The sequence below is a fragment of the Nicotiana tomentosiformis genome, chromosome 9 (assembly GCF_000390325.3).
Source record: "Nicotiana tomentosiformis chromosome 9, ASM39032v3, whole genome shotgun sequence".
Lineage (NCBI taxonomy): Eukaryota > Viridiplantae > Streptophyta > Magnoliopsida > Solanales > Solanaceae > Nicotiana > Nicotiana tomentosiformis.
In genome coordinates this window covers 8,468,544-8,612,722 of record NC_090820.1, presented here as the reverse complement: position 1 = coordinate 8,612,722, position 144,179 = coordinate 8,468,544, and the positions used below count along the sequence as shown (strand labels likewise).

The following is a 144,179-nucleotide window of genomic DNA, read 5'->3' as shown; positions in this document are numbered from 1 at the left end:
TGAATACTATCTACGAATATAGAATTGAACTCGAAAGTGGGAATTTTAGATTGCATATAGGATTGAGTAGAGCAAGTTCTTAAACTCGGGCATCGGGGAACAGATTCGTGGTTAGGATAGACATATACCTAATTGCCTTGCTTGGTTGATTTACAGGAATTATAAATGCGTTCTTGAAGATTCTAACTCCATAGACATATAGGCGTTAGGTTAGCTTGAATAGGCGAGTAAGAACTCGACAGATTCTTATGAGTAATATTAACCCTGTCAACCAATAAGCTAGATAAATTAGTTGGTCGATTCAATTGAAGAATACAATAGGATTGTTAGATAGCCCATAACCCTAGATCGTTTTCATTACATTGATATCATAAAAATTTGCTCTTTCTCTGTTCAAAGTTCATTATTTATATTTTTTTATTTAATTAGTTTAGAATCAAATATTTTTAGGTTTAATTCTTGTTTAGATAATTAGGATAGTCTAATTTAGTTAATAGTTAATCACAAGTCCTCATGGGTTCGACATCCGACTTTTAGTCACTTTATTACTTGACGACCGCGTATATTGAAAACAATTGAGAAAAAAATTGAAAATTTATTTTTTGGACTTTTTCCGATGATGGATCTCCTAGACAATTTTCTCGAGGACGAGCAACGTTTAAGTGTGGGGTGTTGATAATTGGCTTAATGTATGCATATTTTGATATATATCGCCTCACATTTTGCTCATGTCTCGATGATTTGAGATGTTTAATATGATTATTTGTGCTAAATTTTAGTATTTCTATGTGTAGGGATCATTCGGATGCAATTTGGGAAGAAAGGGCGCGAATTGGAGCGAAATCGGGACAAAAACGCAAAAAGTGAAATTTGAGGGCCACATCGAGCGTGGGACGCTGGCTGTGGCACAATTTACAGTAGCCAAGAAATTTGAGCGCCAGGGCTAACGCCCCACGCTGCCCTGGACGCTCAAGACGGGAAAGTGTCCTATTTCGACTGGGACTCGGTTATTTCGACCCCAAGACGCCCCAACTCATATAAAAGCCAACCTAAACCTATTTTGGAGAGGGGAGGATGTTTTTGAGAGGAAAACACAAGCACAAAGCCTCCGTGGAGGCCGAAATTCATCAAGTTCCATCTTTCTCTCACCAAACTTAGTAATTTTTATGTTTCTTTATATGATTTGTTGTTTGGCTACCATGTCTATGTGGAGCTAAACTTCACGTTCTAAAGTTGTGGTTCTTTCATGACTATTGTTATTCGGATATTGATTTTGCCTTCTTGATTTATCATATGGGTTTATTTATTCAATCTTGCACTTAATTATTTAATTGCTTGATCACCAATTGAATACTATCTATGAATATAGAATTTAACTCGAAAGTGGGAATTTTAGATTGCATATAGGATTGAGTAGAGCAAGTTCTTGAACTCGGGCATCGGGGAACAGATTCGTGGTTAGGATAGACATATACCTAATTGCCTTGCTTGGTTGATTTACAGGAATTATAAATGCGTTCTTGAAGATTCTAACTCCATAGACATATAGGCGTTAGGTTAGCTTGAATAGGCGAGTAAGAACTCGACAGATTCTTATGAGTAATATTAACCCTGTCAACCAATAAGCTAGATAAATTAGTCGGTCGATTCAATTGAAGAATACAATAGGATTGTTAGATAGCCCATAACCCTAGATCGTTTTCATTACATTGATATCATAAAAATTTGCTCTTTCTCTGTTCAAAGTTCATTATTTATATTTTTTTATTTAATTAGTTTAGAATCAAATATTTTTAGGTTTAATTCTTGTTTAGATAATTAGGATAGTCTAATTTAGTTAATAGTTAATCACAAGTCCTCATGGGTTCGACATCCGACTTTTAGTCACTTTATTACTTGACGACCGCGTATATTGAAAACAATTGAGAAAAAAATTGAAAATTTATTTTTTGGACTTTTTCCGATGATGGATCTCCTAGACAATTTTCTCGAGGACGAGCAACGTTTAAGTGTGGGGTGTTGATAATTGGCTTAATGTATGCATATTTTGATATATATCGCCTCACATTTTGCTCATGTCTCGATGATTTGAGATGTTTAATATGATTATTTGTGCTAAATTTTAGTATTTCTATGTGTAGGGATCATTCGGATGCAATTTGGGAAGAAAGGGCGCGAATTGGAGCGAAATCGGGACAAAAACGCAAAAAGTGAAATTTGAGGGCCACATCGAGCGTGGGACGCTGGCTGTGGCACAATTTACAGTAGCCAAGAAATTTGAGCGCCAGGGCTAACGCCCCACGCTGCCCTGGACGCTCAAGACGGGAAAGTGTCCTATTTCGACTGGGACTCGGTTATTTCGACCCCAAGACGCCCCAACTCATATAAAAGCCAACCTAAACCTATTTTGGAGAGGGGAGGATGTTTTTGAGAGGAAAACACAAGCACAAAGCCTCCGTGGAGGCCGAAATTCATCAAGTTCCATCTTTCTCTCACCAAACTTAGTAATTTTTATGTTTCTTTATATGATTTGTTGTTTGGCTACCATGTCTATGTGGAGCTAAACTTCACGTTCTAAAGTTGTGGTTCTTTCATGACTATTGTTATTCGGATATTGATTTTGCCTTCTTGATTTATCATATGGGTTTATTTATTCAATCTTGCACTTAATTATTTAATTGCTTGATCACCAATTGAATACTATCTACGAATATAGAATTTAACTCGAAAGTGGGAATTTTAGATTGCATATAGGATTGAGTAGAGCAAGTTCTTGAACTCGGGCATCGGGGAACAGATTCGTGGTTAGGATAGACATATACCTAATTGCCTTGCTTGGTTGATTTACAGGAATTATAAATGCGTTCTTGATGATTCTAACTCCATAGACATATAGGTGTTAGGTTAGCTTGAATAGGCGAGTAAGAACTCGACAGATTCTTATGAGCAATATTAACCCTTTCAACCAATAAGCTAGATAAATTAGTCGGTCGATTCAATTGAAGAATACAATAGGATTGTTAGATAGCCCATAACCCTAGATCGTTTTCATTACATTGATATCATAAAAATTTTCTCTTTCTCTGTTCAAAGTTCATTATTTATATTTTTTTATTTTATTAGTTTAGAATCAAATATTTTTAGGTTTAATTCTTGTTTAGATAATTAGGATAGTCTAATTTAGTTAATAGTTAATCACAAGTCCTCGTGGGTTCGACATCCGACTTTTAGTCACTTTATTACTTGACGACCGCGTATATTGAAAATAATTGAGAAAAAAATTGAAATTTTTTTTTTTGGACTTTTCCCGATGATGGATCTCCTAGACAATTTTCTTGAGGACGAGCAACATTTAAGTGTGGGGTGTTGATAATTGGCTTAATGTATGCATATTTTGATATATATCGCCTCACATTTTGCTCATGTCTCGACGATTTGAGATGTTTAATATGATTATTTGTGCTAAATTTTAGTATTTCTATGTGTAGGGATCATTCGGATGCAATTTGGGATGAAAGGGCGCGAATTGGAGCGAAATCGGGACAAAAATGCAAAAAGTGAAATTTGAGGGCCACATCGAGCGTGGGGCGCTGGCTGTGGCACAATTTACAGTAGCCAAGAAATTTGAGCGCCAGGGCCAGCGCCCCACGCTGCCCTGGACGCTCAAGACGGGAAAGTGTCCTATTTCGACTGGGACTCGGTTATTTCGACCCCAAGACGCCCCAACTCATATAAAAGCCAACCTAAACCTATTTTGGAGAGGGGAGGACGTTTTTGAGAGGAAAACAAAAGCACAAAGCCTCCGTGGAGGCCGAAATTCATCAAGTTCCATCTTTCTCTCACCAAACTTAGTAATTTTTATGTTTCTTTATATGATTTGTTGTTTGGCTACCATGTCTATGTGGAGCTAAACTTCACGTTCTAGAGTTGTGGTTCTTTCATGACTATTGTTATTCGGATATTGATTTTGCCTTCTTGATTTATCATATGGGTTTATTTATTCAATCTTGCACTTAATTATTTAATTGCTTGATCACCAATTGAATACTATCTACGAATCTAGAATTGAACTCGAAAGTGGGAATTTTAGATTGCATATAGGATTGAGTAGAGCAAGTTCTTGAACTCGGGCATCGGGGAACAGATTCGTGGTTAGGATAGACATATACCTAATTGCCTTGCTTGGTTGATTTACAGGAATTATAAATGCGTTCTTGATGATTCTAACTCCATAGACATATAGGCGTTAGGTTAGCTTGAATAGGCGAGTAAGAACTCGACAGATTCTTATGAGCAATATTAACCCTTTCAACAAATAAGCTAGATAAAATAGTTGGTCGATTCAATTGAAGAATGCAATAGGATTTTTAGATAGCCCATAACCCAAGATCGTTTTCATTACATTGATATCATAAAAATTTTCTCTTTCTCTGTTCAAAGTTCATTATTTATATTTTTTTATTTAATTAGTTTAGAATCAAATATTTTTAGGTTTAATTCTTGTTTAGATAATTAGGATAGTCTAATTTAGTTAATAGTTAATCACAAGTCCTCGTGGGTTCGACATCCGACTTTTAGTCACTTTATTACTTGACGACCACGTATATTGAAAACAATTGAGAGAAAAATTAAAAATTTGTTTTTTGGACTTTTCCTGATGATGGATCTCCTAGACAATTTTCTCGAGGACGAGCAACGTTTAAGTGTGGGGTGTTGATAATTGGCTTAATGTATGCATATTTTGATATATATCGCCTCACATTTTGCTCATGTCTCGACGATTTGAGGTGTTTAATATGATTATTTGTGCTAAATTTTAGTATTTCTATGTGTAGGGATCATTCGGATGCAATTTTGGACGAAAGGGCGCGAATTGGAGCGAAATCGGGACAAAAACGCAAAAAATGAAATTTGAGGGCCACATCGAGCGTGGGGCGCTGGCTGTGGCACAATTTACAGTAGCCAAGAAATTTGAGCGCTAGGGCCAGCGCCCCACGCTGCCCTGGACGCTCAAGACGGGAAAGTGTCCTATTTCGACTGGGACTCGGTTATTTCGACCCCAAGACGCCCCAACTCATATAAAAGCCAACCTAAACCTATTTTGGAGAGGGGAGGACGTTTTTGAGAGGAAAACACAAGCACAAAGCCTCCGTGGAGGCCGAAATTCATCAAGTTCCATCTTTCTCTCACCAAACTTAGTAATTTTTATGTTTCTTTATATGATTTGTTGTTTGGCTACCATATCTATGTGGAGCTAAACTTCACGTTCTAGAGTTGTGGTTCTTTCATGACTATTGTTATTCGGATATTGATTTTGCCTTCTTGATTTATCATATGGGTTTATTTATTCAATCTTGCACTTAATTATTTAATTGCTTGATCACCAATTGAATACTATCTACGAATCTAGAATTGAACTCGAAAGTGGGAATTTTAGATTGCATATAGGATTGAGTAGAGCAAGTTCTTGAACTCGGGAATCGGGGAACAGATTCGTGGTTAGGATAGACATATACCTAATTGCCTTGCTTGGTTGATTTACAGGAATTATAAATGCGTTCTTGATGATTCTAACTCCATAGACATATAGGCGTTAGGTTAGCTTGAATAGGCGAGTAAGAACTCGACAGATTCTTATGAGCAATATTAACCCTTTCAACAAATAAGCTAGATAAATTAGTCGGTCGATTCAATTGAAGAATGCAATAGGATTTTTAGATAGCCCATAACCCTAGATCGTTTTCATTACATTGATATCATAAAAATTTTCTCTTTCTCTGTTCAAAGTTCATTATTTATATTTTTTTATTTAATTAGTTTAGAATCAAATATTTTTAGGTTTAATTCTTGTTTAGATAATTAGGATAGTCTAATTTAGTTAATAGTTAATCACAAGTCCTCGTGGGTTCGACATCCGACTTTTAGTCACTTTATTACTTGACGACCACGTATATTGAAAACAATTGAGAGAAAAATTAAAAATTTGTTTTTTGGACTTTTCCTGATGATGGATCTCCTAGATAATTTTCTCGAGGACGAGCAACGTTTAAGTGTGGGGTGTTGATAATTGGCTTAATGTATGCATATTTTGATATATATCGCCTCACATTTTGCTCATGTCTCGACGATTTGAGGTGTTTAATATGATTATTTGTGCTAAATTTTAGTATTTCTATGTGTAGGGATCATTCGGATGCAATTTTGGACGAAAGGGCGCGAATTGGAGCGAAATCGGGACAAAAACGCAAAAAGTGAAATTTGAGGGCCACATCGAGCGTGGGGCGCTGGCTGTGGCACAATTTACAGTAGCCAAGAAATTTGAGCGCTAGGGCCAGCGCCCCACGCTGCCCTGGACGCTCAAGACGGGAAAGTGTCCTATTTCGACTGGGACTCGGTTATTTCGACCCCAAGACGCCCCAACTCATATAAAAGCCAACCTAAACCTATTTTGGAGAGGGGAGGACGTTTTTGAGAGGAAAACACAAGCACAAAGCCTCCGTGGAGGCCGAAATTCATCAAGTTCCATCTTTCTCTCACCAAACTTAGTAATTTTTATGTTTCTTTATATGATTTGTTGTTTGGCTACCATATCTATGTGGAGCTAAACTTCACGTTCTAGAGTTGTGGTTCTTTCATGACTATTGTTATTCGGATATTGATTTTGCCTTCTTGATTTATCATATGGGTTTATTTATTCAATCTTGCACTTAATTATTTAATTGCTTGATCACCAATTGAATACTATCTACGAATCTAGAATTGAACTCGAAAGTGGGAATTTTAGATTGCATATAGGATTGAGTAGAGCAAGTTCTTGAACTCGGGAATCGGGGAACAGATTCGTGGTTAGGATAGACATATACCTAATTGCCTTGCTTGGTTGATTTACAGGAATTATAAATGCGTTCTTGATGATTCTAACTCCATAGACATATAGGCGTTAGGTTAGCTTGAATAGGCGAGTAAGAACTCGACAAATTCTTATGAGTAATATTAACCCTGTCAACCAATAAGCTAGATAAATTAGTCGGTCGATTCAATTGAAGAATACAATAGGATTGTTAGATAGCCCATAACCCTAGATCGTTTTTATTACATTGATATCATAAAAATTTTCTCTTTCTCTGTTCAAAGTTCATTATTTATATTTTTTTATTTAATTAGTTTAGAATCAAATATTTTTAGGTTTAATTCTTGTTTAGATAATTAGGATAGTCTAATTTAGTTAATAGTTAATCACAAGTCCTCGTGTGTTCGACATCCGACTTTTAGTCACTTTATTACTTGACGACCGCGTATATTGAAAACAATTGAGAAAAAAATTGAAAATTTGTTTTTTGGACTTTTCCCGATGATGGATCTCCTAGACAATTTTCTCGAGGACGAGCAACATTTAAGTGTGGGGTGTTGATAATTGTCTTAATGTATGCATATTTTGATATATATCGCCTCACATTTTGCTCATGTCTCGACGATTTGAGATGTTTAATATGATTATTTTTGCTAAATTTTAGTATTTCTATGTGTTGATTTACAGGAATTATAAATGCGTTCTTGATGATTCTAACTCCATAGACATATAGGCGTTAGGTTAGCTTGAATAGGCGAGTAAGAACTCGACAGATTCTGATGAGCAATATTAACCCTTTCAACCAATAAGCTAGATAAATTAGTTGGTCGATTCAATTGAAGAATACAATAGGATTGTTAGATAGCCCATAACCCTAGATCGTTTTCATTACATTGATATCATAAAAATTTGCTCTTTCTCTGTTCAAAGTTCATTATTTATATTTTTTTATTTAATTAGTTTAGAATCAAATATTTTTAGGTTTAATTCTTGTTTAGATAATTAGGATAGTCTAATTTAGTTAATAGTTAATCACAAGTCCTCGTGGGTTCGACATCCGACTTTTAGTCACTTTATTACTTGACGACCGCGTATATTGAAAACAATTGAGAAAAAAATTTAAAATTTGTTTTTTGGACTTTTCCCGATGATGGATCTCCTAGACAATTTTCTCGAGGACGAGCAACGTTTAAGTGTGGGGTGTTGATAATTGGTTTAATGTATGCATATTTTGATATATATCGCCTCACATTTTGCTCATGTCTCGACGATTTGAGATGTTTAATATGATTATTTGTGCTAAATTTTAGTATTTCTATGTGTAGGGATCATTCGGATGCAATTTGGGACGAAAGGGCGCGAATTGGAGCGAAATCGGGACAAAAACGCAAAAAGTGAAATTTGAGGGCCACAGCGAGCGTGGGGCGCTGGCTGTGGCACAATTTACAGTAGCCAAGAAATTTGAGCGCCAGGGCCAGCGCCCCACGCTGCCCTGGACGCTCAAGACGGGAAAGTATCCTATTTCGACTGGGACTCGGTTATTTCGACCCCAAGATGCCCCAACTCATATAAAAGCCAACCTAAACCTATTTTGGAGAGGGGAGGACGTTTTTGAGAGGAAAACACAAGCACAAAGCCTCCATGGAGGCCGAAATTCATCAAGTTCCATCTTTCTCTCACCAAACTTAATAATTTTTATGTTTCTTTATATGATTTGTTGTTTGGCTACCATGTCTATGTGGAGCTAAACTTCACGTTCTAGAGTTGTGGTTCTTTCATGACTATTGTTATTCGGATATTGATTTTGCCTTCTTGATTTATCATATGGGTTTATTTATTCAATCTTGCACTTAATTATTTAATTGCTTGATCACCAATTGAATACTATCTACGAATCTAGAATTGAACTCGAAAGTGGAAATTTTAGATTGCATATAGGATTGAGTAGAGCAAGTTCTTGAACTCGGGCATCGGGGAACAGATTCGTGGTTAGGATAGACATATACCTAATTGCCTTGCTTGGTTGATTTACAGGAATTATAAATGCGTTCTTGATGATTCTAACTCCATAGACATATAGGCGTTAGGTTAGCTTGAATAGGCGAGTAAGAACTCGACAGATTCTTATGAGCAATATTAACCCTTTCAACCAATAAGCTAGATAAATTAGTCGGTCGATTCAATTGAAGAATACAATAGGATTGTTAGATAGCCCATAACCCTAGATCATTTTCATTACATTGATATCATAAAAATTTGCTCTTTCTCTGTTCAAAGTTCATTATTTATATTTATTTATTTAATTAGTTTAGAATCAAATATTTTTAGGTTTAATTCTTGTTTAGATAATTAGGATAGTCTAATTTAGTTAATAGTTAATCACAAGTCCTCGTGGGTTCGACATCCGACTTTTAGTCACTTTATTACTTGACGACCGCGTATATTGAAAACAATTGAGAAAAAAATTAAAAATTTGTTTTTTGGACTTTTCCCGATGATGGATCTCCTAGACAATTTTCTCGAGGACGAGCAACGTTTAAATGTGGGGTGTTGATAATTGGCTTAATGTATGAATATTTTGATATATATCTCCTCACATTTTGCTCATGTCTCAACGATTTGAGATGTTTAATATGATTATTTGTGCTAAATTTTGGTATTTCTATGTGTAGGGATCATTCGGATGCAATTTGGGACGAAAGGGCGCGAATTGGAGCGAAATCGGGACAAAAATGCAAAAAGTGAAATTTGAGGGCCAAAGCGAGCGTGTGGCGCTGGCTGTGGCACAATTTACAGTAGCCAAGAAATTTGAGCGCCAGGGCCAGCGCCCCACGCTGCCCTGGACGCTCAAGACGGGAAAGTATCCTATTTTGACTGGGACTCGGTTATTTCGACCCTAAGACGCCCCAACTCATATAAAAGCCAACCTAAACCTATTTTGGAGAGGGGAGGATGTTTTTGCGAGGAAAACACAAGCACAAAGCCTCCGTGGAGGCCAAAATTCATCAAGTTCCATCTTTCTCTCACCAAACTTAGTAATTTTTATGTTTCTTTATATGATTTGTTGTTTGGCTACCATGTCTATGTGGAGCTAAACTTCACGTTCTAGAGTTGTGGTTCTTTCATGACTATTGTTATTCGGATATTGATTTTGCCTTCTTGATTTATCATATGGGTTTATTTATTCAATCTTGCACTTAATTATTTAATTGCTTGATCACCAATTGAATACTATCTACGAATCTAGAATTGAACTCGAAAGTGAGAATTTTAGATTGCATATAGGATTGTGTAGAGCAAGTTCTTGAACTCGGGCATCGGGGAACAGATTCGTGGTTAGGATAGACATATACCTAATTGCCTTGCTTGGTTGATTTACAGGAATTATAAATGCGTTCTTGATGATTCTAACTCCATAGACATATAGGCGTTAGGTTAGCTTGAATAGGCGAGTAAGAACTCGACAGATTCTTATGAGCAATATTAACCCTGTCAACCAATAAACTAGATAAATTAATCGGTCGATTCAATTGAAGAATACAATAGGATTGTTAGATAGCCCATAACCCTAGATCGTTTTCATTACATTGATATCATAAAAATTTGCTCTTTCTCTGTTCAAAGTTTATTATTTATATTTTTTTATTTAATTAGTTTAGAATCAAATATTTTTAGGTTTAATTCTTGTTTAGATAATTAGGATAGTCTAATTTAGTTAATAGTTAATCACAAGTCCTCGTGGGTTCGACATCGGACTTTTAGTCACTTTATTACTTGACGACCGTGTATACTTGCGTGTGCGTTTGGCTGCAACATTGGGTAATTACTTTAATAGTTAGAATATAAACTTTTGGACATGTATTTACTATTTTATATAACATTTGACTAGTTTCGAGTCGTTTGGCACCGAGTTGAGGGTTTAAAGCATATTTGAGGACCGAAAGTGGGCTTGAGAACGAGGTAAGTCTCTGGCCTAACCTTGTAAGAGGGAACTCATCCCCTTAGGTGTGTTTCATTGTGAATTACTTATGTGGGAAACTACATACGCACTAGGTGACGAGAGTCTGTGCATAGCTATATTCCATGTGATGTCCGGGTAGTCTTAGGTTTACATCATGCTTTGTTTACACCGTTATTTGATGATGCTTATTAATTGTCTTGAATAGAGATGTGATTGAGGATTTCAAGATTTAAAGTTTCCAGTTTAGACTTCTTATTTTTGGAAAGAAATGAAGAATTATATAATAACTTGAGAAATCAATGTTCACTCGCGTCACAAGTATTTCCGCGAGTGAGGTTTATTCCACTACTCTCATGGGAGTGGGTCGTTCGCCTCGACAAGTTAATAGATGCATCTATGGTTCGTGCCGCGGCAGTGCACACCGTTTTTGTAAATGTATTTTGGATCGGGTCGTACGACCTAGGCATAATTCGTGCGTAATAATACTTGGAGCCCCATTTATATTTGATATCATTCTATGGGCATGAGAGGTTTAATTGTTAAATGATGAAGATTGATTTGGGGATTTACTATCAGAGAAAGACTTGTTTAATTATTGCTTGTAATTGAGTTTTCATTATTATTTATATAGCTCATGCTTATTTAGAATTTTGGTATTTTATTGTTAGCCCATAGTAAGTGTCAAAGTTGACCCCTCGTCACTACTTTTTCGAGGTTAGACTAGATACTTAATGGGTACATGTTGTTTATGTACTCACGCTACACTTTTGCACTAATCTGAGGCAGGTGCATCTGGTTATCATCCCGGAGTGCACTCCTGATTCCACGAGACTTTGCGGTGAGCTGCCTTCCGAGCCCGTTCTGCAGCACCCGAAGTTATTCTTTTGCTCTTACTTTCTGTCTATTTCATTTCAGACAACAGTGTAGTATGTTTTTATATTCTACTAGTAGCTCATACACTTGTGACACCAGGTCTTGGAAATTATGCTAGTAGACACTTGTTGGTTTTTGATTATTTACTTCATCTCATTTGCTTTTAAAACTATTTATTTCTCAGGTTATTTAATTTTTCACTTCTTATTTATTTATTAACTAAAAACCAACTACTTCTAAACTATTAAAAGAAACAATCACACAGATAGTTCACTATGGGCTTTCCTAGCGGTAACGTTGGGCGCCGTCACGACCTATAGAAGAAATTGGGTCGTGACAACATGGTATTAGAGCACTAGGTTCACGTAGGTCTCACAAGTTATGAGCAGGCCTAATAGAGTCTTGCGGATCGGTGCGTAGATGTCTGTACTTATCTTCAAGAGGCTATAGGCTATTAGGAAACTACTCTTTCTTTACCTCCTATCGTGCAGTTGATGTAGTACTAAGTATCTTTCTCATATTCTCTCACACATGGTGAGGACGCATACAACGGATGTTCCGGATCAGGGAGGAGCTGCTCCCCATATTGCTAAAGGCTGAGGCACAGGCCGGAGGAGGGCTCCAGCCCGAGGTAGGGGACGAGGACGTCCCAGCGTTGCTCCATTTATGCCACTAGCAGATCCTGTAGAGGATCCTATTATTGAGGAGCAGGGCAAGGTTCCTGCAGCAGAGCCAGCCCCGGTAGATTTCATGTCAGGACTGGACTTCGAGGAGGTCATGGGTCGTATGCTACGGTTCATGGACACTATGACTCAGGCTGATTTATTTCCAGCAGACCCAGCCACATCTCAGACGTGAAGGAGAGCAGAGACCCCTACTGCTCAGGCTCCTAGGCATGTAGATGTTGTATATCAGACCCCGAGCACACTACCTGTGGGCGGAGCCCAGCCAGTAGTAGCAGCCATACCTGAGCCCAGACCAGCTGCGGCCGACGAGCCGCAGAAGCTATTGGACAGATGAACTTAGCTACACCCTCCTATCTTCGGAGGTGAGCGACATGAGGATCCCCAGGACTTCATTGATCGGTGAAAGGACAAACAACACAACATGAGTATAATAGAGTCCCACGGGGTGGATTTCACTACTTTCCAGTCGGAGGGCAGGGCCCGTAGATGGTGGAAGTCCTATCTTCTCGGTAGACCATCAGGTTCTCCTCCCATGACTTGGGATCAGTTTACACGCCTTTTCTTCGATAGGTATATTCCACCCTCTCAGAGTGAAGAGTTGTGGTTTCAGTTCTAGTAGTTCCAGCAAGGTCAGATGTCAGTGACCGACTATGAGGCGAGATTCTCTGAGTTGTCTTGCCATGTACTTATGATACTTACTACTGATGCAGAGAGAGTGCGGAGGTTTGTTGCAGGGTTGCATCTGGTATCCAAGGCACCATGGCTTGAGAGGTTGAGATGGCGACTTCTTACGAGGCAGTTGTAGAGATAGCTTGGAGAATCGAGGGTGTCCGTTAGCGGGGCCGAGAGAAGATACCGCGGGACAAGTGGTTCTGTTACTCCGGAGGGTTTAGTGGTGCTCCGTCTGGGGGCAGAGGTCAGTTTTGGAGAGGTCAGCCTAGTATGCCTACATATCCAGCACCGTCGCCTCGTCGGGGTGCTCTAGTGCGGCATTATTTCAGCACCATGCCAGAGAGTTCCTACCGCCCACCAGGTATTCAGGGTTCTTCCAGTGGGTATTCAGACTATCAGGATCAAACTTCGGGTAAGCAGTCCACCGCTCCGAGGGGTAGTTACGAGTGCGGGGATCCTGGCCACATGAAGAGGTTTTGTCCTATACTTCGGGGCAAGGCAGTACAATAGAGTTCGCAGCCTATGATTATGGCACCAACAACCGCACTAGCCGTTCGGCCGCCCAGAGGCGGAGGGCATGTGGGTAGGTCCGTCCTAGAGGTGGAGGCCAAGCAGGTAGAGGCCAGTCAGATGGTGCTCCGGCTAGATTCTATGCTTTCCCGGCCAGACTAGATGCAGTGGCCTCAAATGTCGTGATCTCAGGTATTATTTCTGTCTGCTGTAGGGATGCTTTAGTATTATTTGATCTAGGGTATACCTATTCATATGTGTCATCAATGTTTGTTCACTTCCTGGATGTTCCTCGCAAGTCCTTGGATACTCCTGTTTATGTGTCCACTCCAGTGGGCGATTCTGTTGTTGTGGATCGGGAGTATTGGTCATGCATTGTTACAATCTATGGTTATGAGACTAGAGCGGATTTGCTGCTTGATATGACCGACTTTGAGGTCATCTTGGGCATGGACTGGTTGTCTCCATATCATGCCATCCTTGATTGTCATGCCAAGATTATTACCTTGGCGATGCCATAGTTGCTTAGATTGGAGTGGAAGGGCGTCTGTCAGCACACCTAGTTCGATCATTTCTTTTATGAAGGCTCGACACATGGTCGAGAAGGGTTATTTGGCTTATCTAGCTTATGTTCGGGATACTACCGCAGAGACTCCGGCAATTGATTCAGTGCCCATAGTCTAGGAGTTCTCCGATGGATTTCCTTCTAATCTTCCAGGAATGCCACCAGATCGTGATATCGATTTTTGCATTGATTTGGCTCCAAGCAACCAGCCTATATCTATCTCACTGTACTGTATGGCACATAAAGAGTTGAAGGAACAACTTGAGGAGTTACTAGCAAAGGGGTTCGTCAGGCCGAGTGTATCGCCTTGGGGTGCACCACTGTTATTTGTGAAGAAGAAAGATGGGACTATGCGGATATGCATTTCTTACCGACAGTTGAACAAAGTTACCATTAAGAACAAGTACTCATTGTCGCGTATTGATAATTTATTTGACCAGTTGCAGGGTGCTAGATATTCTCTAGGATTGACTTGAGATCGGGGTACCATCAGTTGAAGATTCGGGATTCGGATGTTCCGAAGACTACTTTCTAGACTAGTTATGGCCATTATAAGTTTCTAGTGATGTCCTTCAGTTTGACTAGCGCCCCAACGACGTTTATGGATTTGATTCATAACCAATGGATTTGTCCTTTGGTTCAATGATTTGTGATGACAGTTCTAAGCTAGCGAATCATTTAGAAACGTATAGCCATACAAATGTTATAATATGTGAAACCATAAGTTTTAAAAGTCTTTTATCTTTTTTCTTAAACTTTGTGTTCAATCAAAGAAGTTCACATAATTACCATTAGTATTTGAAGTCTATTATGAATAGCATAAAGAGACTTAATTACCATATCTATTTAGAAGACAAAAATCTTCTTAGCTCGACTAAAATCTTACTAGGGCGAGCTAAGGACTCAAATATTTATTCACTCTAAACACGTACGTAAGAAGACTAACTATGCAACTATGTGATATACAAATTACGCAACTATATATGCAATATACAACCTTGCAACTGTATAAATAGAAGAAGAATTGTAATAAGATTGCAAAACTAAAAGAATTGAACATTACTAGGTGATATCACAAGTGTCTTTTTGAATTTTTGGCCTTCATTCGCCCTTTCTTCTGTATAGGAAAATATAAACTATCCAAACATGTTTGATATTCACGAGTATACTCATACCAACTACACTTTCTTGGTAGAAAAGTTTTAATAACAAATTGTTGCTTTTTAGGGTTGTAGATGGAAAGATGCTCACTCTTTGGTCCTTGAAATACAATTTTTCCATTCCTTGTGTAATGCAAAGGCCTACTATATTTTACAAAATAACTCTCGCAAAATTCTGCTGGTACGTTGCAAAGTTTCATTAACCATTTCCAGCCATCTTGTTCCATTATCCACATGTCCACTTCCAAATCTTTACGATATATGTCACTATTAATTTTGCCGCCGTATAAGCAAAGGGAACCTTTCAAAGTAGCCAATTGAAACAACTCATTATCACCTATAAAATTTGGTACCAGAAGCTCCTTCAGTTCGTCTGACTTCACATCAAAATATATGATCGTAGAAGTTGTACTAACAAACGGATCAGGTGTTCGATTCAGAGACCAGAATACACAACCTTCGGTACTAATTCCACATAAACTAGGGAGACGTTGCTTTAATATAGGGAGATTTTCCTTTTTCTTCCAATCGTTGCTATTCACAGAGCAAACAATATAAAACGAATTATAAATCAATATAACCTTGTAATCATCAGCGGTAGAATCATAACATAAACCACAAGATCGAGGACGCATGTAGCTGCTCAGATATGGACATTCAAGAGTTTGGCATTGTCTAGTAGAAGGATTCCACAAAACAAACGTCTTGTAAGCCCTACGTTTCTTTAATAATACCAAACCATCATATGAGCATAAGACATTAGCACGTTCAAATCCCTTTAGAGGAAATTGTTGCTTTTCTATGGCAAATTGATGGCTTTCTAAGTTTATAAACTCGAATTTGTCACTACGATATATTTGTAACAACAACTTTTCACGTCCCAATGCTATGGATTGATCACATTGAGCTTTCTTGAATCCTTTGTCGGATATTATAGCATTCCATGGCTTAGAAACAGATCGAAAACGTAACAAAGATTTGACATGTAGCCTACTAAGAATGCAAAATAAGATATCACATGGAATATTAATGGACTTATGTGATTTCTTCTTTGACATTATATCTGCTGTTGGAGAAGAGTGTCTAATTGGCGTCAAGTTGTGTTGGAAGAAAAACAACTTTTTATATTAGGGTTTATTGAATCAATTACGTAGAAAAGGAGAAAGCAAGACTATATAGTAGAAGGAAAATAGAATTTCAAGACTACTTGTTGTGAGCAAAAAGGATTCTTTTCCTTGTACTAAGGGGGGAGAAAAAAGGTGCCAAATAAAGGAAGTAAATTGGCACATATGTTTTTCTTTTTTTAATTTGTACATATATGTTTTTCTTTTTTTGATTTGTACATATATAGTTAACAATTCGAAGGATTCTTTAGTTAATATCATATGGAGGGATATATAGAAGCAGGAAAATAGAATGTTGAGGAGCTGTTGTTGTGAAGAAAAATGATTACTCCATTTAATTTCCATTAATGGTTTGTATCTTTACACAAATAGCCAGTTGAATGCATTGTTTACTTTTTGTAGCCAGTATATACTGATTATAGGATGTTATACATATATTATACATGAATTATACATCCAATATACGTATGCCTTCTATTTTTAATTTAAATAGTTGGGCGTGCAGATATTTAGGCTAATTATGTATTAAGGGAGTAGAGAAACGATGCCAAAAACTGAAAGTGTTGACTCAATTAAAGGAGACGGGCCTGCTATGTTTCTTAAAAATGAAACTTTATTTGAAGAAAATAATCCTTTTTCCCTCACAGCAAACTAGGGTTTCTCCTACTGAGATGAAATATAAACCTTAAAAGAAATTCTGGTTCCTCCCTCCCAAACCAACCCCCTACCCCACCCCACCCCCACTCCTGCAGGCATAATGTCAAAGAAGAAGTTACATAAGAGGTTAGCCATGGAAAAAGATACATCTGGTCTTCAAGAGGCGGATCTAGGATTTAAATTCTATGGGTTCAACTTTTTAAAGTTTTTAGCATTTAACCCATTATATTTTTAAAGTTATGGGTTCATATCTACTATTTTTATAATTAGTGAATTTTTACATATAAAAATTTACTCCGCATCAAAAGTTATGGGTTCAGTTGACGTTTGTGGAATCCATCAACTAGACAACATCAAGTTCTCAGATGTCCATATTTTATCAACTCAACTTGTGCTCGCGCTCGTGCTCGTGCTCGTGCTTGCGGTTTGTGTTATGATTGTACTGTCGATGATTACAAGGTTATATTGATCTCTAGCTTGTTTTACGTTGTTTACTCTACGAATACAGATTTTTGGATAATGAAAACAATGTTCCCAATTTTAGAAGTACTAGAAGACTAAGGTTTAGAAAGGCGGATGTTTGAAGAAGAGATATATGAGAAATTAAGGGTGATTCAGCATAACACGTGGCAAAATCAGGGGAGACAGATTAAAAAAATTGAAAGGCCCAGATATGTTTAATCCAACGGTGGAGATAATTAGGGTAGTTAGTGGGGTGTTATGAGCTGTTATAACAGAAAGGGATTTGGGCCAACCAATTCAGTTTTGGACCGGTAATTTCCTTCCCACTTCTCTTAATTCTTTCCAACTCTCATTCTCTCTTCTTGTTCTTTCTTCTTCTTATTTCTTCTTCTTCTTACCTCATCCTAATTCTCTCTTTCAGGTTAGGAGCTTATCAATGGAGTTGCAGATTGTTTTCCATTTCAATTTGTAATTTGTCATTGTAACTGAGTTGAGGAATAATAAATACAGTTGTTCGTTGAAAATTCTCGATTCTTTAAGCTATTTGTATTTCAATTCTATACGTTCATTACACTTGGTATCAGAGTTACATCCTGGCCAAATTCATAATGACAGGAGCAGAAACAAGATCGAAATCTACTGATGAAACAGTAAAAAAACTGGAGACCTAGTTACAGAATTACATTTCATCCAATGATTCGAATATTGATGACCTAGGGAAGAAGATTGACATGCTAATGGAGAAACTTATTCCACCACAAGGTGGGATACTGGGCAGTGCTCCCACGAAAGGGCTGCAAATCATGGGATCTGGGAGTAGGCATCACATGGGAGAAAATGGAGAGTCTTCTTTGAGTAGGCTGCAGGGGAATTCTTCTCACTCCAGGATGGAGATTCCTTACTTTGAAGGTATAGATCCATGTGCTTGGTTGCAAAAATACGAGAGGTACTTTCAGTATAACTGCATCACTGATCCACAATAAAAATTAGAGGAGATAGTCATTCACCTCAATGGTAAGGCTGAATCTTGGTTTTTTCCCTATCATGTCACTAAAGGCATAGTTAGATGGACAGATTTCACTACAGAAATTTATAACAGATTCGAAGGGCAGCTAACAGTAAATTGAATTTAATTGGTGAATTCAAAAACATCGAACAAAAAGGGATTGTTAATGAGTATTTGGAGTAATTTGAAGAATTGAAGGCATGGGTGTTGATTAGAAATCCTACAATTCCAGAAGACTTTTTCCTAGAGTTCTTCATTGAAGGATTGAAGGAAGAGATTAGACACTCAGTTAAAATATTGGATCCCTACTCTTTCAGCAAAGCTGTGGAGAAGGCTAGACATCAGGAGAATCTATTAGAGTCCTTGAGTAAGAAGGAAAGGTTGCAAAGGGGTAAAAGGCCTAGTGCAGGATATACATCCCAAGCTACTAAGTTTCCTAGTAATTCATTTGAAAACCAGGGAAATAAGCTGTTTGAGAGTAGAAAAGCTCAAGGATTATGCTATAAGTGTGGGGATAAATACCACACAGGTCACCAGTGCAAACAAAAAGAGCTAAATGTTATCTCTGCAAATGTTGACCAGAATGGGGAAGTGCCAGCAGAAGCAGGGTATAGGAATGCACACCTAGAACTACAAGAGGAAGCTATTGATGAGGTAGTTAGCCTTAATGCATTGTCAGGAACTGAGGTTCCAAATACCATTAGATTGAAAGGAGAATCTAAAAGGAGCAGTATGTTCATTCTGTTAGATTCAGGTAGCACCAACAGTTTTTTGGACATGGAAACTGCCAAGAAAATAGGGTGTGTGATCAAAGACACCTCTCCAATGAGGGTTACTGTAGCCAATGGAAATCATATAATGAGTTATCACACTTGTCCAACCTTCAAATGGAAAACTAAAGGGGTTGCGTTTGAAGACTCTGTGAGGCTGCTAAGATTAAGGGGCAATGAGATGATTTTAGGAGGAGATTAGATGAAGAAGCACAATCCGGTGCTTCTTGATTTTGTGGAATACAAGGTGGAAGTTACACATAAGGGCAAAAAAGTAGAATTGAATGGCATTTATAGTCAAGAGGAATTGAAAAGCATGACTGCCTATGGGGTGAAACAACTTATTAAAAAGGGGAAGACAATATGGGCTCATTTGTTTACCATCTCAGCTTCAAAAGTGCAGAGCAAGGAGGACATACATGCAGCTATCAGCTTAGTTATCCAGCAATTTTTAGATGTGTTTGCTAAACCCACGACCTTGCCACCAAGAAGGAACCATGACTACCATATTCCCCTGAAAGAAGATGTTAATCCAGTCAGTATAAGACCCTACAGGTATAGCTTTTTTCAGAAGAATGAGATAGAAAAGCATGTCAATGACATGCTACATAATGGGCTGATCGAGCCTAGTCACTCCCCTTTCTCTTCTCCTGTCTTACTAGTTAACAAAAAAGATAGGAGCTGGAGGTTTTGTATTGACTATAGAGAATTGAATAACATGACCATAAAAGACAAGTTTTTCATTCCTTTAGTGGATGATCTGATGGATGAATTGTGTGGGTCAAGAATATACTCTAAAATAAATTTAAGGGCAGGGTATCATCAGATTAGAATGGGGGAAGGAGACATCTATAAAACAGCATTTAGGACTCATTTGGGGCACTATAATTTTAGGGTTATGCCTTTTGGCCTAACTAATGCACCAGCCACCTTTCAATCCCTAATGAATCATGTTTTTAAACCCTATTTGAGAAAGTTTGTCTTAGTATTCTTTGATGACATTTTGGTCTACAGTCCTTCCATTACTACCCATGTTTTCTTTCTCAGAAAAGTATTAGAGATATTGAGAGCAGAACAACTCTATGCCAAGCTATCCAAGTGTTCATTTGGGCATCCTAAGATAGACTACTTGTGCCATATCATATCTGGTGAAGGGGTGGCCACTAACCCTTCCAAAATTGAGGCCATGTCCACTTGGCCTGTTCCCAAATCAATTAAAGCCCTAAGGGGTTTTTGGGACTAACAGGTTACTACATGAGATTTGTTAAATCCTATGGAGTCATTAGCGGGCCCTTAACCAATCTGCTCAAGAATAATGCCTTCCATTGGAATCAAGAAGTTGAGCAGGCATTTTCTCAGCTCAAAGAAGCCATGATAATAGCTCGTGTGTTAGCTCTAGCAGACTTTACTAAACCATTTATCATTGATATTGATGCTTGTGCTAAAGGTATGGGTGCAGTGTTGATGCAAGAAGGCAGACCCATTACTTTCTTCAGCAAAGCACTAGCCCCTAGACACCTAGGGTTGTCTACCTATGAAAAGGAATACATGGCTATGTTATCTGCTGTGGAGAAATGGAGACATTATCTACAGGGGAGTCATTTCATCATTAGGACTGATCATCACAGTTGAAAGTACCTACTGGAACAAAGGGTAACAACTGCACTACAATAGAAAGGGTTGACCAAACTGCTGGCCTGGACTATGAGGTTCAATATAAAAAGGGCATTGAAAATAGGGTGGCAGATGCCCTGTCTAGAAGTTTGGAAGAGGAACCTACACTATATGCTATTTCTGCAGTAGAACCTACATGGATGAATAAGATAGAAATGTCTTATGAGCATGACCATGCTGCATTGCAACTCATCATTGAGCTGGTTACAAACCCTGGGGCCAAACCAAAGCTTACATTGACTCCAGGAGTCATAAGATTTGAAGACAAGATTTATGTAGGGAAATAGGTTGATTTAAGGCTTAAGATCTTTGAAGCCTTACATTTGTCACCTATGGGAGGTCATTCTGGCCAGTAGGGTACGTATAAGAGGATTAATTATATATTCTATTGGCCCAACATGAAGACAGACATAATCAAATGGGCCTGCATGTGACACTTGTCAAAGAATCAAGACAGAAAATGTACATCCTTCAGGTCTTTTACAACCCATACCTATTCTTGAATTACCATGGCAAGATATAGCCATAGATTTCATTGAAGATCTACCATCATCAAACCAAAAGAATGCTATCCTTGTGGTTGTCGACAGACTGACCAAATATGGTCACTTCCTAGCCTTAAAACATCCTTACACATCCCATGATGTGACTAATATTTTTCAGAAGGAGATATACAAGTTGCATAGTCTTCCTAAGACAATTGTATCAGATAGGGATCATATTTTCACCAGCCATTTGTGGCAACACATATTCAAGGCTATGGGTACCAAACTTACCATGTCTACAGCCTACCACCCTCAAACAGACGGGGAGTCTGAAATACTCAATAGGTGTCTAGAATCTTATCTCAAATCCATGGTATTCTCATAACCTAAACAATGGGTTAAGTGGCATCCATTAGCAGAATGGTGGTATAACACTAACCACCATAGCTCCCTAAACATTACGCCCTTTCAGTACTCTATGGGTTCATTCCTCCACAGATACCATTAGGATCTCTCCCTCACTCAATACACTCACAGGTTGGGGCATGCATAGCCCAACGACAACAGATGTTATAGCAACTTAAAGAAACCTTGGTGAAATCTCAGGCTCGCATGAAGTTCTACGTAGACCAAAATAGGACTGACAGATCCCTAAATGAAGGTGACTTGGTCTATCTTAAACTACAACCTTAAACTATGCGTAAGAATCTGAAACTATGTGCTAGATACTACGTGCCTTACACAGTACTTAAGAAAGTGGGTTCAGTCGCTTACCAGTTAGATCTGCCACCAGGGTCTTAGATCCACCTTGTATTCCACATTTCCAAGTTAAAGCGCCGAGTTAGACCCACGATTGTGCCTAGCCAGCAACCTCCGGTATGTGACGACGATGGGCGTGTCTTAGTGCAGCCATTAGCAATCTTGAAGAGGAGAATGGTGAAGTTTAATAATGTTGCGACAATGAAGGTTCTCGTGCAGTGGACGAACCTCAGTGCAGATGAAGCTACGTGGGAAGACTGGGGCTACATCAAAGGCCAGTTTCCGGTGTTTGCAACTCAATTGTGACCTTGAGGACAAGGTCGATTTGAACGAGGTGGTATTGTTAGGTTTGTCACACCTCCTTTTTCCCGAGGGATAACGAGTTTTTCCAATTTAAGTGATATTATTGAAATGAGATTATTTTATTTTTATTTTTTTAAGAGTCGCCACTCGGAATTATTGAATTACGGTGTTTCGAGTCATTATTTATTTTAAATCCCAAATCAAAGAAATTTGACTCTGAATTATGGTCCACGAACACAGAAGACCGAGTAAGGAATTTTGTTAACCCGGGAGAAGGTATTAGACATTCCCGGATTTCGTGATTCTAGCACGGTCTCTTTAATAATTATATCTGGCTTAACTAATTATTGATATTTTATGTTCTAGAAAAATTAATGCATTTTTGCCTTAAACCGCTTTTAATTGCTTGATTATTTATAATTATGGAATTATCTTGAAACGTGTTACGCGTACGTGTACTCATTTTATTTGGCGCATTAAAAATCATGTCACGCATGCGTGTAAATAATTGATAACACTTTTATTATTATTAAGATTATTCAGTCAAAGTCACGCGAATGCGTACCTTGAATTATTTTATAAATCATAATTGTGTCGTGCGAACGTGTACATAACTACGATGATTTGATTAATTTAGAGCGCACTTGAAATATACTACCGTGTTCATGAATTATGTTTCCTAAACTAATTTAAAAATCGTTGTAAAGTCAAGAGTTATGAAATGTATTTGTGTAGAACTAGAAGTATGGAATTTAATTACTAGAATTATTTACAAAATGAATTACTTTACTAAGTTATGAAAAGTATTTGCAATTATTCAATATGGAAGAAATATGAGCTAGCTTATGAATTTTATTACCATGGACCATAGTACTTAAACCTTCTGACCCAAAAATTCCTAAAGGCCCGATTTTTCTAATATTTAAAGTCAAAAATTCTATGGCCCATTGTTCCTTAACATAAAAATCATTTCATCAACGCTCGTATGGTCCAATTCTCTTTATACATTACTGCCTTTTGCACCTTGCTTTACTTTAACATGAATATTTACTTCTCTAAAACAATATTAAACAAATAATGACAGTGAAAGTTTCATGCCTTACTAATTCATGGAACTAAATATTCTATAAAACTAATATACCAAAAATAGTTAGAAACTTTAAGAAAAACTAACCAAGAACAGGAAAACTATTATTTTTTATGGGTTAAAAGGAAACAAACATGTTCTTGCTAAAGTCTTAAACCAACAAAAGATGACAAACTAATTTATGCTAACTATAAATAGGAAAATAAACATACTCAAACAATCAGTAATTATGAACCATAAAATTTTACTCAAATACCCATCATCAAAAATCCAAACTTATATATTAATCAAGGATAAAGTAAGAAATGGACCTCGATACAGCTTTTCACGAAATCGAATGAAATGAAGAAAGGAAATCTGAGCGGAGCCTGGCTCGCCAGAGACCTCAATGAAGATAGAGAGACAAAGTCGGAACCTTGTTGCATTTATTAGAATACTTCAAGGGTGTTTTAGGCTTGAATTTGGGGTATTTTTGAGTCTTAAACGGGGTGATGAATTACTGGATTTTTCGAAAGAAAAAAAGAACAATGACACGAGTAGAAATTTTCTTAGCTTAGAAGAAGAAAAAGTTCTTTCAATTCCCTCCTCTCTTCTTTATTCTCTTTCTTTCTCTCATTTTCTCTTATGCTTTACAATTATTTTATGACTTGCCAGGGTAGTTGGTTCGGGTTCGGAAGGAATTCGGAGTGAAATGAGACACTTAGTCTCATAATTAAAACAATTTAGGTTAGAAAAGTGACCGAATATGGACTTATGTGTAAAATGACCTAGGATTTGGATTTTGATGATTCCAATAGCTCCGTATGGTTATTTTGGACTTAGGAGCGTGTCCGGAAAATTATTTGAAGGTCCGTGGTAGATTTAGGCTTGAAATGCCGAAAGTTAAAATTTTGGGAAGTTTGATCAGGAGGTTAACTTTTTGATATCAAGGTCGGAATCCGATTCTGAAAATTGAAATACCTCTGTTATGTCATTTATCACTTGTGTGCAAAATGTGAGGTCAATCAGACGTGATTTTATAGGTTCCGGAGTCGTTTGTAGAAACTTCAAATTTCAAAGTTCATTAGGTTTGAATTAGGGTGTAATTCATGGTTTTAGCGTTGTTTGAGGTGATTTGAGAGTTCGACTAAGTTTGTATGGTGTTTTAGAACTTGATGGTATGTTTGGTTGAGGTCCCGGGGGGCTCGGTTGAGTTTCGGGGGGTTAACAGATCATTTTTGGCCTTGGTGAGATTGCTGATATCCACTGGTACATTTTTCTGATTTTCTCTTTCGCGTTCGCGAGTGGGCCCTCACGTTCGCGAAGAGTGTTTTCTGAGTGTGAGGTTTTGTTCTTCACGTTCGCGAAGGGGAGGACGCGAACACGAAGGTATGGTCTGTGTGTGCATCGCGAACGCGTGAGTGGTGTCGCGTTCGCGAAGAGGAGTAAGGCTATTGGGGACCCCGGGTCCTTGTTTTACGCGTTCGCGAGGTGGTGGTCGCGTTCACGAAGGTCTGAGTTGGTAAAGCTTCGCGTTGGTGAAAGGTTAAATTTGTAGGCAGTCGAGTTGTGCTTCGCAAACGCGAGGGACCTGTCGTGTTCGCGAAGAAGAGAGGTCTGGACAGAAAGTTTAAGTTCAGAAAATGGGACGAAGTTCCATTTTCCATTTTTAACGATTTAGAGCTCGGATTGAGTCAATATTTGGGAGATTTTTAGAGGAAACAACGGGGTAAGTGTTCTTAACTCAATATTGGTTAAATTACTCAAATACATGGTTGTTTTTATCATTTAATTGGTGAATTAAGTTGGAAATATTTGAAAACCCTCTTGGATAAATTTGAGGATTTGAGGGCCGAATTGATATCGGAATTTAGTAATTTTTGTATGGTTAGACTCGTGGTAGAATGGGAATTTATATTTTGTAACTTTTATCTAGTTCCGAGATATGGGCCCCGCGGGCGCTTTTTGATCTAAATTTCAGATTTTAATGGAAAAATTATATTTTCATATGGAATTAATTCTAATATATTTTATTGACTGAAACGAATTATTTGTGGCTATATTCGAGGTGTTTGGAGGCTAATTCATGAGGCAAAGGCTTAGCGGAATAAGAATTGCACGGTTTGAGGTAAATAACAGTTTTAAATCTGGTTCTGAAGGTATGAAACCCCGGAATTTGGTATTATGTGATTACTTTAGAGGTGACGCACATGCTAGGTGACAGGCGTGTGGGCATGCACCGAGAGGATTGTGACTTGGTCCGTCCCGTGGAAGCTATAAAGCTGAATAACTTATTGATGGTTATGTGCTCTCTATGTGTTGTGGAAACTTGACTATAAGTCGTGCTAGAAACTATGTTTAGGCTATATGTTGGTATTGTTAGTACTCACATAGATCGTGTACATGTTGAACTATCTACTTAATTGTTGTTTTGTACTCAGTCATAGTTTACTTGTTTATTTTATCTCAGTCTCTATTGTTCATTATAGATGCATCATATAATTGTTGTTTGGGCTGTTTTCATGATTTCTGAGAGCCCGAGAGATTGGAGAGATTTGTGATTGAGTAAGGTTGAGGGTCTGATTGTGAGATATTATTATAGTACGTAAGTTGTCCGTGCAGTACGTGAGTTGTCCTTACAGCACATGAGTTGTCCGTGCGGATCCAGATATTATTATTATAGCACGTGAGTTATCCATGCAGCACGTGAGTTGTCCGTGCGGATCCAGATATTATTATACTATAGCACATGAGTTTTTCGTGCAGCACGTGAGTTGTTTGTGCGGATCCAGATATAGATACTATAGCATGTGATTTGTCCGTGCAGCACGTGAGTTGTCCGTGTGGATTATAGCGCTTGGGCTGTAGGAGCCCCTCTGGAGTTTGTACACCCCTAGTGAGCGCGGGTACCCATTGAGTGTGAGTGCTGAGGGCTGAGAGCCCGGAGAGTGATTATTGTCCTGAGAGGTTGTACTTGTTTTTCATTGGTTCATACACTTGGTTGCTATCTGTTATTGTGGTGAAATTTCTGAAGGATTCTATATCCAGATTACATGAACTTGAATTGTATAAAATTGATTTGACTTAAACTGCCGGATTTGAAAGCATGTCTATTCTTTGTTGGAATTACTGAAAATGAATTATAATTGTATAGCTCGTCACTATTTTCAGTTCCTTATTTATTATTGTTACTTGCTGAGTTGGTTGTACTCATACTACGCCCTGTAATTTGTGTGCAGATCCAGGTACTCCAGGTGTGCAGATCCAGGTGTTCCAGGTGTTCCCGGACACAACTGATTTTTCGGAGATTCTGAGGTAGTTGCCGTGTTTCGTAGGCCTTGCCTCTCCTTCCCTATCTCCTTATTTACCGTATTTGGTCTCAGACTGTTATGAACCGTATTTTGCAGACTTGTATTCATAATTAGATTCTCGTGTACTCAGTGACACCAGGTTTCGGGGAGTGTTAGTATCAGTATTTGTAGGATTATATATTGTATTTAAATATTATATTTTCATACTTAAAAGAAATTGTGGTTTATTGAGAATTTCGTCTTGCCTAGTATCGAGATAGGCGCCATCACGAAAGGCTAGGATTTTGGGTCATGACACTGGGTTAAGCTACGAAAAACAACCTGAGCGAAGAGTACTTCTACCCAGAACTATGAGCTGGATCCCCTAGGCGAAAAGGTTCTACCTGGGTTAAGCTACGAAAAACAACCTGATCGAAGAGTACTTCTACCCGGAACTATGAGCTGGATCCCCCTAGGCGAAAAGGTTCTACCTGGGTTAAGCTACATAAAACAGCCTGGGCGACGAGTACTTCTACCCAGAACTATGAGCTGGATCCCCCTAGGCGAAAAGGTTCTACCTGGGTTAAGCTACGAAAAACAACCTGATCGAAGAGTACTTCTACCCGGAACTATGAGCTGGATCCCCCAGGAGAAAAGCTTCTACCTGGGTTAAGCTACGAAAAACAACATGAGCTAAGAGTACTTCTACCCGGAACTATGAGCTCGATCCCTCTAGGCGAAAAGGTTCTACCTGGGTGTAACGACCCGACCGGTCGTTATGAGTATTACAATCATATTTTCCCATTTACTGCTCAATTTATGATTTATAGTTGTTTTATGACTTGCCAGGGTAGTTGGTTCGGGTCCGGAAGGAATTTAGAATGAAATGAGACAATTAGTCTCATAATTGAAAATGTTATGTTAGAAAAGTGACCGCATGTGGACTTATATGTAAAACGACCTCGGATTTGAATTTTGATGATTCAATAGCTCAGTATGGTGATTTTGGACTTAAGAGCGGGTCCGGAAAATTATTTGGAGGTCCGTGGTGGAATTAGGCTTGAAATGCCGAAAGTTGAAATTTTAGGAAGTTTGATCGGGGGTTGACTTTTTGATATCAGGGTTAGAATCCGATTCTGAAAATTGGAATACCTATGTTATGTCATTTATCACTTGTGTGCAAAATGTGAGGTCAATCGGACGTGATTTGATAGGTTTCGGAGTCGTTTGTAGAAACTTGAAATTTCAAAGTTCATTAGGTTTGAATTGGGGTGTAATTCATGGTTTAGCATTGTTTGAGCTGATTTGAGGGTTCGACTAAGTTTGTATGGTGTTTTAGGACTTGATGGTATGTTTTGTTGAGGTCCCGGACGGCTCGGGTGAGTTTCGGGGGGTTAACAGATCATTTTTTGCCTTGGTGAGATTGCTGATATCTGCTGCCGCATTTTTCTGATTTTCTCTTCGCGTTCGCGAGTGGCCCTCGCATTCGCAAAGAGTGTTTTATGAGTATGAGGTTTTTTTTCTTTGCGTTCACGAAGGGGAGGAAGCGAACACGAAGGTATGGTATGTGTGTGCATCATGAACGCGTGAGTGGTGTCGCGTTCGCGAAGAGGAGTGAGGCTATTGGGGACCCCGGGTCCTTGTTCTACGCATTCGCGAGGTGGTGGTCGCGTTCGCGAAGGGTTAAATTTGTGGGCAGTCGAGTTGTGCTTCGCGAACGCGAGGGACCTGTCGCGTTCGCGATGAAGAGAGGTCTGGACAGAAAGTTTAAGTTCAGAAAATGGGACTTTGTCCTATTTTCTATTTTTAACGATTTGGAGCTCGGATTGAGGCAATATTTGGGAGATTTTCAGAGGAAACAACGGGGTAAGTGTTCTTAACTCAATATTGGTTAATTACCCGAATCCATGGTTATTTTTATCATTTAATTGGTGAATTAAGTTGGAAAAGTTTGAAAACCCTCTTGGATAAATTTGAGGATTTGAGGGCTGAATTGTTATAAGAATTTCGTAATTATGGTATGGTTAGACTCGTGGTGGAATGGGAGTTTATATTTTGTAACTTTTATCGGGTTCCGAGATGTGGGCCCCACATGCGATGTTTGAGCTAAATTTCGGATTTTAATGGAAAAATTATATTTTCATATGAAATTAATTCCAATAAATTTTATTTACTGAAATGAATTATTTGTGGCTAGATTCGAGGCGTTTGGAGGCTAATTCACGAGGCAAAGGCTTAGCGGAATAAGAATTGCACGGTTTGAGGTATGTAACAGTTTTAAATATGGTCCTGAGGGTATGAAACCCCAAAATTTGATGTCATGTGATTACTTTGGAGGTGACGCACATGCTAGGTGACGGGCGTGTGGGCGTGCACCGAGGAGATTATGACTTGGTCCATCCCATGGAAACTGTAAAGTTGAATAACTTGTTGATGGTTATGTGCTCTCTATGTGTTGTGAAAACTTGACTATAAGTCATGCTAGAAACCATGTTTAGGCTATATGTTGGTATTGTTGGGACCCACAGAGGTCGTGTACATGTTAAACTATCTACTTAATTGTTGTTTTGTACTCAATCACAGTTTACTTATTTATTTTATCTCAGTCTCTATTGTTCATTATAGATGCATCATATCATTGTTGTTTGGGCTGTTTTCATGATTTCTGAGAGCCCGAGAGATTGGAGAGATTTGTGACTGAGTAAGGCCGAGGGCCTGATTATGAGATATTATCATAGCACGTGAGTTGTCCGTGCAGCACATGAGTTGTCTGTGTGGATCCAGATATTATTATTATAGCACGTGAGTTATCCGTGCAGCACGTGAGTTGTCCGTGCGGATCCAGATATTATTATACTATAGAACGTGAGTTGTCCGTGCAGCACATGAGTTGTCTATGCGGATCCATATATTAATACTATAGCACGTAAGTTGTCCGTGCAGCACATGAGTTGTCTGTGCAGATTATAGCTCTTGGGCTGTAGAAGCCCATCCGGAGTCTGTACATCCCCAGTGAGCGCGGGTACCCATTGAGTGTGAGTGCTGAGGGCTGGGATCCCATAGAGTGATTGTTGTCCTGAGAGGTTGTACTTGTTTTTCATTGGTTGATACACACGGTTTCTTTCTGTTGTTGTGGTGAAATTTCTGAAGGATTCTATATCCAGATTACATGAACTTGAATTGTATAAAATTGATTTAACTTAAACTGTCAGATTTGAAAGCATGTCCATTCCTTGCTGGAATTACTGAAAATGAATTATAATTGTATAGCTCATCACTATTTTCAGTTCCCTATTTATTATTCTTACTTGCTGAGTTAGTTATACTCATACTACACCTTGCACTTCGTGTGCAGATCCAGGTGCTCCAGGTGTGCAGATCTAGGTGCTCCAGGTGTTCCCGGACACAGCTGATTTTCTGGAGATTCTGAGGTAGCTGCCATGTTTCGTAGACCTTGCCTCTCCTTCCCTATCTCCTTATTTACCGTATTTGGTCTCAGACTATTATGGACCGTATTTCTCAGACTTGTATTCGTAATTAGATGCTAATGTACTCAGTGACACTAGGTTTTGGAGAGTGTTAGTATCAGTATTTGTAGGATTATGTATTGTATTTGAATATTATATTTTCAGACTTAAAAGAAATTGTGGTTTATTGAGAATTTCGGGTTGCCTAGTATCGAGATAGGCGTCATCACGACAGGTTAGGATTTTGGGTCGTGACACTGGTTAATCTACGAAAAACAACATGAGCGAAGAGTACTTCTACCAGGAACTATGAGCTAGATTCCCCTAGGCGAAAATGTTCTACCTGGGTTAAGCTACGTTAAACATCCTGAGCGAAGAGTACTTCTACCCGAAACTATGAGCTAGATTCCCCTAGGCGAAAAGGTTCTACCTGGGTTAAGCTACGTAAAACAACATGGGCGAAGAGTACTTCTACCTAGAACTATGAGCCGGATCCCCCTAGGCAAAAAGGTTCGACCTGGGTTAAGATACGTAAAACATCCTAAGCGAAGAGTACTTCTACCCGGGAACTACGAGCTGGATCCCCCTAGGCGAAAAGGTTCTACCTGGGCTAAACTACGTAAAACAACCTGGGCGAAGAGTACTTATACCCGAAACTATGAGCTGGATCCCCCTAGGCGAAAAGGTTCTACCTGGGTTAAGCTACGTAAAACATCCTGAGCGAAGAATACTTCTACCCGGACTATGAGCTGGATTCCCCTAGGCGAAAAGGTTCTACCTGGGTTAAGCTACGTAAAACAACCTGAGCGATGAGCACTTCTACCCGGAAACTATGAGCTGGATCCCCCTAGGAGAAAAGGTTCTACCCGGGTTAAGCTACATAAAGCAGCCTGGGCGAAGAGTACTTCTACCCGGAACTTTGAGCTGGATCCCCCTAGGCGAAAAGGTTCTACCTGGGTTAAGCTACAAAAATAATATGTAATAGTGATGCATGCTGAAAATAAAAGAAAATATAGATTTTGCGAAACTCACCTTTGGTGACATTCGTCCTTTAGGAATCGCCATTCTGCACTGCTTTGTTCCTGCTGCAAACAAAGAAAAATTATGAGTTTTTAAAGTGGTGGTCGATTTATGGCCTTGATGTCTTTGGCAGCTTGGCTTTGTGCCCATCTACTTTTGATGATGATTTCAACCTTCCACTAGATGTTTTGTGAATACCACCTGCATTTCTGTCCCTAGAGAGACATTGACTTTTCAAACTTTTACATGTCGGTTGGTCACGTGGGACTTAACCTTTTCAACTTTATTTTGCCTTTTGGCATTTCATTTTCGACTTCTTTCCTCCAAAACTTTCAATTTCAGAGCATTGGGGAACCTTTGGCTTTTCAAACTTTACCAAAATGGTTAGCCACTTGGGACTTAACCTATTCAACTTTATTTTGCCTTGTAGGAATATTCAATTTGATTTCCTCCTTACAAGAGTTTTTGATTTCTAAGCATCGGCCGCCATGGCCAATCGGGGTCGACTTGATGCCCCTGTCGAATCTGGGTGCATTTTTTACATATTACACTTGTATCAAACGAGAGCCCTGTAAATCATTCTTGCCGTCATTTCTTTGCCTTAGTTTTTGGAACAGAGTTAGACCGAAAGGGATTCAAAGAACAACAAATAATGGAATGGACAATGAATTTAGACAAGAGGTATCCATTTCGGGGAAAGAAAAGGACTTATCTGAAAAACATGCGGACTTTAATGAACATGACATGCCTTTTGGACTGGATGCCTGATCTGTGTAAACCACCCAACTCTCAGAAATTCATCACAACCTTTGCCTCAAAATCGAGAAACCTTTCCCGGGACTGTGTCGATGCCAATGGTTGTGAGGATCTTATTTTCGATTAGTGTCGCCGTTTGTGGGTTATCACCAGTTGACCTCTCTCTTCTCACCATCACCTTATAGTGCTCTTTGCGATTTTTCACTAACAAGACTCTCTCATTTTAATTTCTCTGCTTACCATCGCCTTACGGTGCCCGTGAGGGTTTTTATCAATAAGACTCTCATTTTATTTTTCTCATTTTGGTTGCACCAGATCCAAGTGGTTGTATCCTCCAATTTTGAACATTCTCATTGATTGATCGGAAGGACTTGAAAAAGATTTGGGTAAAAAAGATTTGGATTGAATTACAACTTTGGAACCTCTCGGGAGAGACCATCGTCGAACCATTGTAACATCTGCCCCAGTTTCAATGTTTGGGGGAATGTGGATTTTTATTTTGGTGTGACCGAACCCTAGAGAAGCTGCCTACGTATCCTTTCGGAATCAAGTCGAACGTAGTTAAATGTAACGACTTTTTTTTTCTTCTGTTTTGTTTTGTTTTCTCTTTTTTTTTCTTTTTTTTTTATATTTTCATTCATTTTTTTTCAATAATAACTTCCAAGTTCCAAAAAGGGTAATCAAAGAAAAGGAACCGACTCAAAGGGTTTGCAAAAGGTTGATAGTACTTGGATAGTGAGAAAGAAAGCCTTCTTCATCCCAACCAGAGAACATTGATGTTATATAGAGGATCAAACATAGTACCTTTTGACTGACCTGCGTTGACAGTTGTTTGAGGGATATTTCCTTTGATGTTTCTCAAGTACAACACTCTCTTTTGGCAGTACTCTCATTACAATGTATGGACCTTTTGACATTTTCGATTCTTTATTTTATTTCCTTAAAATTATCTTCATTGCGTTCTGATTTTTGATTCATTATTTCAAAGTTTGACAACATTTTAGGATTTGGGCCTGAAGTCCGCAGGCATGTCATGTCATCAAAATCTGCATTTAACAATACTGAAAATAGAATAAGAAAAGTGACAAGATTAAGAAAAGAGACATTCCTAGACAATGAAATATTAATTTTATTTGATTTTTTTATTATTATTACTATTTTTTTAAAAAGAAATTAAAGATAGAAGGGTTTATATCGGAAAGTAAGACAACAAAGTTAAACATCTGGATCACACTCTGAAATAATCCGAATGCGGAAACGATAGCAAGACCAGCTACTGAGACTCCCGTCTGATAGGGAACTTTCAGGTTTGGCGACCGTTTTTTAGCTTTTCTTCTGTCTCAGCAATGGCTGCAATGGCCTTCAGTGCCGGATAAAATTCCTCATTTTCACAAATCATTCTGACTACTGCCCAGTGTTGTGAGCATGCAAGGGATTGTTTGTCACATCATGAGCCTCCTCGTCCTGAAGAACTATTGTCTTGACCTCTATGAGGTCTTCCACTGCTCTTTTGAGAGTCCAACAATCTTCGGTATCATGTCTACTACTCTATAGTGGTATTCACATCTAGCATCAATTCAGTGCGAGGGGGACTCAAGGTTTGACCGGTTCGGGGCCACTGGCTACAGCAAACCTAGCTTGACTAGCTTTTGGAACAAGCTAGAGTATGATTCACCAATAGGGGTGAACTGATTCCTTCTGAGGGACTCTCTTGGGTGAGGATTGTATTGGGGAACATTTGGTTGGGGATTATATGGAGCTTGGTAGGGACGGGCATTTCTGGCAGGTGGAGCTCGGTTTTGTGTATAATGTTGTGGCCGAGTGTAAGATTGCACGTTCATCACCGCATAGGGATGTTGTGCCATGACATAAGAAGCATCTTGATGGGGATAATAGTATTGTGGGACCTCAGGAAGCATATATGATTGGTTGAATGCCATGCAGTCCTCCCTCGAGCTAGAAGCCATCATGGCTCTCTCTTCCCTCCCGTTTCTGTTCATCAAACCCCCCAAACTATTCTGAACAGCCTGTGATGTGGCTTTAAAAGCATCTTGACTCAAGATTCGGCCCGTTTTCAAACAATTTTCGACCATCTCCCTTTTGATAGCCTCAGCGAATGGTCTACCCATAGCAGACATCATGTTCTGGAAATAATCAGGCTCTTGAGCCTCTAAAAAATAGTGATCAACTCATGATTATCCATGGGTGGCTTAACTCTCGCCGCTTGCTCCCTCCACTTGATAGAATACACCCTATAGCTTTTCGTCGACACTTTTATTCATATTGGACAGGGAATTGCGATCTGGTGCAATATCAATGTTGTACTGGAATATTTTGACGAAGGCCAGGGCCATGTCGTCCAAGACATGCAAGTGAGAGATATCTTGGTCAATGAACCATTCAATGGCTATCCCCATAAGACTTTCCCCAAAATAAGCCATCAACAATTCTTATTTTCCACTTGCACCCCTCAGCTGGTTGCAATACCTTTTCAAGTGGGCGATAGGGTCGCCGTGTCCATCATACTTCTCAAATTTTGGGGTCTTGAACCCTGGTGGCAAATGGATGTGAGGTAACATGAATAGATCACTGAACGAAATACTTTTGTGACCACCTAGTCCTTGTATGTTCTTTATGTTTTGCTCAAGACTTTTCATTTTCCTGGCCATCTCATCTGGCTCACCTGTCTTGGCAAGCTTTTCATTTTCCACTGGTGACTCGTATTAAGGAGTCTGATTGTATGGAGTCGAGACCCTCAAAGCCATATTTGGAGAGTTGTATTGGCCATCATAAGCCTGAGGTGGTGGCTCGTTATTTGGCCTCATCACAGGAGATGGTGGTGGGATTGTATATACCGGTGCGCTAGACACGACGAGAGGGGTGTTCGTCACTGGTGCGGCTGGAGGTCGCATATTAGAGGTACCAATGGGCAGCATGGAGGCTGTAGTTTGGCACATACCGTGGTGGTAGAATGTGATCGCTCACTGCATGGAGCGGTGGTTGAGTAGCTCGGGGTGGAGGCTGACCGGAAACCCAATCTTGATAAACATCAGATAGTTGTTGTCTCAATTTTCTTATTTCCTCCGATTCTTGCTCAACTAACGCATCCTGGGGATTGTCACTGAGCAACTCGATTTCATCACTGTTATCCATTACTATCGTTCCCTTTGATCAGTGAAGTAATGATGTATTGCTAGTTTCACCACAAACCAATCACCTTAAGCTTACTATATAAGAGACAGCAAACGTGTTAGGGTTAGGCATTTTATAGATATGAATCACACGTAATGTGCCTCGCTCCTAACATTATCACCATTTTTTTTCTTTTCCCCCACACCTCATTTTGATCCCTTAACTTAGAATCGTTGAAAAACATTTTGATCGAACCTTTTGTGGGTTGCCTACATATCATGTCGCTGCATGAATCGGATCATTCTGTAGTTCAGGGAGATCGGGAATAGACTGACCTATTTTTCTTTTCTTTCTTTCTTTTTTATATAAAGACTTTTAAATATATATATTTTTGAGTTTTTTTTAATGGAATTTTGAATTTTCTGTTTAAAAGAAGGAATTCTAAAAAAGGAAGAAAATATTTTTGATATTGATTTGAAATTTTTTTGTTCTTTATTTTTCGAATGAAAGACTTTGAAAAAAAAGGAAAATATTTTGGATTTAATTTTCTTTTTGGATTTTCTAAGAAAAGAATTCTAAAGAGGGAATCAAGTAAAGAGAAAATATTTTTAAATTTATTTTTCTTGAAAATTGGGGCCAAAACCGATGATGTTTGCCTACGTATCTCATATCCGGTGAGAATCAGACCCGCGTAGTTCGGTCAATATTTCAGGAATGGGATGACACTTTTATTTTTCGAAAAAATTCAATCTTATTTTGTAATAATCGTTTTGGGGTAAAATTTTAACAAGGTTTTTCGACTTTCAAATACCGAATTTTTTTAAAAATCGAGTAAATGTTCTCTCTCCTATTTTCTTCCTTATGATTTTCTCTCTATTCTTATTTTTATGTTTAACAATCCGATCAACATGCACAAACCGAATCAAATATAATGTACATGTAGCACATAAGATGCATCTTGGTCTTGTAATTATCGGGTACACCTGTCCTAAACGGACCCAACCCATGTATTGAGTCCCCGAAGTCAAATGCACGTGATGCAAACAAACGTTTATACTAAGGATCCGACATGAGGCTATGTTAATCTAGGTTTAAAATCCTAGGGGGGGTGTTTTAGACCTGGCTTACCCAAGTAGACAGCTCGAGCCGAGGTGGGGGCAACGTACCGGGAGCACGAAAGTCTACCCGACCTAGTTACTGATCCAGCCTCGTTTTATTTGGTATGACCTCTAACAAAAAAGTGAGTCACACGCACGTGTGCACCATAAATTCAGAAGACTTAGAAGGGAGGCTTAAGAAGGCAGTTTATATAGTTCAAATATTATCAAAGCGGTAAATGAACGACAATTAGCACATTAGTCCCACAAATACAGTAATATCAACAATCAAGAAAGTGAAGTATAGATCACATTACAAGCTCGAATTCTGAACCCCGAACCAGAAGTTTTGGATTTTTGTCCCCAACAGAGTCGCCAGAGCTGTCACACCTCTTTTTTTCCGAGGGATGGGGAGTTTTTCCAATTTAAGTGACATTATTAAAATGAGATTTTTTTATTTTTATTTTTTTTAAGAATCGCCACTCAGAATTATTGAATTACGGTGTTCTGAGTCACTATTTATTTTAAATCTCAAATCAAGGAAATTTGACTCTAAATTATGGTCCGCGAACACAGAAGACCGAGTAAGGAATTTTGTTAACTCGGGAGAAGGTGTTAGGCATTCCCGGATTCCGTGGTTCTAGCACGGTCGCTTTAATAATTATACCTGGCTTAACTAATTCAGGATATTTTATGTTCTAGGAAAATTTATGCATTTTTGCCTTAAACCGCTTTTAATTGATTGATTATTCATAATTATGGAATTATCTTGAAACGGGTTACGCGTACGTGTACTCATTTTGTTTGGCGCTTTAAAAATCATGTCACGCATGCGTGTACACAATTGATAACACTTTTATTATTATTAAGATTATTCAGTCAAAGTCGCGCGAACGCGTACCTTGAATTATTTTAGAAATCATAACTGTGTCGTGCGAACGTGTACATAACTACAATGATTTGATTAATTTAGAGTACACTAGAAATATACCACCGTGTTCATGAATTATTTTTCCTAAACTAATTTGAAAATCGTTGTAAAGTCAAGAGTTATGAAATGTATTTGTGTAGAACTAGAAGTATGGAATTTAATTACTAGAATTATTGACAAAATAAATTACTTTACTAAGTTATGAAAAGTATTTGTAATTATTCATTACGGAAGAAATATGAGCTAGCTTATGAATTTTATTACCATGGGCCATAGTACTTAAACCATCCGACCCAAAAATTCCTAAAGGCCCGATTTTTCTAATTTTTAAAGTTGAAAATTCCATTGCACATTGTTCCTTAACATCAAAATTATTTCATCAACGTCCGTATGGCCCAATTCCCTTTATACATTACTTCCTTTTGCACCTTGATTTAATTTAACATGAATTTTTACTTCTCTAAAATTATATTAAACAAATAATGACAGTGAAAGTTTTATGCCTTACTAATTTATGGAACTAAATATTCTATAAAACTAATCTACCAAAAATAGCTAGAAAATTTAAGAACAACTAACCAAGAACAGGAAAACTATTATTGTTTGTGGATTAAAAAGAAACAAACATGTTCTTGCTAAAGATTTAAACCGTCAAAAGATGACAAACTAATTTATGCTAACTATGAACAGGAAAAGAAACATACTCAAATAATTAGTAAGTATGAACCATAAAATTTTACTCAAATACCCATCATAATAACAAAAAAATCCAAACTTATATATTAATCAAGGATAAAGTAAGAAATGGACCTCTATACAGCTACTCACGAAATCGTATGAAATGAAGAAAGAAAATCTTACCGGAGAATGGGTCGCCGGAGACCTCAACGAAGACGGAGAGACAAAGTTGGAACCTTGTTGTGTTTATTAGGATACTTCAAGGGTGTTTTAGGCTTGAATTTGGGGCATTTTCGAATCTTAAACGGGGGTGATGAATTTCTGGATTTTTTCAAACGAAAAAGGAAGAAAGAATGACACGAGTAGAAATTTCCTTAGCGTAGAAGAAGAAACAATTCTCTCAATTCCCTCCTCTCTTCTTTCTTCTCTTTCTTTATCTCATTTTCTCTTATATTTATAAAAAGAAAAATTCAGAATTTTTCAGATTTGTTTTATTTATTTTTTATTTTTTTAATTAAACAATTCCCACTAACCAATTTTCGTTTTTTTAAAAAAATCTCTACTTTTATTTTTTAATTTCTCACTCTTTTTTACTTTTCTATTTTTTTATTTTCCACTTATTTTACTTTTCTTTTTTAAATTTTCACATTCTTTTACTTTTATATTTTTTAATTTTCCACTTTCTTTTAAATTTTTATTAAACAATTTTCACCTACTTTTACTTTTACTTTTTAATTCCATACTTTTAATTTTCCTATTATTTTATTCCCATACGAAATTTAAATAATACTAATAGTAATAATTTACCTTTTAAATTATTTTTAATTTTTACCATATATAAAAAAATATAACAGAGCTAAAAAATATATATTAAATTTCTAAAATTATTTACAGAGTAGAAGATGATAAAAATTCAAATATAGTCAAAAATTAGGTGCTCACAAGGTTTAGAAAGGCGGATATCTGAAGAAGAGATATATGAGAAATTAAGGGTGATTCAGCACAACACGTTTAAAAAACTTGGAAGGCCCAGATACGTTTAATCCAACGGTGGAGATAATTAGGGTAGTTAGTGGGTTGTTATGAGCGGTTATAACAGAAAGGGATTTGGGTCAACCAATTCAGTTTTGGACCGGTAATTTCCTTCTCACTTCTCTCAACTATTTCCAACTCTCATTCTCTCTTCTCGTTCTTTCTTCTTCTTCTTACCTCATCCTAATTCTCTCTTTCAGGTTAGGAGCTTATCAATGGAGTTGCAGATTGTTTTCTATTTCAATTTATAATTTGCCAATGTAACTGAGTTGAGGAATAATAAATACAGTTGTTCGTTGAAAATTCTCGATTCTTTTAGCTATTTACATTTCAATTCTATAAGTTCATTACAGAATCATATCATTGTAGTCGGGGGATTAGTCGGGGGATTAGCACTGAAGGTCATGTATATTGGTCTCTAGATTGAAAACTTCATAATCAGGGTGTACGTAAAGTTTCTATAGTCATTGTTTACCTGAAAAACGGATGAGTTGAATTTGTATGTAGTTCTAAGGGTATGTGGTATAACTTGACACAAATCATAAGAGTAAGTAGAAATATCGAATATTGACTATAAAGAAAAGATACAAACCCAATTAAAAGGAAGATGATTTTTGAACAAGCAAGATGAAATTATGTATGAAGCTAAAAAAGATAATCTCTTAATATGATAATGTATCAACGGTATTTGAGTTACATTGTATTAATGACCTGCCCCCTCTACAGAAATAATATCCATCCCTCTTATAGTGGAAGGATCCTACTTTATATATAATAAAAAATACATAGTGGGGAACCCATGATAAATCAGTTTTTTCCTAATTTCCGCTAAGATTCTCTCTCTTAGTGCGGCTTTAACAACTCATGTCTCTTGGCTCGATCTTGATTGGACTTGGTATTGGTCAGTATTGGTCAGTTTCCAAGTTTATAGCTCGATGCGGGATTGAGCTCGATGCTGACTCGGGGCCCGGTATTGATTCGGACTCGGTGTCGGTTGGTCTCTGGCTCTGAAGCTTGATACCATCCTTCTCATCATAGCTCGATTTGGACTTGAGCTCAAAATTGACGTCGAGCTCGGTATTTAATCTGACCCCAAAACTCAAAGCTCGTTCGTGCCTTCTACAAATCTCACCTTGATATTATGAAGACGCTCTTCGGTCCATATTCACCAATCGTATGAAGGCCGAAAATAGTTTTGACCGTATACAGATAGTCCCCTCGTTTCTGTGGAAGGATGTGGCGAGAAACGATATGATTTCCCAACGGCTCGATTAGATATACACTGACATTTGCATCGAGCCCGACCATGACGTACGTGATAGTTGTCTCGTCAGTTCAGTTTACCAAGGCATTAAATGCGTGTCAGACGGTGGTCGGCCACTACTGATATTGAACCGTCGTTGCTCAATCTATAAATAGCCCATTTGTTTTACCATATATCACTTTTACGTCTCCAACCTCCAAAGTTTTCTAAGCTCTTTCTCATGTCTTCTGAGTTCATCTGTAAGTCTGTGATTTTACTGCAAAAATCTTTCTTCTGTGATTTTCACTGCAAAATCTTTCTTTAAAACACCACATCTTTGTCATCTCCTTCTATTTTCGATCTCTAAATCCAAAATGGCGAAAACATCTTAAATCATTCCTCAAATAGAAAAAGCTTCTTCTTCACAGCCTGTCGTCGACAAAACACCGGTGGAGCCACGGCCTGAGGAGTGTGCTCCCGGGGCATGTGTTCTTACCTCCGATTTTAAGGTCGATAAAGCCTCATCGGTTCCTGGTCGATGTGAACCTGTATCGAGGTATATGTGCTCGATAACTAAGGGATACCTCGCCCAGCTGAGGAAAGACTGTAACTGGGAGAAAATAGAAGTGATAATCCCGGCTCCCGAAGAAGATATCACTACTTATGTGAAAGGGTTTTTAAGTGTGTATACTTACCCTTTCACTTGGGCTCCCTCGACCCTATCGTTATTGATTTTTGCCGCCAATACCAAATAACCCTATGTCAAATCCATACTTCCTTTTGGTGGATCGTTATTCTGATCCGCTTCTTCATGAACAAGATCGAGGGGATGCCTTTCACCGTCGACCATCTTATTAGACTATACAACCCCCCGCCTCTATCGAGGTGGGTTAATAAAACTCCAGTGCCGGGCTACCAAGGTGTTGTTCTCGAGCATAGACGAGGACAAGGATCGAGGCTGGATGGGCAGGTTCGTTCGAGTGAAGACTGCGGACCTAATTCCGGCCGAGAAGATGCCATTTCCTGAAGAATGGAACATGAAGCATAAGTATAATTCTACTATTATCTCCTATTGTTTTCCCACTTCGTTTCTTTCTCACCGATATTCTCTTTTGTAATGCAGCGGTTTCTTGGATGCCCGGTGCAGTTCATGACCTTAAGAGCTGGGTAGGAGACCTGGTTTTGACCTCTACATACGTCGAGCGCTCGTGGCGTGATTTGTCAAAGGGCCGATGGGAGGCCAAAATCATGGTAGGCCTCTTTCCCATGTCTTTGATAGTTCAAACAGCATGTTTTCCATATACTTAACCAATTTACTTCTGTGTAGGTTTGGGCAAAGATGCGGTTATGAGGCCCCCGTCTGGTGAGGAAGAGACTTCGGCCCCAATTCTGAAACCGACGAAGGGCAATAAGAGAAAAAGGGCCTCCACTTCTAAGGATCCAGAACCCAAGACAAGTACGACACGTAAGCCGATGGGGAAAATTATCCCTCTGACCGAAGAATCTGCTTGGCGTCTGAAGGATGAAGACGAAGAAGAAGAAGAAGAAGAAGAAGAAGAAGAAGAAGAAAAAGAAGAAAAAGAAGAAGAATAAAACGATGACTCCATTCTGGTGGCCCAAGTGAAGAAAACCATCGATGCCCCAAAGGCAGCTGGATCGATGGTGGTTTATCAAGCTCCGCCTCGAACTGAGGGGATATCGGAGAAAGATTCAGGCAGAGTTCCCACATCGTTAGAGATGGAGGATGCCTCCCACTGAAGTCAAAAAATGGTGGATATATCTGAAGGGGCTGGTACCGAAGCTCTTCGAACTGAAGAGAATGCCCCAAGCGAGTCACTTAGGGCAATAGTAATCGGGGACTTGCCTACTCCCCCTGCTTTTTCCGATGGGGCGATTCGGTAAGCCCAAGCTTTGGGGGGCCTCTAAGTAGGCCGATCTCATGAGGGGGAGGACCATTTCCGTGATTTGTTTACCGGTGTCGAGAATGTCATTGGCCCTAATGATGTGTCGGGCCTTTTTTGTGAAGTGCAACAAGCTCTGAATGGGGTAAGTTTTAACTCCCTTCGTTGATACCACTTTTATGTTCGTTATTCTTTTCTAATTTCTTTTCTTCTTTATTCGTAGACCTCAGCGGTTCATCGAGAAGCACGCTCTCGGTTTTGAGCCGAGCTGAGTCGGTACGAGGCCGACCTCCGAAGGGTTACGGAGGAGAGAAACGCCCTTAAACTCCTCTGTGGGCAAAAGGAAGAGGAAATCAGGGACCTCCAAGCCGAGTTGGACAACGGTCATCAAGACCAGGCCGACCTAACCGAGCAGGTAATGATAATATTAAAAACCCATGGGCTCGATTCTGGAACGGTGGATAATATTTCGATCTCACGACTGCAGCAGAAGCTTGAAGTGATTGGGAAGCTTTGTGAGGAGGTCTATATGATAAGGGCGGAGGTCTTGGGATGGAAAGATGGCATGGACCGTCTCTCCACGGAGAAAGAAACTGCTCGAGCCCAAATATCATCGGTCGAAAGTCAACTTCAAGGCATGAATGAGAGGAGCTCGAGGCTCGGTTAGCTTCCGAACTTGCCAAGGCCAGATCTTAAGCCGAAAAGGCAAAAGCCAACGCTGATGCATTCGTGGCTGTCTATCGGGCCGATGCTGAAGCCACTCAGGTACATGCAAAAGAGGCAGCTGAGACCGCCAAGACTCAAGCACATTGGGTTGTTGAACTCGCCAAATGCCAATCTCGGAGGGAAACCCTCGAGGAGATCCATGCTCGAGGTTTCGATCTTACCGAAGAGATAAAAAGTTCTAAAGAGCTTGAAGCCAATGTTGGAGCCATGGATTTCGATGATGATGATGATGATGGGAGCGAGAGTGGGTCTGATAGCGGGGAGGAGCCCGATGGAGAAGAGACTATCCCCGGAGATAATTAGGATTTTTCCCATTTTGGTTTTTTGTGTAGGGTCTTGATCGAACGTTGTAAATACTCTCATATATATATAAAGATCTTTTCCTTTTCCGACTTGTCTCTATTTTATTCTCTGCCTTGTAAAGGTTTTGTTTCATTCATGCCTTATGAAAGTTTTCATAAGTTCGAGGCTTTAGGTAATTTGATCAAATTTGGACCTTATAGTCTTTATAATCGAGTGAGTGTTTGCTCGAACTCGAAGTAAGAGTCGACCTCAGACTTTATGGTCGACTGAGTGATTGCTCGAACTCGAAGTAGTGTAGCCGGTAGTCTTTATGGTTGAGTTAGTGCTTTGCTCTAACTCGAAGTAATAGTTGGCCTGTAGGCTTTTATTGGTCAAGTGAGTGCTTTGCTCGTACTTGAAGTAAGTTAGCCTATAGGCTTAGTAGTCGAGTGAATGATTGCTCGTACTCGAAGTAAGGTAGCACATAGGCTTAATAGTCAAGTGAGTGATTGCTCGAACTCGAAGTAAGAGTAGCCCTTAGGCTTTGATTGGTCGAGTGAGTGATTTCTCGAACTCGAAGAAATAGTTAGCCCGTAGGCTTAGTAGTCGAGTGAGTGATTGCTCATACTCGAAGTAAGGTACCCTGTAGGCTTAATAGTCGAGTGATTGATTGCTCGAACTCGAAGTAAGAGTATCCCTTAGGCTTTAGTAGTCGAGTGAGTGATTGCCCGCACTCGAAGTAAGGTAGCCTGTAGGCTTAATAGTCGAGTGAGTGATTACTCGAACTCGAATTAAGAGTAGCCATTAGGCTTTAGTAGTCGAGTGAGTGATTGCTCGAACTCGAAGTAAGAGTATCCCTTAGGCTTTGATTGGTCGAGTGAGTGATTGCTCGAACTCAAAGTAATGTTAGCCTATAGGCTTAGTAGTCGAGTGAGTGATTGCTCGAACTCTAAGTAAGGTAGCCCGTAGGCTTAATAGTCGAGTGAGTGATTGCTCGAACTCGAAGTAAGAGTAGCCCTTAGGCTTTAGTAGTCGAGTGAGTGATTTCTCGTACTCGAAGTAAGGTATCCCATAGGCTTAATAGTCGAGTGAGTGATTTCTCGAACTCGAAGTAAGAGTAGCCCTTAGGATTTTATTGGTCGAGTGAGTTATTGCTCGAACTCGAAGTGATGTTAACCCGTAGGCTTAGTAGTCGAGTGAGTGATTGCTCGAACTCGAAGTAAGATAGCCTGTAGGCTTGTGTGGGGCTTGGTCTTGTTGATTTTTCGATTGGCAGTCTCTGATTTATGGGGTAATGGTCGGCCCTTAAGCCTGTTTGCATAATAGATCATAAAATAGAGGATGGATTTTGAGACGTGAGATATCGGCAAATAAGAAATTTCTCTTTATGTCATTATACATTTGTTCATGTTTTGTAACAGGGATCGCGTAAACTACACGATCATGGTTCGTTTTGACCATTTGGCTCTTACAATATTTCCTATCAAAACCCTGTTGTTTCCTTGCATCGAACTTTATAATCGAACTTACTTGATATATCTGAGGGTAATGACCCCCAATATTCGAGGTTGATTGTAAAGAGGCCTCGGATACTGTTGAATTGTACTAAGTTAGCACGATCAATGGTTGCCTCATTAAAAACCTTGCCGAAAATCCATTTGGGACAAAAACCGGTCAAAGGGAAAAAGAGTACAACGCGTGCTTTCAGGCCTAAAGGCTTCGAGCCGAATAATCCATTCCTATTTCTGATCGAACACCTGCAAGGGTTAATTTCGAAATATAAATGAACATAGGAGGTTGTACCTTAATAGTAGTATCATTTTAGGTGCGACACGTTCTAATTGCTTGGTAGTTTCTTACCGCTTGTTATACCAAGCTTGTAGGATCCTTTACCTACGATTTCGAGGACCTGATACGCTCCTTCCCAGTTCGAACCCAGTTTTCCTTCGTTCGGATTTCGGGTGTTGAGGGTAACTTTCCTCAGCACTAAGTCCCCGATCTTAAAATGGCGAAGATTGGTTCTTCGATTATATTATCTTTCGATCTGCTATTTTTGGGCGGCTAATCGGACAAGAGCTGCTTCTCGTTTTTCGTCCAATAATTTAAGGCTCATGTTCATTGTTTTGTTATTCGACTCATTTTTTGCATACCGAAATCTAACGCTAGGTTCTCCGACCTCAACCAGGATAAGACTGTAACAACGCCATATACCAATGAGAATGGTGTTGCTCCAGTACTGGATTTTGATGTTGTTTGGTATGCCCACAGGACCTCGGGTAGTATCTCTCTCCATTTACCTTTAGCGTTGGTTAATCTTTTCGTAAGATTTTTAATGATGGTTTTGTTTGTCGATTCATCCTGTCTGTTTCCGTTGGGATGATAAGGTGTCTAAAGGATCCTTTTGATTTTGTGGTCTACGAGAAATTTGGTCACTTTGCATCCGATAAATTGCTTTCCATTATCGCTTACAATTTCGGATGGCATCCCGAACTGACATATGATGTGGTCCCAAATGAAGTCTATCACCTCCTTTTCTCTAACTTTCTAGAAAGCCTGTGCTTCAACCTATTTAGAGAAATAATCAGTCATAAACAAAATAAACTGAGCCTTACCTGGGGCCGATGGGAGGGGGCCAACGATGTCCATTCCTCATTTCATGAAAGGCCAAGGAGATAGGACTAAGTGGAGAAGTTCCACAGGTTGATGAATCATGGGTGCATGTCTTTGACATTTATCGCATTTTTGAACGAACTCCCTTGCATATTTGTCCATATCGATCCAATAATATCCTGCTCTGATTATTTCTTGGACTAATGAATTAGCACCGGAGCGATTTCCACAAGTGCCCTCGTCAATCTCACGTAGGATGTAGTCGGTATCTTCCGGTCCCAAACATATTGCCAGTGGACCATCGAACATCCTTCTAAACAACATTCCATCATTGGATAAGGTGAACTGTGCCACTTCTGTGTGTAGAGCTCTTGACTCCGTTGGGTCCGATGGAAGTTTCCCATTCTTGAAATATTCTATATATTTGTTTCTCCAATCCCAGGTTAGACTTGTGGAGTTTATCTCAGCGTGACCTTCCTCGATTACGGATCTCGAGAGTTGAACGACAGTCCTCGAGCTGATCTCATCTTCCTCGATCGATGACCCCAAATTTTCAAGTGCATCGGCCTAGCTATTTTGTTCTCGAGGTACATGTTGTAAAGTCCATCCCTTGAAACGGTGCAAAGTTACCTGCAGTTTGTCCAAATACCTTTGCATTCTATCCTCTCGAACTTGGAAGGTTTTGTTTACTTGGTTCACCACCAGTAAAGAGTCACACTTGGCTTCAATGATTTCCACCTCCAAGATTTTAGCTAGCTCGAGACCTGCAATCATGGCCTCGTACTCGGCCTCATTGTTAGTTAACCTAGAAGTTTTGATAGATTGCCTAATAGTGCTACCCGTGGGCGGTTTCAAAATGATGCCCAACCCGGACCCCTTCACATTCGAAGCACCGTCTGTGAAGAGGGTTCATACCCCCGATGGTGTACCCGATTTTAACAAGAGTTCCTTTTCAACTTCGGGTACGAGGGTTGGCATAAAATCGGCCACGAAGTCCGCTAAAATTTGAGACTTGATGGCCGTTCGGGGTTGATATTCGATATCGTACTCACTGAGTTTGACGGCCTATTTGGACAATCAGCCCGGTCCGGCTTGTGCAAAATATTACGAAGTGGGTAAGTGGTTAATACGCATATGGGGTGACATTGAAAGTATGGTCTTAACTTTCTAGAGGCGCTTATTAGAGCAAGTGCCAATTTCTCTAAGTGTGGATATCTAGTTTCTGCTTCTCCTAAGGTTCGACTTACATAATAAACGAGAAATTGCGTACCTTGCTCTTCTCGAAGTAGGACACCACTTACCGCGATTTTCGATACTGCCAAGTATAAGTAAAGCTTCTCGTCTGCCTTTGGAGTATGGAGCAGTGGTGGGCTCGATAGGTATCACTTCAATTCCTCTAACGTTTGTTGGCATTCCGGGGTCCAGGTTAAATTGTTCTTCTTTTTTAGTAGAGACAAAAATTTGTGGCTTCGATACGACGAACTCGAAATGAATCGGCCTAAGGCAACTATCCATCCAGTTAGCTTCTTCATGGCTTTTACACTGTCCACGACGGTGATGTCTTCGATGGCCTTGATTTTATCGAGGTTGATCTCGATCCCTCGATTCGATACCATGAAGCCAAGGAACATGCCCGAACCGACCCCGAAAGCATATTTCTCGGGGTTGAACTTCATGTTGCATTTCCTTAAAATCTCGAACGTTTCCTGCAAATGATCCAAATAGTCATCTGCGCGCAGGGACTTAACTAGCATGTCATCAATATAAACTTTCATTGATTTACCTATTTGTTCCTCAAATATTTTATTTACTAGGCGTTGGTAAGTAGCTCCTGTATTTTTTAGCCCGAAGGGAATTACATTATAACAATATGTTCCATAGTTGGTGATAAATGAAGCTTTTTCTCGGTCCTCCGGGTTCATTTGGATTTGATTATACTCGGAATAGGCATCAAGAAAAGTAAGGATCTCGTGGCCGGCCGTGGCATCGATCATGCGATCGATGTTAGGAAGCAGAAAAGAATCTTCGGGGCATGCCTTTTTTAAATTCTTATAGTCTACACACATTCTAAGTTTGTTCCCTTTTTAGGGACTACAACTATATTGGCTAAGCATTCGGGACATTTCACCTCCCTAATGGACCCTATTTTGAGAAGATTAGTTACCTCGTCCTTTATTAATGCGTGCTTTACCTCGAACTGGGATCTCTTTTTCTTCACCGGTTTGAACCTAGGGTCCAGGCTTAGCCGATGCATCGTTATTTCAGGTGGGATCCATGTTATGTCTAAATGGGACCAAGCAAACCAATCTATGTTATCACTAAGAAATTGAATAAGCTTTTTTCTGAGTTCGGGGGTTAATCCCGTTCCCAGGTATACCTTTCGTTTGGGCAGATATTTGATTAGTATGACTTGCTCCAGTTCTTCAACAGTTGATTAGGTAGCATCGGAATCATCGGGGACCACGAAGGATCGAGGGATCGCTCGCTCATCATCTTCGTCAATCTTCTAATTTTCTAGTTGGGTCGAAGCTGACGTCTGTGATTGCTATTTGGCATCACGTTCCCTCTTCGAGTCCGACCCCTTTGTTGATGAAGGCGAGGATATAGGAATTGCTTCTTTGACGGCAAACATTTCTCTTGCGGCCGGTTGTTCTCCATACATTATTTTGACTCCCTCTGATGTTGGAAATTTAAGAACCTAGTGGAGGGTCGAAGGTACAGCTCTCATATTGTGGATCCATGGCCTTCCAAAAAGGGTGTTGTACCTCATATCGCCTTCGATTACGTGGAAATTCATTTCTTGGATGGTCCCGGCCACGTTTATCGGCAAAATTATCTTGCCTTTGGTAGTTTCACATGCCATATTGAATTCGTTTAGAACCAGGGTTGCGGGTACGACCTAGTCCTGTAGACCGAGTTGTTCTACGACCTTCGATCTAATAATATTGGTCGAGCTACCTGGATCAACTAACACACACTTAACTTTAGTTTTATTCATAAGTACGGATATTACCAATGCATCATTGTAAAGTCGCATGACTCCTTATGCATCTTCATCATTAAAGGACAGGGTTCCTATGGGTGCGTAATCCTGAGTTCGAGGTCGCTTCTCTCTCATAACCGATGTCTTAGTGTGTTTAAGCACCGGCCCTTAAGGGGTATCGACACCACCAATGATCATGTGGATGATGTGTTATGGTTCTTCCTGTTCATTTTTCCTACCAAAATCCCTATTTTTGAATGGTTTTTGGCCATGTCGCTTAACAATTCTCGAAGGTGCCCTTTATTGAATAATCGGGTTACCTCCTCTCTTAGTTGCCTGTAATATTCCGTTTTGTGGATATGGGTACTATGATATTCGCACATTTGATTGGGGTTCCTCTGGGCAGGATCAATCTGCATGGGTCGAGGCCATTTAGTGTCTTTGATGCGTCCGATAGCCGACACAATGGCGGATGCATCGATACTGAAGTTATACTCTGATAACCGTGGTGCTTCCTTAGGTCCAATATGCCTATCGAACCCATTTCTGTTCATCAGCCCCCGAGACCCTTGACCTCGATCACTTCTTTTATTGCCTTGTCCGGGGTTACGTTTCTATCCATTCACCCTATGGTCTCCACTATATGGTCGGTACCGGTCCATGATCGGCACTTGTTCTCGTTTGATGTCCCTTCTAACAGGGGGTCCAGAACCCAACTGATCGTCTTTGACTCTAATTTTCGATTGATACCGATTATACACGTCGGCCTAAGTAATAGTTGGGTACTCGATCAGGTTATGCTTCAACCGCCATGAAACCATCGAACTTCGTTCGTTCAAACCTTGAGTAAAAGCCTCAACAGCCCAATCAAGAGACAACCACGAGGTAAAATCCAATTTAGTTTTTCTGTCTTTTTAAGTGTAGAAGATGAAATAGTTTCAAATACCCAACGAGATATTGTTGTAATTTTCTTCGAAGGTAGGGTTTTTTTGCTTGTCTGTGTTTGAATTGGGGTTTTCTAGTTATGTGTATGGTTTTTATGTGTGTTTCTTGTATATTTTCTCATATTTGTTTCCGCCAATGAAAGACTTTGTTGCTTTAATTTTTATTCAAAGAAATTTCATGGAAGAAAAGTTCTCTAGAATACATTTTTCTCGAGTACTTTCTTAGATATTTTTGGTTCACAAGACTACTCAAAATAAGATGCAATTTTTCTGAAAAATTCAAAAAGAATGCTGATGCATGTGATTTTCGTCTGTGATTACACACACACACACACACATATATATATATATATATATATATATATATATATATATATATATATATATATTGTAGGAGTATTCAAATGGACCATTGGCCAAAAGTTAACATAAATATGGGTGTGTTTTGTACGAAGGAAGTTTCCCATATTTGGTTGGCTTAAATGTTTTGGAAAATATTTTCCTCATGAACTCATTTTTCTTCAATTGGAGGAAAATATTTTCCCTATCAAGAGAAGGGAAAATATTTTCCAAAACTCTTTGTTGTTACGACCCGAAATTTCCACCTTCGGGACCGTGATGGCGCCTAACATTTCACTTGCTAGGCAAGCCAACGTTAGAATAATCTTAACTATTTTTAAACCAATTAAATTAAACGGAAGTCAATTACTAAAATAAAGTGCAAAAAATCATAACTACCGAATCATCAAAATACATCCCCGAATCTGGTATCACAAGTGCACGAGCTACTACAATAATACAAATAAAGGGTTTAAACAAAATAAAGTTGTCTGAAAGAAAGCACACAGCCAAGATAAAATAGAAGGAGACTTTAGAGCTGCAAACGTTGTGCAGCTATACCTCAAGTCTCCTTTAATAACTGAATTCGAGCAAATCTACGGTATGCCATTGGCACCAACTCCGGTATCTGTACAAGAATTGCAGAGTGTAGTATGAGTACAACCGACCCCATGTACTCTGTAAGTGCCGAGCCTAACCTCGACGAAGTAGTGACGAGGCTAATGCAGGTCACCTACATTAACATGTACGCAATAATAATAATAATAATAATAATAATAATAATAATAATAATAATAATAATAATAATAATAAGGTTCAAATATGCCCTTATACTATACGAAATTGAGTATATTTGCCCTTCGTTAATACTTTAGCTCAAATATGCCCTTACCGTCACATAGTTGGTCCATATATGCCCTTAGAGTTATACAGTTGGCCCATATATGTCCTTTTCGAAACGGAATTCACCCAAACTAATTATCACTTTCTTTAATTGTATTAAAGTGTATTACAAACACTATTTCCTTTTTATCAGAACTTTTTTTCTTTACCTTTCTCTTTTCTTTCTTCTTTTTTCTTTTTTTTCCCCCCATTTTCTTTCTTCCTTATCCGTTTCCTCCATTACTGATGCTTTCTCCATTTTCGTCACCAATTTCACTTGACAAAACTCATGAATTCCAATTACTACAAAAATTCTCCCATAAGGTAATCAAGTTCCAATTTCACTGGCCCTCTAAATAAACGAAATTAAATTATTCCAAAAATTATGGTTTAAACTTTAAAATAATAAAAACGTCTCAACCTTTAACAATACTCAAAAGACCAAAATATTTAAATTATTTCCAGAAAGATAATTTAATGATTAAAAACCTAGAGTTCAAGTTGTAGTGTTATAAATTTGAGTTGTTAGTCTTTTTTCAGCTGGACATTTTCTATTTTTTTATTAACTATGTAGATTAGGGGTGTACATGGAACGGGTTGGTTCGACTTTTATCAAAATTAAACCAAACCAATTATATCGATTTGGATTGTTCGATTTTGTTGGATTTTCGAATTTTTGGTTACATAAATATTATTTCAATCTTACTTTGTTAAATTTTTTAGAACTAAATATATGTTCAATAAAAATTTAAAAAAATTGACAAACATATGATCTATAAAAATATTCTTATGGGAGAATTTTCTTAGTAATTGAAATTCATGAGTTTTGTTAAGTGAAATTGGTGACGAAAATGGAGAAGACATCATTAATGGAGGAAATCGGATAAGGGAGAAAGAAAAAGGAAAAAAAAAAGAGAAGAAAAGAAAAAAGAAAAAAGAAAAGAGAAAGGTAAAGAAAAAAAAGTACTAATAAAAAGAAAATAGTATTTGTAATATACTTATACTTTAATACAATTAACGAAAGATCTAATTAGTTTGGATGGATTCCGTTTCGAAAAAGGCATATATGGGCCAACTGTGTAACTCTAAGGGCATATATGGACCAACTATGTGACGGTAAGGGCATATTTGAGCTAAAGTATTAATGAAAGGCAAATGTGCTCAATTTCGTATAGTATAAGGGCATATTTGGACCTTTTCCGTAATAATAATAATAATAATAATAATAATAATAATAATAATAATAATAATAATAATAATAATAATAATAATAATAATAATAATAATAATAATAATAATAATAATAATAATAATAATAATAATAATAATAATAATAATAATAATAATAATAATAATAATAATAATAATAATAATAATAATAATAACAGGAAAAGAAGTAAAACCGGTAAATCATATCAATTATTGAAGTCAATTCAGCAGTCATAATCCCTCAATTAATTTCCGTTGCGGCGTGCAACCCACGCCAACAATATAAACTTAAAATAAAATTCGTTGCGGCATGCAACCCGATCCAATAATATAATCTTTCAATTAAATTCCGTTGCGGCGTACAACCCGCTCCAACAATATAAACTTTCAATAATTTTGTTGCGGCGTGCAACTCGCTCCAACAATATAAACTTAAATTAACTTTGTTGCGGCGTGTAACCCACTCCAACAATATAATTTAACCACTCTTAAATATAAAAATACTCCAATAAATACCACATTAATAAGAATTTATTAGGCAACAAGGCATACAATAATTATGGTTTATTTAGGAAAATAAGTAATAACAAGTAGCAACTGATTGTGAAAATCATGGAGAAAATAGACAATTTAATATTTAATATACTAAATGTCAAGCAGTAATTAAGACACATAATTCAAATAAGCATATAGCAATTATAGCATGAATTCAAGACATAATATTGAACAAAGAATATGAGAGAAATAATTAATATAATAATTAATTCATGATTTAAAATAATTTAGGATTTTCAGATAATTATGCAAACAATCAATTTGACGACGAATAGGCACTCGTCACCTCGCCTATACGTCATTACACATAAAATTCACTTAACAAATAATTTAAGGGTTCTATTCCCTCAAGTCAAGGTTAACCACGATACTTACCAAATTCAAGATTTCAATAAACCTTTGCCTCACGAATTAGTGTCTGAAACCTTCAAATCTAATCACAAACAATTCAATATACTCAACACGAATCGTAGGAATTAATTCCATATGAAATTACTAATTTTCTCAATTAAAATCTGATATTTATCTCAAAAATTTACAGTGGGGCCCATGTCTCGAATCTCAGAAAAACTCACAAAATCCGAATACCCATTCATAGACGAGTCCAATCATACAAAAATTATCAAATTTCGATGTCAAATGGACCTTCAAATCTTAAGTTTCGTTTTTCGAAAGTTTTAAAAAATTACAATTTTCTTCCATCTAAATTCGAAATAAACGATGAATATAAGCATGAATTTATGAAATATAATCACTTTCGGGTCTAGAACACTTACCCAAGTCGAAGTCGTGAAAACCCCCTTTGAAATCGCCCAAATCCGAGACTCGAAACTCAAAAATGAGTAAAAATGGCTAACCCTCGATTTTATGGGTTCTGCCCGGGCTCACAAGTGTCACATCTGCGAGCTCGCTTTTGCGGAGATCGTGGTCGCTTCTGCGGGCTGGCTCGCTTCTGCGACGAGGCTGCCACTTCCCCTTTTTTGCTTCTACGACGGACTTCACGCTTCTGTGGACCCCGTCCGAATATACCAACAAGTCCTGTAACATAATACGTGCTTACTCAGGGTCTCAAAACACGTCAAACAACGTCGAATTTACAATTCACACCTCGATTCGAACTTTTGAGTTTCAAATTTTTCAATTTACAAAATTCGTGCCGAAACGTATTAAACGAATCCGGAATGACTTCAAATTTGGCGCACAAGTCATAAATGACATAACAGAACTATTTTAATTTTCAGAATCGGGTTCTGACCCCAATATCAATAATGTCAAATCCGTGGTCAAACTTTGGAAATCTTTAGCCTTTCAAACTTCAAATTTTCAATAAATGGTGATAACTCAAGCTAGGGACCTCCAATTTAAATTTCGGCCATACGCCCAAGTCACGATACGGACCTACCGAAACTGTCAAAATACTGACCCGGGTCTGTTTGCTCAAAACGTTGACCGAAGTCAACTCAAATGAGTTTTGAAGTACTATTTCACATTTTAATCAATTTTTCACATAAAAACTTTCCGAAAAATTTACAGACTGTACACGCAAGTCGAGAAAAACTGAATGGTGCTATTTGAGGTTTTAGAACATAGAAATAATTATTAATTTAAAGATGATCATTCGGGTCATCATATTTTTCAACCAAGTAGAAAAATTATTTTCTTTTATTTCAACAAAAATGAGTACTTTATTTTCATGTTGTAGAAATAGTACTTTCTTTTTCAACCAAAAAAAAAAGAGTTTTTTTTTTTAGTTATGGAGCACAAATTTCAACATTTTTTTGCGTAAAAAAGTAAAGCAACACATTAATTCCTTTGGATTTGTGTGAATTTTTACTCTCTAACCAAACACTAAAAAATATTTTCCGAAAAAAAAAAAATTTTACTCACCAATCAAATAAGAAAAAATATTTTGCATGAAAACATTTTTCTTCGTACCAAACACACTCTATATTGATTAATATGATGACTGCTTAACATGGACCATTGGCCAAAAGTCAAGAAATAGTAGTCGTAATCGTGTTAGTAGTTTGAATCCAGAGAGTTCTTCACATTAATATATTGATAGTAAACCCAAATTCATGTTGGTGGGTTAGATGTGTACTTGGGTCATGTGTCAAATGAATTTTATTATTAAAAAATAGAATTTTAATATGATATGGTATATTAAATATGTGCTTTTTATTTTTTGAGTTTAAAGGCAATTGTTGAGTAATTTTTATCCTAAATAAAATAAAAATGAATTTAATAGGATATCTCAATAACTTGGCTTACCTCCCAAGGAATTGATTCCATCGATAAAGCTTATTTGTACTACAAATTATCATCCATTCATGGTTTTTTGTAAGTTAGTGTCGATTAGTACAAGTGTGCGCAACACGAATATCGAAAAATAATTAATAACAGTTATTTTTTTATCCCCATTCCCACTTTATTCCACCTTTCTCACGCTAATTAAGGTCAAATTCGTCCTTCCGTTCTAATTTATTTTTCTCTAGACCTGCTAAGAATCTAATTTTGATCAAAATGACAGATTTAATTTCTAGATCAACTTTACTGTTGGAATCCACTAAAATCTTGGCGAAAATTAAGGCTTAATTAGATTTTGTAATCTTCTATGAGCACTCTTTCAATCTAGTTCAATTGTTAATTCATGGATTTCCTTATTTAATTAAGTCACCAATTTATTTTCTTGAATTGGGACATATCACGTCTAGGAAACTTCTATGGCATACATTGATATTGTAAAATTCTTTTACATTATTTGAACACTTTAAAGGTAAAAATTAAGGTAATTCGAAAAATAAGTCAAGTGAATCTGAACATTGTAAGCGAATATTATGAGATAATTATTTAAAAGAATCCCTTTTCCTCACAAAGACTAAAGTCTTAAAACCTATTTTCTTTCTTCTAAATAAACCCTAATATAGTCTAATAGAAAGCCTTTACCCTGCTTTGAAAATCATGATTCCAAAGAAGAAAGTACAAAAGAGGAGAGCCTTGAAAAACGATACCTCATTTCTTCCAACTGATATTGCATTTCTCATTTTTACTTGGCTTCCTTTGTTAAATTTTTGTTACGTTTTAAATCTGTTTTAAAGTCATGGAATGCTATAATCTGCGACGATGAATTCAAGAAAACTCACTATGAGCAATCTAAAGCGTTGGGTCGCAAAAAGCTTCTGTCACAAAAATTTACTGGCCATTTGGAGTTTAGAGATTTAGGAACTCCAATTAATTGTAACAGAAAAGCAAAGGTTTCCTCTAAAAAGATTCAGATTTGATCAAGTTTTCTGCTCATGTAATGGTTTGGTTCTTTTAAAGAATCATAATGCTTACAAAAGGTTTGTTTTATGGAATCCATCGACTAGAGAATATCAAACTTTTGCATGTCCATATTTGAACCACAACGACACACAACGTCCGTATGCTTGTGGTTTGTGTTATGATTCTCGGTTCAAGACTACAAGGTTATATTGATCTATAACTCGTTTTATTGTATTTTGGTCTATAACTACGAGAATCAACCAATATGTACACCGAAATTCTGCAATCATATATTTTGACGCCAAGTCAGATGAAGCGAAAAGACTTTCGAAACCAGATTTGGTTGGTCAGAACGACTACTTTCGTTTGACTAATTTGAAAGGTTGTCTTCGTTTATACGGAGGCACACTTCACGATAAAGAAATATTGGACATATGGATTATGGAACAAGATGGTTGGAAATGGTTAATGAAAATCTGCAACTTGCCGTCTATTTGCAAAAGTTTTATACAAGAGAGAACACTTTTGTATTGCAATGAAAATGGTGAAATTATTTTTCAAGGACAATATCGTCATGGACTTTCTATCTATAACCCTAAACTGCAGTAATTCGTTACATTAGATGATCAAGCCAAGGATTCCAAGTATGTATATCGTGCAATGGCTTTAATATGTTTGGATAGTTTATACTTTTGGGAACCTAGTGTCAATTAGGAGGAAGGTCAAGACTCTACAATCGAGAAGATGCCATATTTTTTGTCTAAATTTTTTTCTTTTATTTAGTACAAGTTTTTTGAATTTCATTCTACAATATTTGTCCTGTTTTGGAATGGATCACAGTTAATGTGTTAATGCAATATGCCCATGAGTCCACTTTCAAGTAATATGCTCATGTTTATTTTATTTATACTCTTTAATTACATTTTCGCTCGAAAATTATCGAGTCGATATCGGTCAGTTTTGTTAAAAAGTATATTACCGACCGAAATCGGTTGGTTTTTTAAAATGACCGACAGATTTCGGTCGATTTTATAGTATTAATTTTAATTTATTTTGAAATAATAAACCGATCAAAGTTGGTTAGTTTTTTGAAAAATAAATTTTTCGGGATGTAAAACTAGTTTCCCGCATTTTGGAGCCAAAAACAACTGACAAAATTTAGTCGATTCCGTAAAATATATTAAAAAAGAAAATATTTTTGAAAAACCGACCGACTTCAGTCGATTTTTTGACCGATTGAAGTCGATTGGTGGGCCACCATCGATTTTAATCGAATTTCTAGTAGTGTGACTCATCTTCAACCTGTCACTATTATTGCCACGTGTTTAATCGAAAGATGTCCACATGTAAACTCTAAATTTTATCCAATACATAGAGATGTTAACAAGAGTAGGTGATTAGACTAAGTTATTTGTACTTTTGTGATTGTGTTGAATAATATATTATGTCGTACACTAAGTACGACCAAAACCGTACACTAAGTTGATAAAAAGTTTATATCATTTCCTCGTACACCTTACTTGGGACAAGTACAGGTAGCCATGGAGGAATTTGAGAAGTTGATGCCAGTTTCTGCTAGTGTTGAAAAGCAACAAGAGTAGCGATAGAAGATGTTTCTAATTCTTACTCTCGCTGGACTTCCTAATGATCTTGATTTAGTACGCGATCAGATTTTGGCTAGTCTGAATGTCCCCACAGTTGATAAATTATTCTCTCGATTAGTTCACCTTGCTGCGGCACCAAGTCACCCAGTGATCTCATCACAGACACTTGATGCATCTATTCTCGCATCCCAGACAGTGGACAATCAGGCATCTCCAACTATGGAGAATAGACGAGGAGGAAGTCGGTTTGGAAGATCTAGACCCAAGTGTTCTTATTGTCATAAACTTGGACACACTCATGACGTGTGCTATTCTTTACATGCTCGTCCACCCAAAAATGCTTATGTTGCTCAGACCGAAACTACAGGTAACCATGGATTTTCTTTATCTAAAGGGGAATATAATGAGTTCCTTCAGTACCGAGCAAGTAAGCAGACATCTCCACAAGTAGCCTATGTTGCTCAGACTGATACTTCAGTTGCTGGTAATTCTTTTGTTTGTGTTTTTCAGTTTAGTACTCTTGGACCATGGGTCGTGGACTCAGGCGCTTCTGATCATATCTTTGGTAATAAATCACTTTTGTCAAATATTGTGTATTCGTCGTCTCTTCCCACTGTTACTTTAGCCAATGGGTTTCAAACTAAAGCAAAAGGAGTTGGACAAGCTAATCCCCTACCCTCTGTCACTCTAGATTCCGTTCTTTATGTCCCTGGATATCCTTTTAGTCTTGCATATGTTAGTCATTTGACTCGTTCCCTCCATTGTGGTATATATTTTATTGATGATTTATTTATTATGCATGACTGCAGTACGGGACAGACGATTGGCATAGGGCTTGAATCAGAAAGGCTTTACTACCTTAACTCACTTAATCCCTCCAAGGCATGTCTAGTTACAGATCCTTCAGACCTAATTCACAGACGTTTAAGACATCCAAGTTTATCCAAGCTTCAGAAGATGGTGCCTAGTTTGTCTAGTCTATCTACATTAGATTGTGAGTCTTGTCAGCTCGGGAAACATACCGGAGTCTCCTTTCCTCGTAGTATTGAGAGTCATACAGAGTCTGTTTTTTCTTTAGTTCATTATGATATATGGGGTCCTAGTAGAGTCAATTCAACCTTAGGATTTCGTTATTTTGTTAGTTTCATTGATGATTATTCAAGATGTACTTGGCTTTTCTTAATGAAACATCGTTATGAGTTGTTTTCTATATTCCAGAATTTTTGTGCTGAAATTTAAAATCAATTTGGTGTTTCTATTCGCACTTTTTGCAGTGAGAATGCTTTAGAATATTTATTTTTCTCAATTTCAGCAGTTTATGACTTCTCAAGGAATTATTCATCAGATCTCTTATCCTTATACCTCTCAGCAAAATGGGGTTGCAGAGAGAAAGAATAGACACCTTATTGAGACTGCTCGCACACTTCTCATTGAATCGCATGTTCCGTTGCGTTTTTGAGGCGATGCAATTCTCACAACTTGTTATTTAGTTAATCAGATGCCTTCATCTCCCATCCAGAATCAGATTTCGTATTCAGTATTGTTTCCCCGGTCACCCTTAAACTCTCTTCCCCCTCGTATTTTTGGGAGGACTTGTTTCGTTCATAACTTAGTCCCTAGGAAAGATAAGTTAGCTCCTCATGCTCTCAAGTGTGTCTTCCTTGGTTATTCTCGTGTTCAGAAGGGATATAGTTGTTACTCACCTGATCTTCGTATGTACCTTATGTCAGTTGACGTCACATTTTTTGAGTCTAAACATTTCTTTACCTCTTCTGACCACCTTGATATATCCGAGGTCTTACCTATACCGACCTTTGAGGAGTTTACTATAGCTCCTTCTTCACCTTCCGCCACAAAAGTCTTACCCATTCCAACCGTTGAGGAGTCTAGTGTGGCTCCTCCCAGATCCCCAGCCACAGGAACACCACTCTTGACTTATCATTATTGTTTGCTCCCAGCATCAGGCATAACTGATTCATGTCCTGCACCTGACCCTGCTCGTACTGCGAACTTGTCTCTTCCTAGTACGTCGATTGCACTTCGGAAAGGTATACGGACCACACTTAATCCTAATCTCCATTATGTCGGTTTAAGTTATCATCGTCTGTCATCACCCCATTATACTTTTATATCTTATTTTTCCTCTGTTTCCTTCCCTAAGTCTATAGGTGAAGCATTGTCTCATCCATGGTGACAGGCTATGATTGACGAGATGTCTGCTTTACATATGAGTGGTACTTGGGAGCTCGTTTTTCTTCCTTCAGTTAAATCTATTGTTGGTTATCGTTGGGTGTATACAGTCAAGGTTGGTCCGGATGTCAAGGTTGATCGACTTAAGGCCCGTCTTGTTGCCAAGGGATATACTCATATATTTGGGCTCGATTACAGTGATACCTTCTCTCCCATGGCTAAGATAGTATCAGTCCGCCTTTTTTTATCCATGGTTATTGTTCGCCATTGGCCTCTCTATCAGCTGACATTAAGAATATTTTTTTACACGGTGACCTTGAGGATGAAGTTTATATGGAGCAACCACCTCGGTTTGTTGCTCAGGGGGAGTCTCGTGGCCTTGTATGTCACTTGCACCGGTCACTTTATGGTCTAAAACAGTCTCCTCGAGCTTGGTTTGATAAGTTCAGCACAGTTATCCATGAGTTTGGCATGACTCGTAGTGAAGTTGATCACTCTGTGTTTTATCAGCATTCTGCTTCAAGTTTCTATATTTATTTGGTGGCCTATGTTGACGATATTGTTATTACCGGCAATGATCAGGATGGTATTACTAAATTGAAGTAACATCTCTTTCAATACATTCAGACTAAGGATCTGGGCAGACTAAAGTATTTTCTGGGCATTGAGGTCGCTCAGTCTAGCTTAGGTTGTCACGACCCAAACCGATGGGTCGCGACAGGTGCCCGAGTCCTACCTGTAGAACATCCTTAAGCATGCGTCTAAGATATAAACATGAATAACATATGCTGAACTACGAGAATAGCATACGTGAGGAAACCTGTTCAAAAGACATATATATACATACACGCGTGAAATACGTAGGGCGAGCCGAGAAGGCCGCTATAAACAACTACATATCCAAAACTGGAAGCCGACAAGGCCACATACTACCCAACTATACATGACTGTCTACAGACCTCTAATAGAATATACAATTGTACAAGGACGGGACTGGGCCCCGTCATACCCACATATGCATACAAGCATATCGTACCAAAATCAAAAGCAGCTCCGGATCAAGTGGAGCATGCCAACTCTCACTGATCAAAGATCCTAAGAAGGGGGACCGTCAACTTGTCTACCTGCACCTGCGGGCATGAAACGCAAGCCCCGGGAAATAGGGCATCAATACGAATAATGTACTGAGTATGTAAGGCATAAAAATTAGTACATAACAGACATAGATGAAACATGGAATAAGGAATTCCGCCTGTAAGTCTAAATCACTTTGTAAATCCTGAAACATTTACAATGTCATGCACATACGCATAAATGTCGTGTCATGCATGAGTATAGGTGTACATAACATCATCAAGCATCTGAGGGCATCCCATCATATCATTTCTGCCTTCTATTAAAGCATTGCCTTGATCATCACATCCTTCTAAATGAGTTAAATCTGTACTATCCAATTATCATTAGATAAGACTTTCAATACATAAGGTTGGGAGATTGGCTCAAAAATGGTGAGGGAAATCAATTATTTGATCAACTGACAAGACAAATTGCATAGATTACAAATTTTCAGAATTTATAAGAGAACAATACTGCCCAATTTGTTGGCACAATTCACAATAAGCTCAATTTGTATTAGCCATCGGCAATATTTTAGTTCAATCAATGATGTAATTAAGAATATAATTAGAAGGAACATCTTCCTATAGATTATGCTATCAGCTGTCATTTCCAAAATGAGACTTTACAGTATACAGGAAGCAGTTCGCCGAAATTATTGGTGCCGGGGGTCCAGCTCAAGCTTCTTGACAATATAAGGCCAATATATAGTGCAAATTCTCAAATGCAACTCTATCAAAAGGATGCGCTGCTCAGCAGGTAGCCGAAATGAAAGCCTAGTCATTTCAAACCATATTCTATATCATCTCCTTATACTTTAGTCCAGTTGATTAACTTCTTGTATGATTGTATGAAGTAACAGAAATAAGTGTCTCATCCTAATGTAATGTACACCTTAAAAAGTATCATGACTTTGGCATTAAAAGAGCTAACTGAAGTTTACCAAGCTGACAGAGTCTGATTGGGTTTTTGTATACCGTCACTGCTGCTGAATCATTGGGCAATAATACAACATGGGCAATGCTAAAAGATTCACCTTTCTCAACTGCAAACTGCCATTCCCTCGACGTAATGTGGAACCAATCCTTTCTTGCCGATCTAGTTGCCTTTACTTCTATGTATTCGTCATCCCCCACAACAAGGTCATAGGGAAGCCCCGTCTCATTGGTTTCATTGACCCATTTCACAAAAGGCTCACCTAGTTTCCCCACAAAGTATTTGAAAGCAACAAATTCTCCGTGTCTGCCAGTTAACATTGCCTGTTGCGGGTCAGTTGTGCCTACATACAGCTGATCTCTTTCTGTCACATCAGATGAACTATTTTTCGAGTCATGTGGTGTAGTCGTGGGATGAGGAGGATCAAATGGCACTTCCACAGTACCAGGTACGAGTACATTACACACATGATCAGCATCTTGTGAACCTAGTACAGCTGCAGCTGATGCTGGATCATTGTCCGCATTCTCCACACAAGTGATCTCAGTTGGTGCCAGTGCACATGTTTTAATTACAACTTCTTCCATAGCCCCCTCCTCTTTCACTTGGATGCCACTGGCCGCCTGTGTCTTCGTTACACTACCAGGAGCAGTTTTCCAGTCTGTAGGTGGCCAGTTTGAGTTGATTCCAGGTCTCTTCATGAAATTCATAGGGTTAATCCCATTAATTGTTCCAGAAGAACTAATCAGCAGCCCTTTCTCACTATCTGTTGACAATGGAAAATTTGTGATTGACCAAACAGATTCACCTGCAGGAAGTTTAGGCATTTTCTGGCTATTCAAAATGAAAAACTCAGTTTGCTCCTCAGTGGAACCTGATTCGGCCATAGTTGTGATCATATGAAGAAAGTTTGCCAAATGCAAGTCGGAAGTTCCAGAAGAGAACAAACGAGAAAGCTCCAAGAACATTGAGTGAAAATCTGATTCTCGAGTTGCATACAAAATGTTTCCCTGTCAGAGTAAAAATAAATAAATTATATATACATATATAAGGAATAAGATTTCACTAACAAAGACTTGGACAGAGATAAAAGTTGACATAACAAAAAATAAGCATATCTACAGTCTTAATAATGTTAGATCTCCATGAACAAGACTGGGAAACGGAAAAAACAATATTTACCGGGCATGTTTTGTAAGTTTATGAAATATTCACACTTACAAAATCTGGGAATTGAAGAAGAACAAGCAAAAAACACAAAGGAGATATAACTCAAGAATTGTACATCACTATATAGAAGTGTTACGGTTTTGGACTACAGAGGAAAAGGTCTTACATTTATTATACATCAACCTGACCAATATATTAGCAATGCTTTTTCATAAACAGTTTAATGAAGATTCAAATAGAGCTTTTTTCAGAAATATCTCAAGCAAGTAGCACTATATGGATATAAGAACCCATAGATGCGAATACCTCTAGTAGACAACTGCATTCAAACCGTTTCTTCGATGCTATGTGAGAGCTTTTTATAACATTCCTGTAGAACAACTTTTCTACAACAACAATCTGTAGGCATTTCAGGTTCTGAAATCCAGACTGGCTGAGCTGCAAATACTTGTCTGGATGAACGTTATAAATATAGCGCTGAGCATATGGAAGAGCCCAGTTAACTACTGAAGCTGCCAAGCTAGAGTCTGTTGGACCATAATATATTGCTTCACGAGTTACAACCTGCAAAAGAGCACATACTAAATGTCTTAAATTGACCTGAAAGTCATGTTACTCAGTCTGTCCCAATTTAAGTGTCTTAGTATGACTAGGCACAGGTATTAAGACGATAGTGAAGTTTTATCGTATTTAAGCAAGTATTGGTCAAAAAATTGGAGAAAACTTTAACTTTTCAAAAAATTTAACTTTCTTTGACGAATAAGTGAGGCTCTACCGGAAACAACCTCTCTATCTTCACAAGGTAGGGATAAGGTCTGCGTACGCATTACCTCCCCAGACCCCACTTGTGGGATTACACTGGATTTGTTGTTGTTGTTGTTGAATAAGTGGGGCCTAATTATACCGAGTGGGCATCTTAGATCGACTCTTACAGAAACAGCAAGCCTTTCTCCTATATATGCATGCAGACAAAAGCAAAGGGAGGGAAGTGTAATCTAGCTTACCTCTGATAGAGAAGGAATGCTTAATTTGTGCATGAACATTGAAACTTTTGTTCGGAGAATCTCCTTCTCCTCATCATTGAGTTGCCCAAAGTAGAGAAACGTAATATTATCAAAATACTTAAATTCCTTCTTCAACTCATCATCATCACACCAACAGATGAGCCCAAAGGATGGGTTCAGAGATACCCATTTATCTTCTGCAGTTGGGAGAACCAGATAATCCATCGTCAAAAGACCTTCTTTCAAGAAACCAATATCTTCAGATCTCAAAGATCCTGAATTTAGTTCGTCAACCCACTTGAGAAATATATGAAAGACCTGAAAAAACAAGTATCAAATCCATTCTTAAGCCGAGATATTCAGCAGAAAATGGTTTCATTAGCATCAAAATCATTCATCAACTATCGCGATGGAAGTTTTTAGCAACAAAGATAGCTTACACTCTTAGCTGCTTGTGAAGGTAAAGCAGCAGCTGACAACTGTAGCAATATTTGAAGATATCCATGGAAATGAGGGAGCTCATCCACTCCACATTCTTTCACAAAAAAGTCATGAAGGGCTGGATACATGCTACATAACATTTTGGTGAAAGGGTGCTGAACTGAATGTAGATCAAATTCCGGGCATACCATCTTCACTTGGTCCACCGAACCAGTTGAATCATGCCAAAAGACTTCTTTAGATGACAAAAGAACACCAGGCACAACATCTTCATGTGAAGCGACCAACTTACAAGGGACAAACACAAAAGGTCCATCGCGTAATTCTTCAACCACTTTTCTGTCTGAAGTACTCATCCTACTCCAGATGAAAGTGTAGAACTTTGACATTTGTGATAAACTGAAAACAAGAGAAACAGATAAGCATGAAACACCAGAATAATGATGAGAAATAGCAGCTCACAATGAAGGAAACCCTGACATCTCTAAACGTTTCTACTTTTTATGCATTCAAGAAGCTCAAATGTTACAAGGGGACATGTTATGGCTAGGTGGTACCTGACCATTAATGACGTTGGATCTTTCTATCAGTTGATTTGAAAAAAAAAACTACAGTCCATTCTTTTAGGAACTCAGTAGGACTATCAAATTTTTGATATTATAACCAGTCAACGATGGGGAAAAGGCATAAACATGACTCTAGCAAAGCAACCACCTTAACGACATTGACTAGCGTTCATGTCCTAAACAAAGATATTAAGAAACATGAACATCATTAAATCAGTTACCAGTCCCAATCCACCAACTTCAGTATGTAAATACAAAAGACAAACTGTTGCATTATGGATCACTTGAGCCTTAAGTGAGCCTTAACTAATTCTTCATTCTATCCACAGGAAAAGATATGCTGAAACCCTATTTTTAGTTCAGATAAATGAAAAAATTAGCATCTAGCTGATTTCACACGTTTCCGCAGAGGAAGATCAATTACCTAGCGCCCAAAGGTACTTTAGCTCTCCAAACTTTAAGAATTGCTAAAGTGTCATCAACCGTAACTTGTGTTTTCAAGCCAAGAGCTGTTACCAACTTTTCGCTTCTCACCTGTTTCACAACAGAAGAGCATTAAGCCACTACCAAAAATTCATGGAGAATAACCAAAAATAATAAAAATGGTTACAAATGCTAATTGAAAGAAGAATAACGAAGCCAACAAAGAAGAAAGGTCTTTTCAACAAGCACATTTTGGCTCAAACAAGAACAAGACTGAACGTAAATGAACAAATCACAAGCAGAATAAATTCTAGCTTCTCCTGAAAGTCAAATCCACTCGCACTTGCTTCTAACATATACAGTTCTTGGGAAAATTAAAACCATAAAAGAAGGCTGAAATAGTGAAAACTCCTCTGTAGAACTAACTAAAAATATAAATAAATAGATAAACCAGATCGGATTTGAGCTGACCACTTAGTCAGTTTCCTACCACAGTAAAAATACTGCATAAATAAGAAGAGTTAGTTTGCAGTACCAGAATGAGGTGTGAAAAAAGCAGCCACATCATATTTTTAATACAGGCTACACTGTGATCACTAGATTCTTGCACAAATAATCATGGACAAGCCAAATTAATAGGTCGAAGCTCCTCATACAAATGTTTATTGACATGAAACTACCAGGTTAAGCAACTACTTCAAGTACCACCTAAGACCCATGGTTTAGACCAGTCCTAACATCCAGTAAAACACGTATGAAGTCAAACTTTTTGTTTCTCTTTTTGGTTCTTTTCCTGTTAGGGTAGGGGGTAGGGGGTAGGGGTTTACACCAACAAAAACCACGAAGGTGTTCTGATTAATAATACTACAACAAAGTTCGTTACGATCAGACAGACCTTTGGAATGGCATAAGGAGCATTGTCGCCAAAAATTGAGCGCACAGCATCACAATCATGGAATAAATCCCTTGGACGGTGGAGCTCATTATCCATACTTGATGCTAGCCAGTGAACATCACGGAGGATTCTGGTGAATGAAGAGTCAAATACTTTCCTTTCTCCAGTGGAACTGAAATAGAAGCCAGTAACCTTATCACCAAAATAATCATCCCACAAACTATCAAGCACCTCCAAGACGTACTTGCTTTTTTCCTTGTCACGCGTCGAAGATAACCGTGACAGCAAATTGACAAACTCTTCGGACACCCAATCTTTCGCAATTGATCCTTTGGAAATCAAATCTTTATCCCATGTTGTATTCATGGAAACAGAGCACACATCAGAAATACTTTTCTCAACTTGAAGAACTCGAACAAAATCAGTGATTCCAATTTCCTGGAAAAACTTTCTCCACTTTAATGGACCTCCAGTTAAAGATTCATTGATTGGATGTTTCAAGAACATATCCCCAATCTCAAGCCATTCAAGATCTAATCCATGTATTAATTTATTCATATCAATGGGATTTCCGAATTCCTTGCTGAAATGGATAGGAAACTTGACAAGACGTTTGCAACCATGATTTGTCAATATGAAAGCATTGTTGCGCACTTCACTGATAATTTGATCCTTTTCTGACTGACAGTCAGGGCAACTCGACTGTAAGTGCAACATCAAGAAGGCAAGATACTCTGTCATAGTTTCTCTATGCCCTTGTTCATTTTGCTCTCTGTAGAGAAATGGTAGAATATGCATCTTTAATATTTGATGTGCTGATAAACGTTGGACGCCAACTCTGTACAACATCCTAGTAACATTATCTACTATTGATGATTCGGTGCATGACGTGCCAAGAGCGGCAGCCGCAGAAAGAAGTGCAGGACTCACAGTCCTAAGAGTAGAATACAATATTGAGAAAGTTTCTGGTGCACACTCATCATTAGTTGCAGCACCCATTGAATCAACATGCAACCAAACTGCACCTTCGTCCAGTGATCCATATTTACCATCTGAAAGGGGAATAAACGGAAGTTTCTTGAGTTCCTTCATGAGATGCGATTCAATCCCAAAATCTGCTGAGTTTTTTCCATTTGATGACATTGTGAAAAATGCATTTAACCACATACATAACCATTCCAAACCCATTGACTTTAGACCATCGCTCGAAGAGCATAAAGAAGTTACAACCTGAAGTAGAACTTTGAGTCCATATTCCTCAATTCCTAGAGCCCTGGCTAATAAATCTGGTAGAACTATATCTTTATGCAAGAAACCAACACCAAGATGCTTGCAAAGCAAGCTATCAGGCAAAAGGTTACGAGCCTCTTGGGTCCAATTTCTCAAAACTCTACATGGAGGAACCCACTCATTATCCGTGCCTTCTATTATCAAGCAGTTTGATGCGCGTAATCTAGAAAGGATCATCCGAGGAAGACTAGAAAAGAAACCATGAACCTCCCCCACAAGGGGAATAAAGCTCATATAAGCTGTAACACCTTTTGCTTGATTATCCTTAAAACACGGCAGATCACAAAAGGACCTCTCTGCACTAACAAACAAGCCAGGGAACTCTGACAACAACCACTGGTTCCAAGGATTATCACCATCAACTTCTTCCCTGGATGAAGGGAGTGCAAAATCAGCCTGAAGTATAAACTTCAGGCCGTACTTTCTCAGAGGAAGGAATGAAAAAACAGGTTGTTGGTCCAGTTGTGGGTTGTAGCTTCCATCAATTGTTTCCTGCAACGTAAACGCTATGGAGATTTCTGTTGTTGGAGTATCAGGACGAATAGTGTCCGCCCGTAATTTCTGGGATACCACAAAACAAGTCAATTTCTCCTCTCCGAAGGAAACCTTAATGATACCATTTCCCACAACTTCTTTCCTCATAACAACAATAGAATCGCTTAGCATATTTCGGAATTTGATACAGTGAAGACGATGAAGAAAAAGCAGCAAAGATGGATGAAGATCAGCAAACATTGACATAATATTCTCTTCGCCGGACCTTTCCAAGAGATTTGATCTGAAGGGAAGCACTATGCATGTATTCCAATGATTGCAATAGGAACCTGAAGAGGCCAATCTGGTATAGAAGTCAATGTCACAAGGAGGAACAATAGTTGGCAAAACAAAACCTATCTGGCCATTAGTTATATCAAACTTAATATGGAAGCCATTGGAATGAATTTCTGGAGCATCAGTGACCTGTAAAAACAAAATAAAAATAAGGGTAAGCTAAACTTGATCGGTTCAACTTTCAAAGTTCTTAGCACTTAACTTGTTGTACTGCTGAAATTACAACAACAACAACGACGACGACAACAACAACAGAAAACCCAGTGTAATCCCACAAGTGGGGTCCGGTGAAGGTAATGTGCACGCAGACTTTACCACTACCTTGTGAAGGTATTGTACTGCTGAAATTAAGGGTTCAAAATTGAATACTTGTTGAATTTAGTGGTTTTCCACACACACCCATATATATTCCATGTTGAAAATACTGGGTTCAAGTGAACCATTGTTCAAAGGCTCCATCCACCTCTGCCTACCATCCATCTCCTCCAAGATACAATATTGCAGTTTCACAGAGGATCGTACCCCAGTTTGTGATGTGAGCACCAGAATCAAAGTCCACTTATATCACGAAAAATTAGGAAATCTTAAGTCAGAATTTTTGTAAAGATGGTGTGTATGTAGATCTAACTATCATTAGAGGTACAATTTCTATGAACTGGTTTATACTTTTTGGGCTCATATTTCATTAAGGGCAAGACTTCAATCTCATAACTACTCAAAATCTAAATGCGCCTGTGGAATGATGTTAATCTAACTTCCATTTATTCTTTAATAACATATTAAGTAGGGGTGACTTAAAGTTAGCCATCTCCTAGCTTACCAACAAAGAAAAAATATTCCAACACAAAAAAAGGGGTTTTCTGATCCTTAGAAGTAAAACCTTTAATGCACTGAAAAAATGATTGCTAACTCTCTTTTTTGATAAGGAAATTGATTGCTAACTCTCAATTAGCCAGCATAAAGGTGCAACAAACAGAAAGTAAAAGCATATTGTCTAAATATAAGGAACTAAATGAAATTTAGCAGACTTATTTGTGTATATTACCCGAAATACTGATTTGAAACCGATGCCTTTCTTCCCAATATATCCAGCATTACGTCCTTTCTTAGTAGAGTTCCCGACATCACAGAGTGCTCTGATGTTATCACTAGAAAAGCCACGTTCATTATTTAGAACTATAATACCTTTATCCTGAAGAATGAAAGTCAATGTGGGTTCGACATCCTCAGGGTAGATATTATCATCGGCATTCTGAACCTGAATCAATGTACCATTGTAAAGAGAGCAATCAGTTATATCCTTTTGACAGCTTAGGCACAATGCACTCCTTATAAAATCTTCAGCAGAAACAAAGTTTTAGAGTTCCTATCAGAAGAAAATCCAGTGATAACAATAAACTCATACTCATTGCAAGCTAAGATAGTCTACAAGTTCCTGGGGAATTTGAACTCGTCGGGGAAATAAAATCCAATTACTAACGAGACTAGAAGTTGCAATATGCATATTATTAAGTCATTCCTTCCATCTGATAGAAACCTTGTCGCAGATTCTACTGCACCAAGAGCATTACAAGGTAAAGGCATAGAATGTGCCGTTGATTTCCTTGGTTGATATTGGTAAGAAATATAGAGCAGCTAGAAGCATGGGCTACAAAGGTTGTCAATTACACAATTCCTCCGTCGAATAAAATCCCTGTTGTCTGCTTTAATACACCTTCGATTACTTGCTAGAGGCATAGAATGTCCTTGATTTCCTGACGACCCTCCACCTTTCTACCATGCCTATCTTCTTACCATGCTACTCTACAAACTTTTAGGTACTTCTATTTTTTTAAAATAATTTGCATTTTAGTTATTTTATAGCAGTCTATCAGTTGCACGTTGGTTCACATCTATTTCTTGTAATTTTTTTCCTACTCCAATCTACTTCCTCCTATGAGCCAAATCAAGATAAACCTTTGTATCACAAATCCACATTAAAGTACTCCATCTTTTTCCACATTGAATGGTGAGTTTACAAATATAACCAACACTAGTATGAGCCAGATACAACACTGAACAGATAAGAGAAGAAGAAAGTACACTGACCAACTCTAGGATAAAATGTGAATCCTGAGAATATAACTCCTGTGAAAGACAATGGAGTGCTCTCCCCAGGCGAGCATGCTGCTTATTCAACATTGCACTTTCAACTAGTGGAATATCAGGCTGCAGACCAAATTCTTCTCGCTGAATAGATTCAATAACCCTGGCAGCGGAATTCTCAAGTTCACATGAGTGCTGTGTGGCACTATCAGCCAAATTATCAGGCGGAACACAAGTTATAACACCTGCAGAGCAACTGGCATCTCGATTTTCATTTTGCTGCATTGGATCTTGGGAGAGGCTAATATCATATTTAGACAAGGGATATTTGTTTGATTCTTGCATAAAGGTTGACTCATTGCTGAAATCAAGCTCTGTGACTTTCAAGCATGTTGATCCACAAGACATTACTAAGTTAGTGGTAGAACAGGTACTTAATTTGTGTTTATCTTCAATCCACTCCACAATGCCCAGAGACATTCCAACTCGATGAAGCATAAGACGCTGCTCTATCCGTTCACATTCACCTAAGATAGCTGAAGGAGCATCTTTGACAAATGGCTGCACCCCTGTAAGCAAGATGTCTGCAGCAAAATGGCAAAACTCAACAGGCAGATATCCCAGACAGTCAAGAACAAACCTCGATGCAAAGGGCACAATGCTAGCAACACTACCCTTCCTCAGTAACTTGTTATTTATAGTCGATGTAGTTTTATCAGGTATGAGCTGTCTGCACAGAGATATGTCATGCTTGAGGGAGTTCTGATTCTCGTGTAATTTTATTTCCTCATAATTTCTAATTAAAACTTCAAATGCGTGACGTGCATGGCATTTTAAGAGTGAATTAGGAACATTTTTTTCACCACCATACAAAACCAACAAAGATAACAGTTCAACAGCCGTATCAAAAGAATTCCCTTGCAGAAATACGTTTGCAAAAGAATCAATACTGGCTGAATGATCAACTCGGACAACCTTTCCACACGCAGTTACCAAACACAACAATTCTTCGGTTTTTACATCATTTAACAGCCAACCCACAAGAGAACCAAGAGAAGAAGCAAATACCATATCCCAATGTGACCACAAGTTCAGATCTATCAACATTGGAGCATTGACCAAGACCTTTATGGCATCTTTTGACATCACTAGACGATCTGCATAACCTACATCATTCTCCAAACCGGATCTATTTGATATATTCTCATTGGTTCTACCAAATGTATATTCCTTGAGCAATGTTTCAGAGAATACAACAGATTTTAAAGTCATATTGCCTTTCTTTGCCTTCACAAAACCCTCTATATCTATCATCATGGCACTTCCAGCTACTTTTAAACAGACTAAAGGGAATTGCCTCATTAGTAACTCAGAAATCCTTTGCTTGTCTACTTTTTCGTTCTCCCACAAACACTGTGAAGCCTGTGATAACAATAGATCAAACTGCCAATCAAACATTGAGGGTTCCATAGGAGGCTTCTCATGCATGTCATTTGTTAAGAACTTTGGTAAAACATGACTAAGCAGATGCATATTTTTCTCCAAGAAGGGCAAGATATTCCCATGACCAAGTGACTCAAAATGCTTCACAGAAAACTGCTCTGTCAACCAAGATTCAAGCTTGTAAAACTTATTCAACAGGAAGAAGAACTTCTCATGGTATGAACTTGCACAGGACAAGGCATCATCATCACCCTCAAAATACGTGGAAATTTTACTATGTATGTCCTCAATGGCGACACCTACTTAAACAAAAACAATAGAAGGGTTAGCTTTCAAGTGGAGGAGAAGTGAAAAGGAAACCCAAAAGCATAATCGTGAAGAGACAGAACTTAGATACTTTAATCATGTCATTAGCAGTATGAAGAGTTGAAAGTTATGCTGAATTGTTATAAGTTGAAAGACTTCTTTTTATGAGAGATAGTAGTTAAAACAATTTTGTTCTCATCTAAAGCTTACACAGTTAGAGAGAGCATACTTCTTAATTACTATATTTACTAAAGTCTTAACATGCCCCCTCATATGTGAGTCTAATTCTTTCACAGGGCCGCGCATGTGGAAATATTATTTTGCTTCTTGCACGGCCGCGAGACTCCCAAGACCTCTTGTTTGCATAGATACCATGTAAAGAAAATGGATCTTTAGCCTAACTCAACCTCAAAAGCTAACTCATAAAATGAGACTTGCCCAACACCACATAAAGAGACAATACATCCCCTCATCCAATGTGGGGGACTTTAACCCCCCTCACCCCAACCACCACCACCACCACACACAGGGTTGGGTATCTTGAGCATGGATAGTACAATACTACAATCCGGGGGGTTCAATATCCAGTAACACAATAAACGGAATGGGCCTTGCTCTTTGCAAAGCTATTCAAAACACTTATCAATCTAGGAGAATCATGCATTATCTGATGTAAATCTGTTGATCTGCAGCCAATTGAAGCAGACTAGCCATTTATAGATTTCAAGCACCTTAGACTTCTATTCCCTTTTCTAAGTATTGGCTGAAAGAATATGTGAGTTACATTCAAGAAGTTGAAGAGAGAAATGACAATAAATTCATGTGGGTTATTTGAAAAGAGAGAAATAGGAGGGCATTTGAAGGGGTGGAACAAGATTTTGTAAAATTGCAAAATAGTCTTTAGTTTCTAGTTTCTTTTTAGTGTACTCATGAGGTCCCTATTTGTATAGAGGATTGGATCTCCTTTGTTGAGAACCATATTCTGTGTAGGTTCTCTTTTTTTGGTATACGCCTGTACACTGGTTCTCTGCAATTGTTAATAAAATTATTCACCTTTTCCCAAAAAAAAAGGGACAAAACGTTGTAAAACCTTGCAGGCAAAATAAAAACATCAGTGGTGTACAACTCACCACTTTCACACACCAAGAGCTTCTCGAAATGATTGGTAGCATCCCTTTCAGGTGATTCAACCTCAATGCAGATGGAGTCAGCACAATTTTCAGTGTCTCTATTGGTCTCTTCATATTGGTGAAATATTTGGAGCTTATCATACAAAGTGTCCCACATTCCACGTTTAATAGATGTAACCTGCAAAGTCATTACACTAAAATTAAGAAAATGATATTCAGTGTAGAAGGTAGTCATTAACTTCACAGAAGTACAATGACATTAAGTATAAATGGAGGGAAGTTATCTCGAACAATGGTGCATGTTAGAGTGGAGGTTCAAGCAGTACACCCACCGAATCATATAGACAAAATCTAAAAGTTTAAACTGTTATGGAGCTCTCCAACATGTCTCCTCACAAGCAGGCCTAATTATTGTTTTGGTTCAAGCATGTGAAAATATTTTTGTTGGATTATTGGCGGTAAAAGTAAAACGCAAGACCTCTGCTTGCACTGACACCATGTGGAATTGTGTGAATCACATCATCTAAAAGCCTAAGTTGTTTGAGAGTAATGGCATTTATTTGTTTATTAAAATATGCAATACACCCAAAAAATATATGTCAGAATATAACCGTTGAGGCAATATAAGACATGCGATGTGAATATGTGATGGATCAATAAAAGACATGTAATGTGATGGATCAAAAAAAGGCATGTAATGTGGATTTCTTAAAGAAACATTGAGATTCTTTCCACACCTTCAGTTCAAAATCAAGTAAAATCAAAATTACAAACGAAAACATGGAAAAGATAAAGGGTCAAAAATACATTACTGAAAGAGCAATATCTGTCCCCGAAAAACTGCTTTATAACCATTCTCCAAAACAGGGCAAAGAATTCAGCAAACTTTTTTCCATTCCAGACAAAAATATACTAGAGAAAACAGCAAAAATGGATTCTAGTAACTATGAGGCATTAACCGAAGTGCATTTACGACTTGGAAAAGTTGTTGAAAGCTTATGATGGGCTTTAGAGAGTAATTAACAAACTGTGCGCTTTTATACAGAAGAAAGCAACACACGTCTGAGGAATTTGCCAAAGGAAATATAGTTCCCTGTTTTTTCAATAAGGACATCCTTGGTAAGAAGTTCATCAGAGTATTTTAGAGAAACAAAGTGTGCCGTAGAATGAACTCAATGGAGATGGGCCCATTTTAAGTCTACACGAAGTCTTGCAGAAGATCAATCAAACACTTGCATTACAAATATAAAAGAAGAATGCAAAGTCCTACTTTACTTCTAGCTGATGTGTAAAAATTTCATACTTAATTGATGATCTCAAGCAGCTAAAAGAAAGGCACCCAAATGAATGCCTATCATAAAAGAGTATTAAAGAGGTCCTGAATTGAGATAGATTTACTCATGAAGCAGAATTTTTTTGATACGAAAAAAAAAAAATACTCAGGTGTCTTATATGGCTACAACAACAAAAAACCCAGTGAAATCACAAAAGTAGGGTCTGGAGAGGGTAATGTGTACGCATATCTTACCGCTACTGAAGGTAGAGAGGTTGTTTCCGAAAGACAGGTGTCTTATGGCTAATTAATTAATTATCAAAACACTCTATAAACTTACCGCAACTTGAAGCAACCCACAAAATGGATGTGATGAAAACAATTTTGTCACTTTAGTTTTGTTCCTTGCCTTATAGAACTGAAGCATCCTCTGAAAAACCTAAAATAGAAAGAAAAATTGACAGAAAATCAGCATGTGTGTACAATGGTTGACTGTAAGCATCTGAAGCGTAGCCCAAATACCAAAAATAGGTGCTTAAGAGAATCAAAAAAGAAAAAATGCAGTAGCTATTAGCTAAATCATTTGACAATATTGCAAGAGGCAAACAAAGAAATAAAAGTTAACATGAAAAGAACAAGCATAACTTCTTTAAACACATAGAGTATGTATTATAGCACAAAATACAAACCTGGCACTAAGATGGAACCAGAAGATTACAATTTTTTGAACCCTTCTATGCAAAAACAAAAGGATTAGGTTTCCTCCTATACAACATCCTATTCCTGTAATGAGTCGATGAACTCTAACATGTTGTCTTCATCTTTAACCTCCAGTAATTTACACCACAAAGCCAAAACCCATAAACACTTGAATTTGATCTTCTGAATAATCTCTGATTTCCCTTCAAAACATCTCTAATTTCTTTCCTTCCATAAGACCCAACACACAAAAGCTGGCACAATCTTCTAGATTTTTCTCACTGGTTTTTTCAATCCCCCCAACACCCTAGTTGGTTAATAAATCCTTCATTGTATAAGGCATAACAAAAGGGAGGTTGAAGAGGAAATTAGCTTGATCGGGAGTGTGTACAAGATCATCTCTAAAATGTTAACTGAAAGAGTAAAGAAGATGATAGATAATCTGGTAGATAAACATCAAATGGCATTCAAAGGGAGGCCAATTATGGATGCTGCATTGATAGCTAATGAAATTGTGAACACAAGACTGAGAGCCCAGATTCCAGGAGTTTTTTGTAAGCTGGATATTGAAAAAGCATTTGATCATGTCAATTGGAAGTTCCTTATCAAAATTCTAAAAGCCATGGGCTTTGGCAGGAAGTGGCTAAGTTGGATTCATTTCTGCATTAGCACAGTTAAATTTTCAGTCCTCATCAATGGATCTCCAGAAGGTTTTTTCCCATCTCAAAGTTAAATTTCCATTCCTGTTTATTTTAGTAATGTAGAGCCTCAATAGCATGTTAAAGAATGCCAAGTCAAATGGATGGGTGAGGGGATTCAGAGTTTCAAATAACAACTGCAACATGGAAATTTCTCACCTTTTATATGCAGATGATTCTTTGATATTATGTGATGCAAACATTGACCAACGAAGGCACATCAGATTAATTTTAACAGTCTTCGAGGCAGTGACAGGCTTACATGTCAATTGGAGGAAGAGTATGCTATATTCAGTTAATGAAGTGGATCAACTACAAAGGTTGGCAGGCACACTGGGGTGTGAAATTGGAACCCTACCAACAACCTACCTGGGGTTAGCTTTAGGGGCAAAGAACAAATCTCAAGAGATATGGCAGGGGGTGATTGAAAGAAGTGAAAAGAGACTAGAAAAATGGAAGAGTCAATACCTTTCTTTTGAGGGAAGAGTGGTCCTGGTAAACAGTGTGTTAGACTCCATCCCTACTGATGTAATGTCCCTGTTTCCTATTCCAGCTAAAGTGGAAAAGAGACTTGACCTTTTTTTTTTTTTTTTTTTTGATAAGGTAAAAACACGGGGATAAAAAAAAGAGACTTGACTCACTAAGAAGAAAATTCATTTGGCAAGGTAACAAGGAGAACAAAACTTATCACCTGGTAAATTGGAAGACTCTCATCTCCAGCAAGAAAGTGGGCGGCATGGGTATCAAAGATTCGAGGAAGCAGTACAAAAGTCTACTTTCAAAATGGCTTTGGAGATATAACTATGAGGAAGAAGCATTATGGAGGCAGGTGATCAACTACAAGTATGGCCAGTTATCCCATTGGTGCACCAAAAATGTGAAAGCTACTTTTGGAGTGAGTAATTGGAGAGCTATCAGATCTCTTTTGCCCAATTTCATCACCAACTGTGGCTTCAATATTGGTGATGGCAGTAGAATTTCTTTCTGGCATGATAATTGGCTAGGGCGCGGTCCTCTCAAAGATTTATTTCCTGACTTACACAGCTTGCTATCCAGTCCTGAAGCAACAATTAGGGAGATGTGGGGTCAGCAGAGGTGGAACTTGACTGGGAAATTGACAGAGTAGCTGAGCTATTGAGGCATCTGGAGTTATTTTAGGGTACAACAAATACTGCAGATTTTTTTATATGGAAGGGGACTAGCAAGAAGACTTTCACAGTCAAATCAGTTTACACCTTACTATCGGGAAACAATTAGGGAGACAACAATTGGCTTTGGAAACAAATTTGGAAAACCAAGGCTCCTTTCAAATTGGTATGCTTTACATGGTTAGTTGCTAAGCAGGCCTGTCTAACTCAAGAGAACTTAATGAAAAGAGGATTTCAACTGAGCTCCAGATGCTATCTGTGCTCTACAGATTCAGAAAGCAATAGCCATTTGTTTCTGCACTGTAGAGTTACTTCCCAGTTGTGGCAACTTTTCTCAGCATGATTGGATTTAGGTGGACTATGCCAAAAACCACAACAGATTTACTGAGATGCTGGCATAATCAGGAGGGCAGTGTAAGGCAAAAAACCTGGTGGAATTTGATCCCAGTTTGCATATGGTGGATAGCTTGGAAGGAAAGGAATGCCAGGTGTTTTGAAGGCAGAAGCAGTCCTATTCAGAAGTTAAAGATGAATTGTATTATGTTTCACTTTTGGTTAGGAAATTATGTGAATGATGAAGAATCGACTTTAAACATCATAGAATCCTTGTAAGGAGAACAAGGATAGTTTCTGGCTTCTTTTGAATCTGTAAATGGTTACCAGCACAACCTTTGTGTTGGTTTTCTTTTGTTTATAATACATAAGTGTTACCTTCGTCAAAAAAAAAAAAGGGAGGTTGAAGAGGTTGAAAACGAAGTTCAGATCTGCCTTCGACCATACAATGCAAAAGAAGATGGCCGCAACTTTCCTCTGGATAAAGTTTAACTTTCCAAAGAACTAGGTATAAAAAGTGGATATAAGACATCTTTTGTAGTAAATATGATACATGTCTTTAATTTTAAATAAGTTTTCATTTCAGGAAAGTGGAGAAATTTTAACAGAAATCAGATATAGAAAGTCGGCCAGCTACAGTATCATTTCAAAGAGATGAATGATTAGCTCATTCTCTGCTAGATAAGAAGCAACTGCATAGCTGTACCTCATCTACACTGTTTGTCCGACATGCCTCCTTCCAAGTGTTAATGAACATCTTAATTGAATCATCACCATGCGAAATATCATTTGAACCATCAGAGTCTTGATTCCGCATCTGAGAAAGTTTTGATACCTTTTTATTCCTGCGAGTAAGAAGCTCTGCCTGAACCACATCTTTTTTGGGTGTTTTTTTGGGTAAAGCCATGGAACTCTGAACATCATCATGTTTTCTTTTACTCTTGGATAGCCCAGTATCCTTACTGTATCTATCACTGCCACAAGCAGTATGTGGGCTAACCTCAACTTCAGCTTTCAAACCCAGCCGCATCATTTCTTCAGAAGCTGATGGGTAAGGACAGGTGGTTGGTCTGTCCGAACTTTTGGTGTTTCCAGCTGGGAATTTGCACTGGCTATGTGCAGCAATTTCATCCTGATCATCATCACTGCTCTCATATTCTGAACTTGATATAAACCTAATGTGTTTACCACAAAATTCTTCCTCAGTTGAAGAAAATGATTTGACACGTTGACGCATGGCAAGGAAATGCTCATCTAACTGCTTCTTCTCTGCAGATAGGAGAGGGCGATTCCTGATATTTTTGCTGGATTCTTTTTTCACCGTACTAAGATATTTGGAAACAGTGGTAGTTTGGAATTGCCTTGCTTGCTGTATAAATGTAATATGCATCCTGAAAAGGACAAGGAAGGAGTACACATGAGGAAATATGAATGATCAGATTCTGCTGAAAACAGAACACAAATGCCACAGCTAACTATTACATGCCCCAAAATTAGTCAGCATCTGCAGAAGAAGCATGAGAAACACGTGTTAACATGAGCTAGACTATATTAAAAGGTTTTGTCATATACAAGAAAAAGGATCCTCATTCTTCCCTTACCAAGATTTAATAGATTTCATCAATCCACAAGTGTTCAACACTGAAGACCAAATGATGTGACAGTGACAGGCGACAAAGACAAGTATCTACTTCTTCAAAAGTGGGGAAACAGCCATAAAGGACTTGAGTGAGGACATTCCAGTTATTTCATCTCTCAATTAATCCACTAACAAAATAAGATATCACATCTAAACAACAGAAAGTTCAATAACTAACCGGAAGATATATAGTTTTCATGGTTTAAAAATTTAAGAAAAAAGAAGGAAAACTCAAAGTCCCAATTAGAACTCAGCACATACACGCAAGACATTGGCATAGCATCCACAGGTGAATGTGAAATTACGAATAGAAGACAAAACCTTTAATAGAATATCAAACATAAAAGAGAAGGAATATATAACGCATGCCACATTTGCATGGTGTTCCATGCTAGCCCAGCTAGGATTTAAGATATTCGATTGCAGTCTTATGGGCATTTATGAAGGGTACTACACATGTTTCAGAAAATGAACGTCTCTCTTTTTTCAGATAATAGAGCTAGGCTTACCTGATCAAGGTAGGAAAGAAAGTGTACTCCTTAACAATTCGAAAAGCTAAAGAATCAGAAGAAAAATGACTACAGGGAAACAACATATTTCGCTATCAGATAAATTAATGTTTTGACATTATATGTACACACATGAGATTATGTTATTGTGTTTAGTTTTTTTTCTTTTTTTTCAGAAGGTTATTGTGCTTAGTATCGTTCAAACAATGCAGGTTTTACAAATCTAATCTTGTCCCTAAAAGTTATGGATATTGTTGAAGTATTTTGACCATCTCATTTAAAAGCTTAAGCTGTTAGAGAGAACATACTTTTATTTCTTAATAATATTCTCAACACACCTCCTCTCGTGCGGGTCTGATTCATTTTCATGGCCAAGCACGTTGAATTTTTATTTTTGGTACCGGGTGGCAGCTAGACTCGAATACAGAACATTTGCCTGATCTAATACCAAGTTTGAAGTATGTAACCATTTCATCTAAAAGCTTAAATGGTTAGAGAGAGAGCACACTTTTATTTACTTAATTATATTTTCAACAGATACAATTAACGCTTAGTGAGTTGATGAACTCACCAATTCTTATCTCATTGTTCCTTTCTTTCCCTTTTGGGTTTTCTTGGTCCGATCTCATTGTTTCTTTTCAATAATACAGCTGAGGTGACCCCTACCAATTGATTTTAGCACCAGCGATAGCATTCAAGGGTGAGCTCCACATCTTTCTTGGTGAGGCCAACAATTTTAGCTTTTAACCATATTCTTGCTAATAGTATTTAAATATTGCTCTAGAGTTCGCTCCATGTACTCCACGGCAAGTCTTGGTTGAGTAATGTATTAAGAATGAGTGCTAAGTTGAAATGTACTACTATTGGAGAGATGGAAATGTAGTTTTGAATTTACATGATATGCTGGACATGGTAGATTGCATAGGATTTTAATGTTATTGAGCCAGCACTATATCAGTAATTTCTCAGTATCAGCTTGACACAACTTTTTTAATAAAATCTCTTGGAACATAGGGGACTTTGACGCAGAAGTCTATAGAGTTAGCGAAGATTCTCCATAAGAGGAAGATAAATATAGCTTGTGTCCGGGAGACTAGATGGATAGGAGCTAAGGCACGGGATGTAGACGGGTTTAAACAATGGTACTCCCCCGGGGGGGCAAGAATGGGGTAGGTATTTTGGTTGATAGGGATCTGAGGGAGCTAGTGCTGGAGGTTAGGAGGGTAAACAATAGGCTGATGGTTATTGAGATGGTTGTTGGAGGATTTACTTTAAACATGATTAGTGCGTACGCACCCCAAGTAGGCCTGGACGATGAGGACAAAAGGCGTTTTTGGAAGGATCTGGACGAGGTTGTGCGTAGTATTCTACACACTGAGAAGCTTTTCATAGGAGGAGATTTTAATGGCCACATTGGGACGACGTATGGGGGTGATGACGATGTATGTGGCGGCTTTGGTTTTGGAGTTAGAAACGGAGGAGGAACTTCGCTGTTAGATTTTGCGAAAGCCTTTGAGTTGGTGATAGCTAACTCGAACTTTACAAAGAAGGAAGAGCACTTGGTCACTTTTCAGAGTTCGGTGGCCAAGACCCAGATTGACTATACACTCTTCAGGAAGTCCGATAAAGGTCTTTGCAAGAATTGCAAGGTTATCCAGAGTGAGAACCTCACGACCCAACATAGGCTCTTGGTCAAGGACCTTGAGATCATGAGGAAGAGGAGGAAGAGAATTGTGTTCGGTCAACCTAAGATCAAGTGAGGAGCCTTGACTAGGGACAAAGCTCAAGAGCTGGGGGAGAAGTTGCGGGTTATTGGGGCATGGAGGAGTAATGGGGGTGCGAGTGGTATGTGGAGCACGACTGCAAAGTGCATTAGGGAAGCTGCTAGAGTGGTTTTAGGATACCCGAGTAGTCACAAAGGTGACTGGTGGTGAAATGGAGGGTCCAGGGAAAAGTGAAAACCAAGAAAGCGGCTTATATGGAGCTAGGGGAGAGCGTAGACGAGGAGGAAAAGAGGGCGAATAGGGAGTGGTATAAGATGGCTAAGAAGGAGCTAAAGTTAGAGGCTACAGCGGCTAAAACTGCAGCATTCAGACGTTTGTATGAAGAACGTGGGGGCAAAGGCGGGGATAAGAAGCTGTAAAGGCTAGCCAAGGTAAGAGAGAGGAAGGCCCGTGACCTGGACAAAGTTAAGTGCATCAAAGACAGGTAAGGTAGAATTTTGTTGGACGAGGCATATATCCGTCGAAGAAGGCAGACTTACTTCCATAAACTCTTGAATAAAAAGGGGGACAGGAACATTGTGCTGGGTGATTTGAAACATTTCGAGAGTCATCGAAATTTTGGGTATTGTAGGCATATAGATGTTGATGAGGTCGAGGAGTGATGCGTAAGATGAGCCGGGGAAGAGTGACCGGGCCAGACAAAATTCTGGTGGAATTTTGAAAGAATGTGGGCAGGGCGGGGATGGAGTGGCTTAATGGATTATTTACTGTCATTTTTAGGACGAAGAAGATGCCCAAAAAATGGAGGTGGAATACAATAATCCCCTTGTACAAGAACAAGAGTGATATCCAAAATTGCATTAAGCTGCTAAGTCATACTATGAAAGTTTGGGAAAGGGTGGTGGAGTTGAGGGTGAGGAGGCGTGTGTATATATTTTCGAGAACCAGTTCGGATTTATGCCGGCGCATTCGACTATGGAAGTCATTCACCTTTTTAGGAAATTGGTGGAGCAGTATATGGAGAGGAAGAGGGGCTTACATATGGCGTTCATCGACTTAGAAAAGGCTTACGACAAAATCTCAAGGGAGATTCTGTGGAGATATTTGGAGGCTAGAGGTATACCTATTGCATATATTAGGGCGATTAAGGACATGTATGATGGAACTAAGACCCAAGTGAGGACAGTAGGAGAGGACTCAGAACACTTCCCAGTGGTGATAGGGTTGCATTGCCCTAACGATGGACGCGCTGACGCGCCACATTCAAGGGGTGGTGCCGTGGTGCATGTTATTTGCAGATGACATTGTACTAATTGACGAGACGCAAGGTGGTGTTAACGCGAGATTGGAGATTTGGAGGCAGACCCGGAATCAAAAGGTTTCAAGTTGAGCTGGACTAAGACACAATACTTGGAGTGCAAGTTTAGTGGGGTGACTCAGAAAACAGATGGGGACGTGAGGGTTGACGCATAAGTCATCCCTAGGAGAAAAAGTTTCAAATACCTTCAGTCAGTTATACTAGGAAATGGGGAGATTGACGAGGATGTCACATCGTATTGGGGCGAAGTGGATGAAATGGAGGCTCGCCTCTGGTGTTTTGTGTGATAAGAATGTGCCACCAAAACTTAAAGATGAATTTTATAAATTGGTGGTCAGACCGACTATACCGTATGGGTTGAGTGTTGGCCAGTCAAGAACTCTCATGTCGAAAAGATGAAGGTAGCAGAAATGAGGATGTTGAGATCGACATGCAGGCATACCAAGTTGGATAAAATTAGGAATGAAAATGTTCGGGAAAAGGTGAGCGTAGCCCCTGTGGAGGACAAGATGCGGGAAGCGAGACTTAGATGGTTCGGGCATGTAAAAAAGAGGCACGGATACGGGATACCCATTGAGGAGGTGTGAGAGGTTAGCCTTGGAAGGCCTAAGGAGAGGTAGAGGTATGCCGAAAAAGTATTGGGGTGAGGTGATTGTAAGACATGGCGATGCTCCAGCCTAACGAGGACATGACCCTTGATAGGAAGGTGTGGAGGTCGAGAATTCGAATACAAAGTTAGGTGGCCGATTGTTTTCTGTTTTCCTTATTCATACCAGAAGTATTAGTGTGCTACATAGTGTTAGTCTTGTATTTTCTTATTCTTAGATTTCTGTTATCACTTGTTGTTTTGTTCACTTTCGCTTTCTGATTGGTCTTCTGGTGTTACTACTTGTTGTTACTCCTTTCTTCTTATCTTTCCTGAGCCGAGATTCTATAGGAAGCAGTCTCTCTACCTTTCCAAGGTAGGGGTAAGATCTGCGTACACACTATCCTCACAAGAACCCACTTGTGGGACTGTACTGGGTTTGTTGTTGTTGTTTGTATCTTAACCCAAAAAAAAAAGAGTAACTCTTCCTCCAAAAGAAAGCTATTGCTTCTTCCAAGGAACTAGTTTGTTAGCACACCAGTCCAGTACCCCTTGCCAATGTATATGATCATTTCTTCTTGCCCTTAGTGGAAGCCCTATGTAGAAGCAGGAAATTTTTCCACTTTACATTACAGAATATCAGCTAACTCCTCAATGCACTCATCCACATTTATATTGAGGATTCTGCTCTTTGCCAAATTGATTTTAAGTTTTGTGACTTGCTTCAAAAGATAATAGAACCCCTTTAAGGTAAATTTGAAATGTACTTGTACTACACATAGTTTTGCTAAGCATGTACAAGAATTGGTTATGAAATTTATTGACAAGTACGAGTAACTTTAGCCAGGTCAAGATGGTCTGCTTGGTAAGGTCTACCCTATCAAGTGCCGGTCATGGCCCTAGTTTAAGACATGACATTCCCACCACGCAAGTCGCACACCCTATACCACAATTATAGCTCTAAAGTTTGCTCACAATGAACTTTTTGAGAAGGCAGACACCCCCCTTGTGTGCCAAAATATAAGCTAATTTTCACATTTAGTTATCTAAAATTTTATAATGATAAGTTTCAATCATGAGGCTATTCTACAATATTTAATTGAACATAAATAAAATCTTGTATGAGTGAAAATATGTCACATACCCCAAGCTTTGAATCCGCACACCGAGCTTCTCTCTGGTTATAGCAGATTTCTTATCGGCAATGAAGTTCAAAAATTCATCTACATTTACTTTTCTATGTTTATCAGCATCCATGAACTCAGAAAGTAAGGACGTTATCTCCTCAGTTGTTATTCTGAAAACTTCTGACATATCAGGGTTGACAGAAAAATAATGGATAATAAGCGGGTGTTTCACTACCGGACCCAGTTCCAGCTCTTCAAACTGCTCAACCCCCTCATTCTTCCTTATTGCTACTTCCAAATCATACAATGTGGTAATTCTTTGAACACCGACAAAGCAGTGGATGAAAGCATTAATCTAAGAAATAGAGATGGGGAAATGAAAATTTAGAATTCCACAAGATTATTCACATGAAAAAAAAAAAAAAAATGGTCCACCTATAAATATCCACTAAATATTATCCAAGAAAATACAAAATGGAATTTAAGGTTGACGGCCACCAAAGCTTCACTCTAATTTCACATTGCTTTGGGAAAATTAATTTAATAACCTCTTCCCTTCAACTTGAAAATAATGTACCCCCATTGGAAGTAAGGGGATCGGAAATAGAGTGCTTCTTGATGGGTCAAATGGTACAACAAGAAAAGGTAAAAGCAAAAACAAGTGCATCTATTTAAAGATGAGATGGAGCTCGTTGTAAATAACACATGATGAATTGAGGCTAGCTTCCAAATACAAAAAATAAATTGAAAGGAATAAAGCAAAATGAAGTACAGAAAGTGAGTGAGTGAGAGAGAGAGAGAGAGACCACTAAAAATTAAGCACCACCAATGTAAATGACCAAGTTGAGCGACAACACTGCATTTGAACAATCTCCATAACAACAAGCACATAGCATACTTTTCTTTTTTATAAGTAAAATTCTAAATAAACACATCATATACTCATTTTTTGCAAAATTTTCTCATGACAAAAAAACTATAAAAATCAGATGCTTACCCTTTTAGGTACACAAAACTGAAACCTTTATCATGTGTGAACATTTCATGCTCCACATAAGGCATCTTTAATCATTAAATCTCCAGAAAAACACATACAAACAGCTCAACAGAGTCAGAAAATTCAACTTTCATAAGCAAAGTTCCAAATAATCCATGGGATAAAACTGATTAAAGTTTATAGTAGTCTAAAACATCTTCAGTCAAATTACAAAAAGAGACCGTGAGCAACAAAAAAAAATTCGATCAGTTGACCAAATATACTTTATTTCTTAAAAAAGGTCCTTCAAATTTATACATTCCATATTGGGACATGTTGGTAGGTTTATCATGATTCTACAAAAATAATATTTTACACAACTCTGCAGTTTGCAAGTCACATTCATTTAAACAATGCATCTCGTTTTAATCACTAGAAATTTTTTTTTGTATTTTGTGCTGACATATCAATTTACTCCTAGAAAAGCAGCACAGGACCTAAAGTAAAAGTGCTAACATGACTAAAACATATTCTCAACTTTAAAAAAAAATCATGAAAAAGTAAATACAAAAAATCTGTAAAAATACAAAGTTGTTGTACCTTCCCTTCGGTAACTATGAGGCGGTTAAGAGAGGGAACTTGTTGCATTTTGAGACCCAAAGAATCCCAAGAATCAGCTTTAAGTATAACCAAAGCAGCTTGTGAAACTTTCCAAGCCGATACATTTTCACCAGCCTCTATAAGGTCTCTACGTGCCTTAATTACGGCTCTATCAACTCTCTCAACAGCCTCGTTACCTCTCGAGGAACTCTGCGGAGGCTGCTGAAATTGAAAATTAGGATTTTGTTGGATTGGAAAGTTTGCGAAATTAGGGGTTTGAATTGGAAAATTGGGGTTTTGGGGAAAGAAGGGGTTTGAAGGAACGAAATAGTTTGGAGGTTGAGAAGGAATAAAGTTGTGATTTTGAAACCCTTCATGTGGTACCGGTGGCTGTGGCTGTTGCATCGGTGGCCCGCCGCGCCATCTTCCACCTCCGCCGCCGTTGCGCGGTGGCTGTCCGTACATTATAAGAGTGCAAGAGGGAAACTAGCAATGGCGGAAGGGTTTAACAGAGGGTTTAGGGGCTGCGCTTTCTTTATATATAATCCCGTGGGTATAAATGAAGAACCGCCAAAAGTAGTTGTTTCCGTTTTTCTTTTTCTTTTTTCATTAGGATTTTTTTCTTTTTTTTACTTCTTCAAAATCTGTAGGATAAATATTTCAACATTTCACAATGGACTTGCTCGAAACACATTATTTTGAGTTTGGCTTGAAAGTTACCTAAGAAATATATATATATATATATATATATATATATATATATATATATATATTGTTAATTTTGGAACTTTCAATAAAATATGTAATTTTATGCACATAATTCCTTGAGTTGGTAAGTTTTAAGAACATTCCATAGATGCAAAAAAGAGAATGTAGTAAATATGACTTGGGCACGATAAACATTTCAATTTTTCTGTATAAAGATATTTAGTATAGCAAAAACATTCCTCTATAAATGTCTTTGTATTTTAATAATAGGCTACTCCGAAGGAGTAGGAATTGGTTCACTAGGTTCTTCAACTAAAAAGTAGTCAAATCGCAAAACTCCTTATTACAATCCTCCTTTGATGCCTATTTACTTAGGTCTAACTGACCAAGCTTGAAGTCTACCAACCATTTTCAAGTCGGGAATGCCACATCATTATGATATTCTAATATGTTGACTTCCTTGTCGCATAAGTAGCGACCTGCACGAATGGTGTAACGACTGCCATGCTATCTCCGGCATGGACCCCGTGAAATTGAATTCTCCGTGATGATGCGGAGTACCAACGGCTAGACGGTAAGACCCCGTGCACTTTAACTATAGCTTCGCAGTGACAATCTTAATCGAATGTGTAGGATAGGTGGAAGGTGGTGACACACAACGACCAATCCTGAAAGACCACTCTTTCGTCTAAGGATGCCTAACCGACGCACCGGTCATTCGGGGGGAGGCGGGACACTGCAAGGGCGTGTTCGTTTTGGCTTCCGAGTGAGAACGATAAATAGGTGATGCACCATCCTTGCTGCTATGTACGTTAGGTGCAACTAATTAAAAAACAAATATGATTGATAAATTTCAACAAAACAAATTTTGGTATTCACGACGACGGTTGATCGCCACCAAAAATAGGTAACGATAGTTCAGTTAGTAATGGTTTGAAGAACTATTGAATAAATTTGAGGTATTATCACTTTTAGCCCGCGCTAGAAACTATTTATATTTGGTAACCGTAAAAGTGTATAAAATTTATATGATTTTTATATATAATATACAGAATATATATATATATATATATATATATATATATATATATATATATATTTCCCATCTCATTATTTTACGTCAATGGCTTTCTGGGTTTATTTTCTGAGAAGTTTTTACATTTTCATTATTCTGCTTCAATGGATTTCTGGATCTGAAGAGGTAAGAAGGGGAGGAGAGGGTTTGGGAGGGAGAACAAATTGAGAGAGGAGATGGGTTGAGATGGATTTAATTGAAAAAGTAAGGATTAATAATTGAACAAACTTTCAGTTATTAGAGAATAAATCCATAGTTAAAAATCAGGATTAATCCTTTTTTACTTGATATTTAAAATGAAAATCTGAAATATGGTGAGAATGAGGTAATAGAGAGTATGCCAATTCTTTCACGGTGGTTCCCCTTTCTGCTTTTTGTATGATCTCCCCTTCTTAACAAACCAGCAGCCTATGAAAAGGAAGATAGAAAATTATGTCACAAAGAGGGCAGGTGAGAAGAGAAGGAGAACGAGACAGAGAGGGAAGAGAGGGATGAAAGGTCGGGAGCAAAGGGTGGGGTATAATACCGACCGAACCGAGAAAAATGTCAAAATCGAAAATTTTAATTTATTCGGTCTTGATTTTTTGATTTATTCGGTCGGTTTGCGGTTTATATATTTAAACAATTCGGTATTCGGTTCGGTTATCGGTTTTCGGTTAAACTGAAAAATCGAAGTTTAGTGATAGTGAGTAACTTTAGTGGCGGATCCAAGACTCCATGCAAATTAAATAGTTTTAACTACCATAGGAAATGTTGTTACTTGCAACAAAGTAAAAAAGACAAGAGTTTCAAGAGTAATTTAACTAATAATGCATTTATGATAAAATCTCATCCAACAATATTACAATATTATATCAAAACTAAGTTTTAAAGGAGAGACACAGCCTGCACAATCTTCGATACCAAAAGTATTACATATTAACGCAGATAATGTAATTCCTCACGGTGTATTGTCAATTAACCTATCATTATTTGGTTACAATTTTTTTCATTGCTTGAAAACCGAAACCGATCCGATTAAAACCAAACCAAACATGAATAAACCGAATTGAACCGAAATTATTACGGTTCGGTTTTGATTATTAAAATCATAAACCGAAAACTGAATAAACCGAACCGAACTTCTGTAAAACCGAACCGAACCGACCGACGCCCACCCACCGTTTAGTTCTTTGTAAAAAGACAAAAAAAGGTCTCCCTCATTAATGTATTACAATAGCTTATAAGGGGTATTTAAGGAAAATAAAAAATAGGGACAATACGGGAACTTTACATAACTGTCACAATTTAAACGAAAAATAACAAATTCGTAGCATGAAATCCAATATTACAGTTGTGGCAGGAAAATATTTATACTTGTAGCACACAGTTCCATTAAAATAGGAATATTAATTATTAATCTTTAAACATAAGCAATTTGAATGGAGAGTCAATAATCCTTTGTACAAAAATCATGCATTTTTTTCTCTTTATCTATTAGCTTTCCTTCTTTTTCTTCATCTTCTTAATTTTATTTTCTGCCGAAGCCAATATATTTTCTAAATTTGTTCCATTCGTTTTCTTTTTAATTATCTTTCTTAAGTTTTTCTCTTCCTTCCTTCTTCCTTTCATAACATAAAGATCTTACTTCGATAATAATATACGTTAATATATACAAAACGTATAAAAAAATATATATATTGAATTAATACATATAAAATATACAAAAATATACATAAAAAATACATCTTCAATTAAGATGACACTTAGACATGTGAAATATACACAAAAAAATATATCTTAAATTTAATTAAGATGGCATATAAATATACAAAAAACATATATATAAAAAATACATCCTGAATTAAAATGTCACTTGACATATAAAATATATTTGAAATATACATTAAAAATACATCTTAAAATAAGATGACACTTCACAAATAAATATACAAAAATTATATACATAAAAATACATTTTGAATTAAAGTAATACTTGATATACAAAGTATATAAGACGTATAAATCAATACATCTTGAATTTAGGTGGCATTCACATATGCATCAAATTTTAAAAAAATGGAATGAAGAAGATGAATGTTGGGCTTAATTTTTGTAATATGCTAATAATGAAAAAAAAGTACTCTTTATGAAATAAACAATAAATGATACTATTTTTTTAAATAATAGTTAAAAAATGATCAAGTGTGTAAAAAATTCCAATACATGGTAGTATGTTAGCAAGACCCTATATATATATACACACACACACATTTTTTCAACTATTCTCTTGAGAGCGGTTATTTTCCTGGGATTAACATTACATGAAAAAATAGACAAATATTACCTTATTATACATCATATCCTTGTACACCCAAAGGGTGGAAACTCAGAAAATTCTGAAATTACAGAATAAGTATGTAAGTCCGCATAAACACCTATATATAGATTCCAGTGACCGTCTTTAAAACTGTCTTCAACCTTTTTAAAAGCATTACGTTGATCATCACATTCTTCTAATTGAGTTGAATCCATAAACATCTTCTTGTATACTATCAATTGATAAGATTTTCGACGAAAAGGTAGGGAGATCACAGCAGAAAAGCAAGGGAAATCAAAATTTTGATCAACTGACAAGGCAAATTGCACAGCTTGCAAAATTCCACAATTTACACTAGGTTTGTTGTTGTATAAGAGAATAATGGTTGCCCAGTTTCTAGGCACAATTCACAATAAACTCAATTTGTATTTGCTATCAACCTTCTAGTATACAAATTTTACTTGAATCAACAATGATATAGTATTTAAGAAAACAAATACAAGGAACATCTCCATATACATATATTGTTGTCATTTCTAAAATGAGACTTACAGTATAAAGTGAAGCACTTAGCTGAAATTACTGGCTCCCCAAGGTGAAACTGCAATCCAGCTCAAGCTTCCCCAACAATGTTAGGTCAATATTTACCGTAAATTCTTAAATAAAGCACTTTGAAAATGATGTGCAGCTCAGCCGGCGGCTGAATGATGCAGCCTGGACAATTTCTTATTCTCTATCATCTGCTAAAACTTTAGTCCAGTTGATTGAGTTCTTGTATGATTGTATGAAGTAACAGAAATTAGTGTATCATTCTAATGTACATCTTAAAAAGTATCATGACTTGGATATTGTGAGAGCTAACTGAAGTTTACCAAGCTGACAAAGTCTGAATGGGTTTTTGTATACCGTCACTGCTGCTGAATTATTGGGCAATAATACAACATGGGCAACGCTAAAAGATTGACCTTTCTTAACTGCAAACTGCCATTCCCTCGAGCTAATATGGAACCAATCCTTTCCCATCAATCTAGTTGCCTTTACTTCTATGTATTCGTCATCTCCCAAAACAAGGTCATAGGGAAGCCCCGTTTCGTTGGTTTCATTGACCCATTTCACAAGAGGCTCACCGAGTTTCTCCGAGAAGTACTTGAAAGCAAAAAATTCTCCAAGCCTGCCAGTTTCCCATTGAGCATCAGCTGTGCCTACATACAGCTGATCTCTTTCTGTCACATCAGATGAACTATAATTCACGTCTTGTGGTTCAGTCATGGGATGAGAAGAATCAAATGCCTCCTCCATAGTACCAGGTACGAGCACATTACATACATGATCAGCATCTTGTGAACCTACTACAACTGCATCTGCTGCTGGACCGTTGTCCACATTCTCCACACAAGTCATCTCAGTTGGAGGCAGCTCACATGTTATGATTACAATTTCTTCCACTGTCTCCTCTTTCGATTGTATGCCACGTGCTGCCTCTGACTTCGCAACACACACACTAGAGCGTCGAAAACCAGGAGCGGTTTTCCAGTCTGTAGGTGGCCAGTTTGAGATGATTCCTGGTCTCTTCTTGATTTTCACAGGGGTTTTCTCATCAATTGTTCTAGAAGAGCTCATCATCCCTGTCTCACTATCTGTTGACAATGGAACATTTCCGAGTGACCAAACAGATTCTCCTGCAGGAAGCTTAGGCATTTTCTGGCTATTCAAAATGAAAAACTCAGTTTGCTCCTCATTGGAACCTGATTCTGCCATAGTTGTGATCATATGAAGAAAGTTTGCCAAGTGCAAGTCGGGAGTTCCAGAAGAAAACAGACGAGAAATCTCCATGAATATTGAGTGAGAATCTGATTCTTGAGTGGCATACAAGATGTTTCCCTGTCAGAGTAAAAAAACAAATTACCTATACATACTTTTGTTTTTATGAGGAATAAGATTTCAACTAATAAAGATCTGCACATTCTTAATAATTTTAGATCTCCATGAACAACTGGGAAAGGGAAAACCCATATCTAACAAGCATGTGTTGTAAGTTTATGAAATATTCAGCCTAAAAAGATCCGGAAATTGAAAGGGAAGAAAAGCAAAAAACACAAAGGAGACATAACTCAAGATTTGTACATCACTATGTAGAAGTGCTACAGTCTTGGCCTACATACGAGCGGTCTTACATATTTATTCCAATCTGACCATTAGATAATCCTTTTTCATAAGAGTTCAATAAAGTTTCAAATAACACACAGATTTTCCAAAAAACATCTCATGTATGTAACACAATATGGATATAAGAACCCATATATGCTGTCATGATTAGAATACCTCTAGCAGACAACTGCATTCAAACTGTTTCTTCGATGCTATTTGAGAGCTTTTTATAACATTCCTGTAGAACAACTTTTCTACAACAACAATCTGTAGGTATTTCAAGTTGTGAAATCCGGACTGGCTGAGCTGCAAATACTTGTCTGGATGAACACTATAAATATAGCGTTGAGCATATGGAAGGGCCCAGTTGACCACTGAAGCTACAAAGCTAGAGTCTGTTGAACCATCATATATTGCTTCACGAGTTACAACCTGCAAAAGAACAAATACTAAATGTTTCAAATTGACCCGAAAGTCGTGTTACTCTAAGTCTGTCCCAATTTAAGTGTCTTAATATGACTAGGCACATGTATTAAGGCAAGAGTGAAGTTTTATCGTAATTAAGCAAGTACTGGTCAAAAAATTGGAGAAAACTTTAACTTTTCGGAAAGTTAACTTTCTTTGATGAATAAGTGGGACAAATGATACCTTTTTTTTCGTAGGATACTAAGAAAGCATAGAATTGTATGAAAGTGGACATCAACTGGAATAATCCAAAATAGTATAGCTATAGTATAGAAAATGTGGGACAAAGGAAGTAAACATCAATATCGAAAGAGCAACTAGTATACACAACGTGGAGAAAAGATAATTCAGATTCCATTTAAGCAAAGACTAGCATGTTGTTTATTTTGATGATCTTTGTTTGACTAGAGAATACTCTGTGACACTTAGCTGGAAAAGAAAGGAAAAAGTGTTCGTGTGTGGTTTACACTTCTTATTCACTCTCTCCCAACTAACTTGTCCTTGTTGTTACTCCTCTGTTTTAATGTGATGGTCTTTCTATTTTGGGACATCCCAAAATATTTGACATCACTCCACCAATGGAGTGCATTATATATATATATATATATATATATATATATATATATATATATATATATATATATATATATATATATATATATATATATATATATTCGGGGAGGGTTTTACTGAAAAATGGCGTGGTTTCTGTATGAGTCAAAATCTGCCCTAATGGGATTTAGCACGGAATGGTATTATGGAAAGTGATGCGGCCGAGGTCGACTAGTAGCAAGGACGGTACTAACGGCTAGTTTTTGTAATAGGATATTTAAGGGAATATTCCATTGAATATTCTATGTACCGGTACTTTTAGGGTTGACTGAGGATATGTCCCATATAAATAGAAAGAGAGATAAGGGGAAAAGGCAGGTAATATTTTCTAATAAGAGCACTTTTTGAGTAGAAGACTCTAGAAAAGATACAAACACTACCTTTCTAATAAGATTCTACCATCCATTATTCCATACTTTTCCATCAGATCCGAGAATAGTTCCGATATTCTAAGATTTGTCTATCACTCATCACTGTCAGAAAGAGGAATCATCCACCTCATTCAATATTGGGTGAATCATTCCCTTTATTTACATTAATGCCATTTATTGTTGTTTATTGCTTGATATTCTTCCGTCATTACTCCTATTGAAATATTAAATGCACACTGCATTTAATCCCTCACCAACATTATCCTGCGTTGTGGGTGTTAACTAGTTATAAAATCCAGGGAAATTATTGTTAACTAGGTTTAATCCTTCATCCCATAAACTTAATTAGTTTAACCGAAGATTTACACTTTCTTGTCAAACAGTTTCAGCAGCTACTTAGCACATGGGTGATAAATTAAAATAATCGAGTTTGAGAACTTACAGATTTGTCATACTTTTTTCTTTTTGTTTCCAAAGGAGATGGTCTTACTGAAATTGGTGTGATTCAGACGTTTTTTTTTTGTTGATAAGTGGTGTGATTCAGAAGTAATCTAGTACACGATGGATAAATTTAAGCAAAACTAATTTAGGAACTAGATAACATGACGTAGATATAGGAGAGCCTAGTGGGCATCTTAGATCTGTCTCTTTCAAAAACAGCAACTCTTTCTCCTGTATGCATGGGGACAGAAATGCAAAGGGATGGCGGTGTAACTTAGCTTACCTCTGATAGAGAAGGAATATTTAATTTGTGCATGAACACTGAAACTTTTGTTCGAAGAATCTCCTTTTCCTCATCATTGAGTTGCCCAAAGTAGAGAAACGTAATATTGTCAAAATACTTAAATTCCTTTCTCAACTTATCATCATCACACCAACAGATGAGCCCAAAGGATGGGTCCAGAGATACCCATTTATCTTCTGCAGTAGGAAGCACCAGATAATCCTTGGTCAAAAAACCTTCCCTCAAGAAACCAATATCTTCAGATCTCAAAGACCCTGAATTTAGCTCATTAACCCACTTGAGAAATATATGGAATACCTGAAAAAACAAGTATTAAATTCTTTAAGCTAAGATATTCATCAAAACATTGTTTCATTAGCATCAAAATCATTCATCAACTATTACAATGGATGTATTTTAGCATAAAGATAGCTTACACTCTTAGCTGCATGTGAAGGTAAAGCAGCAGCTGACAACTGCAGCAATATTTGAAGGTATCGACGAAAATGAGGGAGCTCATCCACTCCACATTCTTTCACAAAAAAGTCATGAAGGGCTGGATACATGTTACATAACATTTTGGTGAAAGGGTGCTGAACTGAATGTGGGTCAAATTCCGGGCAGACCATCTTCACTTGGTCCACCGAACCAGTTGAATCACGCCAAAAGACTTCTTTAGATGACAAAAAAACACCAGGTATAACATCTTCAAGTGAAGCAACCAACTTACAAGGGACAAACACAAAAGGTCCATTACATAATTCTTCAACAACTTTTCTCTCTGAAGTATTCATCCTACTCCAGATGAAAGCATAGAACTTTGACATTTGTGATAAACTGAAAAAAGGTAGCAATGGATGAGCATGAAACTTCAGAATAATGATGAGATAGAGCTCAGAATGAATGAAACCCGACACCTATACCAGTTTCTTCTTTTTATCTAGCATTCGGGACACTAAGGGGTTGAGGTATAAGAAGGTATAGTGCTGGTATAAAAATTTAATACCACCTTAATACTTTGTTTGGTTAGCAAACCTGGTATAAGTTATCCCAGGATTAAAATTAGTACCGGGATAACTTATACCTTGTAGAGGGTGGGGTAATTAGTGCCGGGATAACTTATACATTCTTCTTAGAAATTATGCAATTGTCATTTTTAATACAACATACCAAACAGTGGATAAAAAACAATACCAGGATAACTAATCCCGGCATAAGCCGTATTCAAACCAAACGACCCCTAAAGATGTTAGAAGGGGACATGTTAAGGCTAGACAATACCTGACAATTAATGATATGGGATCTTTTGTTTCAGTCTATATATAAAAGAATCCATGGTACATTTTAAGGAACTCGTAGAACTAGTTAAGATAATTATAACCAGTCAATAATGGGGAAAGGCACAAACATGACTCTAGCAAAGCAACAATCTAATGACCTGGACAAGTTGTTGATGTCCTAAACAAAAGATATTGTACAATATAACCAACTACAGTATGTAACTATATGAGACCAATTGATGCAACATGGACTCCTTGACCCTTAACTAATTCCTAACACTATCCACAGGAAGTGAAATGCGGAACCATAAACATAATTTTCTTCAGACAAATGAAAAATTTAAGCATCTAACTGTTTACACACGTTTTGCAGAAGAAAGATCAGTTACCTAGCACTCAAAGATGCTTTAGCTCTCCAAACATTAAGAATTGTTAAAGTGTCATCAACTGTAACTTGTGTTTTCAAACCAAGAGCTGTCAACAACTTTTCGCTTCTCACCTGTTTCACAACAGAAGCATTAAATTTCAAGTTAAAATGAGCTAATTAAAGGAACTCCAATAAATTTCAAGTTAAAATGAGCTAATTAAAAATAAGTTCTGGCACTTCCCTATAGCATCTACAAGTCCTTGGAATCAATGCAGACTTAGCTTAAGATAGGTACAATGGAAGAGAAAAATCCATAGTCGGGGGGTTTAGACTTGGTACAGAACTTCTATTATTATTACTATATATACACACACACACACACTTATCTTTTTTTACTTGCACTTTTATTTAATTTTGGTAATGATGATAATATAAGTTGAGCTTAATGAAAGGAATGAGGATTCATCTCACCAACCCCAACTTGTTTGGGGTTGAGGTGTAGTTGTTGTTGTTGTTACATAGCAGGAAGAGAAAAAATAAAAAGAAGCTACCACCACAAATTCATGGAAAATAAACAAAAATAATAACCAAGGTTACAAATGCTAATTGAAAGAAGAATATGAAGCCACAAAGAATAAAGGGAATTTTCAACAAGCACATGTCAGTCCAACAAGAGCAAGACTGAACGTAAAGGAACAGGTCAGAAGCAGAATAAATTTTAGCTTGTCATGAAAGTCAAATCAACCACGCTGAAATCAAAACTGCAAAGAAGGCTGACGTAGTGAAAACTCCTCAGCCAAACTAGCTAAATATGTATATATATATATATATATATATATATATATATATATATATATATATATATATATATATATACAAAACAACAAAGAAGGCTAACAAAGCAGGTTGACCACTTGGTCAATTCCAAATAACAGTAAAAATAGCACACAGATAAGAGTTAGTTCGCTGTACGAGAATGAGGTGTGAAAAAGCACCCACATCATATGTTAAATACATGCTACACTGTGATCACTAGATTCTTGCACAAACAATCATTGACAAGCCATGTTAATAGGTTGAAGCTCCTCATACAAATGTTTATTGACATGAAACTACCAGGTTAAGCAACTACTTCAAGTAACACCCAAGACCCATGGTTCAGACCAGTGTTATAAATAGCGTGAGGCGAGGCGATGCGAACAGCCTGCGCTATTTTGGCTTTGTTGCGTTGTGATTGTAAAAGGCGAGCGCCTCTGCCTGTGTAGCGAGAGGCGAGCTGTGGCGTCGCTTTATGATAAAAAAGAAAGAAAAAGGCTCAGACATTAAAAGAAAAGACCAGTGACTTAAAACATTAGGGCTTGCAGCAATTTCATGTTTCTTTCTTCTTCAACCTTCAAACAACAGAGCAGCCAAGTCCACCCAAGACGATTTCAACCTGAAAGTTTCAAGTTTCTGCCATCCTCTTCTTCATCCAAGTCGACCCAGCCCAGGTTTCTTCTTCTTCTTTCTTCTTTCTCCTTTCTTACTTTCTTCCTTTTCCTTCCTCTTCTTCTTTCTATTTTTTTGCTCTGTTTTTTGTCGAGCAACAGTGCAGAACAGAGAGTCTTCTGCTCTGTTTTTTTTTTCGTTTTTCTTCTGCTGATCTTCTCTTTTTTTTTTGTTGCTCTATTTTTGATTGAGCAGCAGTACTGCACCCTGTTTTTGCTCTGTTTTTTCAATTCTTTCACTGTTGGGAAGAGGCAGAGAACTTCAAAACTTCAAACCTGAAATTTCCTCCTTTTTCAGTTATAGATTAGAATTAATTGCATATTGTGATATGAATCTACTATGACTATCTATTGAGTTTTTAATTTTTGAATTGATATATTTATTAAAATATTATTGTTATTGAGTTTTTAGTTATATATATATATAATATTTTATTTTTTAGTATAAATTGTCGCTTCACATAAAAAAGGAGAGCGTTTCGCTGCGCGCCTCTCGCCTCAGTGAAGCGGGCCCTCGTCGCTATTTGTCGCCGCACGCTACACAAAACACTAGTTCAGACCAGTCCTAACATCCACTAAAACACGCATTTTTTTGTTTCTCTTATTGGGTCTTTCCCTGTTAGGGGAGAGGGTAGGGCTTTACACCTACAAAAACCAAGAAAATGTTCTCATTAATAATCACTACATAAAACTTCATTAAGATCAGACAGACCTTTGGAATGGCATAAGGAGCATTGTAGCCAAAAATTGAGCGCACAGCCTCACAATCATGGAATAACTCCCTTGGACAGTGGAGCTCATCATCCATACTTGATGCTAGCCAGTGAACATCACGGAGGATTCTGATGAATGAAGAGTCAAATAACTTCCTTTCTCCAGTGGAACTGAAATAGGAGCCAATAACCTTATCACAAAAATAACCATCCCACAAATTATCAAGCACCTCCAAGACATACTTGCATTTTTCCTTGTCATGCGTTGAAGATAAGCGTGACAGCAAATCGGCACACTCTTCAGATACCCAATCTTTTGCAACTGATCCTTTGGAAATCAAATCTTTATCCCATGTTGCATTCGTGGGAGCAGAGCATACACCAGAAATACTTTTCTCAACCTGAAGAACTCGTACAAAATCAGTGATTCCAATTTCCTGGAAAAACTTTCTCCACTTTAACACACCTCCAGATAACAATTTGTTGATTGGATGCTTTAAGTACACATCCTCAATCTCATGCCACTCAAGATCCAATGCATGGATTAATTTACTCATATCAATGGGATTTTCAAATTTTTTGCTGAAATGGATAGGAAACTCAACAGGACGTTTCCAACCATGATTTGTCAATATGAAAGCATTTTCGCTCACTTTGCTGATAATTTGGTCTTTTTCTGATTGACAGTCAGGGCAACTGGATTGTAAGTGGAACATCAAGAAGGCAAGATACTCTGTTATTGTCTCTCTATGTCCTTGTCCATTTTGATCTCTGTAGAGAAATGGTAGAATATGCATCTTTACTATTTGATGTGCCGATAAACGTCGGACACCAACTATATATAGCAACCTAGTAACATTATCTACTATTAATGATTCAGAGCATGACGTGCCAAGAGCAGCAGCTGCAGAAAGAAATGCAGGACTCACAGTTCTAAGAGTAGAATACAATATTGAGAAAGTGTCGGGCGCATACTCATCATTAGTTGTAGTGCCCATTGAATCAATATGCAACCAAATTGTACCTTCATCCGGTGATCCATATTTACCATCTGAAAGGGGAATAAAGGGAATTTTCTTGAGTTCCTTCACGAGATATGATTCACTCCCAAAATCTGCAAAGTTTTTTCCATTTGATGACATCGTAAAAAACGCGTTTAACCACATACATAACCATTCCAAACCCATTGACTTTAGACCACCGTCCGAGGAGCATAAAGAAGTTACAACTTGAAGGAGAAATTTGAGTCCATATTCCTCAATTCCTAGAGCCCTGGCTAATAAATCTGGTAGAACTATATCTTTACGCAAGAAACCAACACCAAGATGCTTGCGAAGCAAGCCATCAGGCAAAAGGTTACGGGCCTCTTGGCTCCAATTTCTCAAAACTTTGCATGGAGGAACCCACTCATTATCCATACCTTCTATTATCAAGCAGTTTGACGTGCGTAATCTAGAAAGAATCATCCGAGGAAGATTAGAAAAGAAACCATGAACCTCCCCTACAAGGGGAACAAAGCTCATATAAACTGTAACACCCTTTGCTGGATTATCCTTAAAACACGGCAAATCACAAAATGACCTCTCTGCACTAACAAACAAGCCAGGGAACTCTGACAACAACCACTGGTTCCAAGGACTATCCCCATCAACTTCTTCCCTGGATGAAGGGAGTACAAAATCAGCCTGAAGTATAAACTTCAGGCCGTACTTTCTCAGAGGAAGGAATGAAAAAACAGGTTGTTGGTCCAGTTGTGGGGTGTAGCTTCCATCAAGTGTTTCCTGCAACGTAAACGCTATGGAGATTTCTGTTGTTGGAGTATCAGGACGAATAGTGTCAGCCCTTAATTTCTGGGATACCACAAAACAAGTCAATTTCTCCTTTCCAAAGGAAACCTTAATGATACCATTTCCTACAACTTCTTTCCTCATAACAACAATAGAATCGCTTAGCATATTTCGGAATTTGATACAGTGAAGACGATGAAGAAAAAGCAGCAAAGATGGATGAAGATCAGCAAGCATTGACATAATGTTCTCTTCGCCGGACCTTTCCAAGAGATTTGATCTGAAGGGAAGCACTATGCATGTATTCCAACGATTGCAATAAGAACCTGAAGAGGCCAATCTGGTATAGAAGTCAATGTCACAAGGAGGAACAATAGTTGGCAAAACAAAACCTATCTGGCCATTAGTTATATCAAACTTAATATGGAAGCCATTGGAATGAATTTCTGGAGCATCAGTGACCTGTAAAAACAAAATAAAATACGGGTAAGCTAAACCTGATCAGTTCAACTTTTAAGGTTCTTAGCACTTAACTTGTGGTACTGCTGAAATTAAGGGTTCAAAATTGAATATTTGTTGAATTTAGAGGTTTCCCACACACCCATATATTTCCATGTTGAAAATATTGGGTTCAAGTGAACCGTTGTTCAAAGGCTCCATCCACCTCTGCCTACCATTCATCTCCTCCAAGATACAAAATGTTGCAGTAACTTGTGGTACTGCTGAAATTAAGGGTTCAAAATTGAATATTTGTTGAATTTAGTGGTTTCCCACACACCCATATATTTCCATGTTGAAAATACTGGGTTCAAGTGAACCGTTGTTCAAAGGCTCCATCCACCTCTGCCTACCATCCATCTCCTCCAAGATACAAAATGTTGCAGTTTCACAGAGCATCGTACACCAGTTTGTGATGTGAGCACCAGAATCAAATTCCACTTCAACAAAACAACAAGCCCAGTGGGATCCCACAAGTGAAGTTCACTTGTATCATGAAAAATCAGGAAATCTAAACTCGGCAATTTTTTAAAGAAAATGTGTATGTAGATATAACGATCATTAGAGGTAAATTTTCTATGAGAAGCGCTATTGGCGGAGCTTTCTCTATCCAAGCTAACTAATAGAAGAAAAGAGAAGGAAGATGGTTTATATTTTCTGGGCTCATATTTCATTAGGGGCAAAACTTCAATCTCATTACTACTCAAAATTTAAACGCACCTGTGGAATGATGTTAATCTAACTTCCATTTATTCTTTAATAGCACATAAGTAGGGGTGACTTAAAGTTAGCCATCTCCTAGCTAACCAACAAAGAAAAAAATTCCAATACAGAAAAAAGGGGCTTTTTGATCCTTAGGAGTGTAGTAGTAAAACCTGTAATATACTGAAAAAATGATTGCTCTCAATTATCCAGCATGAAGGTGCAACTAACAGAAAGTAAAAGTACATTGTCTAAATGCATCACGCACTGCACAATAAGATTGCAAACAAGTGTCCAGTATGAAGGTGCAACTGATAGACTGACATAAAGTAAAAGGGCATTGGCAAAATGGAAGTCAAGGCAGCTGTTGGCCTTGGAAGCAAATTTGGAAGACAAAAATTCCTTCAAAGGTGGCCTGTTTTACTTGGCTGGTGGCCAAACAAGCTTGTTTGACACAGGAAAATTTGAAGAGAAGGGCATTCCGGTGTGTCCTAGATGCCACCTTTGTCGATCTGAAATAGAGAGCAATAGCCATCCATTCTTGCATTGTATGGTAGCAGATCAACTTTGGCAGATGTTCCTTAGCATGATTGGACCCAAGTGGAGCATGCCAAGGACTGCAAAGGAGCTGTTGGGATGTTGGAGTAACACAGGTGGTTGTATAAAACAGAAGAGTTGGTGGAAGATCATCCCAGCATGCATCTGGTGGACACTATGGAAAGAAAGGAATGCAAGATGCTTTGATGATAGAAGTAGCTAAGATTAAGATGAATTGTATTTTGTTATTTCATTTTTGGTGTAAAGAAAAATATGTAGATGAAGCAGAATCTATCATAGATGCCATAGGATCCCTCTGAGATGTGCAGGTGATATTTTTGCATTTTGTAATCTGTAAATATGGATTCCTGCATTTCTTTGGTGCTGATGTTTTAATATACTGCTACCCATTTCAAAAGAAAAAAGGTTGTCAAAATGCCGACCATCAATGTTCTTTGCCGTGTTCTTGGGAGCTAAACAATGAACATTTGGATGTGTACTTGGATACCTAGTAAGTGTTTACCACCCTCGCTAAAACTTGCAATAAAAAGTGTAGGCGTGATTTTAGAGTTACATAGTCCTCTCGGCATCTCTTATAGGCACATAATGTGGTCCACTCACTTTCTTCCAAATTCATTTAGAAGTTCAAAAAAGTCGTATAAGGAACTAAATGAAATTTAGCAGACGTATAATGTATATTACCCGAAATACTGATTTGAAACCGATGCCTTTCTTCCCAATATATCCAGCATTACGTCTTTTCTTGGTAAAGTTCCCGATATCACAGAGTGCTCTGATGTTATCAGCAGAAAAGCCACGTTCATTGTTTAGAACTATAATGCCTTTATCCTGAAGAATAAAAGTCAAGGTGGGTTCGACATCCTCAGGGTAAACATTATCATCAGCATTCTGAACCTGAATCAATGTGCCATTGTAAAGAGAGCAATCAGTTATATCCTTTTGACAGCTAAAAGGCGCAAAGCACTCCATCTTATAGAATTCTTCCGCAGAAACAAAGATTTAGAGTTCTTCGCAGAAGAAATTCCAGTGATAACAAAAGCACATAAACATAAGTTCATAATCATTGCAAGCTAAAGCATTCTACTAGTTCCCGGGGAATTTGAACTCTTCGGGGAAATTAAATCCAGTTACTAATGAGCAGCACTAAAAGTTGCAATATGCATATTATTAAGTCATTCCTACTGCACCAAGAGCATTACAAGGTAAGGCATAGAATGTGCCCTATTTTTCCTTGGTTGATATTGGTAAGACATATAGAGAAGCTAGAAGCATGGGCTACAAAAGTCGTTACACAATTCCTCCATCTAAAAGCCCTGTTGTGTGCTTTCATACACCTTTGACTACTTGCTAGAGGCATAGAATGTCCTTGATTTCCTGACGATCCTCCACCTTTCTACCATGCCTATCTTCTTACTGTGCTTCTCTACAAACTTTTCGGTACTTCTATTTTTTAAAAATAATTTTCATTTTAGTTATTTTATAGCCGTCTATTTGTTGCACGTTGGTTCACATCTAATTTCTTGTACAAAAATTTCCAACTCCAATCTACTTCCTCCTATGAGCCAACTCAAGATAAACCTTTGTATCACAAATCCACATTAAAGTCCTCCATCTTTTTCCACATTGAATGGTGAGTTTACAAATACAACCAACACTAGAACGAGCCAGATATAAATGAATTGGGACACAATAAGGTAAACAATGAACAGATAAGACTAGAAGGAAGTATACTGACCAACTCTAGGATAAAATGTGAATCCTGAGAATATAACTTTTGCGAAAGACAATGGAGTGCTCTCCCCAGGCGAGCATGCTGCTTATTCAACATAGCACTTTCAACTAGTGAAATATCAGGCTGCAGACCAAATTCTTCTCGCTGAATAGATTCAATAACCCTGGCAGCGGAATTCTCAAGATCACATGAGTGCTGTGAGGCACTATCAGCCAAATTATCAGGAGAAACACAAGTTATAACCCCTGCTGAGCAACTGGCATCTTGATTTTCATTTTGCTGCATTGGATCTTGGGAGAGGCTAATTTCATTTCTAGAAAATGGATATGCGTTTGAAACTTGCATAAAGGTTGAGTCCTTGCTCAAATCAAGCTCTGTGACTTTCAAGCATGATTATCCAGTAGACATTAACAAGTTAGTGGGAGAACAGGCACTCAATTTGTGTTTATCTTCAATCCATTCCACTATGCCCAGAGACATTCCAACTCGATGAAGCATAAGACGCTGCTCTATCCGTTCACATTCACCTAAGATAGCTGAAGGAGCATCTTTGACAAATGGTTGCATCCCTGCAAGCAAGATGTCTGCAGCAAAATGGCAAAACTCAACAGGCAGAAATCCCAGACAGTCTAGAACAAACCTAGATGCAAAAGGCCCAATGCTAGCAACCCTACTCCTCCTCACTAACTTGTTATGTATAGTCGATGTAGATTTATCTTGTATGAGCTGTCTGCATAAAGATGTGCCGTGCTTGAGGAAGTCTTGATTGACATGTGATTTTATTTCCTCATAATTTTTAGTTAAAACTTCAAATGCATGATGTGCATGGCATTTTAAGAGTGATTTAGGAACATGTTTTTCACCACCATATAAAACCAATAAAGATAACAGTTTGACAGCCGTATCAAAAGAGTTTCCTTGCAGAAATACATTTACAAAAGAATCAATAGTGGCTGAATGATCGAGACGGACAACCTTTCCACACGCAGTTACCAAACACAAGAATTCTTTGGTTTTTACATCATTCAACAGCCAACTGACAAGAGAACCAAGAGAAGGAGCAAAGACAATGTCCCAATGTGACCATAAGTTCAGATCTATCAACATTGGAGCATAAAGCAAGACCTTTATGGCATCTATCGACATCATTAAACGATCTCCATGTCCTCCATCATTATCCAAACCCGATTTCTTTAATATATTTTCATTACTACCCATTGTATATTCGTTGAGCAATGTTTCAGAGAATACAACAGATTTTAAAGTCATATTGCCTTTCTTTGCCTTCATAAAACCCTCTATATCTATCATTATGTCACTTCCAGCTACTTTTAAACAGACTAAAGGGAATTGCCTCATTAGTAACTCAGAAATCCTTCGCTTGTCAACTTTTTCATTCTCCCATAAACACTGTGAGGCCTGTGATAACAAAAGATCAAACTGACAATCAAACATTGAGGGTTCCAGAGGAGGCTTCTCATGCATGTCATTTGTTAAGAACCTTGGTAAAGTATTACTAAGCAGATGCATATTTTTCTCCAAGGGGGGCAAGATACTCCCGTGACCAAGTGACTTAAAATGCTTCACAGAGAACTGCTCTGTCAACCAAGATTCAAGCTTGTAAAACTTATTCAACAGGAAGAAGAACTTCTCATGGTATGAACTCGCAGAGGACAATGCATCATCACCACCATCAAAATAAGTGGAAATTTTACTGTGTATGTCCTCAAAGGTGACACCTACATAAACAAAACAATAGAAGGGTAAGCTTTCCAGTGGAAGAAGAGGTAAAAAGGAAACCCCAAAAGCATAATTGCGAAAACACAGAGCTTTGAGACTTTAATCATGTCATTAGCAGTATGAAGAGTTTAAAGACTTCTTTTTTCAATGGATACAAGTAAAACAAGTTCTGTTCTCATCTGAAAGCTAAGCTTAAACGGTTAGAAAGAGCATACTTTAATTACTTAATTATGTCTTAGCATGCCCTATCACATATGGATCTAATTCTTCATCATGGGCCGAACACGTGGAAATATTATTTTGCTTTTCGGCGGGCTGCGAGACACGCGGCGGAGTTAACACTAGGTTGGAGGTTTGAAGACAGAACCTGGAGTCTAATAGGACTAAGACAGAGTACTTGGAGTGCAAGTTCCGCGATGTAACTCATGAGGCAGATGTGGAAGTGAGGATTGATACACAAGTCATTCCGAAGGGAAGATGTTTCAAGTACCTTGAGTCAATAATCCAAGAAAACACAAGTCATTCTGAATGGAAGAAGTTTCAAGTATCTTGAGTCAATAATCCAAGAAAATAGGGAGATTGACGTGATGTCACACATCAAATTGGAGCGGAATGGATGAAATGAAGGCTCGCGTCCAGTGTCTTGTGTGATAAGAATGTGTCACCGAGACCTAAACGTAAGTTCTATAGAGTGGTTATTAGACCAACTCTGTTGTATGGGGAGTAGTATTGGCCAGTCAAGAACTTTCACGCTCATAAGATGAGAATAGCGGAAATGAAGATGTTGAGATGGATGGACGACAAAAAAGACGAGGTTTCTGTTGGAGGGTCCCTGACGCCCCGAGTCAAATGGAATTGAAAAGACTTTTTTTATATTTATAAACAAGGTGGCATCTCGAAAGTGCCGCTAGTCGGTTTAATCATGGAACGTCCAAAAAGCCTGGTCAAATGCGAACATTATTATTATAATAATATGCCCTAGAACATGTTATTGAATTGAGTGAGACGCCCGGAAATTGCGTAGATTGATTTGCTTGGGATTCCCTATTCAGGACAAGTTGGGAGAGGCCTCCTTGGTGGACAAGATGAGGGAAGCGAGGTTGAGATGGTTCGAGCATGTGAAGATGAGATGCACTGATGCCCCAGTGAAGAGGTGTGAGAGGTTGACAATGATGAGTCTATGGAGAGGTAAAGTTAGGTCGAAGAAGTATTGGGAAAAGGTGTTAGAAGGACATGACACATTTTCAGCTTACCGAGGACATGACCCGAGATAAAAGGATATGGAGGTCGAGGATTAGGTGTACAAGGTTAGTAGATAGTTGAGTTTGGGACACCATATCTGTTCCTTATTTTTCATATCAGTATTATTATTATTATCATCATTCTTGTAGTGTCATGTTCTTCGATTTATATTACTAAAATGTTGTTTCCTTTGCTTCGATTATTTTATTGCTTTGTTATTTTATTGTTGTTACTGTTTTTGTCTTCATTATTTTCAACATGGTTTCTTCACTACTGTTTTTCTTTTTCAAACATGATTTCTTGAGCCGAGGGTCTATCGGAAACAACCTCTCTACCACCACAAGGTAGGGTAAGGTCTGCGTACACACAATGTTATCAAAGGTGAAGAGCTCAAAAAAGCTCTAAGGTCTGTTGGGGCTTTAAGCGCAAATAAAGTGTGGGCTTTAATGAAAGAAAGGCGCAAATGGAGAAAAACTACAAATATGTATGTGTAGTCCAAGAATAATATCTATAAGCATGAATACCAATATATGGAGAAAGAAATTGACGAAAATTTACGATAAATTGAAATATCAATGGTTTAATGTCGCCTCTTCGAGATTACGCTCATTGGCAAGGAAAAGTATGCCTTAGAGCTTTGATGAAAACAATGAAGCGCTCGCTAAGCGATACGAAGCGCTCAACATGTTTTGAGCCTCGCTTTAGGGTTTAAGCGTGCCTTTGACAACACTGCGTACCCATTACCCACCTCAGACTTTACTTGTGAGAATACACTGGGTATGTTGTTATTGTTGTTGGGTGACTGCGTGACAACCAACACCTCTTGCTTGCTCAGAGATTATGTAAAGAAAATAGACATTGGACCTAACTAAACCTCAAAAGCTAGCTAATAAGGTGAAACTTGCCCAACACATATAAAGAGAGTGACTAACACATTCCCTCACATAATGCGGAAGAATTTAACCACCCTCGTCTCCTATATTGGGTTTGATATCTAGAGCGTTGATAATATAAGATGGGTGTCCAATATCCGATAACACAATAACGGGAATGGGGCCCGCCTTGATACTATATTGAAATAAGTAACAATTCCATCTAAAAATAGAAACATAAAGGTGCAACTTTTTTTTTAAAAGGTAGCATATTTGTATATTAAGACATGATTCTCTACATCAAAACATGATTCTCTACAAAAGACGTCTAATCTTCTAAACAAGTAGGGGCTATTTGAGTGTACCAAAAAGCGATCAAAGATAAAAGACTATTCTTAAGATGTGAAAAAGGAGACTCAATCCCCTCAAAGCTCTCATATTTCTCTCCCCCCAAACTATCCACATGAGAGCTAACGGGGCGAACTTCCACGCCTTTTGCTTTCTTCTTCTGCGGAAACCGGCCCAGCTATATAACATTTCCTTTACGGTGCTTGGCATCACCCATTGAACATCAAAAAGATTCAGGATTGCCCTCCACAAACCCGAGGACACAGGGCAATGCAACAAAAGATAATCAACTTCTTCCCCTGAGCTTTTACACATGTAGCACCAACTAACAAGTGTAATTCCTCGCTTTCGCAAATTTTCAGCAATCAAGATCACTCCCCCCGCCGCTAGCCATGCAAAAAGGCACACCTTCGTGGGCGCCTTAGGAATCCAGATCGAGGAGTATGAAAAAGTGATCTCCTCTCTCACCAACATACTCTGGTAATTTTACGGTGAACAAACCATCGCCACGCAACCCCCATCTCCAAGAATCAAAAGATGGCTGGGGCCTGTCTTGCCCATATAGCAGTGCCAACAAATCTTGGAGCTCCGCAACCTCCCAATCTTGCATGTTCCTTCTAAATGAGAGGTCTCATACTACCCCCTTCATGCTCCTTGCGAATCTGTTAGACCATCAATTCCTTCTGATTTGAAACTCTGAAGACGTGGGGAAAGAGACCCTCAGAGTATCCTCTCCACACCACCTGTGATTCCAAAAGTTGATTCTCCTTCCATCTCCCACCCTGTAAGTGATGTTGCCATTGAAGGCTTCTCAATTCTTCATGATGCCCCTCCACATGCCACCCGAAAGGAGCTGTGATTGCCTTGGTTCTCCAACCCCCTCCCGTGGAATCGTACTTTTCTACTATGACCTCCCTCCATAGAGCATGCTCTTCTACCTTGAATCTCCACAGCCACTTTCCCAACAAAACTCTGTTGAATACCCTAAGATCTTTTGCTCCAAGTCCACCCCACTTCTTTGGGGAAGTGACTGTCTACCAATTCACTAGATGAAACTTTCTAGTTCCATCTGCCGCATCTCAAAGAAAATTCCTTTGAAGTCGCTCCAGTTGGACAGGTAATAGGTGGCATACTCGATAAAGTGCTTTTAATAAGCACTTCCTTGCCGCCTTTTGACAAGTACCGTTTCTGCCAGCCTGCTAATCTTTTTTAAACCCTTTCGATCACTGGATTCCAAACCGTATTATCCTTATGCGAAGCGCCCAATGGGAGACACATGTAAGTAGTGGGAAGAGAGCCCACCTTACTTCTGAGAAGATAAGACAAAGCATCAATGTTAGCAACCTCACCCACCGGAAAAATCTCACACTTGCCGAGGTTGATTTTGAGTCCTGATACTATTTGAAACCACTGCAGGACCTGCTTCAGGTAGGTCAACTGATCACAGAAAACTAGGGTGTCATTCGCAAATAGCAAACGAGAGACTCTTCCGGCACTGAGCACCACGATCGGAGCTGCGAATCCTCTCAAGAAGCCTCCGCCCGCCGCACGATCCATCATTTTACTCAGAGCATCCATCACTAGAATGAATAGCATGGGGGGTAGGGGATCACCTTGCCTGAGACCCCTGGAGCTGCCAAAGTAACCACACGGGCTACCATTAACCATGACAGAGAATCTGACAGGATATGCACAACTTGATCCATCCCCTCCATCTTACCCCAAATCCCATCCGCATCATAATGAAATCCAGGAACTCCCAATTTACAGGTCGAAAGCCTTCTCAAGGTCCAACTTGCATAGTAAGCCGGGTTCTTTATTTTTCCTTCTGGAGTCTACAAGTTCATTTGCCACCAAAGCAGCATCCAGGATCTGCCTACCTTCCACAAACGTATTCTGGGAGGACGAAACAATCATGTCAAGAACCTTCTTAAGTCTGTTGGAAAGCACTTTAGAAATAATCTTGTAAATGCTCCCCACGAGACTAATAGGCCTGTAGTCTCTAATACAAGATGCACCTTCTTTCTTAGGCACAATAGTAATAAAGGAAGCATTGATACTTCTCTCGAAAACACCATTCACATGGAAGTATTCAATGGCTTCCATCAACTCCCCCTGATGGTGTCCCAAAAGAGCTGAAAGAAAGCCAAGGAGAAACCATCAGGCCCGGGGGCCTTATCACCAGCACAACTCGACACAGCCTCGTGCACCTCCTCCTCCTCGAAAACCCTTTTCTAGCCACTCGTTGTCTCCCTCCCCTATATGGTTGAACTCTATTCCCCCCAAAGTCGGCCTCCAACTAACTTCCTCTTTATATAAGTTCTCATAAAACCCCTCTATCGCCCTTTTTACCTCCTCCTCTCCCTCAATGCTCACCCCATCCACAACTAAGGACTCTATGAAGTTTCTCCTTCGATTTGCAACCACCACCCTATGGAAAATCTTGGTATTCGAATCCCCCTCCTTTAACCAGAGCGCCCTCGATTTTTGCCGCCAACTAGTCTCCTGATTCGTCTAGCTCCCTCAACCCTTCCCCTCTCTCTAATTCCCCCAATTCATGCATGAGCTCCCTCATTTTAACCTCTACCCTCCCAAAAACCTCCTATTCCAACTAATAATATCTCCCTTGAGCAATTTAAGTTTCTTCGAAAGACGGAATGAAGGTGTCCCTGATACCCCGTAGCTTGTCCACCATTCTTTCACTTTGTCACCAAATCCTGGCACTTTCAACCACATGTTCTCGAATCGGAAAGTAGCACGCACACCCCTCCCTCTGCATCCATCTAGCAAGATAGGCAAATGATCCGAAGTCAGCCTAGGTAAAGGAATCTGCAGCACATTCGTCACCAGCTCATCCCGAGAGGGCGATATTAGAAATCTATCAATTCTAGACCTTGAATTGGAATCCTCCGCTCTGGCCCAAGTAAACCTTTCCCCTGACAGAGGAAGATCAATGAGAAAGTGATCATTGATGAAGTCAGAAAACTCCTTCATGGCCCTCGAAATCAGACTACACCCTAATCTCTCCTCTGGGAATCTAATAGTGTTAAAATCTCCCCCTAGAACCCATGGAATGTCCCATTCCCCCGTAACATTGGCCAGTTCCTCCCAGAAAGACACCTTGGACCCTTCTCCTACCGGTCCGTACACTCCCCCAAATCCCCACTCCGCCCCACTCACTCTATCTTTGACAAGAGATGCTAAAGAAAAAACTCCCTTCTTAATCTCTTTTACCTCCAAGCTTCTATCATCCCACATAATAAGAATGCCCCCGGCACTTCACGCTACTGGGACCCGGTCATATTTCATCCAACTACCTCCCCAGACACTCCTCACAATCGCATCCGACAAAACTTCCATTTTGGTCTCCTGAAAACAAACTAGGTTGGCACCCCACTCTCTAACTCTCACTTTGATGATGGCCCTTTTGTTTGGGTCATTCATCCCCCTCACATTCCATGAAAGAATCTTAACTTCCATAAGTAACAATATCCCCATTCCCCCCCCCCTAGCCGAGCTCGAGCTCCCTTCCTCCCTGTCACGCACCCGGCCCCTTCTCTGGTACACCACTACATCTCCTAAATTATTTTGCTAATCACCTTGACCTAACTCCCTCCCTGCACCATCATAAAAAGACTATTGCTCAATCTCCCTCAACATTTCTAACACCCTATCTTCCTTCCCTTCAAAAGAAACACCTAAAAACTTCCCAAAATTTAATAGTTTATCCTCCATCCAGAAGGACATATCCCCTCCTCCAATCCGTGGCGAAATTAGACAGGCGTCTTCTATATATACCCTTTCCTTGCTCCTACTAGAGGAATACAAGACCGTAGCATTGCTAGCAATAGGAACGTTAGGTGCCTAAAAGATTTCGCCATTTCCTTAAAAGGCACCAACCTCTGAAATTAACATCCCGCTGCTATATGAATGGCCAGAAACGCCAGCAGGGTAACGGGGAGGAAGAGAGCATGGAACCCTTGGCGGCATATTAACTGGAATTACTGTTCCGGCACTAACATCAATTGGGGCAGGCGCAACAATCTCCTCAGAAAAAGGAGCTTGAAGTGTATCCTCAGCACGGCTAAGCACAGTAGAAGATGAGCGGGCGATGGAGGTGGGTCCATCAGTGGTGGGAGGCTGGGAATAACACCATCAGCTTCAGTCGGTCCTGCCCCTGAAACAGCGACCATCGAAGAGGGGCGCAGGTCACTAGAGTTTGGTGAAGAAATACCATTGTGTGAAGAGGACCGGCCAATTCTGCCATTCCAGCCCGCATCACTAACCCAGGGGCATTCACGTCTTTTCCTCCTGATAAAATTTTGTCTTCTTCTCCCAAATTCGAACCCCCCGTCTCTTCTCGATCTAACGTCTGATTCCGACTTAGTCCATTCGGTAAGTCCTCCCCTCCCTTCTATTTGACCTTCCCTTTTCTTCTGCCACTACCACAGGCATAAAGATAGGGCGAAATTCAGGGCTCAACCAAACCCTATAACTCAAGTAGCCATCTTCCACCACAGTGGAGACAGGGATTCTGCCCCCTTTCCTCACTCGCGAAAGATCGTGTAGGCTGCAAGTGACATCAATAAAACCCCCACAGATTTCCCCAATCTTCTTGAATAGGTCAAGACACCAAAGATGCATCGGGAGACCCACCATGTTGACCACCAATGTTTCGCCGTGAAAACGAGGGTCGAGACACCCATCGTGCTCCACCCATCTGTCTAGCTTTAAGAAGTTCCCATCGAACGACCTGTTTCCTCTGACAAGAATTTCTGAAGCTTGAGACTCGTCGACAAATCGAAAGAGATATTGCGTGTCCCCCAATTGCGATATTTTCAGCCCGTCCTTGACGTTCCATACCTCTGCTGCCCAGTTCCTAACAGCCTCCGGAGAACCAACCCATTTGGAGAAAGACCCAATCAGACAAGATTCCAAGAAACCCTTGCGCCTGAGAGTGTGCTCCTCAGACAACGAGAAGTGCGCCTCCTGCCTTACGTCGAGCTTTCGATGGCATCTTACCCCAAGTTCTAGGGATGGCTAAGAGGCAGCTTTGGTGAATGACATGTTTTCCAGCTTTCTAGATTCTAGGGAGAAGTAGGAGCTTCTCTCTCTAGAATCCAGCATATCTAAATTCGGCTGTCCCAAAATACTATCTATAGCTTCGGTGCTGCACGATGCCTGAAAAATCATAGAATGCTGCCAGAATCTGACGATTTTCGCCGGAAAATAGAAAAAATCTTCTGATTTAGGAAGAACTGGGATGGGTAGGCTTGGAAAAGCCTCGCGAAGAGGCTGACTGAAGAAGTAATGAGGTCTAGTCGAAAAAAGCCTCACCAATCGCCAGAAGATAGTGAAAGTCGTCAGAATTTGGAGATTCTTGGATGGGTAGGCTCGCAACAGCCTCGCGATGAGGCTGTTTGAAGAAGAAAAAGTGAGATCTGGCAGGGATAAGCCTCACGCGCCGGCGCGTGGCTGAGAAGTCACCGGAACTGGGCCGCGCGTGGGTGGTCGTACGCCGGATATTTTAACTGGGTTTTGGTCGCGATAGACTTGTCTCTCGGAGGGTGGTGGTACAATCCTAGGATTCATGGAAGAGAAACGTCTCGGAGAAAGTGCCTGAGAGCATTTACTATCATCTCTCCCTCATTTTTTTCTCTGATCAACATTCCCTTTTCTATCTTCAAGTACTGGCTGAAGGCATATGTGAGTTACATATGAGAACCTGAAGAGAGAATTCATAAAAAATTGTAACACCCTGCAGAAAATAAAAATCTTAGTGGTGTACAACTCACCACTTTCGCACACCAAGAGCTTTTCGGAATGATTGGTAGCATCCTTTTCAGGTGATTCAACCTCAATACGTTGGTGAAATGTATGGAGCTTATTATACAAACTATCCCACATTCCACATTTAATAGATGTGACCTGCAAAGTCATATTACAATCAAATAAGCAAAAGATATGGTAATAAAATCAAAGAAGTACAATGACATTAGGCACAAAATGAAGGAAAGTTATCAAAGGCGAAAAGTACAAAAAAGCTCTAAGGTCCATTGGGGCTTTAAGCGTGTAAGAAGGCACGGGAGAAAATATGTTATTGATATTAGATACTCATTATAATACAAGAGGTCTTATTTATAGCTATAGTCTACAAAGTACATATTACTCACATTCCAATGTGGGACTACACATAACTAACACTCCCTCTCAAGACGGTGCATACACATCATATGTACCGAGCTTGTTACACATGTAACTAATACGAGAACCAGTGAGAGACTTAGTGAAAATATCTGCTAGTTGATCATTCGACTTTACAAACTTTGTAACAATATCTCCTGAAAGTATTTTTTCTCTGACAAAGTGACAGTCGATCTCAATGTGTTTAGTACTCTCATGGAACACCACATTTGACGCAATATGAAGAGCAGCTTGGTTATCACACACCAGTTCTATCTTGCTGATTTCTCCGAACTTTAACTCCTTGAGCAACTGCTTGACCCAAACTAACTCACACGTTGCCATAGCCATGGCCCGATATTCGGCCTATAGATCGAGCAACTACACTATGTTTCTTGCTCTTCCACGAGACCAAATTACCTCCTACTAGAACACAATATTCAAACGTAGAACGTCTATCAAAAGGTGATCCTGCTCAATCAGCATCTGTGTACCCAACAATCTGTTTGTGGCCTTGATCCTCGAATAGTAATCCTTTGCCTGGAGCTGACTTTATATACCGAAGAATGCGAACAACTGCTTCCAAGTGAGAATCCATAAACTGACTTACAACACTCACCGGAAAAGAAATGTCAGGTCTAGTCATTGTGAGGTAATTCATTTGCCAACCAACCTCCTACATCTCGTAGGGTCTCTAAGAGGCTCCCCTTGTCCCGGCAGAAGATTAGCATTCGGATCCATAGGAGAGTCAATAGGTCTGCAACTCATCATTCCAGTCTCCTCAAGAATGTCTAAGGCATACTTCCGCTGTGAAATAACAATACCTGAGCTAGACTGAGCGACCTCAATACGTAAAAAATACTTCAATCTGCCCAGATCCTTAGTCTGGAAGTGCTGAAAGAGATACTGCTTCAGATTAGTAATATCATCCTGATTATTGCCAGTAATAACAATATCATCAACATAACCACTAGATAAATACACAGATTAGGAGCAGAATACCGATAAAACACAAAGTGATCAGTCTCACTACGAGTCATGCCGAACTCTTGAATAACTGTGCTGAACTTACCAAACCAAACTCGAGGGGACTGTTTCAAACCATATAGTGAACTGCGCAATCTGCACACAACCATTAAACTCCCCCTGAGCAACAAAACCAGGTGGTTGCTCCATATAAACTTTTTCCTCAAGATCACCGTGGAAAAAAGCATTCTTAATGTCTAACTGATAAAGAGGTCAATGACGTACAGTAGCCATGGACAAAAAGAGACGAACAAATGCTACTTTAGCCACGGGAGAGAAAGTATCACTATAATCAAGCCCAAAAATCTGAGTATATCCTTTTGCAACAAGACGAGCCTTAAGCCGATCAACATGGCCATCCGGGCCGACTTACCTGCAGGAAGAGGAACAAGCTCCCAAGTTCCACTCGCATGTAAAGTAGACATCTCGTCAATCATAGCATGTCGCCATCCTGGATGAGATAGTGCCTCACCTATAGACTTAGGGATAGAAACAATGGACAAATATGATATAAAAAGCATAATAAGGTGATGACAGACAATGATAACTTAAACCGACATAATGAGTATTAGGATTAAGTGTGGATCGTACACCTTTGCGGTGTGCAATTGGTTGACTGAGAGGAGACAAGTCCGCAGCGTGAATCACCTGGGCCTGATGCTGGACGTGGCGATGATAAGTCAAGAGTGGTGGAGCTGCAGAAGGTGGAACTGGATTATGTGGAGTAACTGGAGCTACAACTGGAGTTGTAGGTGGAGGAACTGGAGCTGTAGGTGATGGAACTGGAGCTATAGGTGGTGGAGCTACAACTGGAGCTGTAGGTGGTGGAGTTGGAGTGACTGAATCTCCAAAAGATGAAACTGGTAGTACCTCAAAAATATCTAAGTGATGACCTGAACCTGTGAAGTATGATTGGGTTTCAAAGAAGGTAACATTAGCGGACATAAGGTACCGCTGGAGGTCAGGAGAGTAGCATCGATACCCCTTTTGTGTTCTCGAGTAACCCAGAAATACGCACTTAAGAGCACGAGGAGCTAACTTATCTGTTCCTGAAGTAAGGTTATGGACAAAACAAGTGCTTCCAAAGATACGGGGTGGAAGAGAGAACAAAGGTAAGTGGGGAAACATGACAGAGAATGGAATTTGGTTCTGGATAGCTGAAGATGGCATACGATTAATAAGATAGCAAGATGTGAGAATTGCATCCCCCCTAAAACGCAACGGAACATTAGATTGTATGAGTAGAGTACGAGCAGTTTCAATAAGATGTCTATTCTTTCTTTCAGCTACCCCATTTTGTTGAGATGTGTACGGACAAGATGTTTGATGAATAATCCCATGAGATTTCATAAACTGCTGAAATGGGGAAGACAAATACTCTCGGGCATTATCACTACGAAATGTGCGAATAGAAACCCCAAATTGATTTTGAATTTCAGCGTGGAAGGTCTGGAAAATAGAAAACAGCTCAGATTGATTTTTTATCAAAAATATCCAAGTGCACATGGAATAATCATCAATGAAACTGACAAAGTAGCAGAATCCCAAGGTGGAACTGACCCGACTAGGACCCAAAACATCTGAATGGACTAAAGTAAAGGTGACTCTGCTCAATTATCAAGACGCCGAGGGAAATGGGAGCGAGTATGCTTACCGAGCTGACATGACTCACACTCTAGAGCTGACAAGTGAGATAAACCAGATACCATTTTCTAAAGTTTTGACAAACTGGGATGTCCCAACAGTTTATGTAATAAATCTGGTGAATCAGTAACAGGACAAGTTGTTGAAGAAAGACAAGATGTGAGTAGGGGTGGGCATCCGAAAAAAACGGCCGAACCGAAAATTTCGGTTTATTAGGTTTCGATTTTTCGGTTTATTCGGTCGGTTTGCGGTTTAAAATTTTAAAAACTTCGGTGTTCGGTTCGGTGGTCGGTTTTCGGTTAAACCGAAAAATCGAATTTCGGTAGAGGTAGGCTTGAGAATCTCCAGTGAATGAATGAATGGGCAGTTTGCTGGTGAGACGGCTAAGCTGCTACTGAAGCTCGAGAAAAACCCTAGCAGTGGTGGCGGCGGAGTCTGCCTTTGTTTATATAGCTAGGGTTTTGATAAAGTATGATTAATGTCATAAATGTCCCTCTTCTTTATTTTGGAGCGTGAATGCCCCATATTGTTTTGATAAGTGCAGGATGGACCTTACATGTTAATTACGGTGTGGTAGGTAATAAATAAAGAGAGGGATATTTTTTGCTAGAAAAACCGAATTTGAAATAGAGTGAATGGGTAGTTTGTTGTTCTACCCAATATTTCTAGCTATGTTTTTCGCTATTGACAGTAGAAGCACTTGCACCGGCTGCAAAAAGTAATCTATTTTCGTTGTTTCGTACTATTTTTGCCATGGCTTGAAGCCGAAAACCGAACCGAATTTGAATAAACCGAACCGAAGTTATTATGGTTCGGTTTTGGTTATTAAATTCACAAACCGAAAACCGAATTAACCGAAATTCTACAAAACCGAACCGAATCGAACCGACTGATACTCAGCCCTAGATGTGAGTCCATGTGATTTAGCAAGGATAAAGTAATAAAGTCCGTTTGATTCACGCCCGGTACCAATGATCTGCCCCGTACTGTGTTCCTGTATAAAAATATGGTCATCAAGAAATAAAACAGCGCATTTAAGTGATTTGGCTAAGCGACTAACAACTATGAGATTAAAAGGACTATTTGGAACATAAAGGACTGAATCTAAAGGTAAGGAAGGAAGTGGGCTTGCTTGACCTATTGCAGTTGCCATGGTTTGAGACCCATTAGCCATTGTGACTCTTAGAAGAGATTGAGAATACGAAATAGTAGTGAAAAGAGATTTGTTACCAGAAATATGATCTGATGCACCTGAATCAATGACCCAAGACTCAGAGGATAAAGATTGGGAGAAACAAATCACACTATTACCTGTTTGAACAACAGAAGCTATCTCAGAAGATGTCTGCTTACGTGCTTTGTACTGAAGGAACTCAATATAATATGCTAATGAAACCATCCGACTATTCAAAGCATCGGTTCCCATGTCGCTACAATTTGTAGTAGTAGTAGTAGGGTTAACTTGAAATAGTGGAAATAAGTAACTATTGTGAGAAAACTGAAGAAATAGCTTGAAAAACACTGTTTACAGAAGGAAAATAGAACATTGTTCACGCCGGAAACACTATAGCTCGCCGGAAAATTGCAAAGTTGTCGGAATTTGTCAGGGATAGCACTGGTCGACTCGGAATTTCTGTGCGAGTAAGCTTTCCTGAAGGAAGATCGTCGGAATCTGGCTGTAAGAGTCTCACGCGCTCGGCGCGTGCACAGATCTCCGCCGGAAAATTTGAACTCTGTCCGGCGCGTGAGGGCGTGTGGGTTTGAGTTTTCCGGTGGGATTTTCTGGAGTTTGGTCACGGGATTACGGCGGACCTTGTGGTGGTGTTGGTTTGTTCACAACACTTATAAATAGTGACTTTGACGCAACAGTCTCTTAGGTAACCGGAAAATTGCACGGTGACCGAGTTCTTTCTTCCCGGATGTCCCTGGAATGACGCACAACGATCTTTTCTCCCTGAAACTCTGATACCATGTGAGAAGGCACGGGAGAAAATATGTTATTGATATTAGATACTCAATATAATACATGAGGTCTTATTTATAGCTATAGTCTACAAAGTACATATTACTCACATTCCAATGTGGGACTACACATAACTAACAAAGCGCAAAGTGCATATAAAGTGTGGGCTTTAATAAAAAAAAGGCGCAATGGGAGAAAAAGTAAAAATATGCATGTAGTCCAAGACTAATCACTATAAGCATGAATAACAAATATATAGACAAAGAAATTGAAAAATAAATCACGATAAAGTGAAATATCAATTGTTTAAGGTCGCTTTTTAAGGATTACACTCATTGGCAAGGAAAAGTATGTCTTAGAGTTTTGATGCGACACTAAAGCGCCCACAAAGCGAGACGAAGCGCTCAACGTGTTTTGAGCCTCGCTTCAGGGATTAAGCGCGCTTTTGACAACACTGCAATACACCCACTGAATCATATAGAAAAGTTTAAACGGTTAGAGAGATGATATATAACTGTTTCAATAGGTCTCCAACACGTCCCCTCACAAACAAGCCTAATTCTTTTGTCGAGTCATGCACGTAAAAATATTTTTTGTTGGATTAGTGGCGGTAAAACTAAAACACAAGACCTTTGCTTGCAATGACACCATGTGGAATTGTGTGAAGCGCATCATCTAAAAGTTTAAGTGGTTAGAAATTGACTACATTTACTTTATTGTTTAAAAATATGCAACACACCTGAAAGATATATGTCATGTTACAACCGCTGAGGCAGTATAAGTTCTTAAAGAAACACAGAAATTCTTCCTCCACCTTCAGTTCAAATTTAAATAAAATCACAATTAGGAAAAAAAACATGGAAAAGATTAAGGGTAAAAAATATATTACTGAAATAGCAAAACTAGCTTCTTTTTTTGATTTTTTTTTTTTGTGTGTAGAGGTCTTTCAACTACTGCATGTCAGATAATTCCCCCACACCCCCTACACCACACAAAAAAAAGAGAAATAGTTTCATCTTCTTTTTGACAAGCCAACAGAAAGTGCAATTCTAGGGAACCACACGACGTTATGATGTAGCTCGAGAGAAAAGACACCATATTATCACCCTCCACTTCCAACCAAGAGGTTGTGAGTTCGAGTCACCCCAAGAGCAAGGTGAGAGTTCTTGGAGGGAGGGAGCCGAGGGTCCATCGGAAACAACCTCTCTACCCCAAGGTAGGGGTAAGATCTGCGTACACACTACCCTCCCCAGACCCCACTAGTAGAATTATACTGGGTTGTTGTTGTTGTTGTACAAGCATGTTCGGTATCATCATATTCATCTACATCGATGCCTTAACAAGTGATATATCATTCTGCCCGCTACATTCATCGATTAGTGCTACCTCCATTAAAACAAGAGTGCATTGGCATAGAAGCACATGCATTAGCTCTTTGGACTTGCACTGAAGCACCGCCTAAGTGGCTGAACAGCTCGTGTTGCATAGAATTTTAAGGCTGAAACGCAGCTCAATTTGCCTTAATAAAAGTGAGATTTTACAACTCATCAATTACTAAAAAATCATATCATCCACTCAATTCTTTAACATCAACCAATCCTTTTTTCAAAACATTCAAGCTTAGGCCAATGGGTCTCAAACCATGGCAATTACAATAGGTCAAGCAAACCTACTTCTATCCTTACCTTTAGATTCAGTTCCTTATGTTCCCAGTAGTCCTTCTAATCTCATAGCCGTTAGTCGCTTTGCCAAATCACTTAAATGTGTTGTTTTATTTGTTGAGGACCTTGTTTTTATACAGGAACGCAGTACGGGGCGGATCATTGGTACTGGGCGTGAATCAAATGGACTTTATTACCTTATCCTTGCTAAATCACATCGACTTACATCTTATATTCCTTCAAACGCAGCTCAATTTGCCTTAATAAAAGTGAGATTTTACAACTCATCAATTACTAAAAAATCATATCATCCACTCAATTCTTTAACATCAACCAATCCTTTTTTCAAAACATTCAAGCTTAGGCCAATGGGTCTCAAACCATGGCAATTACAATAGGTCAAGCAAACCTACTTCTATCCTTACCTTTAGATTCAGTTCCTTATGTTCCCAGTAGTCCTTCTAATCTCATAGCCGTTAGTCGCTTTGCCAAATCACTTAAATGTGTTGTTTTATTTGTTGAGGACCTTGTTTTTATACAGGAACGCAGTACGGGGCGGATCATTGGTACTGGGCGTGAATCAAATGGACTTTATTACCTTATCCTTGCTAAATCACATCGACTTACATCTTATATTCCTTCAACAACTTGTCCTGTTACTGATTCACCAGATTTATTACATAAACGGTTGGGACATCCCAGTTTGTCAAAACTTCAGAAAATGGTACCTGGTTTATTTCACTTGTCCACTCTAGAGTGTGAGTCATGTCAGCTCGGTAACCATACCCACACCCATTTCCCTCGGCGTATTGATAATCGAGCAGTCACCTTTTACTTTAGTACATTCAGATGTTTGGGGTCCTAATCGGGTCAGTTCTACCTTGGGATTCCGCTACTTTGTCAGTTTCACTGATGATTATTCAGTGTGTACACTGAAATTCAAAATCAATTTGGGGTTTTTATCCACACATTTCGTAGTGATAATGCCCTAGAGTATTTGTCTTCCCTATTTCAGCAGTTTATAAACTCTCGTGGGATTATTCATCAAACATCTTGTACGTACACATCTCAACAAAATGGGGTAGCAGAAAGAATAGACATCTTATTGAAACTGCTCGTACCTTACTTGTACAATCTCATGTTCCGTTGCGTTTTTGGGGGGATGCAGTTCTTACATCTTAATATCTTATTAAGCGTATGCCATCGTCAGCTATCCAGAATCAAGTTCCATTCTATGTCTTGTATCCCTACTCACCTTTGTTCTCTCTTCCACCCCGTGTCTTTGGAAGCACGTGTTTTGTTCATAACCTTACTCTAGGAAAAGATAAGTTAGCTCCCCGTGCTCTTAAGTGCGTATATATGGGTTACTCGAGAACGCAAAAGGGGTATCGATGTTATTCTCCTGACCTCCTGCGGTACCTTATGTCCGCTGATGTTACCTTCTTTGAAACTCAATCATACTTCACAGGTCCAGGTAATCACTTAAATATTTTTTAGGTGCTACCAGTTTCATCTTTTGGAGATTCGGTCACTATCTCCAATTCATCTTCCTCTACAACTCCAGCACCACCACCTATAGCTCAAGTTCCACCACCTAGTCCAGTTCAACCTTTTATAGCTCCACCACTCTTGACTTATCATCGTCGTCCACGTCCAGCATCAGGCCCAGGTGATTCACGCCCTGCATCAGATTCTACACCTACTGCGGACTTGTCTCCTCTCAGTCAACCAATTGCACACCGCAAAGGTGTACGATCCACACTTAATCCTAATCCCCATTATGTCGGTTTAAGTTATCATTGTCTGCCATCACCTCATTATGCTTTTATATCATATTTGTCCATTGTTTCTATCCCTAAGTCTACAGGTGAGGCACTATCTCATCCAGGATGGCGACATGCTATGATTGACGAGATGTCTACTTTACATGTGAGTGGCACTTGGGAGCTTGTTCTTCTTCCTTCAGGTAAGCCTATTGTTGGTTGGCGTTGGGTTTATGCAGACAAAGCCGGCCCGGATGGCCAGGTTGATCAGCTTAAGGCTCGTCTTGTTGCAAAAGGATACACTCAGATTTTTGGGCTTGATTATAGTGACACTTTCTCTCCCGTGGCTAAAGTAGCATTTGTTCGTCTCTTTTTGTCCATGGTTGTTGTACGTCATTGGCATCTTTATCAGTTAGACATTAAGAATGTTTTTCTCCACGGTGATCTTGAGGAAGAAGTCTAGTGGTCATGTATGCCGATCTCGCAGGTCACTATATGGTTTGAAACAGTCCCCTCGAGCTTGGTTTGGTAAGTTCAGCACAGTTATTCAGGAGTTCAGCATGACTCGTAGTGAAGCTGATCACTCTGTGTTTAATCGGCATTTTGTTCCTAATCTGCGTATTTATCTAGTGGTTTATGTTGATGATATTGTTATTACTGGCAATGATCAGGATAGTATTACTAATCTGAAGCAACATGTTTTTCAGCACTTCTATACTAAGGATCTAGGCAGATTGAAATATTTTCTAGGTATTGAGGTCGCTCAGTCTAGATCAGGCATTGTTATTTCACAGTGGAAGTATGCCTTAGACATTCTTGAGGAGACTGGAATGATGAGCTGCAGACCTGTTGACACTCTTATGGATCTGAATGCTAAGCTTCTGCCATGACAGGGGAGCCTCTTAGAGATCCTACAAGATAAAGGAGGTTGGTTGGCAAATTGAATTACATTACAGTGACTAGACCTGACATTTCTTTTCCGGTGAGTGTTGTAAGTCAATTTATGGATTCTCCCTATGATAGTCACTGGGATGCAGTTGTTCGTATTCTTCGATATATAAAGTCAGCTCCAGGCAAAGGATTACTATTCGAGGATCGAGGCCACGAGTAGATTGTTGGGTACACAAATGCTGATTGGGCAGGATCACCTTCTGATAGACATTCTACGTCTGGATATTGTGTTCTAGTAAGAGGTAATTTGGTCTCTTCGAAGAGCAAGAAACAGAATATAGTTGCTCGATCTAACGTCGAAGCAGAATATCAAGCCATGGCTATGGCAACGTGTGAGCTAGTTTGGGTCAAGCAGTTGCTCAAGGAGTTGAAGTTCGGAGAAATCAGCAAGATGGAACTGGTGTGATAATCAAGATGCTCTTCATATTGCGTCAAATCATGTGTTCCATGAGAGGACTAAACACATTGAGATTGACTGTCACTTTGTCGGAGAAATACTCTCGGGAGATATTGTTACAAAGTTTGTGAAGTCGAATGATCAGCTAGCAGATATTTTCACTAAGTCTCTTACTGGTTCTCGTATTAGTTACATATGTAACCAGTGTTTTTGAGAGCGAGAAGCGCAAAAAAGCGACAGGGGCTCGCCTCGCTTCAAAAGCGAAGCGCACGCTTCAGTGAAGTGAAACGCAATTCTTAAATAAACTAAAAAAATAACATATATATATATATATATATATATATATATATATATATATATATATATATATTATTTAATTTTATAAACTGAAATACACATTAAAAATCAAATAAACTGAAAATATAACACATATATATATATATATATAATATTATAAACTGAAATACACATTAAAAATCAAATAAACTGAAAATATAACACACACACACACATATATATATATATATATATATATATATATATATATATAAAATTAATTTTATAAACTGAAATACATATAAAATTAATCAAGAAAATATAACATATATATAATAATTAATTTTATAAACTAAAATACACATTAAAAAAATCAAATAAACTGAATATATATATATATATATAATAATTAATTTTATAAACTAAAATACATATTAAAATTAATAAATAAGAAGAATAAAAGGGGAAAATAAACCAGCGCCTGCCCTAGCTGTGCGTTGGAGGAGAAAAACTGAAAATAAGAAAAATTACCTGGAGGTTGAAACCCTAGCTGGATGTTGCTGCTAACGTTGGGAAGGAGAAAGAATGGTCTTTTCACTTTTGGTCTGTTTTGTATAATAAAAACAAAGACCCAAACTTTTTTTAAAAAAAATGACCCCTCTGAACAGAAGCGAGCGCTTCTCGCTTCTGATGGTCGGGTCGCCTCAATTAGGAAAAAGCGACGGCTTCTCGCTTCGCCTCACTTCTCGCTTAAAGCAACGAAGCGCTCGCTTTTCAAAACACCGTCTGTAACAAGCTCGGTACATATGATTTACATGCACCGGCTTGAGGGGAGTGTTAAATAGCTAGTCATGTATAGTGTCCCACATTGGGAAGTAGATACCTATTATGTAATCACTGTATATAAATAGGGCGTTGTACAACACTTTAGATAATCAATAATATTAATTTTTCTCCTTCAGAATACTTAATTGATGATTTCAAGCAGCTAAAAGAGAGGCGCCTAAACAAACGCCTATCACAAAAGAGAATTCCTGGATTTGAGATGGGTTTACTTAAAATAGAAGAAATACATATTCTCCATGAGCATAAAGCAGAATTCCCTCAGCTGTCTTATGGCTAATTAATTACTTATAAAAAGGATCAGTTAACTTACAGCAACTTGAAGCAACCCACAAAATGGATATGATGAAAACAATCTTGTCATTTTAGTTTTCTTCCTTGCCTTATAGAACTGAAGCATCCTCTGGAAAACCTGAAATGGAAAGAAAAAATGACTGAAGATCAGCATGTGTTTACAATGGTCTTGGCGAAATACCAAAAACATGCGAAGAGAAGCCAGAAAGCAACAACCATCTATTCTAGTATGCTATGGCAGCTGTTTTTAAACATGGTGGGACTTTGTTGGGCAATGTCAATAACTGTATCTGATTTGCACTGGGGTAGGAAAAATTGTAGAACATATCCCTGCTTGCATTTAGTGGACTGTGTGGAGGAAAAGTAATTCCAGGCGTTTTGAAGATAAAGCCAACTCCATTCAGAAAATCAAGTTTTGTTTACTTTTTGGTGTAAAGTAGATTTTATAAATGACGCAGAATCAGTGCTAGAGGCCAAAGATTCCCTACAAATTTACAAAAGGGTATATTTGCTTTTTGCTCTATAAACAGCCCTAAAGCACTAAGAGAGTGCTGGATCAGCAGGAACTTTATCTTTCACAAAAGAGTTTAAGTTGTTAGAGCTTAAATGGAAGTAGGTCCAAATGTGTAGAGAAAGTTACTTTCTCGAAGACTTGAACTTCTTTTAGGTATAAAGTGGATACCCTAACACCTTTTTGGTAGTACATATGTGCAAGTCTTGAATCTGGAATAGTTTTTCTTTTTGCAAAAGTAGACAAAAACAGCAACCCAATATAAAGGGTAGACCAGTTATTTGGAGACAGCATCAGTTCAAAGTGATGTATGATAAGTTCATTCTCTGCTAGATAAGAAGCAACTGCATAAATGTACCTCATCTACACCGTTTGTCCGACATGCCTCTCTCCATGTGTTAACGAAAATCTTAATTGAATCATCACCATTTGAAAAATCATTTGTACCATCGGATTCTTCATTCCACCTCTGAGAAAGTTTTAACCCCTTTTTATTCCTGCGAGTAAAAAGCTCTGCCCGATCCACATCTCTTTTGGGTGCTTTTTTGGGTAAAGCCATGGAACTCTGAGCATCATCATGTTTCCTTTTACTCTTGGATTGCCGAATATCCTTACTGTATCCAGCACTGCCACTAGCAGTAGTTAAGCCAAGATCAACTTCAGCTTTCAATCCCAGCCGCATCATTTCTTCAGATGCTGATAGGTTAGGACAGGTGGTTGGTCTGTCCAAACTTTTGGTGTTTCCAGCTGGGCTTCGTGCAGCACTTTCATCCTGATCATCACCACTGCTCTCATATTCTGAAATTGATATAAACCTTGTGTGCTTACCACAAAAATTTTCCTCAGCTGAGGTAAATGATTTGATACGTTCGGACATGGCATTGAAATGCTCATCCAACTGCTTCTTCTGTGCAGATAGGAGAGGGCGATTCCAGGTATATTTGCTGGATTCTTTTTTCATACTATATTTGTTAATGGAGCTAGTTTCGAACTGCCTTGCTTGCCTGAGAAATTTAATATGCATCCTGAAGCTGAAACGCACAAGGAAGAAACATGGATGAGGAATATGAATGATCAGATTTTGCTGAAAACAGAACATAAATGCCACAGCCATATCAACTATTACATGTCCCAAAATCAGTCAGCAGCAGCTGTAGAAGAAGCATGAGAAACACGTGTTAACATGAGCTAGACTATATCTTAAAGGTTTTGTCGCAGACAAGAAATGGCATAAAGTCACTCTACACTTACCAAGATTAACTAGATTTTACCAATCCTCAAGAATTCAACACCGAAGGACTCAGTGATGTGACACTAATAGGTGACAAAAGTGCCTACTTCAAAAGATGGGAATAAAGGACCTGAATGAGGAAGCTCCTTGACAGTCTAGTCATGTCAATTCTCAATTAATCCACTAACAAAATAGGAAATCACATCTAAACTTCAGCAAGTTCAATAACTAACTGGAAGGTAAAGTTTGCCATGGTTTAGAAAAATTAAGGAATAAAAGAAGGAAACTCAATACCTGACTTAAAATTCTGCACACACACTCAGGCGTAGAAAGGTGAATGCTAAATTAAAAATACAGAGAACAAAACCTTTCATAGAATATCTAACATAAAACAAAAGAAACATTATAACTGCATGCCAAATTGTCATGGTGGTCCATGTTAGCCCAGCTAATATTTAAGATATTCGATTGCAGTCTATTGGGCATTTATGAAGGTTAACTACACCTCTTTCAGAAAATGAAAAATTCTCTCTCAGATAATAACTATTCTCTTCTTATTTATTTATTTATCTCTGTCACAAGGACATCATAATCTTTATTTTACAATTAGAGCAATAAGATGTGCTATTGATCTAAAAAGTACCCCAAGAAGGTAGCAGAAATTAAGACCTTGGAGAACATGCAAAGAGAGGAAGCAAACAATGAAATATAACCATAAAACAAATAAATGACGATACAAGAAATGATAATTTCTTCAACTCCCAAACACATAGTTGAAAGTTAGCATTTCGCTGATCTCATTACCCTTAGTTAAGCCAAATCATGTTTCTAAGAGATTAATTCACCTTAATTGTCATACATTTTTAATAATGGCGGTTTCCAGTCCAGCTTGCATGCACCTCGACTAATTCCATCGGGTACCTGCTACCTCCCGCCAGCATAGGTATCAGGTACTCTGTCCATCAAGGCTTAGACAAATTGGAAAAAATCACCTAGTGTTTTTGCCTCTGCTTGGATTTGACCTTGAGACTTCAGGGTTCTCATTCATTGACCATTACGGCTACACCTTTAGGTGCACCCTTGTTATGATACTATCTTCCTATATTAAGAAGAATTAAAGAGGTGGCTGATTCAATTGGAGACAATTCAGATAATGCTTGGCATCGAGAAAGTGATGTTTTACTCATAACCTCATTTTTCACAACCATCATGCTTTTACGAGCTTTGAATGCTTTCTGAATTAGAATTTGTATAGCAAGACAAGTTCATAGTAAATATGCCTATATTACTACCGATAAAGAGCTTCGGAGATTTCATCAAGTTTTTGATGAAGTTATACTTCTAAGATTATGATATACCTATTTATATGGTTCCTTAGGAACAAAGTAAAATATGTATGTATACAGGATTTTGCTAACCAACTACATGAATGTAGTAAGTTACCATTGTATTTTAATTTTCTAAAATACCCTTGCCAGCACATTAAACAAGATTGATGAGGGGCTTTTTTGTCGTTTTGCTAAACAAACCAACCCAGCATTCTTCTCTTTCTCTGCTTTTTCTTCTCTCTATCCTCCGTGGTGAAATCAAAGCTAAAGTGGAACTGATAAATTGATAACGCATTGAAGAATTCAACACCAAATAATGCTAGTCTTATAAACAAATTATAAATTAGCCAAGGAAATAAGCTAGGAAAGTTCTCTGCCAAATCAGCATATAAATTTAACTGATCCAATAATCAGGTTGAATGCTGGCCATGGAACTTGATTTGGATAGTTAAAATTCCTTATAACATAGCTTGCTTCACATGGCTATTAGCAACGGAAGCAGTTTTGACACGGGACAATCTAAGCAAGAGAGGCTATTTTTAATGTTTTAGATGCTACTTACGTGGAGAGGAGGCAGAGACAATAAATCATCTCTTTTTACACTGTAAGTGGAGTGTTCAACTATGGAGAATAGTCTTCAACTTAAGGGTTATTAAGTGGGCTATGCCAAGAAGAATACCAGAAGTTCTAGTATGTTGGAATAGAGAGGGTAACTTGTCTGCTCATAAAGAGAGATGGAAGATTGTCCCTGCTTTGGTGGACAGTTTGGGAAGAAAGAAATCAAAGATGCTTTGAAAATAAAGCCAGCCACATTCAGAAGATGAAAATGAAGTGCTTGGCTCTCTTTTACTTTTGGTTTAAGCTTTAAAGGAAAGTATTTAGAAGATCATGAATCTATTTTTGATGTATTAGAATCCTTAAGCGAAGACAAAGGATTAGGAGTTTGTCTTCCTGTTATTCCTCTGAAATCTTGGGTGACTTCACAATTTTTATGCAATCTATATTTTAATATACAAATATATTACCTTCTCAAACAAAATGGGGAGGGTGCCCTACTATACTCATGTAGCAAGTTAGCAAAATTCATATAAACACACTCACACGTCCTTACCAAAGCTATGTTGATAAAGAAAAAGAGTTATTTTTTTTTTGATGAAATAAGATTCTTCATTGCAGGCGTCCAGAAGATGCAAAGTTACAAGAAGGAATTGAGTTAGCTCCATTACAAAGACTTAATCTGCTTAGTGAGCTAACTCAAAAACAAAAGTAAGGATATAACTGAGTTAAGCTAGACTCAGAGATCCAATGAAATCTAGAAGAGGAATTACATTATTTATAGGTGTTAGAGAACTCCAACTAAATAGTTGCACAAGGCAATTGGCTTTGATAGCGTGTATAGAAGTTGAAATGCCATCAAAGCATCTGCGATTCCTTTCTTGCCAAATGCACCAAAAAAATGCATGATGGGATCATCTTCCAGACTTTCTTGATGGCCCTTTCAACTTTCCAGCTGCTCCAACCTTGCACTGCTTCCCTGATGCCCTGTGGTTGTGTCCAGCTTATTCCCAGGATAGAAAGAAACATACATCACATATCTGTTGCCACTGCACAATGTAAGAATATGTGGTTGATTGACTAAAAACTTTGCTGACATAGGTAGCATCGATTTACCAACTGAAAGCTCCTTTTGCAGAGATTGTCTTGAGTTAGGCAGGCTTCTTTGAGTGCAGATAACCTTTGTTGGAAGCTTTGTCTTCCAGATAAGCTTCCATGGCCACGAGTCAATGTTACCATTATGCTCACATATGCGTCTGTAGCCCATCTTCACTGAATATGGACTTGAGTCACAACCAACCCATCTGATTCTGTCAGGGATCTACTCATTCATAGTGAAGGTTCCCAGTCTACCAAGCAATGTAAACAAACTACCTAACTCCCAGTCATGCATATTCCTTCTGAAAAGTGGGACCCATGAGTTTCCTGATCTGTATTGACTTATTGTAGAGTTGGGATCACTAGCAATCTGAAACAATAGTGGAAAGCTCTCTTCTAGTGGGAGACTGTCCAACCAGATATCTTTCCAGAATCTAACATGTAACCCATTACCCACCTTGAATGAAATATTCTGTGAAAAATCCTCCCAAAGGCTACTGATGTGTTTCCATGGGCCAACACCATGAGGAGACCTACTGAGTTTAGTACACCAGTGATTTTGTAGTCCATGTTTAGCAGTCACCACCTTCTTCCATAGGCTGGCGTCTTCCTCCCCGAATCTCCCAAGCCATTTCATTAGTATGCTCTTGTTGTGTTTTGCCAAGTCTTTTATTCCAAGTCCACCAAGGTCCTTTGGTTGAGTTACTTTGGCCCATTTGACCAGGTGAAACTTGTGACCCGAGCTATTCCCTTTCCAGAGAAAATTCCTTCTAAGTTTGTCCAATTGTTTGAGCACTTTGCTGGGCATAGGATATAGTGACATGTAATAGGTTGGTATGTTGTCCATTACACTACTAATCAAGGTTACCCTGCCTCCCATTGATAGATATTGCAGCTGCCATGTTGCCAATCTCTTCTACACCTTCTCTATCACACCATTCCACACTGCAATAGACTTGTACTTAGCTCCCAATGGAAGGCCCAGATATGTTGCGGGGAAGGAACCAGTACAACAACAAAGAATATCAGCTAGATCTCCCAAGTCAAGAACTTCATTAACAGGGTAGATAATGCTTTTTGCCATGTTGATATGAAGTCCAGAGATAGCTTCAAAAATGAGCAGAGTTAGATTAAGATATTGAACCTGAGATATTCCTGCTCCACAAAAAACAAATGTGTCATCCGCATAGAGCAGGTGTGAGACTGAGACTGCATTCCTTTGAGGACTCCCAACACTGAAACCACCTAACCACTGCAGCTGCTTTGCTTTGACCAACATCTTGCTAAGACCCTCCATAGCTAGGATAAACAAGAAAGGAGACACGGGATCACCCTGCCGTAATCCTTTTTGAGGTAAAAAGAAGCCAACTGGACTTCTGTTGATGAGAATTGAATACTTGACTGTGGTCAAGCTATATTTTATCCACCTGATCCATCTGCCACCAAATCCCATTTTCCTTAACATTGAAAACATGTATGACCAATTGACTTGGTCAAATGCTTTCTCAATGTGTAGTTTGCATAGGATGCCTGGAATTCCACTTTTTAGCCTTTCATCCAACATCTCATTTGCAATCAAAGTTGCATCAGTAATTTGCCTTTGTTTGATGAAGGCATTTTGATTCTCTGAAATGAGCTTCCCAATCACTGATCTGAGTCTCTCAGCTAATAACTTTGATGTTATCTTGTAGATGCTGCTTATGAGGCTTATAGGCCTGAAATCTTTGAGCTCAATAGTTATACGAGAGATTATTTGAGAAAGGCCTAGGGAGGAAGTTTGAGTGCTATGATGGTAAGTGTTGCCCTCAGAAAGTAATGGTATTGTAGGTTACAATACATACTACCCATAAAGGGTAGCGGTATCTCTTTCATGTTACCCACTAAGAGCAACAAAAGGAGCAGCACGTGATTCCCTAGAAGAGAAGCAGTGCCGGAGTAATGTATTACGTTGATAACTATGAGTAACATTAGCCAAAACAAGATGGTCCACTTGGTAAGATCAACCCTACCAAGTTACAGGCATGGACACTAATTTAAGCAGTGACATAATCCCATCACGCAAGTAGCATACACTGTACCACAATTCAGCTCTAAATTTTGTCTTGTGAACTTTTTGCAAAGGCAGGCACCCTCTATGTGCCAAAGTATAAACTTATCTTCACATTGGCTACCAAAAATTTTACAACAATAATAGGTTTCAATAATGAATCTCTCCTACAATATTTAGTTGAGTAGTAAACAAAATCTTGTACGAGTAAAATATGCCACATACCCAAAGCTCTGAATCCGCACACAAAGCTTCTCTTTGCTTCCGGCAGATTTCTTCTCGGCAATGAAATTCAAAAATTCATCTATTTCTACTTTTTTACTTTTATTAGCATCCATGAACTTAGAAAGGAAGGACGTTATCTCCTCGATAGTTATTCTGAAAACTTCTGACATACCAGCATTGATAGAAAAATAATGGATAATAAGCGGGTGTTTCACCAGCGGACCCAATTCCAACTCTTCAAAATGCTCAACCCGCTCATTCTTGCATATTGCTACTTCCAAATCATACAATGTGATAATTCCTTGAGCACCAACAAAGCAGTGGATGAAAGCATTAATCTAAGAAACAGAGATGGGGAAATGAAAATTTAGTAGTCCATAAAATATCTTTGCCTGAAAAAAAAATTCTTCAACCTATAAATATTCACAAAAAGTTTTCCAACAAAATACAAAACTGGTACTTAAGGTTGATCGCCACCGAAGCTTAACTCCAATTTCACATTGTTTTGGGAAGAGGGATCATTGACCTCTTCCCTTCGGCTTGAAAAAAATGTACCCCCCATTTGAAGTAAGGGGGTTGGATATAGAGCGTTGCGTCAATGGCACATCAAGAAATGTAAAAATCCAAAACATGTGCATCTAAAAGTTGAGATGGAGCCCAATGTACACAACACGCAATGAGTTGAGGCTAGCCTCCAAAACAAAAAATAAAAAGAATTAAAGGGAATAAATCAATTTGAAAGTAGTAATTAAATTTCATAAAAGATTGGGTAAAAGATACCTGTACACAAGAAGCAAACAAAAAAGTACAACACCTATTAAAAAGAATAAATCAAAATAAAATAGTGACTACTAAAGAATAAAGATTATACGCCACAGATGTAAATGACCAAGTTGAGCAAAAGCACGGGAAATCATCTCTGTAAAAACTGCCTACTGATTTGAAAACCAATAAGCACATTGCATACTCATTTTTGCATTAATTTTATCATAAAAAAAAAAAAAACATACTAGCTAGTACTAGCGTGCTTGGCCTTTTAAGACATAATTTATAAATCTTTTCACCTGTTTTTGAGAGTGTATTTTGTTTACATAAAAGACGAGGAACAGTAACATGCTAGTGTTTTCAAGGGGAAAAGTGCGCAATAAAGCGTGGGCTTTAATGAAAAAAGGCAGAAATGGATAAAAAATACAAATATGCATGTGTAGCCCAAAACTAATAATTATAAGCATGAATAACAAATATATGGACAAAGAAACTGGAAAAAAAATTATGATACAATGAAATATCAATTGTTTAGTGTTGCTTCTTTAGGATTACAATCTATTGCAAGGAAAAGTATGCCTTAAGAGTTTCGATGACAACATTGGAGTGCCCACTAAGCGGGTCTCAATATGTTTTGCCCCTCGCTTCAGGGCTTAAGCGCGGTTTAAGCACGCCTACGACAACACTAGCGTCACCAAGTTAAACTATACTAATAGTAGAGGCGGATCATGGATTTGAACTTTACGGATTCGAGTTTAGGATTCTACCACAACCCATTCAATGTACTAGGTTCAGATCTATTTATTACACTCTATCAGTTTAAATTTATGTGGTAAAGTTTGAATAAGAACACATTTTAAAAGAAAGAAAAAGAATTTTTGATAGTTGTGATCATAAATATTCCAAAATATTTGTGTGTCTATATACTTTTGAAACTTGTGGTATTAATCATCTTATAGCGTGTGTGGCTATAAAAACTTCTCATAAAGCATAAAATGGAAAGTTTAAGTTAAATTATTTCCAAATCTAGAAAGCTTCTATCTTTTGACGGGCTAAAAAAGAATGGTGCCTCGTAAACAGGAACATAGGAATAAGCACAGAGTTTTAAAAAGAAAAGAAGCATTTTAATACTTGTGGTCATAAACATAGCATAACACTTATGTGGCTATCATACTTGACACGTGTGGTCTTAACATTTGTATGGTTATAAAAGTTTCAAATTAAGGTGAAATGGTCTTAACATTTGTGTGGTTATACAACCTTCAAATTAAGGGTAAAATGGAAAGTTTCAGTTAAATTATTTCCAAATTTAGAAAGTTGTCATCTTTTTGGATCTAACTAAAAAGGAAACATTGTCATATAATGAAATTTTGAAACTTGTGGTCTAAAACAATATATACATATTTGTGTGGTTATAAATCATCTCATTAAGCTTAAAAGATATACAGGATGAATCAAAGCTACGAAAACAGTACAAAGTTGTTGTACCTTCGCCTCAGTAACCATGAGGCTATTGAGAGAGCGAGCTCTAAGAGTTGTGAAACCCAAACAATCCCAAGAATCGGATTTAAGTATAACCAAAGCTGCTTCTGAAACTTTCCAAGAGGACACATTTTCACCAGCCTCTATTAGGTCTTTACGTGCCTCAATTACAGCATTATTAACTCTATCAATAAATTCAGAAACTAAAGATTTCTTTTTTTTTCACTTTGAGGGAGGTTGCTGCTGAAATTGAAACTCAGGGTTTTGTTGCACATTTTCAACACCCTCGGCATTATTACCACTTGAGGAAGTCTGCGGAGGTGGCGGACACTGAAATTGGAAGTTGCTAGGATTAGGGTTTTGTTGTAGTGGAAAATTCACAAGATTAGGGTTTTGAATTGGAATATTGGGGTTTTGGTGCACATTTTCACTCTCAGCATTTAGCTGCTGTGGCTGTAACGGTGGGCCGCGCGAGCCGCCAACTCCGCCTCCGCCTCCGCCTCCGCCTCCGTTTCGCCGTGGCTGTTCATTCATTATAAGAGAGTGTGAGTAAGGGGAGGAACGCAACGGATGGGTTTAAAAGAGGGTTTAAGGAGTGCGCTTCTTTATATGTGGGCAAATGAAGTCGCGCCAAAAGGAGATGTTTCATTTTTATTTTTTTTACTACACTATAATATACTATTTTTTTTCCAAAATCACTAGAATATTTCAGGTTGCTGAATTATGGAAAGTTTTTGTTTTAATTTTTTGGAGATGTAAATTGAGGCAAATGTGAATTTATAGGTCTGATAATCATAAAAAGAAAGCAACCAAGATAAAAGCCTTTATTAGTAGTTTAAATATTTAATGAAGGTATTTTTTTAGTCTATTATATATATTTACTTCGCATTTAATCACATGGGATGAAACGACTCTCTCAAAGAGACCGTGAAGCAAGGTTCAGAATTTTACATTATACAGAACAATAGCTCAACGATAAAGTTGTGACCTTTTTTAAAAATCTGCCACTAAATGTTGTTACATATCTGCATAATAAAATTGAGAATTCTACGGTAATAGCTCACCAATAGAGCAACTTTAGTAGCGTTGAGCGTTCTACACGCTCCAATTTTTTTAAATGTATTTCTTGAAATTGGAAGTGGAGGTCGAGCATTAGGGTTGTAGAGGCTAGGGGTAGTCGAGCGTTTTTCCTCTTTGTACCGGATAGTCTGATAAAATTTTGTCTAGGACTGCTAGCAGCTTATGTTGTGTTCACACCATATTTTTGTTTTGCATTGTATTGTGTTATTGCCCTTCCACTTATTTGTTGTCTCTTACGATATTGATATTATTTTCTGGTTTCTTTTTTTGTTACGGATCTATTCTTTTGTTCTTTTCTGATATTATTGCCTCCTCTATTGAGCCGAAGGTCTCCCGAAAACAGCCTCTCTACCCTTCCGGGGTAGGGGTAAGGTCTGCGTACACTCTACCCTCCGGGGATAGCGGTAGTGGAATTTTACTGGGTTGTGGGTTACGTTGTAGTTGTAGTACTTGAAATTGGAACAATCTGCTCTGCAACAAACAGTTTTCTACTATATAGAAATCACATTAAGAAGCATCAACATAAGTTTAAGACTATCCATCTTTGAAAAACAAGAATTGTCAGTATTGACTACACATTATCAGTTCACACCTTTCTACTAACTAGTAGTTCTACATAAGAGAGCATACTGGCTAGAGCTCAAGAGAAAGAGCTTATTGGTGCATCCATCATGTGGCAATAATGAGCTCAAGTGTATATTTTTGTCCTAAATATAACATCAAAGTAATGAAAAATACACGCATCCCATTAAGCAGAAAAACAAATTCCAAGCTCAAAATATGGTACTAGAAAATCCTCAATCGTCTGAGTAGCCATGCCAAGATCGCGTTATGGCTGGCAAATAGAGGTCAAACTCAAAGTCAAAGTATATTATGTTTCATGCTTTTACTGCTGCTTCTTCCACCTCCTTGTTCTTTTTTCTTTTACTTGTGTTGTTTGTACCCTGTTGCTGCTGCTCAGCCTTCTTTTGAGCTCGAATCATGGCTCTCCTTGTACGAGGGCGCAGCTCCCGAACTTGTCTAGGAGGCATCACATACGGCTCTAGAGGTCTGTCACTAAAAGGGTGCTCATCGCCAGCAAAAATCCTCAATTTCCGGTCTCTATCCTGCATAACAAACAAAGTATTTACATAAAAATAGAAACAATTGACAGAAGTTAACTTATCACTAACCATTTGGTAACTTTAAAGATGGACAGTTTAATTGTACCATCATGGTTGCTATTTAAGGAGAAAGGGCATAGGACATTTTAGAATTATTTCTAGGAGGAAGTACTTTTTTGTATGTTCCTCTTATGCTGCTTGGAAGGGCTAAAAGGGAAGCAAGAGGGATTTACCTTTCCCTTCCCACCCACTTTTATGGGGTGAAGGTGCCCAACCATAATGAAATTTGAGTGCTTACATCATAGGATGAAAACAATTATAGCAAAATTTTAGCAAGTCAAATCAACCATTAAGTACTTCATCAAGGCCTGCAGCAGGGGAATTTTAGAATTCAAGTAAAATATGCATACGACAATCTAATATATCCTACAAAAACACTTATCGAAAGATCCTACGACATTGGGCTATGACTTAGGAGTTGCACATTATTAATGCATGGCATTATCTAAAGAGAATATACTGAAGTATAGATAACTTTTGCAATTATTTCTTTCTTTTGCAGGTATAGTTATCTGATAACTAACAGCTAGCTCAGTGATGATTTCTCACACAATTATTGCTAACTTTTTTTATAGGTACATTATCCTTTAACTAAGAGCCAAGTGGTTTTTTATCACTTCTAGTCTAGTCAGGTAAAATTATATCTCCAGATAGCCATTTAAAAAAAGAAAATCCATTATATTTCTACAGATAGTGCGTTGAGAATATAACGACAACTCAGAAGTGAAGCCCAAAGTAAAGAGTCCATCACACTTTCTTGTTGCTGTAATATATGAAGACATACACTTCAACATATTTATGGTGCAAACTTTTCCTCTCATGATAGGCCTTTGCAGGGAATACCCAAATCCAAAAGTGTTAATAAGCAATCTGACAGTTGTCCAGGAACTTATTGGATTTTAAAAAAATACTAAACAGATCATAATAACGTCACTTACATCACGCAGCTTATTTCTTGGTAACATACGCAGGACAGCTTTGCGAATAACTTCTGTTGGATCCTTAGCCATCTGGTCTTTCAGACTCCTCTCTTTTAGGTGGCCTATGTAACTATAGAGGTATTCAAGAAATAGATATTATGAACACTAATAAAACTGTAGATAGATCCCTCCATATTATACTTTTACGATTTATTCAGCCTTTTGCCTTTGCCTTTACTTCTACCATAATCATGAAACACCAATTTTACAAACAAGTCAACATGGCATGAGTAATAACGTCAAAAATACTTACCCAGTGTGCCACCTATAGAACTTATCAGTGAGTTTTCTCCCGGTGACACAGACATCCTTTGCATTGAGCACAATGCACATATCTCCTTCCTCACGGTTAGGTGTGTACGTCGGTTTATCTTTGCCTTGAACCACGGTAGATATCTGTGATGCCAGCCTTCCCAGGACCTATATATAAGGAGTTTGCTATTAGTAGATTGAAGAATGGCCGACATTGGTGCTTCAAGAGAGAAGGCAAAACTAGCATGTGCAGTCTTAGCAAAGACCACTAAAAGAATATCATCTTAATGCTTAATATTGAATCAAGGAAGATGGTTAGCAGGAAAAGAAAATAAAAACAAGAAAAAAGCCTCAACTGACAACCAGTATACTAAATTACTAATGTAGAGCAGTATGACAAACCATGGAACTTCATTATCAGAATAGTGAGCATTCAACTTATCACATTTTATATACACTCATCCCTTGTACTGCAGCATAAATCCCCTCTTAACACTCCCCACAGTAGAGGAACCCAAGAGTCAAAAGGAAATTGATGTTTGCATGTCATTCCTTATTAATCTATAACAAACTTTTCACTGAGATGCTTATTTCCTTTTTCTTATTTGTTTCGATATTCAAAATTGAGGGCATTCCAACCTGGCCTTTGGCATCAAACACTCTCCATCGTAGACCTTCCAGATTGATACGTCTTATACCAGCAAGAGCTTTCTGCAGCATCATAAAAATAATTGTTAACAGTCATGAAGTACAAGCAGAAGAAAATATCTTAAGCAGCACAATGTGTCCAAAAGAAAAATTAGATCATGACATCAGGTGAAACTTTTTGAAATATCAACTGTGGAACATTTTAGCAGAACATATGAGTAATGGGCCTAAACATCCAATCACTATGGCACTATGTTATCCCAAAGATGATTTTTCGCTGCCGAACATTGATTTGCTTGTGGACAAGACTATTGTGAAAGTATGCCTACCACTCTTTTCCACAACAACAACAATTGTGCCTCAGTACCAAAACAAGTTGGCTTACTACTATTTTCTAACGATTAGAAACTCTAGGCATCGGCTTCCTCGAGGTAGATTTCAGGAGCTTGACAAATTTATCAACCTTAAACAGAAATTAAGAGCTTCACAAAGTTCTGAAAACACAGCGGATAAAATCTCAAAACGGCTATTCACTAGCGGACCTTCCTAACCCTTTTTTGCAAAGTGGAAAAGGGAATGTTAACTTTCAAGCATATTGCGACAACACTTCCCATAATGTCAAAGTAATCATTTATTCAAGTCTACGCAGGATATCAGCCTGAACAAAGTTATCCTTAGCATGGTGTCCTTGACTGGCCAAAAACTTAGAACACTTATTTCTTTTCCTGAAAGCATGTTTGAGTGTGGACTAACCTGGCTTCCACATCATCAACTTCATACTGCGATGACGAATTGGACACCCCCCCCCCCCCCCCAAAAAAAACCTTCTTTTTCCTTCCCCATTGTGTTTTGGCTTATTGTCGTCAGCAGTTTAAGAGTAATGTAAAATTGCCGGCTAGCCACCATGATACAATTTCTATAAAAAAAGGAGGTGGGGGGGATTATAGAATCTCACGACATAACAGCCACTACCAATGTTGTACAGGACATATTAACTTGGTGACTCAAAATCTGTTCCAAAGTTTAAAAGCATGTGAACTTAGCTCAAGCTAAGGTCTAGACTTCAATCTGTCTTTAATTAGATAGAGTTTGTCTTAAGGGTATGCTTCTTATTTTCACGAGCACTTAGTTTCTTATTTTTGAGGGAATAAACTTAATATCATATAGAAACACGCCCAGAAGTAGAGCAATTTAAGCAACTTCGTATAAATTTGAGGTTTTAGAGACTACATTTATATCAAATGTGAACCTTTGGGTATAATATGCAAAAAGTAACCACTCACGAATAAAGACAGTAGACAGCTTATCATGATGGAGTGGTAGCATACTCAAGGAGTAAATCTCAACAGATTGTGAAGAATGCATAAACGCTAAAAATGTGATTTCCAACCCCAAAAACCTTCTCTTTTTCATTTTTCTTTAGTTCTCGTAGATCCAGCCTAGAAACAGCTTCAACCAAAAAGAAAGGAAAAATTGAAGATAATGTAGCATGAATATATACAGAAAGTAAAAGATAATATTTTATTTTTTACTTAATTTTAGAAAATAAAAATAGGGTCTCTGCTTGAATTTAATCCATACATTTTGTATATGCACAAATATCTCTAAACACTATAATGCAATACTGAAAACTGCTATATATGACATATCAAAAAAACGCACTATAATAAAAAATGATAAAAAGCAATAGAATAAGCAAGTAAAAAATGAGCTTGCCTTAATATTGCCACTAAAAGGCTGTCCCACGGCTGCCATTTCCACTCCCAAGACTCAGTTATTCTTCCCACACTACAAAATAAACCACTTTCACATTGTCAAAAAAAAAAAGATTAACTGAAAATAGACATTTCACAGATTTTCATCTAACGAATTCTTGAATTAAGAAAATAAAACGAAAGGAAAAAGAAGGGCTAAACTTCATAAGGATCAGAAGTTCATACTCTGCAATATAATCCCAGAATCCAAAAAAAATCCCTTTAAACAAGTAAAAGAAAAGGTCCAAAAAACACAAATTTTACATAAAACACCTTCACATTGTTAATAAAATTCACTGAAAATAGACATTTCACAGCTTTTCATATCTGAATGCCTGAATTTAAAAAATAAAATAACAAATTAGAAAATGAAGTATTACGAAGACAATCTGAAAAAAAAAAGGTTTTGCTTTAGAAGGATCACCAGTTCATACTCTTCTATGGAAATACAATTTCTACAAAAACCAAATGAAAATGGAGGAAAATATTTCACCTTAGAGCTACTTCAAAAGGAGTTAGTTAGGGTTTAGCTTGGAAAAAGGTTTTGGTAGTAACTGGAGAAAGAGCTTCGCTGAGAGAGACTGAGGGGGACTCTGGAGTAGGAAAAGAATGTTTGGGCCTTCGATATTTTGGGCTGACTATATGCTGGAGCCCAATTTGCTTTTTTGGTTTATTGTCGGAATTAACCCAAATAGCCGCTCACCTAACCGCTTAAACTAAAAATAATAAAAATAGTACGGGCTACCTAGTTTTTGGACTGGTAATCAAAAAATCATCATCGCTTGCAAAATTATTAATAAATATCCATTGTTTTGCTGAAACACGAAAAGTTCCAGCATAATATGCGGAATTATAGAGCGCCTGCGTATAAACTTCCAGTTTATTATGTTGGAAGTCCGGCACACGAAAAGTTCCAACATAATATATTGTATTATGGAACTCGTGCATATAAACTTTCCGTATATTATGTTGAAACTCAGCACATTAAAAAATTCCAGCACATTATACTTGAAGCCCGTATGTAAAAAATTCGAACTTCAACATATTATGCTGGAATATTTCCGGATTGTTAAGGGTAATTTTATTTATAGTTTATTTTTACATAAAAATGACTAAATTTCGATTACTTTTGAAATTGTGGCTATTTTTCAATTATAGTTGTAAATCTGGCTATTTTTTACTTTTCCCCCTAAAAATAGTTGATAGAGGTGTAATATATGGGTAATTTATGTATTATATATGTATAATGTATAATCAATGTATAAAGTATGTATATAACTATAAAACGTAAACAATGAATATGGATGTTTATTCGTATGAAGATCCTTTTAATGTCCCGCTATCTTAAAAAATTAATTAAAATAGCCACGCATCCATCCGCTTAAGTTAAAAATAGCCGATAAATGTATAACATGTGTATAATTTATTTATAATATGTATATAATTAACGTACAATCTATATATATTGGCTAAAAAATAAACAATAAATCTGGCCGATTATTTGTATAAATATCTCGCCATTCTATTGTGAGCACCTAATTTTTGACTATATTTGAATTTTTATCACCTTTTACTATATAAATATTTTAAAAAATTTAATATATATTTTTTAGCTTTATTATATTTTTTATATATATAGGGTAAAAATTAATAATAATTTAAAAGGTCAATTATTACTATTAATATTATCTTTATCTTTATCTTTATTTTAAAATAAAATAAATTAAAAAATTAAAAAATTTAAATTTTCGGATGGGAATTAAAAAAAAGGAAACGTAGAAGTATGGAATTAAAAAATAAAAGTAAAAGTAGGTGAAAATTGTTTAATAAAAAAGTAAAAGAAAGTGAAAAATTAAAAAATAAAAAGTAAAAGAATGTGAAAATTTAAAAAATGAAAAGTAAAAGAAAGTTGGAATTAAAAAATAAAAGTAAAGGTAGGTAAAAATTAAAAAGAAAAAAGTAACAGAAAATGGAAATTAAAAAAAGAAAAGTAGAATAAGTGGAAAATAAAAAAAAGAAAAGTAAAAAAAGTGAAAATTTAAATATAATAAAAGTAAAAAGTGGAAAATTAAAAAATAAAAGTAAAGAAAAGTGGTGAATTTATTTTTTAAAATAAAGAAGAAAAATAAAAAGTTGAAATTATTTTTAATTAAAAAATAATAAAATAATTAAAATAAATCTGGAAAAAAAAATTACGAAAATTTTTCTATAAATAGAAGAGAAAATGTGAGGATAATGGAGGAGAAAAAAAGAGGAGAAAAAAAAGAGGGGAGAGATTTGAGAGAAATGTTTTTGCTTCTTCTACGCTAAGTAAATTTCTATTCGTGTCATTCTTTTTTCGTCTTTTTTTTGAAAAAAACAGCAACTTCACCACCCAAAAACACCCCTTAAACCTCCATAGAACAGCCCTTTTAATACCACAAACTACCATCCAAACCCAGTCGAAACAGTGAGGTTTTTAGTTGAGGTTGTCGGTGAGTTTCGATGCTCCGTTTGAGGTCTTGCGTTCGGTCTGAATGTGCTTAAGATTCAAAGTTGTAAAACCGTAAGGTTTCAGATTCAACTTTTGAGGTCCACTTCTTATCTTGTTTTGATTAATGATATGAGTTATTTTTCTTTCTTTTGGTGTTCATTTATATCTTGAATGAATAAAATTATTCTCTGTTAAGCATGCTGCCAAATTTTGAGCTTCCTCTTTGTATATTTATCTTAGTTCATTAGCATGTTCTCTTAAAAAAAGATTCATCCATAAATGGTTTAATGAAATTTGCTAATTGATAAGTGAGTTGTGATTGTTCATAAATAATTTTTTTTTTTTATTGAAATGGAAGCTCGGGCAAGGTTATGTCTCTGTTTGGTTATTTAGTCATTCATGTGTTAATAAATGTGCTTTAGTAGTTCCATTTTTATTTTAAATTAAGTTGTCAATTATCTAAAGTATATAGTTAAGTTGTTAAACAAGTTTAACTAGAATTAGGTCACTGGTGAGGATCCAATTTTTGGGCCTAGACACGTGGGTCGTTGAAGGAAGTGGGGTTGTGAGGTTAGTATAAGCTAATGAAGAAAGTTATTTTATCTTTTGGCCAAAACTTAAAATCTGCTAGGCCCATTAATCTCATACAATGGCTCCCTTTTGTAGTCATTTTTCCTTAATTTATCTATTTCATGCTTTTCTACAATGACATACTCTTATGGCTTTACAAATCTCAAATTAGTTTAAGACAAATAATTCATGAACATCGTAACTTGCTTTAGGCACGATTAATAAATTATCGCGACTATGAGTACGGTTCTAATTGCATAGTCACAATACGTAAACCCCAATTCGAGTACGTGTTTCACGCGACTTGACCATAACTTCAAATAATAATAATAAACATGTTGTAAATCGCGGGTGCATTTCACGTTGCACGGTTTACAATGTGTACCAAACGATAAGTGTATGACATCGTAACTTGTTCAAGAAATAACTTCATAAATACTAAAAAGCGGTTTAAATACATAATTAAAAGCGGTCAAAGGTAAAATGCATAATAGGTTTAAAACAGGTAATAAATCAGATAATTAAAAAGTAAAAAAAAAACCCCCAGATAATTAGGCCAAGTATTAATTGTTTAGCGACTGTGCTAAAATCACGAAACTCGGGAGTGCCTCACACCTTCTCCCGGGTTAACAGAATTCTTTACCCGGTTTTCTGTATTCGCGGACCATAAATAGAGTCAATTTCCTCGATTTGGGATTGTAAAATAAACCGGTGACTTGGGACACCATAATAATTATTCCAAATGGCGATTCTGAATTAAATAAATAATCTCATTTCGAACAATGTCACTTTAATTGAAAAAACTCTCCTATCCCTCGAAAAAAAGAAGGTGTGACATATGTGTGATAAATGAGGCCCATATAAACAAAGCTAAAGAGTAGTATCTGGATTAATTGGAGATAAAGACACTTTTAAGGGGTCGTTCGGTTGGGAAACAAGTTATCCTGTGGTTAATAATTCCGAGATTAGTTATTCCATGATTGTTATCTCACCCTCTCATAGCGATAAAAATAACATTACAATCCTGCAATAATTAATTATGGGATTAGTTATACCGCAATTTTATTCAAATAAAACGTAGGATAAACTCATCTCAAATTTAATTTCAAAATTAATTATCCTTATTCCTCGTACCAAACGAGCCCCAAGGCTACTGTTTAAAACACAGCCTGCAATACATTGAAGAAGTTGCAACTTAAAAGGTATATACCTGCTTCTTTTATTTGTTTTCGCTTCTTCTTCTTTGCACATAGAAGAAAGAAAGTGAATGCACATATAATGCTTCAATCCCAAATTTAACTCCT

General features: G+C 38.1%; 6 protein-coding genes across 8 annotated transcripts; 1 reads left to right on the top strand and 5 right to left on the bottom strand.

Annotated features, from left to right (window-relative positions):
• Window positions 1-14,232: 14,232 nt before the first annotated feature.
• Window positions 14,233-16,335, bottom strand: LOC138898360 (F-box protein CPR1-like). The gene is made up of 2 exons (XM_070184419.1): window positions 15,388-16,335; window positions 14,233-14,346 (listed from the first exon to the last, which is right to left on the bottom strand). Exons 1-2 carry the CDS (start codon window positions 16,333-16,335, stop codon window positions 14,233-14,235), a joined length of 1,062 nt encoding a protein of 353 aa, XP_070040520.1.
• Window positions 16,336-57,534: 41,199 nt separating this feature from the next.
• On the top strand, window positions 57,535-60,324 carry LOC138898359 (uncharacterized). Its single transcript, XM_070184418.1, has 4 exons — window positions 57,535-58,522; window positions 59,487-59,611; window positions 59,726-59,915; window positions 60,002-60,324. The coding sequence occupies exons 1-4, from the start codon at window positions 57,535-57,537 to the stop codon at window positions 60,322-60,324; spliced, it is 1,626 nt and encodes a 541-aa protein (XP_070040519.1).
• Window positions 60,325-61,272: 948 nt separating this feature from the next.
• On the bottom strand, window positions 61,273-86,517 carry LOC104091811 (protein NO VEIN-like). Of its 3 annotated transcripts, XM_009597233.4 has the most exons (14): window positions 85,985-86,517; window positions 84,426-84,763; window positions 78,212-78,896; window positions 74,968-75,066; window positions 73,355-73,532; window positions 70,479-72,217; window positions 69,436-69,648; window positions 66,270-68,519; window positions 65,376-65,485; window positions 64,385-64,784; window positions 63,945-64,262; window positions 63,247-63,504; window positions 62,645-62,780; window positions 61,273-62,536 (listed from the first exon to the last, which is right to left on the bottom strand). In XM_009597233.4, the coding sequence occupies exons 1-14, from the start codon at window positions 86,447-86,449 to the stop codon at window positions 61,740-61,742; spliced, it is 7,986 nt and encodes a 2,661-aa protein (XP_009595528.1). In that variant the 5' UTR covers window positions 86,450-86,517; the 3' UTR covers window positions 61,273-61,739. The 3 variants fall into 3 exon arrangements, with proteins under 3 accessions (XP_009595528.1, XP_009595527.1, XP_009595529.1); XM_009597232.4 differs by having other exon boundaries at window positions 61,273-62,780; window positions 85,985-86,516; XM_009597234.4 differs by lacking the exon at window positions 84,426-84,763 and having other exon boundaries at window positions 61,273-62,780; window positions 85,985-86,121.
• Window positions 86,518-90,406: 3,889 nt separating this feature from the next.
• Window positions 90,407-103,855, bottom strand: LOC104091813 (protein NO VEIN-like). Its single transcript, XM_018769340.3, has 8 exons — window positions 103,514-103,855; window positions 102,460-102,672; window positions 98,233-100,482; window positions 96,056-96,165; window positions 94,824-95,223; window positions 94,387-94,704; window positions 92,389-92,646; window positions 90,407-91,947 (listed from the first exon to the last, which is right to left on the bottom strand). Exons 1-8 carry the CDS (start codon window positions 103,853-103,855, stop codon window positions 90,901-90,903), a joined length of 4,938 nt encoding a protein of 1,645 aa, XP_018624856.1. The 3' UTR covers window positions 90,407-90,900.
• Window positions 103,856-103,888: 33 nt separating this feature from the next.
• Window positions 103,889-134,550, bottom strand: LOC104118115 (protein NO VEIN). Its single transcript, XM_070186117.1, has 6 exons — window positions 133,962-134,550; window positions 131,709-132,046; window positions 125,583-126,255; window positions 124,733-124,831; window positions 113,508-113,640; window positions 103,889-105,249 (listed from the first exon to the last, which is right to left on the bottom strand). Exons 1-6 carry the CDS (start codon window positions 133,977-133,979, stop codon window positions 103,904-103,906), a joined length of 2,607 nt encoding a protein of 868 aa, XP_070042218.1. The 5' UTR covers window positions 133,980-134,550; the 3' UTR covers window positions 103,889-103,903.
• Window positions 134,551-135,558: 1,008 nt separating this feature from the next.
• LOC104118114 (uncharacterized) lies at window positions 135,559-140,472 on the bottom strand. Its single transcript, XM_009629296.4, has 6 exons — window positions 140,326-140,472; window positions 139,795-139,866; window positions 138,070-138,141; window positions 137,432-137,598; window positions 137,137-137,248; window positions 135,559-136,141 (listed from the first exon to the last, which is right to left on the bottom strand). The coding sequence occupies exons 2-6, from the start codon at window positions 139,831-139,833 to the stop codon at window positions 135,914-135,916; spliced, it is 618 nt and encodes a 205-aa protein (XP_009627591.1). The 5' UTR covers window positions 139,834-139,866; window positions 140,326-140,472; the 3' UTR covers window positions 135,559-135,913.
• Between the last annotated feature and the right edge of the window lie 3,707 nt (window positions 140,473-144,179).

Bases quoted from the DNA above. Each gene is read 5' to 3' on its own strand.
- LOC104091813 (XM_018769340.3), bottom strand. From the start codon at position 103,855: ATGCAAGTTTCAAACGCATATCCATTTTCTAGAAATGAAATTAGCCTC. The intron at 96,166-98,232 runs GTCTGTCTGATC...GTTGTGAAACAG, and splicing joins CTCCTTATGCCATTCCAAAG to GTGAGAAGCGAAAAGTTGTT. The intron at 91,948-92,388 runs GTATTCTAATCA...TTACTCTGACAG, and splicing joins AATGCAGTTGTCTGCTAGAG to GGAAACATCTTGTATGCCAC.
- LOC104091811 (XM_009597232.4), bottom strand. From the start codon at position 86,449: ATGTACGGACAGCCACCGCGCAACGGCGGCGGAGGTGGAAGATGGCGC. The intron at 72,218-73,354 runs GTGAGTTGTACA...TTGTTTAAGTAG, and splicing joins GCTCTTGGTGTGTGAAAGTG to GTGTCGCCATTGAGGACATA. The intron at 62,781-63,246 runs GTATTCGCATCT...TTACTCTGACAG, and splicing joins AATGCAGTTGTCTACTAGAG to GGAAACATTTTGTATGCAAC.
- LOC104118115 (XM_070186117.1), bottom strand. The intron at 126,256-131,708 runs GTATGTGGCATA...TGTGCGTTTCAG, and splicing joins GTGCGGATTCAGAGCTTTGG to CTTCAGGATGCATATTAAAT. The intron at 124,832-125,582 runs GTACATTTATGC...TTTCCATTTCAG, and splicing joins GGACAAACGGTGTAGATGAG to GTTTTCCAGAGGATGCTTCA.
- LOC104118114 (XM_009629296.4), bottom strand. From the start codon at position 139,833: ATGGCAGCCGTGGGACAGCCTTTTAGTGGCAATATTAAG. The intron at 138,142-139,794 runs GCAAGCTCATTT...ATGATGCTGCAG, and splicing joins CTTTTAGTGGCAATATTAAG to AAAGCTCTTGCTGGTATAAG. The intron at 136,142-137,136 runs GTAAGTGACGTT...TTTGTTATGCAG, and splicing joins CAAGAAATAAGCTGCGTGAT to GATAGAGACCGGAAATTGAG.
- LOC138898360 (XM_070184419.1), bottom strand. From the start codon at position 16,335: ATGTCAAAGAAGAAATCACATAAGTCCATTAATATTCCATGTGATATC. The intron at 14,347-15,387 runs GTATTTCAAGGA...TGTGCCATACAG, and splicing joins ACACAAGGAATGGAAAAATT to TACAGTGAGATAGATATAGG.
- LOC138898359 (XM_070184418.1), top strand. From the start codon at position 57,535: ATGTTTCTAATTCTTACTCTCGCTGGACTTCCTAATGATCTTGATTTA. The intron at 58,523-59,486 runs GTGAGTCTTGTC...GTTTGCTCCCAG, and splicing joins TAGTCTATCTACATTAGATT to CATCAGGCATAACTGATTCA. The intron at 59,612-59,725 runs GTCGGTTTAAGT...CCATGGTGACAG, and splicing joins TTAATCCTAATCTCCATTAT to GCTATGATTGACGAGATGTC.